This window comes from Pseudoliparis swirei, chromosome 17 (genome assembly GCF_029220125.1).
Source record: "Pseudoliparis swirei isolate HS2019 ecotype Mariana Trench chromosome 17, NWPU_hadal_v1, whole genome shotgun sequence".
Taxonomy (NCBI): domain Eukaryota; kingdom Metazoa; phylum Chordata; class Actinopteri; order Perciformes; family Liparidae; genus Pseudoliparis; species Pseudoliparis swirei.
This window is the reverse complement of record NC_079404.1, coordinates 4,474,330-4,596,225: the sequence shown is the minus strand read 5'-3', so window position 1 is coordinate 4,596,225 and position 121,896 is coordinate 4,474,330. Positions and strand designations below refer to the sequence as shown.

Below are 121,896 nucleotides of genomic sequence, written 5' to 3'. Positions count from 1 at the left end.
GCTATTCAGTACAGCTGTATGAGCTGTAAAGCCAAACTGTATGCTATATGAAATATATAATATAATATATTATAATCTTATTATTTCAGAGGGACCATGTACAGTTAAAACAAATGTCACCATTTGATGCACTGCACCAGATTGTACTTGGCAGATGGAGAAGAAATAGAAGACGTGGGCTTGCAGGTGTTTGGTCTTCCAACTAAACTTCATTTATTTGACAGCTATACGTTTCCCCTCTCAACTTCTTGAAACTGTTGGAGAGGTCAAATGATTACTTTCCATTATCTTTTTTCGTAAAGTCTTCAGTCCATTTGTTCTTCTTCTTTAAACAAATAATGTATTCTTTTATTTGGAAATATTGACAGGGACATAACACAGTAAACATGAACTGATATTTCCATTGTTTATCATCTTTTTGTTGAAATATCAGATAACAAACCCACTCCCCCACCCCTCCAACTGTATACACTAGAGTACAGGACATTCAATACATAAACAATACATACAAAGAGGTCACCTCATTTCGCCGAGCCAGAATACACGCACACACACACACACAAACATCTGGAACATCTGTATGTAGACACACCTGCACAAAGTCAATACCCAGTATCACACAAGTACAATAGATCCAGAAATTAAATGACAACATGAGTTGTTCTTCTTCTTTGAGTTCGGCCAACCTATTATACCACATGACTTGGGGAATAGACACAACTGAACATCAGAAATAGGATATTGTAAATCGAGAACTGGCACATCTCCGGCTCAAGATTGATTTTCCAGGGACGTAGACACATTTTTTCTTCATTAATCAGTCTTTAAGAATAACACTTACTCTCTCTGTCATCAATTCCCCCCAAATGTGTTTGGATATCTGTCGGAGCATTTATTTGAGTTCTTGTGAGAATTTCGCCTCGCCATGCTCCGCGGCGCTCATGTCTTCAGCTCTCATGTCTTCTCACGACACGATGTGTTTCAGGTGTTTCGTAACAACCGATTACTTGCTCACTTCAAGTTACAGTGATCAATAGAAAAATCATTTTGCCAATGGGTGCCCTTTTTTTTGGGTTTGAGCACCTGCCCCCCAAAATGTCTGTGCACGTGCCTGATGAGGAAGATTACAGTCTCCTCGTCGCTGCACACAAATCTAATGTGTTTGTATTCTCAGTGGAACAGAAGCCTCAGGGTGGTTTTAGTTCATCATATTTATGCAGGTTAGGATTTAATCTATTAACTTAACCTGCTTCATTGCACTTTGTCATATTATGTTTTTATCCTCAGCCAAAGGTAAACACATGTTTTTACTATTTCTTCACACATTTATTTACACATTTCTGTCATTTTCCCCCTTCATATTTGGTCTAATTCACTTTCTGACACATATTGCCTTCATGCTTCTGCTTTAAAATGCGTATTATAAAGGTTGTTAGCTTTAAAAATTAAAGTTAAAATAGATCATATTTGGGTTCATCACTACAATACATTACATAGTCGTTGCACTGATATCGATTCGAGCGGCTTTAAGGTGTCGGAGCGCACTTCCCCCTGAAGCTTTTGAAATAAAGGACATTTAGGCACACGATTGGATAGATTTAAGGGACACCAGGGGGTTTGGGTATAGATTGAGAGATGATCTCTGTATCTTTTATAACTTGTTTTCGGGATATTTTCCTCCACTCTTTACATTTTGGTCGTGAATATAGGTTAAAAGGAAACATGAAATTGGCATTTTCGTGGCTGAAAGCACTTTTAAAGCACTTTGAAAGAGACATATTGGCCTCTTAGTGCCTAGAAAATAGAAAATAAACTGACTTAAAACTAATCACACAGAAAATAAGTAACAAAACACAGCATTATTTTCAGGAATATCTCAAATAGTTTCAGCTTCATGTTTCCGGTTTCATAAATGTAATTTGGATCTAAATACATGTTAATTACAAGTGCTTGATTTGATGAGTTTCTATGATAGTGTTTCCTTCACCCTGAGAGCTTTGAGAGAGGTTGAAGGAAAGAAAAGAGACATCTTGGGAATACATCTTCCTGCAACAGTGGGAAGTGATAACCTCCTCATTGTTGTACAGCACCACCATCTGGTGCTCTGGAACACTACTACAACTGCTGTGGTGCAGGGTTAAGGATGATTATAACACAATAATTATGACTAATAGACTTATTGTATTGATATTGTACATTAAGTACTGTACCAGGCACAATTATACGGTACCGGCCCTTTATTTAATAATAATTAATACTTATTTTTCATATTATATGTTTAACTTTTGGCTAATACTTTAGGATTTTACAGTACAACTTCAAATCCTAAATCAAGAATCGAGAATCAAAAGGAATAAAAACCTGGTACTCACAAAGAAATGTAATTCTTTCTAATAACTGCACGTTATGAAGCATTAGTTTAGTATGAGTAAGCACTTAATTCATCATTTATAAAGCATTGTTCCTCACTTTATAAATGGTAGATTCACTATTTGTAAATGAAGTATTATATAATGCTTCATACCGTGCGGTTATTATAAAGTGCATTATATAATATTCATTCACAAATGGTGAATCTACCATTTTTAAAGTGTGGAACGATGCTTTGTAAATGATGAATGAAGTGTCTATTCATACTTAACTAATAATGCTTCATAGCGTGCGGTTATTATAAAGTGTTAATAAATGGTCTTCTTATTTATTATGGGCCAAAAACAAATGTTTCATCTCAAGGTTATCATCAGCGTATTCAAAACCAGTGGGAATGTCAATTTATAAACACAGGTGAGGTTCAAAAAGCATAGGTTGATGAGGTTCATAAGCACTTACTTGATGAGGTTCATAAGCACTTACTTATGGTACTTTTGTAGTTCGACTATGTTGAGGAAATGTTACTTCCTGTATTCTTGTTGTTCTTAGTTTGTACTCTAGGTTGAAATGCACTTATTGTAAGTCGCTTTGGATAAAAGCGTCTGCTAAATGACATGTAATGTAATGTAATGTAATAATCACGTAATATAATCCTTCTGAGAATGAACCGCCCTAAGATTCAATTTCCATTTTTGTTTTTCTTTATTGTTCATCGTGATATGACTATTTATACTTTCATGTGACTTCACTACAGCGTACATATTCTGATGTAAATAAGATGTGCATTACAGTTTTTAGATAATACAGGCATTATTATAAAAGGAAAGCAGGCTGAACAAAAATAGAAAGAAATTGCTTTAAATCAACATGACGTTACTTTGTATGGAGTCAGTCTTACCATAAATATATAAAATAAAATTACATAGAGAATGACTGTAGAGTTTGGAAATGTGAGTTGAAAAATCTGTACAAAATCGTAAAAAATTGAACATTTTTAAAAATCTTAAACCCCAAGGGGGCTAATAAAGTGGAAATTGTATAATATTATTTTATTTATATATCTCCAAAAGTATTAAAGGAATACAAGTGGTCACTATATGGATACATTTCATCATTTAGATATACTACATTTTATATTTCGACATTTACTTATTGTTTATCCTAATATTCACTCATCTTAAGAGTAAGACACTGGACAACATATTATATTCAATAAATACTTGTTGAATCTGTTCTGCCACTGCTAAGTACCTTTAGTTTTGTCGGGGAGGAGTGTTTAGCTAACGTTGAACAGCTAACGAAGTACCAGTACACATATTAACAAATACAAACATACGCGTCTCCTCAGATTAAAGCCTGTAAATGGGTGCTATGCTTGTGTACCATGACCACATGCGATTGTTCATGATTTTAACGTCTTTAATTATGGTCGGAAACTATCCAAAAACATCCAGGCGAGATGTCTTGTTATACCAGCACATGTTAAAATGTCTGGAACATAATAAGACTCAGATTAGTCATTTTGAGTTATATCAGAGAAAGATAGAACCAAGGGTTTAAACTCTTCCGAGAGGAAGTTACAGAATGCAGTTGAATCAGAAAAAGCCACATCATCCGTCTATCCATTATAAACCCTTTTCCATTATGCACATTAGTCCACCACTTTGTCATTTTTCTAGTAAGTGGTCAAACTCAGAAGTTGTGGTTATTCTTCAACTTGGGGTTAAGTGTCTTGACCAAGGAAACTTTGAAAAGGACTGGAGGAGAGCAGGATCGAATTGCAGATCTTCTGATTGCCACAGCTGCCCCAAGATATACATACATATACACATGATATATTGCATATATACTGCAACAGAATGAAAACACTTCTACAATGCAAAATAAAGTGCAAAAGGTCCAACACAGAATAGTTTTGGATGATGGTCTTGTACGAGTGTGCCAAGTAGGATTCAGCAAACCCTCCTAACTCTGTAAATGACCAGCGAAAACACGATAAATGTCACTGTGCATTAATTATTGCGCGTGTTGGGGAGAGTTTGTGTAGTGTACCCTAAAGCTGTGCAATTGCTTGTTCACTAATGATGACTTCATTGTGATGGTGTGTGCCATTTCAGGGGTCATCCGGCATGGTTTCTGTAGGTGCTGGATCCGGTAATACAACATCTTCATTCATTGTAATATTATGCAGCGCACGAAATAATTACACATGCTCTACCACAGCGCGGGTTGGGTTGACGTGAGGTATCATGAGAAAGGGAGCTACAGATGTGCCTCAGTGATACTCTGATGAGGGCTTTGATGACCAAGGGGAGCACTCAACGTATTGTAGACTGGGACACGAATCAGTACCTGAACATTGGAGTGAAATAGGGTTGGATCACTCTGTCTTCGGAGTTATGGCTTTTACAAGCTACAGATTTGTAGAAGCACAGGGGTTAGGGTAACTTTAATCTGCCTCTGTCAATATATCACCACCCAGTCTTTGAAGGTATTAACGTGCTAATGCATCCAAAAGAATTAAGTCAGCCATGTTCTATTAACTGTAGAAACAAATCCACCTTCAAGTAGTGCATCATTTCAGTCATTTTACTGATAAAGTGCAGTTCTGACAATCAAATGTAAGACTATTTGTCCACCCTCTATAGTCCAGTAAGGCAGAACAATTGATAGAGTACCACACAATACTAATACTCATTCCATGGCAAGATATTGTAAATCATTTTGAATATCAACCACCTTCTTTGGGCATAAGCGTTTGGCACATGCAAAGTTTATATTTTGCTTATAGCTGAAGAGCCGGCACAAATAACACACTGGAAAAGTTCCCAAAGGCCCTCTGCTTTGGAACTGTGTCAAAACCAGCCCGTGCAACTCTTAAGACGTGAGACAGAGAATCTCTTGGTTACGTAGTTATCGTGTAAATTATTTAGAAGTCTCCACATTTCCCCTGCTGATGAACTTGATGCATTGGCGGTAGCAGCTCACAATTCGAGTTTGGCTAAGCTTGAAAGCCATGGACATGATGGCCATTCCGACAATGATAAAGAGTGAGGTAATCATGAAGTACTTAGGGTGGTGTGGCACAATGTCGCCAAAACCGATGGTCGTGAGTGTAATGAAGCAGAAGTAGTAGGGATCAAAGCCCTTGAATTCTTTTTCCCACAACGGCAAAATCAAACCAAAAAAAAAAATGTAGGCAAAAACAATGAAAAGAATCAGTACGAAGGGTACATCCAGCGTTTCCATTCCATCCCCTAACCCTGTGAAGTCCCACATGGTAAATCCCTTGAGTGGTAGCGGCAGCCGGTCTAGCTCTGGGCAGGAGAGGGTCCTGAGCAGTGGACTATTTCTAAGTAAATTCTCCCTGGCCAGAATCTTTTCAAAGATCTCTTTGTTATTTTGGAGTTGGACAGATCTTTGCCGTATATCTGCTTGGCTGTGAAGTACTTGCCGGATGTCGAGGGGCTCGTGGATCACAAAGTCACGGCTGTAAATAAAGGTACCATCCTCCAGGGACCGGTGGCTCGAGTCCCTTGCCTTCCACGGTGACCAGGTGTGGGAGAGGAGGGTTTTGCTGAGGGTGTGAATGCGCATGTAGGCCCTGGACATCATCATAGCAAGGAAGTCTCCAACATCAAGGATGACCAGCAGCATGAGAGGGATGCCCACCATGGCATACAAGACACACACCACCTTACCAGTCAAGGTAACCGGATAGATCTCGCCATACCCTGCAACGACAAGAGAGAAAATGGGCACTTTAGTACTTGGAAACAGGGCCAATGGTAGGATATGTGGAATAGTTCAAGTAGGGGATAAGGGATGATCATGAACACAGGTAAATGGTAAAAAAGGTTCTGGAAATAAAAAAAACAATACCCGTAATATATTGATTACGTTGTAATGACATTTCAAATTCGGAGAAATACTCATCACAATATCTTTTAAATAGTATGCATTTCATCATGTGCGCTGTGGAGCAGCCGTTTACACGTACACTTTAGAAGACTTTGCATGTTAAATTAATAGACTGTACACTACCGTTCAAAAGTTTGGGATCACCCAGACTTTTATTGATCAAATGAATATAAAATCTCATTAGAAACCAGATGTTTCCACCTAGAATAGTCAATCTTTATTGAAAAAACAGTGCTTTTCTTTGAAAAATAAAGTCATTTCTAAGTGATCCCAAACTTTTGAAAGGTAGTGTATATTAAGACGTGGACGTAGTCACAGTGAAGTCACCCATTGGTTTGAGCACTTTGGAGTCGGCCCCTGCTGGCCGTATGAGAGAATGTAGTTGGAATGCACTTTCGTACTGGCTTTACTTTTCAGCTGGCAGCCTGGTTAAAGTTCAGATATACAATCTAAATACCATTTTATCAATATATTATCAATCTATAGGTATATTATCCTTGCAAACATGATTGAGGGGAAGGTCGGTATGCATACTAAGTAACCCCTTATCACCAGAGACTACCTACAAGCCCGGAAAATCTGCCCAGAGTGACTCGAGACCGAGCATCCCAGTACTGGGGGATGGTCCAGGGCTGGGCCGCCATCCTTTGAGTCACTTCTGCATTCAATGGCGCTTAGTGAACGCTAGGAGCTACTGTAATGATTGACAACTCCTCCTTACCCACTCTCTGCAGCAAGAGAGCGAAATGTGGTGGAGTGGCAGAAAGGCGGAAAGCAGATTTCTCACATGTGATGGCACATGTGCAAATGCATCTGCATCCCCCCCCCGAGCTTTTAGTGGTGATGTAAAAGGCCTTCTTATCTGAGAGTGCCCCCTCTGCAGTGAGTTGTGATCTTTCTGATGCTTCTAGCCATTTACTTATCTTCCCTTCACCACTTATCATGTATCTGAAAGTAACAGACACACTAATGTATCTTCACAAGGTTCTTATGCATCAAACTGGTAGCTCCAGAGAGACAAGAATGTACTTAACAAATTATATTAAACAAAAGGAAAAGTATTTACTAATGGATCTCTAATAAGGGGGGGAAATGAGCAAAGGAAACTATTGAAAATCTTAAGATACATTTGTAGCTAATGAGTTTAAGGTTCAAGCCAACACCCTGTCTGTGAGGCTACACTTAAACTCAGTGGTACCTTGAGCTAAATGCTATCATGCTGATGTTTGCACTACATTCATTCTGAGTGTGTGTGTGTGTGTGTGTGTGTGTGTGTGTGTGTGTGTGTCTGTGGGGGAGGGCCACACATGAATATTTCAATTTTCAGTTTCAGTTGAAACCAAAGTGGTCAACCAGCTGTGTTCGGAACATTTCTGGGCATTGGCAAAGGGAATTGGAGCAGGTCAAACACTACCGGATGATGAGTGGAGAGGATAAGCGAATTGAATGCTGCGTTTACAAAAAGAAACCAACGATTGGCCAAATGAAAGAACATTTTCGTAGTCTTATCTTAGCCTTCCCTGACTTTTTATCCTATGGTGTTTTATAAGTGTGCAATGTTAGATTCAACACGCGCTGCTGACTTCAGATAACTGTGTTAATATCCAGCGCAAACGTGATGAAACCCACTAAAACCAATAACCAATAACCCCAATAACACCACAAAACTTGCTTCACATGTCTGGAAGGGGTTCATTCATGAAAATGGCATCAACGGGTACCGTTTTTACTTCAACAGTTAGTGAAGTCATGCTTACAGAGGTACAAAAAGGAGAAAATATACTTTTTTAAATAAATAAAAATTAAATATACACTTTTATTAATCCCCAAGGGGAAATTAGTTCTCTGCATTTAACCCATCCTTAGTTATTAAGGAGCAGTGGGCTGCGGTGATGCGCCCGGGAAGCAACTGGGGGTTCAGTGCCTTGCTCAAGGACACTTCGACTTGCAGCTAATGGGGAGAGCGGGGATCGAACCCACGACCTTGCGGTTGAAGGACGGCCCTCTTACCCCACTGAGCTAAAGCCGCCCAACTGTGTTAACCGTGTCAGCGGGGAAAGGAAGGGACCTGCTGAAGCCAAAGAATGGGAAAAAAAAGAGCTGTTAATGCTGCGTCATCGGAGAGTCATACTGCCATTGAAATAACAACATGGTTAGATATCAAAAAAACTTCAAAAGGAAGTATTACCACAGCAAGGCAATCGATGAGTGCAACACGAGTGAGTCAAGGAGAAGACTCCATCACCGGAATGGACAAAAGAATACGAACCATAGGAGGTAATTTGATCCTCTCGGGTAAAATGAATATCCATATATTCAGAAAACTCCACGCCACTTAGTGCTCTGTACTTGTTGAGATGTGTGACACTGACCTTTCTCGGATTCCCTTTGTTCCCTTTTTTTCTGTTACTGAATAAACTGTTCTCATTAGTTTGTGATACTATAAAATGCTGTATTATAGAGCCAACTGCATACTTTCTTCTACTTTATGTATTGGGCACGAACTTCAGTAGCATTATAGTTTGTCGCTCTGTTTACAGTGTACATGCTATAAGTTATCTCAGTTATCCTTATAGATCTCCCTCAGTTGGCTCGTGCACTTCCAAGATATTTCTTTTAAGGATATCGGCTTGTTAGTTTGTTGTTCAGTAAGTATACGTTTGTAATATCCGCTAGTAGCTTATGTGTTCTACATAAGCTACTAGCTACAATGTCAAAAAATATTGTTATCGTCTCTGAATATTTACGGTTCCACTGTGATGAATCCAGAGGTACTAGGGGCCCTTTCAGCCAAGCTATCCGTTTTCACACACGATATCTCATAATGTATCAGGCGTGTCACAATAACTACAATGAACATCTATAGTGCAATATAAGCTACCATTCAAAATGTGGGGGTAACCCAGACAATTTTGTGTTTTTCATGAAAACTCACACTTTTATTTCTCAAAATGAAAATAAAATATAGTCAAGACAAGGTTAGAAATAATGATTTTTATTTAAAATATTCATGTTGTTCTTCAAACTTGTCGCTCAAAGGAAGGCCAGTTGTATAGCTTCTCTCACCAGCATAACTGTTTTCAGCTGCGCTCACATAAAAAGGGGTTTCAAGGGTTTTCTAACCCTCCATTAGTCTTCTAAGGCGATAACACAATGTACCACTAGAACACTGGAGATGGGCCTCTATACTCCTATGGAGAGATTTCATTCAAAACAAGAGAATAGTCATTTACCACATTAACTATGTAGAGAGTGTATTTCTAATTAATTTAATGTCATCTTCATTGAAAAAAAGTGCTTTTCCTTGAAAAATAAGGATACTTCTTGGTGACCCCAAACTTTTGAACAGTAGTGTATAACTATAGTATTTACTTATTGTCCTCAGTCACAGCCTGGAGCAACGTCTATGGGGGAACTTACAAACTGCTATGAACTTATAAAATCCATAACAGCCTTCGTCTCGCTGGTTAACGATAGCGAAGCGCATGTACAAAATAGAAATAGTAATTCTTGGATGTAACTCCACTCATAGTAATCATTCCCAGCAGGTCCCCGTTCTATTCCTGGGGATAAACAGCAGGTGCGCTGGAGTTCTATAGTGTGTGAATTCCCCCTCCTGATGGGGTGGTGAGTAAGATTTATCTTAGGGTGCCGACGAGGAGAGTTAACCGACCATATGTGGAAATCAAATGCAAATATTTATTTGTGAATAAGTTCATTAGTTTATCTATCCACTCGGTGAAATAGTGATGATCAAAGCTGAAGATGTTGTACTGCAGCCTGAAATCGGCTATTTGCACCCTCTTTGATGTGTATGAGAGATGTGTCACACAGCATAGGCTACTTTAGATGATCATCGCTGTAATATAATAATTTCATAATTATCATGAACATTGTTGGAGCCAAAATGTTGTTTTTATGCTTTCTTATGTCTTTGAGGGAAACACCGGGTGAATTGGGACATGCACTTACTCCACTTGAACACAGGGTGGCACAGTGCCATTTAAAGGGCAGATAGGCAAGTGCCTGCTAATGAGAACAGGTAGGTGGATGGGAAGCAAATCGGTTTTGACCATGGTCGTGTCATGGTGTTAATATCAAGTTGATCCTGTGTTGTGATGTTAGTAACATAATGTATGGCGATTGTATTGGACGTTGATACATTTTATGTTCCGATGTCACGCAGCTAGGAATAAAGGCCCAGAAAAAGACACAACGCATTGGACAATGAAAGTGTTTTTGGCAGAACACGCGTCCGAACATGTTCCCCGTTCGCCCCCTAGTGGCTTTAATACATGTTTGCAGGCACGTGCACAGATAATCCCCAAGTGGTGCTCAAGCACCTGCCCTTTTGCCCTTGATAAGAACAGTGCCCTTTCTGCTGGAGTCCAATGTCTTCTTCATTAATAAGTATTAAAGAATAAAAATTACTCTTTGTCATCAATTCCCCCTGAATGTGTTTTGATATCTGACGGGGCGGTTATTTGAGTTCTTGTGAGAATTTCGCCCCGACATGCTCCGTGGCGCTAACTAGCTCCCCCCCCACACTCTCACGCGTATATTATATGGCATTTTTCGCTCCTATCATTTTGTAAATGAAAATAAATTGTAATTCTTAATGGAAAACAGGTCATTTTGTTTAGCTCTCACGACTTCTCACGACACGATGTGTTTCAGGTGCAACCAATTACTTGCTAACTTCAAGTTACAGTGATCAATAGATGAATCATTTTGGCGATTGGTGCCTTTTTTGGGGGGTTTGAGCACCTCTACAAACATAATAAGGTAAAGCTTTCTGTTAAAACACCTCTACGGATAGTTATTTCGAGCTTGAGTTAGTGAAACGCGTGACGGAGACAGGCTATTATATATATTATATATATTATGTCTATGAAAGCTTGAAGAAGAAGTGTTATTCAAAATAATTAGCCTACATGAAAAGGAGGAGGAGGGGGGAGGTTGCAGTGAAGAGAGTTGACATGAAAGATGACGAGGAATAGTTCTGTTTGTGGTTTTGATTATAAATATGTTCCTGCAGCTTGTGCAGTGCCTGATAAAGATGAACTTTTAGAGTAGTCTATAGAGATATTATGATAATGTCCTCTGAGGCAAATTACTAAGTTGTGATTTTTGGCTATACAACATAGATGTGATTCATTTAATGTAATACTCTCTTCTAGGGTCAAGCTCAAACAAGCGTGATCGAGTATTTTCCATCATGCAACTCGATAATGTCTTTCCTGAGTCACGCCCTGCCGTGCAGGTAAATCCGTTATAGGCCAATTTAAAATACCTAAAGATGATGACATCACTAAGACACAATCAGGGATATACTTTCTACCCCAGAGCCACAGATTACTTTCACATGCAATATTCATTTGAGCAGAAATATATATATATATATATATATATATATATATATATATATATATATATATATAGACTATAAACACATACCTTTATATATGAGCCATCAACTCGCAGTAGCTATGACAATCCTGTTGACTTACCGACTGTTGTGAATACAGTGCAGCAGAAGAACATAGAGCCAAAGAAATTCCATTTTTCAGGGCTCTGAAACCATATGGACTTGAACTCTGACATCTTTTTCTCCACTTCACTCACTATGTCTTGGTCTGAGGCGTTCACTGAAACTAGAGAACATACGAAGATGGTCAGTGTTGAGCAAATAGGTCCAAACTCCTTATTAAATATGAAGAAAATATAAGAAACATATCAGCAAATGCGAAATATCACACGTTAGTTAAAAAAGTTTGAGTGCGCAACGATATCTGATGTGCGCGGTCTCTTACCGGTGAGGTGCTGCACGGTACTGACTATCTCACCGAGGAAGTCTCGGTAAGAGTCGCGGTGGGAAGAGGAGCCGCTCTTTCCCTCGATGCGCTCGAACATCAACGCACCGAGCGCCGCGTACGCGACCAGAGACAGACACAGCAGGAGGTGAGGAAAGAGCCTCCAGAAACGCCCTGCGCATTTCAGAGTCTCCTCTTTGGCGCTTATTCCTCTCTTTAGTGCCACTGACATCTTCTTTTCCTTCTTCTTTGTCCTACTACTTCTTCTTCTTCTTCTTCTTCTTCTTCTTCTTCTTCTTCTTCTTCTTCTTCTTCTTCTTCTTCTTCTTCTTCTTCTTCTTCTACGTGTTCCTGTTCCCTCTACTCCGCGGTCCTCTCAGTGCGGCTGTGCGTCCTGCTGTGCTCGTCGTTATGCTCCAGTAACGTGCGCAGAGGCTGCTGAGGCAGCTGCACACCACATCATCCATACATGCATTTCATGAAGCCCCTGGGGAGTCCGTTATGGACTCTAGTCCATTAATCCATTCTCTGACTGAGCCTGACAAGCATGTACACCACCGGCATCATAAGAATATACGTGTATTGTGATTATTGTTTCATCTCCAAAACTGATCTGTAAAATTAATAAATTCCACATAATTCCGTAGGTTTTTACTTTTTACTCTCATCGTGGTAAATAATTCATATCAACTTAACTTTCCATTGTATTCCGTCCATTCCAACTTTATATTAGTGGGGAAATAAGACAAACAGAAATTAGCGTTCTTTTTTTCATCATTTTTTTAATGGATATTTTACATTACATCACATTTCATGTCATTTAGCAGACGCTTTTATCCAAAGCGACTGACAATAAGTGCATTCAACCACAAGTACAAACTAAAAACAACAAGAATACAGAAAGTAACATTTCTTCAAGATAGTCGAATGACAAAAGTACCATAATAAGAGCCATTTAAGTGCCACTGAAGTGCTAATCTGTGTTTTAATCCAGATATAGTCGGAAAAGATGTGTTTTTAGTTTCCGGCGGAAAGATGTAGAGACTTTAAATGTTTAGGTCACTCAAACACTGGGTTGATCTTTAAAGTGTAAGTCCACCTTTTTGTTATTATTTTTGAAAAGTGGAAAAAGGGTCTGAGAGATGAAACCATCGATGCAGCGTCGATGAAGATGGAAACTGCAGTCGCTCGGTTCACTTTCAGCAGAACACCAATGAGACGAGAGTCATCCGCCTCAGTCTCTCCGCTATATACTGGGAGACTATAATGGGAGATCATTGAGAGGCACCTTTGACTGTAGACTCCTATGGGATGTCATTGAGAGGCACCCCTGACTGTTGTCTCCTATGGGAGGTCATTGAGAGGCACCCCTGACTGTAGTCTCCTATGAGAGGTCATTGAGAGACACCCCTGACTGTAGTCTCCTATGGGAGGTCATTGAGAGACACTCCTGACTGTAGTCTCATATGGGAGGTCATTGAGAGGCACCCCTGACTGTAGTCTCCTATGAGAGGTCATTGAGAGACACCCCTGACTGTAGTCTCCAATGGGATGTCATTGAGAGGCACCCCTGACTGTAGTCTCCAATGGGATGTCATTGAGAGGCACCACTGACTGTAGTCTCCTATGGGAGGTCATTGAGAGGCACCCCTGACTGTAGTCTCCTATGGGAGGTCATTGAGAGGCACCCCTGACTGTAGTCTCATATGGGAGGTCATTGAGAGACACCCCTGACTGTAGTCTCCAATGGGATGTCATTGAGAGGCACCCCTGACTGTAGTCTCCTATGAGAGGTCATTGAGAGACACCCCTGACTGTAGTCTCCTATGGGAGGACATTGAGAGACACCCCTGACTGTAGTCTCCAATGGGATGTCATTGAGAGGCACCCCTGACTGTAGTCTCCTATGAGAGGTCATTGAGAGACACCCCTGACTGTAGTCTCCTATGGGAGGACATTGAGAGGCACCCCTGACTGTAGTCTCCAATGGGATGTCATTGAGAGACACCCCTGACTGTAGTCTCCTATGAGAGGTCATTGAGAGACACCCCTGACTGTAGTCTCCTATGAGAGGTCATTGAGAGACACCCCTGACTGTAGTCTCCTATGGGAGGTCATTGAGAGACACCCCTGACTGTAGTCTCCTATGGGAGGTCATTGAGAGACACCCCTGACTGTAGTCTCCTATGGGAGGACATTGAGAGACACCCCTGACTGTAGTCTCCTATGAGAGGTCATTGAGAGACACCCCTGACTGTAGTCTCCTATGAGAGGTCATTGAGAGACACCCCTGACTGTAGTCTCCTATGGGAGGTCATTGAGAGGCACCCCTGACTGTAGTCTCCTATGGGAGGTCATTGAGAGACACCCCTGACTGTAGTCTCATATGGGAGGTCATTGAGAGACACCCCTGACTGTAGTCTCCAATGGGATGTCATTGAGAGGCACCCCTGACTGTAGTCTCCTATGGGAGGACATTGAGAGACACCCCTGACTGTAGTCTCCAATGGGAGGACATTGAGAGACACCCCTGACTGTAGTCTCCAATGGGATGTCATTGAGAGGCACCCCTGACTGTAGTCTCCTATGGGAGGACATTGAGAGACACCCCTGACTGTAGTCTCCAATGGGATGTCATTGAGAGGCACCCCTGACTGTAGTCTCCTATGGGAGGACATTGAGAGACACCCCTGACTGTAGTCTCCTATGGGAGGTCATTGAGAGACACCCCTGACTGTAGTCTCCTAGTGGGGAGCAGAGGTCTGCTGGCCACCAGCCTGCTATTCTGTAAGTGTAATGGCAGCATGGTTACATATAGCCAGCCGCTCAATGAGAACAATTAAATAGCGTCACATTCATCCACACACTCTTGTTAAAGCACATTGCTATCACCAGACAATCAGTCACGAGCACCGACTCACCACAAGCGTTTCGTTTCCAGTTCACAGAAAGGGGAGAACAATCTTAAGCTTACAAAGACACAATCATCCAACAGTTTGTCATAAATATAATATTCCATTTCTTCCAATCCCCTTGAATCCTTCACACCGGACACTTTTTTCATCAATGTGCTTTGCACCACTGCTGAAAAGGTCTCGTTCAGCTTGCTATACTTTTTTTTAATGAAGTTCAACTCTCTGCAACAGCAATGAAGTCCCTTTAATCTCTCAAATAAACAGTCCTGCCCTTGTCAAGCACCAGGGACAACAGGTGCTGCTGGATTTCTATATTTAGTAAACCATGTGAGGACCAACTGTGAGGCGGAGAACAACTGGCCCCCTTTCTGTAAATACTACGAGACTATTGAACGCGTCAAGGCGTTTTAGTTGAGATACTACGAGGCTAACTAACAACAGGTAGAGTTACCAGGTTTATTGTGAAGTGATATTAAGTTTATTAAATATTCTTCTCTATGAGGTGGGCTTACGCAGAATTTCTGCACTCAAGGCCATTTCGTGGTCTGACACGACATTATGGCTTTAATGATGTGATGGATGTTTTATAATGGGGGGAACTGGAACCTTTTCATCGACATGGACACTGGCCGAATGCATTAAAGCAGGGGTGTCAAACTTAATTTCACAGTGTGCCACATCAGCATCATGGCTGCCCTCTTAAAGGGCCGGTGTACCTGAAACACTGTGTGAACTAATCCCGAACATAATGTTAAATAACTCTATTTGCATTTGAATATTGTTTATTTAAGTGTAGAAATATTGCACATAAGATAATGTCTCTAATATAATAGCATACATCCATTTAATTTGAAACCTTCAAAATAAAAGCACATGATATTTTCTTCGATATTTCTTTAAGAAAGGGTGATCTGATGTCTTTTCAAGCCATCAGGGGCCACATCAAATGACGTGGCGGGTTGGATTTGGCCCGCGGGCCTCGTGTTTGACACCTGTGTATTAGAGGCTGTGAACTAACCACAGCCATAACAAGGACCACAGTTGAACCAACACATCTGATTTATTAAAATGGCTAATCCTCAGAGCAACGCAGGATTCACAAGTATAGACGGAGCATACGCTGGGACCCAGACAAGATGACCGTACTATGTCGTCCTTTGTCACGAATGCAGATGTGGAATAAACTGCTGTTAAAAGTCTGAGATTCCTTTGGCCAGGAGACTTCTGTCCCTCTGAGACAGGGATCCTCCTCTGTTGCTCTCCTGAAGCTTTATTCCCTTTTTTCCTCATGACATTACTTTCCCGTTTCTTTCCTGATCCGATGTGAGAAAATTTGCATCTGTTTTTCATTTTATATTTATATCTTACCATTCTATTTGTTTTGCCTTGATTCTTTGTGAAGCACTTTGTAAACTTTGTTTTTAATCTTATCCGATGTGAGGTTCTGGGACAGGGATGTCTATGTGTACAGATTGTAAATCACTCTGAGGCAAATTTGTAATTTGCGAGAATGGGCGATACAAAATAAACCGAATTGAATTGAATATTATTATTATTATTATTTCAAGTTGGGCAGGAGTTGAAAAGAAAACGCGTAGGAACTTGACAGTTAAAAAGCACGCGAAGCAGCCTGGAGCAGCAGGCTTGCTTGTATATTTAAAGTAGATGATACAATCTGTATTGCACTTGCCGGTCACTTCTCAGTTCACTGTGATGATGACCATAACTGGCATAAGACCGGCGAACCACGTGACGGGGATGTCCAAGGAATGTTGGCTTCTCTCTCCGAAGTACATCACTTCAACAGCTCTTTGTGTCTGCTCAGCATCAGTGGAATAAACATTCTGGTTAAAATAAACACCGGGCAGAAAGTCACACTGCTCCAGCCTCTTTGCTCGTCACATTAACAGCAGCACCATACCAGAGCCGCGAGTCAGGGATGAAGCACAGGGACGTCGGCCCTGGCCCCAAACGCCGCAACGCTGTTCAAGGCAAACTGAGGCAGCTGAGTTTATGTTCCTGTGACTGACTTTCAAAGGAAACATTACTTATTGCTAAATCACTGTTGACTGTGTTTATATTTGAGGCATATTTTATTAAAAAAAGACCACGCCACATGGTATATGGGACCATACTGAAAGGAAGTCATGTGCTGGTGGTCTAACCCTGCTTGCTATAGTACGCCTCATACTCACAATATCAAATGACACTGAGCACCCACTAAACTAACATGTCACATCACGAACATCTGCTCAGAGATATGGAACACTTAGACGGAGATGAGTTTGGTTCCTTCTGTATAACAGCCCTGAACAATGTGCCTCACTGACACTGTTGACACTGATGCTGAGCTGGGATGAACTAGTCCATACATGAAGATGTTTCTATTCTGTTTATATATGATCCGTATGTTCAATTAAATTCAGTTTATTATATATAGCCCAACATAACAAATGACAAATTACCCTCAGAGGGCTTTACAATCCGTACACGTACGACATCCCTGACCTTTGACCTCACATCGGATCAAGAAAAACTCCCAGAAAATAGTGAAAACAACTTTCACAGGGAAAAAATTGAAGTAAGTAAGTAATTGTATTTTCCATAGGTACATACATAACGGATACATAGTGACAGGCATTGACAAAAAACGTACGAATGGAGGACCGTCCAAAGACCGAGTTCTGTAGGCTCCTCTGAGATGAGGAGTTGGCCCCGAACCCTTTAGCCCCGCCCCTCCCAACTACTACAAACAGTACACACACATATGGATAAAAACATAACATTTTGTCCAAGCAACAACAAAACCCCAGAACAGGAAAAAGAAAAGAAAAAGAAAACAAAGAAAAGAAACATAAATAAAAGTAATAATAAAGGCAAATGTGAAGAACTGGTAACTTAGAAAAATAATATCACGAACATTAAGGTATGTATATATAATTTAATTTAAATGTCTTTCCTTTAGTGTACTGTGCCGCCAGGCTGTATATCAATAACAATTACATTTAAAGCGAGGTGAGATGGCGTTTAAGGCCAAATGCCTTGGTGCTGGATGCTGATTTGACATCATAAGGAATTTGGCTCCAGAGCTTTGGACCTCTATGAATAAAGCTTTTAAATACAATGTCAACTTTATGTTTTTCAATATGTATGCCACCATGCAGGCGCATGTTATGGCTGTGAACATTTGTGTTCCTTGTGAACATACGTATCAGATTGTGGGGCAGATTATTGTTCATAAATTTGTACATAAAAAGAAGAAACTTTCAGGAGAGCAACAGAGGAGGATGCCTCTCCAGGATGGGCAGAAGAATAGATGTGATGTGGACAGATGAACAGCGTTACAGAGTTACGACACATTCTATGAATATGACATAATGTATGAAAATAGTTCGTGGAAGGCATGGGCCACGATCCAAAATATCCAAATATCTGCATGTGTTGCTGTGTGTATATCTGTATGTGTCTGAGTCCTGGCTGTAGAACAAATAAACATGAACCTAGTGGTTGTTGTCAAATATAAATATGTACACAGGTGAGTAGTGTAAATATGTAGCTTACAGATATCTCCATGAAGCCTCCCTAGTTGATTATATGGATACGTTAAAACAATTATTTTTAGATTTACAAGTTTCGCCAAAATTGTGCGATTAAAATGAAGCGTTATCGAATATGTGCTTGTTTTCATACATTTCCAGAAAATAAATCTGAACATTGGATGAAGCTGAGTTCAACATTCTTCTTTAATTTTGTTGAAATTAAAGTCAAAGGTTTTTATAGAGGACATTTTGGACAAAATACCAAAATCCTTGTTGTCCATATTTTTTAGGATTACAAATGTTACAGATGAAGCAGAGTAAGAATAAACTAATTTTAAGAAAGAGACTTTTATGATCTGTACTGTAAAATCCCATACATCTTAATATCAAGACACTACAGGTGAAGAAAAAGATACAAATAGAAGAAGGCTAAATATGTAACTCGAGAAATCACCATAAAACTTCCCCAGTTACTTATTACAATAAACTTGTTTTGTTTGTTTCAAGTTCCTGTGACATGTTATATCAAATGAGTCATTATCTTACGGTAACCTCTAATGAATATAGGACAAATGTATCCGTAATACATGAGAATTCTGGATGTTTTCTTTCCACTAGTATTAAGAAAAGATGCATTATGGAGAAAAAATTGACATCACGACATCCATTCATCAATCAATCTGCAGCTTTTATTCACGAGGGAGTCGTAGCTCTGTTCGTGTCACATTTTAAGCCCGCCCACTTTGATGCTGTCCAATCAAATGAGATTTATTAAATTGAAATCCCTCTTGTAAACGTTCACCTTAACGATGGGAATACTCCCAGTGCAGAAGATGAAGACGCGGTGACATGCCGTACAGAATGATTTTTTCTTCCTCATACAGTATAAGGATCTAATTTGAACAATTTAAGCTAACGCAAAGCTTTTTGAGACGATCTAGATTTTCCTGGTGTTGCACAGAAGAAAGCTTTTTTGATGATATGATAATAAAATGTAATTCAATCCCATCTGGCTCACAAGGGGCGTTGATAGTATCTACAGCTTTCCGTCACAGCCTAAAAACCATGAACATAATCTAATTTCAAGTCCTAAATGGGTGAGACAGACATTTTCTGGTGATATTGTTCTCTCTCTTTTACCACTCAAAGCTGGGAAAGCTATTTGGCCTGGGACCAGTGGGACCCTCTCATTTGGAATGAGTCTTAATGACATGTTTGGCAGTCTGTCTCTGAGTGTCATTTAAATACTCAGCCTTCTACACTGTACACAAGTGACTAACTTTGCCTTTAAGGAATACAGTACACATTTAGGGAAGTATGACATGTTTTATTCATTTCTGCACATTCAGCTTTAGAGATAAGCCTTCCCTCAAACCCAGTCAACACAGGAGTTCAGCTTTTTGTGATCATTACTGTATCCATCAGTCCAATCGACTGACTCGTACAGGCAATTAAGAAAGGTGACTTGTTAATGCAGATAAACCGGTTGTTGTAAAGCTTATCCTTCATTTCTTAATCTTGGATGCGCTCCTCTCCACGGCCTTACGCAAGGCGTCGAGGATGCTCTCCTTGTTGTTTAATATGTTGTAAGTGGTCAGATCCACCAGAGCCTCATAGTCCTCTTCTGAGTAGGTAAAGTTCTTGGTGAGGTATGGAGAGTTGTTGCTGCTCACATCCACCTCCCCAGCTCTCATGTCTTCCTCAGTCTCACGCTTGACGCCTGTAAAGTCACAAGATAATACAATTGGTTAAATCATGTCCTATGAAGCATAATTATACGTCTTATTCATGAGGCAGTTTCAAGTAAAGTTGCACATAGTCAGCAACACAGCAGATTCATAGTAATTTACAAGTTAATGTCGATTTGGACTGCTTATTAGCTGCATGTCTTTCACCCTATACACATGCTGCAAAGCTCTAATAAAGAACTGTATAATGTCAATATGGAATGACGAAATACAGGTACCCTGTCCTGCCATTATCAGCCCCAAGTAAAAGATCCTCACATGACTAAGATAACTGGACTGTCTCTTTCTACTGCTACATTGCTATTGTTTCACAAAATACAGAACAAAGAAAAAACCAAACAGATGCAACACTGAAGTTGAGCTACTTCTAATGGGCATACCAGGGTGTTTGAAGTGCTTGTATGTGACATTGACAAGTGGGAAGTGAACCACTATCGGGGCTCTGGGATTCTCCTTATCCTCGAAGATGTAGACCTCCTTATAAGGCTTCTTTTGCAGGCTGGAAAAATCAGCATTGGGAAAGGGGATGTCACGGTCTTTACAGTAGGCAGCCGTCTTCTCCAGGACCTGATGGAGTAGACATGATCATAGAGTATAGTTAATGTTGACTGAATACATTCAGTAAACGTATTGGTGCGTCCCAGATGAGCGCCTCCTGATTCCGTTTACCCTGAGGTTGTTCTCTGGTTCCCATGAGTAACTCAGAGTTATGATGAGATCCACATCTCTCTCTGGCCGCAGGACGGGCACACAGCCAAGATTGATGGCATGACCAGAATCCACCAGGCACAGGGTGGCGTCACTGGGCGTCAGCTGGTTTGGGAAGTTATCTAGATGCGTTTCTGGACAGAAAGAGAGAAACCAACAGATCTTTAACTGAGATTGCATGAATAGGTAGACGAGGAAAATGAAATAACTGGCTTGCAAATGATGTCAATTGTGTTCTGTGCTGAACCTTTCAGTCAACTATCATGTACAGAAATGCTGTACATGATGATTCCAATAAAAAAACACATGTAACAGCCCCCAACCCTGTGGTTAAATGCTGCGCTATATTTAATCTGTAACGCTTAATTCCTCTGATTCGTTGTGGCTCTGTAACTCTCTTCTTGCAAGAATAAATACTTTAAAGATAAGCTTTGGTTTTTCAATATTTGTCATTTTAGTTTAAAAAGACACCTAGTAAGGCGCATTTAGCTACGACAGTATTTGCAAGCAAAATAGCAATAACAGAATCGTGAGGGCCTACCTTTCCAGGTAATAAAGCTGCGATGTAGATTGTAGTCCCTGTGCATGAAGAGTCCATGCATGAAATTGTTCATTTCAGCGATGACTGGACGATTTATGAAGAAATCAGTCACCATGGAGATGATATCTGTGGTTGGATTTATGAGGTGTGTGTCCAGAGTTGATGGTTCAGTGTCAACTTCTGTCAAAAGAATAAAACAATGAAATAAAACAAACATTATGTTCTTACATGGAAATGTCTTTGTCGTACAATGGTGGTAATAAATATAGTTTAAAAAGTTTTAAAATTATATATATGGTTTGATGTGTAAACTCTCTTTCATGATAGTTGCCAAAGAAATTTGCAGTTTTTTTCTCCATATTCTTTTATTTAAGATTCATATCTGTAATATAACTGTGAGCTACACGAGGAAGCCTAAATGTTCATATTGTTCTGATAATTGAAGTCTCCTTCGAACATTTAATAACATTGAATGTGTGCTGATATATTATATATATATATATATATATATATCGGCACACACGTTCATGTTTTCAATAGCACAAAGTTGTGATTTATTACTATATTTATCTTCTAAATTATTGGTGAACCTGCTCAAAATAATATAAGGTAATGAGAAAATGTAAATCCTTTAAATTGTCAAATCATGTGTTTTGCAACACCATGAAATAGAGTAACTGTACCTATGTTGTTGACCTCCGGTCCGAGCCAGGTGCTCCAAGAAGGCATGAACCCTGTTGCAAGAGTCCATAGCTTGGACATGTTGATAGAAATAGCACTGCTCCATATTCCTAAATAAATTGAAAAGAAACAATTGGAATGACCTCAAATTTAAATTGTACGACTCGACATTGACATTGCAACAGAAGAAGTGGTCTTACCGATCAGATACGGGAGGCGGACTTCTGGGAGTTTCTTGACAACATGACCGAGAAAGAACTGACTTCCGAAGTCCTCAGTTTGGACAAACGCCCCATACTTGTAGATGCCTACCTCGTACGGGGTAAACTCACACCACTCTGTCCACAAGATTTGTTATTTGTTAATACAAAATCAATCCTTCACAGTTTTCCATTGTGTTCAAGTTCTTTTAGGAGTCTGTGTGTCCTGAATCTATAATTATATCACTAGTCCGTCTGGCCTTGCTGAATATTTCTAAATTGATCTCAGTTGCAAAATTAATGATTAATTTCATATAACTACTAGGCCGTCATAGGTGTCACTTGAGTTACATGCGATACATATTTTACATGCTATGTACAGTATATTCATTCGGCTTCAGTCCCCTCGCACAAAATACATTCAGGAATACATAATCAAGTGTTATTTATACCCATTACAGTTACAATTCAAATACAAATGATAAATATTACACAGATATCATGCAGGATATTTACCAGCTTCAGATTGAAAGCCCTTTGCCATATCCTTCATATTGACAGCAGTGTATATGAGTAAAGGGTTTTGGCCTTCATTCACTGCTCTCTGCTGATCAGACAGGGTACTGGTGACTTTCTGTAAATTCAACCAAACATTATTATTAATAAGCATTTATTTGTAACATTTGAAAAATATAAAATCAGGGTGCAAAGACTATTTTGACAGGTAATTCGTAATTTGTGTGTTTTTTCTTAGATTCTTATAACAGCATGTGGATTAATTTCTATGTAAAGGCTTCAGCAAAAACAAAATTCAGGAAAATTAAAAGGATATAAGGTCTATGTGTTGTCCAGTGTGTGATGCATCACTTCTGCTCCCCTACGGCACAACACTCGGAAGAAGTTAGCCAAGAAATGGAGTACGCTAAATTCAACAAACAAACAGCACCCTCCCCACAAAATAGAGTCGGCACAAGCTGTGTATATGTACTTTGCAGCGGCGGTCTGGAGATGGACCTTTAAGGGCTGCTGTAGAACCTCAAAATCAGCCAGTCCAAGACCCAGTGCCAGGCGTCTCCAAATGCTAGCTTGACTAACGCAGAGCCATTGCTAGCCAGTTAAAATAGAAAAATACTCTCTTCAGTCAGATTGGTCAAGACTCCCAGTGCTTATAAATTCTCTAGCTTGCTGCTTGCAAATGACATAATCAGCTAATGTTCCGAAGAAACCAACACAGATCATTGCATCATAAACTATTGCTCGATGGCTAGCCGTGGCTCGCTCACTTTATTGTGAGTCGATATATACAGTATATAATAGTTGGCTGGCTTGCCTCAGCATAACTTGTGTATTATGAGAAACAGAATTCATTTTAGCCAACAATGAATAAGGTTTAAATAACAGTTGGGTTCGTATGATGTGTGGAGAGCAACAATTTGTAATTGTACGTCCTTCGCCGTCTTCAGGGTTGCCCATCTCACAATAGGACACCGGATAGTAAATATGTTGTCTGATGTTTTCGATTGAAAGTTGCTTGGGCTAGGATGGACTTCCAAGCAGATCAGGTGATGTAAACACCCATAAACATACATAATACCACAAACAAATCTGTCAAGAGGCAAGCTAGCACATAGCAACATTACAGAAGATAGTCACGTTTTTCTCAATCACCTTCCCAAAGACAAGCTGCTCAAAGACCAGGCCCAACATATCAATGAGTGACCCAATGTAACCGTCCTGCTCTTTCTCAGCAATTTCTTCACTGTAATACAGGAGTTTCTCAGGAGAGAAGATGCTCAGGATACTCTTGGTCATCTGTTCCTTCTTTGCCGAGATGACACTGTCCATGTCCTCATGTGACCAGTTATCCTCCTGGTACAGCGTAGACATCGCCCTGTTCACATGGGAAGTAATAGTGTATGAGGGGATACAACGATTTAAAATCAAATAATAAAGCTTAGACAGCACACATGTAGTCCGGTTAGGTTTTGGATCCATCTATCTATGGATTGCTCTTTGGATCTATCTATCTATGGATCTATCTCTCTCTATATATATATATATTAGGGCTGTCAATTGATTTAAAAAAATTAACTAATTAATCGCACATTTTGAAATTCATTAATCGCGATTAAAAGTGTTTTTTCTTCTTTTTAAAGACAAAACGTCCCACAGAGCTGTGTTTTCAAAGAGGCTCCTACATATACAGTGCCAGCGAGGTATTTAATATTGTGGATGATAAATTGATTCTTCAGTGAAACATCCAGATTAGTAAAAAAAAAGAAGTATATTGAGACCCCATTGGTCCTGTCATCTTTAACACTGAACAGCAGCAGAACCAGTGGCCTTGGTAACTGACTGACATTCAAATATGTCACGTTCACCCTCTGGAGGCTGGGCTCATGTTCTCCATTTTACAAAAAATGTAAATTCACCTTTTAAAGGCGTTTTTATATGACACATACCCATGTGTTCTACATCTAACATTCCAGAACAATCTGAGCTCTATTCAATGAGGCTCAGTTGTCCTCGCGCCGTGTTCTCTGGTTCTCTGACTGACAGGTTGCTAATGAGCCTCACCTGTGAGGTGGGAGGTCCTTTGTGATTTACTGAGTGTTCATTGGTTGTTTTTTTCGCAAAATGTTGACAGACAAACGGATTGACAAATCACGGTGAAGGTTTCGTGTGACGAGTTCTTTCCGCGCCGCGTCACCCGACACGTCGCCCCTCCGTTCCTCTGAGTATCAGAGGGGGAGACGGGAGGAAGGAGGAGCAGGAGGAAACCCGACTGATTCATCCACGAGTTAAACTGATTTCTGCTCCTTATTTTCACGGAGAAATAATTGTTTTAAAAACGGAAACAGTGTAAACACTTCAACGAACACCGGAAGTAAACAAAGTTGCGTTAATTGCGTTAAAATATTTTAGTGCGTTAACGCGGCCAAATTAATCGCATAGATTAACGCGTTAACGCTGACAGCCCTAATATATATATATTGTGTCTATGGATCTATCTATTGATCTATCTATCCATCTTTGGATTTATCAATTTCTGAATCTATATACAGTATCTATGGATCTATATGGATTTATCCATCTATGGATCTATATATCCTCCGTGAATCGCCACCTTAACGTGGTGGAGGAGTTTGAGAGGCTCAGTGATCCCGGGAGCTATGTTGTCCGGGGCATTAGCCCCTGGTAGGATCTCCCAAGGCAAACAGGTCTCGGGTGAGAGTCCAGACTAAGAGCGGTTCAAAAACCCTGATGAAAAGCAGCACTCGAGCTTCAGCTACCTCGCCCGGACAAGGGAAACCGGGGCACCCTCCCGGAGCCAGACCCAGGAGGGGAGCTCGTCGGCGAGCGTCTGGTGGCCGGGCCTTCGCCTATGGGGCCCGGTCGGGCTCAGCCCGAAGAAACGACATCGAGCAGCAACCCTGTGGACCCACCACCCGCAGGGACAATCATCGGGGTCGGGTGCTATGTAGACCGGGCGGCAGGCTGGGCAGGGGGCCTGGGCGAGCCGATCGCCGGCGGCATAGACTAGCTCTAGGGACGTGGAACGTCACCTCGCTAGCGGGGAAGGAGCCAGAGCTGGTGCGGGAGGGGGAGCAGTACCAACTAGATCTAGTTGGGCTCACCTCCACGCACAGCGCTGGCTCTGGAACCAAGCTCCTGGAGAAGGGTTGGACTCTCTTCTTTTCTGGAGTTGCCCAGGGTGAGAGGCGCCGGGCGGGAGTGGGGATACTCACAAGCCCCCGGCTGAGCACTGCCGTGTTGGAGTTTGCCCCGGAGAACGAGAGGGTCGCCTCCCTGCGCCTACGGGTTGCGGGGAGTAAAACTCTGACTGTGGTTTGTGCTTATACACCAAACCGCAGTTCAGAGTATCCGGCCTTCTTGGAGTCGGTGGGAGGGGTCCTGGAGAGGGCACCGCCTGCCGACTCCATAGTTCTCCTGGGAGACTTCAACGCTCACGTGGGCAATGACAGAGAAACCTGGTGGGGAGTGATTGGGAGGAACGGCCTGCCCGATCTGAACCCGAGCGGTGTTCTGTTATTGGACTTCTGTGCTAGCCACTGCTTGTCTATAACAAACACCATGTTCGAACATAAGGTGGTTCATAAGTGTACTTGGTACCAGAACACCTTAGGCCGGAGATCGATGATCGACTTTATAATCGTATCATCTGATCTGCGGCCGTATGTCTTGGATACTCGGGTGTCTTGGATACTTATACTTCCTGATGGCGCCGCGGACGGCCGCCTCGGTGTGTTGGTGCGCGATGTTTTTTGTTGTTTTCGTTTTAAATACTGTTTTCTGCTGTGATTCCCAGAGCTCTTTCACCAGAGAAGAGCTCATGAACATCAGGGGAACAACTCCAGCGGATTTATTTCCAACGTTTTTAACTTCTGTGGAGTTACTGGACATTTTTGTAAAAGGTGTGCTCACCTTCGCCCACGCGGTGAAACGCCGCGGAGAGGGAAACGCTCAGGGCGCTTATGCGGCTACGGAAACGGGATCTCGTACAGCGCTGCCGGGCATATTTCTCCAACGTCCGCTCACTGTGCAACAAACTGGACGAACTCCAGCTGCTGGTGGGAGAGACAGAGACTTCTCCTCATCCTCCGCCCTGTGTTTTACGGAATCATGGCTAAGTGGATCGATACCAGATTCTGCGCTCCAGCTCGCTGGCTTCCAGCTGTTCCGAGCGGACCGGGACACGGAGCTCTCCGGAAAAGCAAAGGGTGGAGGAATCTGCTTTTACCTCAACAACGGCTGGTGCAACGACGTAACGGTGATCCTACAGCACTGTTCGCGGACCTGGAATCTTTTATCATTCACTGCAAACCCTTCTACTCCCCACGTGAGTTCGCTTCATTCATCCTGGCCGGAGTTTACATGCCGCCGCAGGGGAACGTGCACGAGGCACAGCGGACCCTCGCCGAACAGATACGGTGTGTGGAGCGGACCTTCCCGGACTCTTTAGTTATTGTACTCGGGGATTTTAACAAAGGAAACCTCAGCCACGAACTCCCTAAATATAGACAGTTAATTAAATGCCCTACTAGAGAGAAGAGCATTCTGGACCACTGCTACACAACAATCAGCAGGGCCTATCACGCCGTGCCTCGAGCTGCACTGGGAAACTCTGACCACGTCATGGTTCATCTGATTCCCTCATACAGGCAGAGACTAAAGCTCTGCAAATCTGTGGTGAGGAAGTTCAAGAAGTGGACCAGTGAGGCTCTGGAGGATCTACGGGCGTGCTTGGACTGTACTGACTGGGATGTCTTCAGGACTGCTACCAACAGCCTGGATGAGTACACAGAGGCTGTAACTTCCTACATCAGCTTCTGTGAGGACAGCTGTATTCCATCCAGCTCCAGGGTGAGTTATAACAACGACAAACCCTGGTTCACAGCGGAGCTCAGGAAGCTAAGACTGCAGAAGGACCAGGCATTCAGGAGTGGGGACAAGGACCTGTACACAGAGTCCAAATACAGGTTTAGCAAGGCGGTGAGAGATGCTAAACGTCTGTACTCTGAGAAACTGCAACAGCAGCTCTCAGCAAACGACTCTGCTTCTGTCTGGAGAGGGCTCAGGCAGATCACCAACTACAAGCCCAAATCACCCCACTCCATGAACAATGTGCTTCTGGCAGACGAGCTAAATGAGTTCTACTGCCGCTTTGAAAGACAATGGAGCAGTCCTGAGACCATCCCCACAGCCCCATCAACAAGCCACAGACCATCAGCCCACCCTCCCCAGCCCATCAGGGGCTCACACCTCTGGAGCACCCTCCATCAACTCAGCGACGACCTCGTCATCCTGAAGAGAGACGTCAACAGGCTGTTCAAAAGCAGAACCCCGCAAAGCAGCGGGCCCGGACTCCGTCTCCCCTCCACCCTGAAGCACTGTGCTGACCAGCTGTCTCCGGTGTTCACCGACATCTTCAACACCTCCTGGAGACATGCCACGTTCCAGCCTGCTTCAAGGCCTCCACCATCATCCCGTCCCCAAAAACCCAAGATCACAGGACTCAATGACTACAGGCCCATCGCCTGACCTCTGTGGTCATGAAGTCCTTTGAACGCTTGGTCCTGTCACACCTCAAGACCATCACCGACCCACTCCTGGACCCCTGCAGTTCGCCTACAGAGCCAACAGGTCTGTAGACGATGCAGTCAACATGGCCCTTCACTACATCCTCCAGCATCTGGACTCCCGAGGAACCTACGCCAGGATCCTGTTTGTGGACTTCAGCTCTGCTTTCAATACAATCATCCGTCCCTGCTGCAGGACAAGCTCTCCCAGCTGCACGTGCCCGACTCCACCTGCAGGTGGATCACAGACTTCCTGACCGACAGGAAGCAGCACGTGAGGCTGGGGAAACACGTCTCAGGCTCCCGGACCACCAGCACGGGTTCCCCAAGGCTGTGTTCTCTCCCCTCTGCTGTTCTCCCTGTACACCAACAGCTGCACCTCCAGTCACCAGTCCGTCAAGCTCCTAAAGTTCGCGGATGACACCACCCTCATTGGACTCATCTCTGGTGGGGACGAGACCGCCTACAGGTGGGAGACTGACCACCTGGTGACCTGGTGCAGCCAGAACAACCTGGAGCTCAACGCTCTAAAGACAGTGGAGATGGTTGTGGATTTCAGGAGGAATGCAGCCCCACCCGCCCCTCTCATCCTGTGTGACTCCCCCGTCGACCCTGTGGAGTCCTACCGCTTCCTGGGCTCCATCATCTCCCAGGACCTCAAGTGGGAGCTGAACATCCGCTCCATCACCAAGAAGGCCCAGCAGAGGATGTTCTTCCTGAGGCAGCTGAGGAAATTCAACCTGCCAGGGAGAATGATGGTACAATTCTACACGGCCATCGTTGAGTCCATCATCTGCTCCTCCATCACCGTCTGGCACCCTGCAGCCACAGCCAAAGACAAGCGCAGGCTGCAGAGCATCATCCGCTCGGCCGAGAGGGTTATCGGTTGCAATCTGCCTTCCCTCCAGGTCCTGTTCACTTCCAGGTCACTGAAGCGGGCCAGAAAGATTGTCGCCGACCCCTCCCACCCTGGACACTCCCTGTTCGAGTCCCTCCCCTCGGGGAGGAGGCTGCGGTCCATCATGACTAAGTCCACCCGCCACAACAAAAGCTTTTTCCCGTCGGCGGTCGGGCTCATGAATGGACCCCGGGACTGACTGACTGTCACCCCCAGGACTACCACCTCTTCTTCCACCTTCCTCTCTCCTCCTTCTTCCCGCTCCTTCCTCTTCCTCCTCCTCACTCCTCCTCCCTCCTCCTTCTTCTTCCCTCCTCCACACACGTCACTTTAACATGCACTTTAACTAAAACACACCACTTGAAGCACACACCCAAACACTTCACATTATTTGTTGTCTTTCTGTCGTGTTGATTGTTGTTTGTTTGTCATGTCCAAATGTTGCACCTTCCACCAAAAAAAATTCCTCGTTTGTTTGTGAAAACATTCCTGGCAATAAAACTGTTTCTGATTCTGATTCTGATTCTGAAGAGAGGAGCAGAGCTGTCAACTGATCACCACCTGGTGGTGAGTTGGATCAGATGGCAGGGGAGTCGGCCAGAGAGACCTGGCAAGCCCAAACGTGTAGTGCGGGTGAACTGGGAACGTCTGGTCGAGGACCCTGTCCGGGAGGTCTTCAACTCCCACCTCCGGATGAACTTCTCACACATCCCGAGGGAGGTTGGGGACATGCAATCCGAGTGGACCATGTTCAAAGCCTCTATTGTGGAAGCGGCCGACAGGAGCTGTGGTCGGAAGGTCATCGGTGCCTGTCGCGGCGGCACCCCAAGAACCCGGTGGTGGACACCGGGGTCAGGAAGCCGTCAAGCTGTAGATGGAGGCCTACCGCGCCTGGCTGGCCCAGGGGTCTCCTGAAGCAGCTGACAGGTACCGGCAGGCCAGAAGGGCTGCAGCTGCGGTGGTCGCGGAAGCAAAAACTCGGGCATGGGAGGAGTTCGGGGAGGCCATGGAGAAGGACTTTGGTTTGGCCTCAAAGAGGTTCTGGCAAACCGTCCGACGGCTCAGGAAGGGAAAGCAGGGTCTACCCCAGGCTGTTCTCAGCGTGGGGGGGGGAGCTGCTGACCCGGACAGGAGACATCGTCGGACGGTGGAAAGAATACTTTGAGGAACTCCTAAATCCGGCCAACATGTCCCCTCTAGAGGGGCAGTGCCTGTAGACTTGGGGGTGCACCAATATCCTGGCAGAGGCCGCTAAGGTTGTTAAAAGCTCCTTGGTGGCAAGGCGCCGGGGTGGATGAGATCCGCCTGAGATGCTGAAGGCGCTGGACATTGTTGGGCTGTCTTGGCTGACACGCCTCTTCAATGTCGCATGGGGTCAGGAACAGTGCCCTTGGACTGGCAGACCGGGGTGGTGGTTCCCATTTTCAAAAGGGGACCGGAGAGTGCTCGAACTATTGTGGAATCACACTTCTCAGCCTCCTGGGAAAGTTGATGCCAGGGTACTGGAAAGGAGGCTCACCGCTGGTCGAACCTCGGATTCAAGACCAGCAGTGCGGATTCCGTCCCGGTCGTGGAACTGTGGACCAGCTCTTCACCCTCGCAAGGGTCCTCGAGGGGTCCTGGGAGTTTGCCCAACCAGTCTTCATGTGTTTTGTGGACTTGGAGAAGGCTTTCGACCCGGTCCTCGGAATTGTTGTGGGGGGTGCTGCGGGGGTATGGGGTTCCGGACCCGTTGCTACGGGCTATCCGGTCTCTGTACGCCTGCAGTAGGAGCTGTGTTCGCATCCTCGGCAGTAAGTCAGACACGTGCCCGGTGGGTGTTGGTCTCCGCCAGGGCTGCCCTTTATCACCGGTCCTGTTTGTGATTTTCATGGACAGGATATCTAGGCGCAGCCTGGGGGTGGAGCAGGTCAGGTTTGGGGGTCTTGGGATCGCCTCTCTTCTGTTTGCAGATGATGTGGTCCTGTTAGCATCCTCAGACCATGACCTCCGGCACTCACTGGGGTTTTGCTGCCGAGTGTGAAGCGGCAGGGATGAGAGTCAGCACCGCCAAATCTGAGGCCATGGTGCTCTGCCGGAAACCGTGGATTGCTCCTCCAGGTGGGGACAGAGTGCCTGCCCCAAGCGAAGGAGTTCAAGTATCTCGGGCTCTTGTTCACGAGTGAGGGTAAGATGGAGCGGGAGATCGACAGGCGGATCGGTGCAGCTGCAGCAGTAAAACAGGCGCTGTACCGGTCTGTCTTGGTGAAGCGAGAGCTGAGCCGAAAGGCGAAGCTTTCAATTTACTGGTCGGTCTACGTTCCAATCCTCACCTATGGTCATGAACTTTGGGTAGTGACCGAAAGAACGAGGTCGCGAATACAAGCGGCCGAAATGAGTTTCCTCCGTAGGGTGGCCGGGCTCAGCCTTAGAGATAGGGTAAGGAGCTCGGACATCAGGAGGGAGCTTGGAGTCGAGCCGCTACTCCTTCGCATCGAAAGGAGTCAGCTGAGGTGGTTCGGGCATCTGGTTCGGATGCCTCCTGGACGCCTCCCGTTAGAGGTTTTCCAGGCACGTCCTAATGGGAGGAGACCCCGGGGAAGACCCAGGACACGCTGGAGAGATTATATCTCCCGGCTGGCCTGGGAACACCTCGGGATCCCCCAGAATGAGCTGGAAAGTGTCGCGGGCGAGAGGGAAGTCTGGGTCAATCTGCTGGGTCTGCTGCCCCCGCGACCCGACCCCGGAATAAGCGGATGAGAATGGATGGATGGATGGATCTATATATATATATATATGGATCTATCTTTGGATGTATCTATCTATGGATCTATCTATCTATCTATCTATCTGTAGAAGATAGATACCTAGCAAGTGTGGTCCTCAAGGACGTCTCCACTGCCAAGATGACGGCGGCCAGAGCTACCCACTTAGTGTCACAATGGTTCATAGGACATCTTTGGGTGGCATCACAGGGGCTACATCCATATTTTGTAAAGTCAATGGTCTAAACCAGGGGTTCCCAAACTTTTTAGGCCACGCACCCCCTTCTACATCCCGACCGGGTTCACGCACCCCCAATCCCCCACACTTTTTCTTTTTTTGCTCCGAGAAGAGTTGTTGACGGGAGGGGGGGTTTCGAGTGAGAGTGTGCTCACCTGTGTGCGCGGATGTGTCGGCGCGTATCACGGCAGAGCGATGCGCGTTATGGGAGCGGCGGCGCTGGGCTTAGCCCAGAGGAGTGAAGCAGCGAAATTTGTAGACATAGACACTCTCAGACAGAAGCTTGCTGTTACGTGCGCCTGCTGCCAGTCTGACTCCGCTGTTTTGGGTGAATGACGTCACGTGCGACCTGGAGGTGTTAACCACTTGTGTGCCAAATCTTTATTTTTTTTTATTAACATTCGTGGCTAATTAAAAAACATCCGTTTTTTAGCCTAGGGACGCCACTAAGTCTCATGCTCAATGCGTGACACTTGAGAGCCCTGAGAATGTTTAATATTAATTATTACACCATTAGACCGCCATTACATTTTTCCTCTCGCGCACCCCCTAGGCGCGCACCACACTTTGGGAATCCCTGGTCTAAACTGACAGCCTTAATAAAATAATAAATAAATAAAACAATTGATTCAGTTGAAGCAACAGTTAAGTCATTTGGCACATGTTTGTGATAGTCGACTTTGTTTGTCCCCAGAGGGAAATCAAAATGCCATAGCACTCAATAGACAAAACAATAAAAGAAACTAAATGATGAGCTCTATATTAAGTTGGTCAATATGAACAATATTACAATGTGCTTTACAAATTATTCAAGTGTTATTCAATGTTCTGGGTGTTTAAAGAGTAGAGTTGTAATGTCTGAAATGATCTTCTGTATCACTCCTTTAGACCGAGGTTACTAGGGCGAGATACATCTCTTGCTAAACTGCTCTTTAGCTTGAAGGTGAGGTGTTATCCACCAACAGACCTCCAATTAGACCAGCAATGACCTTTGTTAGCATCCATTGCTTTGATGCCCTTGACCTGAGCTCTCAGAAAGTAAATTTGGCTCAGGCCTTTTGTAAATGACCTCTGTTGTTCAGTTGGACACACACATACTTGTCGGTGGTGACGATCAATCCCACCGATGCAGAAAGTGGGGCCTTCCTCTTTATGAAATCCACAATAATCTTCTGTTTTTGACCACATCCAGCTGCAAGTGGTATTCTCACACCATTTAAAAGCAGTCCACCGGGCCCTTTTACCCTTCCTGATCGGCCTCCACACCCCCCAGAATGACAACATACATAACTATACGTTTTGTCCACGGAGGAATTTTCAGGAATTCGTCAGTCTCAGAGTTTGCTGTTTGGTCATGAATTGTCTTCACCTGTTTTTACCACTGCCCTGTTACCCTTTGTTTAATTACAACCTTTCTATATGGCATAGCCCAACATTTGAAGGATTGCCTGTCTGTCTTAGTAAAATTAGAAGATTGAAATTAAGATACTGTGGACTACTCAAATGGTTCACTCACCATGTGGATCCAGAAACACCAGTGATATAACTGACAGCATCCAGGACCCCGATTTCCTTCAGGCCTCTCAGGCTACCAAGCAGGCCCGTCATTGCTCTGGACCCTCCCCCTGAAGCCACCACTGCTATCACCGGCACCTGAACAGAGAATACAGAGGTGTGGCTTGTGCAGCTCTTTGAGTTTGACCAAATGCTGAATGATATTTAGTAGCTTATGTTTGATGTACTCTATGGCCAACAGCTTTCTTTCAATGCCCGGACCAGGGAAACCAGGGCACCCTACAGGAGCCAGGATGCCAGGTGGGTCTCAACGAGACAAAGCTGGTGCAGGAGGTGGAGCGGTACCAGCTAGATATAGTTGGACTCACCTCCACGCACAGCGCTGGATTTGGAACCAAGCTCCTGAAGAAGGGTTGGACCTTGTTCTTTTCTGGAGTTGCCCAGGGTGAGAGGTGCCGGGAGTGGGGATAATCATAAACCCCGGTTGAGCACCGCTGTGTTGGAGTTTTCCCCGGAGAACGAGAGGGTCGTCTCACTATGCCTGCGGGTTGCTCCCCAGATTTGCGGGGAGCAACCTAACTGTTGTTTGTGTTTATGCACCAAAACCGCAGTTCGGAGTATCCGACCTTCTTAGAGTCGGTGGGAGCCTTAGAGATAGGGGCAGGAGCTGGGGCATGAGGAGGGATCTAGCGTTGAGGCACTACTCCTTCATGTCCAAAGGATTCAGATGAGGGGGTTAAGGCATCTACTCAGCATGCCTCCTGGGCGCCTCGCAGTGCCGGTTTTACGGGCATACCCAAATGGCAAGAGACCCCGGGACACGCTGGAGGGATTTTATCTCCCAGCTAGTTTAGGAATGCCTCGGGCTCCCCCAGAATGAGTTTGATGCATAAATGAGTTACAGCCATGATCGAACGCAGTATACAAAAAAGAGGAAACTAAGTCAACAGGTCCCCTTCCAGGACAGTTAGCAGCCATAATGTTGGATGCATCGTCATGGACACAATATCATGGACGCATGCAGCCCAGACCACTTTACTTGTGCACACTGTCCGTCAGTGTATTGCAAGCTGTATGTGTCACATGTTAAGAGTTCATGATGTCATCGCGTTGGAGCATGTTGGTCTTGACTTCTGGCACATTCTTTGGTATTACGTTGTAGTTTTATCGATCAATGAAATGATTAGCAAACCGATACCCCTGTGGTGGACAGGAGTACGAGGGGAAAAGTAACAAAGATAAAGCACTCTACCTTTTTAGGATCATTTTGAGCACCAAAAAGCTTCTCCAAAGCCTGTGCCACGACAACGCTCCTCTTCTTCAGGAACTCCTTCTCTTGAGTTGGGATGTCAAAGTCCAGACGAACTGCAAGACGCTCGCTGTGGATTGTGGAACATAACACAAAGCTAAACAACATTGTTTCACTGACCTCTTCTGATTGACACTTTCATGTTTTTTGCACCGCTGAGCACTCAAAGGACCCGGCTGGATGCCCATGTCTATAAACTTTGGGTCTGGGAATATTTGACTGGTTTTGCTTGAAGCCTCTTAACCCTCCTGTTACCTTAGGGTCAATTTGACCCCATTCAATGTTTAATGTCGGTGTTCTTTCGGGTCAATTTGACCCCAGGCTGTTTTTCACTGTCAAACATATAAGAAATATCAACTTTTTTATATATTTAAAGGGATATTTAGGTAGTCAACAAACAAACATAAAGTACCTCACACTTAAACTTGGAAAACAATATTAATTCTAATAAATTTCTGGAGGTTTTAATTGCTGGGGTCAAATTGACCCCAAGGGTAAAATATGTCAGTAAATATAAAGGTAACAGGAGGGTTAAACATTGAATGGGGTCAAATTGACCCTAAGGTAACAGGAGGGTAATAAGGCAAATCTTAAAAGGTGCTGTCAAGATTCAGAAATAGTGGAGATATTGGTCTACCTGAGCAGAGAACGAGAACAACACACACTCCTTCTGTGTGTGTTGTAATCATAGACTCTATATAAGAAGTGGATGTAGTCATTGTGACGTCACCCGTTGATTTGTGGAGTGATGTTTTGAAGGATTCAGTGAGTTCAGCGATTTCTGTGTCTCCATCTTGAAATACGGTGGTCACCATTTCGTTGTTTTTTGTAACTGATTAACAGAAGTTACCATATTTGCAATGCGGAGGAGGGACGTAGTGACGCGGTCTACGGCTCCGGTAGGCACCGGCTCCATACTCTGCTTTATGGTCTATTTGACTCGAAATGAACTGTAATTTACTAAATACATCATAATGTATTGAAGAAGACTTGAAACTCGAGATTGAGACCATAAACTCAACGAATTTTCTAAAATATAGACATTAGTGTTTCCCAGACCTTTGGGTTTAATTACAATTTCGAAATGACGTTTGACCTCACTAATGCTCTTGTGATTGCAGCCAGGTTCCAAAAGCAGTAGAGTGGAGGCTAACTGCCTCTGGCTTTGCTCAAAATCACAGGCTTTAGGTGTAATATTTAGAAATTCAGATACTTTTGGTAATACTGTCTGGTAGAAGTAGCACCTTACCCTTCATGTGTTTTCATGTCCGAATCCACTTTGTCCTGTGTTGAGAAACAGACACATTGCTATGAAACATTTATTATTAAAACTACAGTCCTATATGATCAAATTCAGCCAGGGGGCCCATAAACGCTTGGGTCGGCCTTTCTTCAGACCTTCAGTTGGTCAAAACCAGAGGACCAGTGAATCCAGCTGCTCACACATTTCTTACCTGATCAAACACTTCTCCTGCATGTTTGACTGGTAGCGGCTTGAGATTTGGATATTTTTCCATTGGAGGAGCAGCAGCATATGTAGAAGCAGAGGGCTGATAGAGAACAGGAAAAAGAGCCATGTTATACTTTCTTTCTACATTTTAATGTATGCTGTGGCAATTATTATAGAAAATAAGTTGCTCTGAAGAACTTAAAAAATAAAATATTTCCTTGCTTTCCTCATTTCCTTTCCCCCTTCTCTTTTTTTGCATTCAAAAAGGTGACAAGTAAAGTTGACGAGTAGACCTTAAATTTGTGACACATACCTGTCAAACAGGTCAATTTAAAAGACAATTCAAACTCACTGATACTTCTATTTCTGTCTCCAAGTCTCCCAGTGTCGGGCTTTCCTTTGCTTTAGCTATGAGACTCTCACGATAGAGATCCCTCAGCTTCTGCATCTTGTTCCACAAACCTGGTGAAAGAAATGAACGTGCAAGAGAACAATGTCATGTTAATCTGTTGAAACTGATAAATATCAATATTGTTGCTGCCACTCAATGATTTGATGATTTTTTTAAATGATCATGATACTAAAGTCATCCATTTGTCTGATGAAGACTTCCCCAAGGTTTCTTGATTTTTCGTTCATTGCGTTTTTCCACAAGGGTTTGCCACAGAGACCATGCGCCTTACAGTTGATATGGTGAACAGTATTTGTAATGCATCCAGCAGTTTTGGAGCAGCATTAATATTCATTCAGAGTTGTCTTTGGATACCGGATGATTGAAATTCTAATATTCACTTTTCGCTCCGAGTCCTGAAGGAATAATCTGAATATGCTTCACAATGTTCACTAGCTGTTCCCCAACTATGTCAGAGTTTTTAGCTCCTTTGCTGAAAAAAAGCAAAAAGCTGAACGATGTGAAGAAGCTGAAATGCTCGGTGAGCTGAAGGAAATTACAAGTCGAGTATGAATAATAGTTCACCGTGACCTATTTCACCGGATAGATAGTCAAATAACAAAATTATTAATATTAAAAAAGTATTTTAAGCAGCTGTGATTTTATTAACGGACACCTTTTTGGTGATTTTCAACAACAATACAGTCCTTCATATCTGTGAAGCTATAAAAAGAATATGAAAACAATATTTGATGAAGAGGACAATGAAAACCTAAGTAATTTTAAGCTGACTTAATGGTAAATAATAAATGGCCTGTACTTTATAGCACTTTTATAGTCTTCTAGCTTTAACACTACTTGTCGTCATCATCCACCCATTCACAACCATGTATACACTGAGGACAGGGACCATCAGGACTCTAACTAATATTCACACACTGCAGGGGTTAAGAGTCGTGCCCAAAGACACATCGGCATGGAGAAACGGAGCTGGGGATCGAACCGCCAATACTCTGATTGAAGGACAACGCTGCTCTACCACCGAGCCAGTCAATGAATGAATTGGATAGAATTTTAGACAACATACGTTCATGACTTCGCAGCTTGTCAATGTTAATATCCAGTACAGAGAACGGGGCAGCCTGGAAGACACAAAGAGAGATCAGTTAGTCTGGTTAAGATATATATTTTATATCCATCTATATATATATATATATATTTATATCCATCTATATATATATATATATATATGTATATAAATAAATATATATGTATATCTATCTATAAATAAATATATTTATATATATATAAATATAAAAATATATATACATATATATAAGATACATTTAATAATTATTATTTCCACACATATTTGAAATTAACTATATTTAGGAACTTTAGTTGATTTTACAATATCAGGTGTAATTTATGGAATACTGCAGAAGAGGGCAGCGCTGAGCTGAAGCATTTGTGTGAGGTCAACTTTTCAGACACTGACACTTACGGGTCAACACCATATTTTAATGGTGCTGACTCTTGATTTGTTGAGCAGAGTTTGAGTTTTATGGGTAATAACTGACAGTTATGATATTTGGATCTATAAAAGCCTGTGTACGTATATATTTTCTTAGATCAACGTGTTAATCAAATATATTTAAATGGGAATAATGACAATTTAGTAGTTAATGATGTTGAGAAAATGTAATAAATATTTAGTTAAAAATGGCACTATGTTGTCCATTTCTTGTTCTTTAAGATTTTCACCCTCTTTTATTTGATAAAACTTATTTCAAGTCAAACTGAACGAAAGGAAAGGAATTGCGTCCTCTGTGGTTCTACAGCCTTTAGGCAGACAATAGAGAGGGAAAAACCTCATAACTTAATTATAGGTATAATTATGTCACACTGGTTCCGGTCGTTCCTATGATCTTCATTCTGTTATTGTTTTTGAAAATTTATTACCCCACAATTTAATGTTCATACTGATCATCTGGCATGTCCATACCCTTCTGTATATTCTATAGTCTACATTTTATTTACTCTGTATTTTATTCAGCACATTTCTCTGCACTACTGTGGTTTTTGCACTTTTATTCAGATACTAATGCACATTTTGTTGTTTTGATACCTGTATTTGTGCAATGAAAGTTTATTCTGTTGCTATTTGTTATTTAAGCAACTAAATGTCTTCTCATGTTGCAAGTTGGTGATCCTCCATACCTTTTCAGGGTTCCAGCCAACATGGAGAGTGGAATACTGATGTAACATTAGGAAGGTGTATATTGCTGATGTCATTTGAGAAATCTTACCACAAGGACTCCATTCGTGAGATATTCATAAGGGAGGTCCTCACTACAAAAATACAAAAAGTTATTTATTTTTAACCAGAGAACAATATATAATAAATGTTGAGAACATAAAAGTAAACGGTCATACACAGTTACCTCTGAAGTAGCTCAAATGCTACCAGAAGTTTGCCCTCCGTCTATAGAAAAGTGAACACGGGAAAATCCTTCAAGCATAATCATTCAACTAATGGTCAATGTGTACCAGAGCAGCCCTCAGCGAGTTACAATCATGCAGCGCAAGTGTTCTCGAGTTGCTTTACCTCTGGGTTGATCGTGAAGGTCTTGGTCTCCTTCATCCCGATTGAGAGATCTGTGACATCAAACAGAATCTCCGCAAACTTTAAATCCCGCGCGAAAGAGTCCTCATCATAGAGCTTGATCTCTACAATGTTCTGGGGAAACAACAGAAAAGCTTTAAATCAACGAGCTTTCGACTTCTACTCGGCAAACATTTACTTTTGTTCTTGCTAACTGACACAATCTGGGTTGTCGTGCCTTGTTTCCTGTTTTATTTTGAAGTTCCTGTCTCTTCGGTCCTCTGTTTTCCTGCACTTCCTGTGCCTGTGATTGTCTGCCCTGTCCCTGATTGTGACTCACTAACTGAACTGGTTCTTTCCACGGTGGGCTGAACAACAGCAGTCAGTCAGACGCTTGTGTGTGTGACGTCATGCTAGTATTGAGAAGACTCACTTTCACATGGGCGGCGACCCGAAACGAAAACGTTTCATTCCATTCTGGGTTGTTATTGTTGGACACGGTAGTCGTACGGTAGGTTTCTGACGTGGCTGTCGGGAGTGTGAGAATCACGTAGCAGTCGGATTCAGACACTGTAACAGAGATGGGAACGGGTGATAATAACATGATTTATAGGTATTAAGCATTACAAAACATGCACGGCACATATTGTTACTTAAAAAAGTGAAAGCCATACTTACGGTAATCTTTGGAGGAAATGTTTTCTGCCCTCAGTATGGTGACTTTCAAGCACAAAGAGTCAAATGTTTCCTTCTGTTGAATAAGTCCCCAAAAAGCAATTATAAAAAGACTTATGTCCAGGATACATAACTTATGCAATCCGTCTGGCTACACTTCCACTATAATCAATTGAATGGAAAAGGATGTCATATTATTTATATATACACATATATAAATACATATAAATAAATATTTATAAATATATATAAATATTTATTTATATATATGTATTTATTTATATAGATGTATTTATAAATATATTTATATTTATTCATATATATATATATGTATATACATATATTTATTCATATATATATATATATTTATTCTAGGGCTGTGAAACGATTACAATTTTTAATCGGGTTAATCACAGGTTTCTGTGGATTAATCATGATTAATCACATATTACCTTTATTCTCGGTATATTTTGTGAGAACATAGAGATTTATGACAAAAGACGGATATATACATTTATACATTCTTCTATACAATGGTGCTGCAACTCAGCAGTTATTTAGCAGTTTTCTTCCATATGGAACATTAATACATCTTCATCCTAAACAGAATGTTTAACCCTCCTGTTACCTTTCGGGTCAATTTGACCCCATTCAATGTTTAATGTCGGTGTTCTTTGGGGTCAATTTGACCCCAGGCTGTTTTTCACTGTGTCAAACATATAAGAAATATCAACTTTTTTATTTATTTAAAGGGCTATTTAGGTAGTCAACAAACAAACATAAAGTACCTCACACTTAAACTTGGGAAGCAATATTAATTCTAATAATTTTCTGGAGGTTTTAATTGCTGGGGTCAAATTGACCCCGAGGGGAAAATATGTTAGTAAATGTAAAGGTAACAGGAGGGTTAAACAGAACATGTTTCTCTTGTTTGTCAACCATTAACTCCACCATGATACAATCTAAAGGCCTCTAGTCTTCCTTTAGCAGCTGCTGAGGCAAACTGACTGTGTGGGTTTTCTTCATGAACTGGGCCGTGATGAAAGGGACGGCGGGGACACCGCTGCAAAGCTGAAACCTCACCGGCCCGGACAGGTGGACAGATTGACAAGTGACTTTTTTTGCTCGGTCGATGCGCGCAAGACGGAGCTCTGTGGCGCGCCAGACGGAGATCGATAAGTGTTAACGCAACGCGAGAGACAGAAATGACATGCAGCTGTCCAGATCCGATCCACAACAGACGTTTAGTTTAATAAAAGAACAAATACGTGCTCTAGAGAACATGTCAGGGGGCGGGCCAATCTCTTTAATGTCATGCGATCTACCGACACTACGCCGCGATCGACTGGCAGGTCGCGATCGACGTGTTGAGACCCTGATCTACAGGAAGTAAAAGTCGTAACAAGGTTTCCGTAGGTGAACCTGCGGAAGGATCATTACCGATGAACAGACCGTCTGCATGAGAGCGGACAGAGTTCAGATTGAAGAGGTGTATTGGAAGCTCATTTTGCAAGTGACTTTTTTTTCGTCCCGATGTGCGCGCACACGCCAGCATCCGAGCTCTGCGGCGCGCGAGACGGAGATCGGAGTCGTGTTAACGCGACACTAGAGACAGAATGACATGCTGCTGGTTCGAGACGACCAATAACAGACGGACTGGAAGCTCATTCTGCGCATGCGTTAAATGCGTAAAAAAAAAAAAACTAGTTAAACCTGTAATTGAATTAACTGAGTTAACGCGTTATTTTTCACAGCACTAATATATATATATATATATAAATAAATATAAATATATATCTATAAATAAATATATTTTTATATATAAAAATATATATACATATATATAAGATACATTTAATAATTATTATTTCCACACATATGTGAAATTAACTCTATTTAGGAACCTTAGTTGATTTTACAATATCAGGTGTAATTTATGGAATACTGCAGAAGAGGGCAGCGCTGAGCTGAAGCATTTGTGTGAGGTCAACTTTTCAGACACTGACACTTACGGGTCAACACCATATTTTAATGGTGCTGACTCTTGATTTGTTGAGCAGAGTTTGAGTTTTATGGGTAATAATTGAAAGTTATGATATTTGGATCTATAAAAGCCTGTGTACGTATATATTTTCTTAGATCAACGTGTTAATCAAATATATTTAAATGGGAATAATGACAATTTAGTAGTTAATGATGTTGAGAAAATGTTGATGGAATACATGTATTTAAGAATAAATATTTAGTTAAAAATGGCACTATGTTATCCATTTCTTGTTCTTTAAGATTTTCACCCTCTTTTATTTGATAAAACTTATTTCAAGTCAAACTGAACGAAAGGAAAGGAATTGCGTCCTCTGTGGTTCTACAGCCTTTAGGCAGACAATAGAGAGGGAAAAACCACATAACTTAATTATAGGTATAATTATGTCCTACGATGTTCATTCTGTTATTTATTACACCACAATTTTATGTTCATACTGCTCATCTGGCATGTCCATACCCTTCTGTATATTCTATAGTCTACATTTGATTGACTCTGTATTTTATTCAGCACATTTCTCTGCACTGCTGTGGTTTTTGCACTTTCATTCAGATACTAATGCACATTTTGTTGTTTTGATACCTGTATTTGTGCAATGAAAGTTTATTCTGTTGCTATTTGTTATTTAAGCAACTAAATGTCTTCTCATGTTGCAAGTTGGTGATCCTCCATACCTTTTCAGGGTTCCAGCCAACATGGAGAGTGGAATACTGATGTAACATTAGGAAGGTGTATATTGCTGATGTCATTTGAGAAATCTTACCACAAGGACTCCATTCGTGAGATATTCATAAGGGAGGTCCTCACTACAAAAATACAAAAAGTTATTTATTTTTAACCAGGGAACAATATATAATAAATGTTGAGAACATAAAAGTAAACGGTCATACACAGTTACCTCTGAAGTAGCTCAAATGCTACCAGAAGTTTGCCCTCCGTCTATAGAAAAGTGAACACGGGAAAATCCTTCAAGCATAATCATTCAACTAATGGTCAATGTGTACCAGAGCAGCCCTCAGCGAGTTACAATCATGCAGCGCAAGTGTTCTCGAGTTGCTTTACCTCTGGGTTGATCGTGAAGGTCTTGGTCTCCTTCATCCCGATTGAGAGATCTGCGACATCAAACAGAAGCTCCGCAAACTTGTCATCCCGCGCGAAAGAGTCATCATAGAGCTTGATCTCTACAATGTTCTGGGGAAACAGCAGAAAAGCTTTAAATCAACGAGCTTTCGACTTCTACTCGGCAAACATTTACTTTTGTTCTTGCTAACTGACACAATCTGGGTTGTCGTGCCTTGTTTCCTGTTTTATTTTGAAGTTCCCGTCTCTTCGGTCCTCTGTTTTCCTGCACTTCCTGTGCCTGTGATTGTCTGCCCTGTCCCTGATTGTGACTCACTAACTGAACTGGTTCTTTCCACGGTGGGCTGAACAACAGCAGTCAGTCAGACGCTTGTGTGTGTGACGTCATGCTAGTATTGAGAAGACTCACTTTCACATGGGCGGCGACCCGAAAAGTAAACGTTTCATTCCATTCTGGGTTGTTATTGTTGGACACGGTAGTCGTACGGTAGGTTTCTGACGTGGCTGTCGGGAGTGTGAGAATCACGTAGCAGTCGGATTCAGACACTGTAACAGAGATGGGAACGGGTGATAATAACATGATTTATAGGTATTAAGCATTACAAAACATGCACGGCACATATTGTTACTTAAAACAGTGAAAGCCAACTTACGGTAATCTTTGGAGGAAATGTTTTCTGCCCTCAGGATGGTGACTTTCAAGCACAAAGAGTCAAATGTTTCCTTCTGTTGAATAAGTCCCCAAAAAGCAATTATAAAAAGACTTATGTCCAGGATACATAACTTATGCAATCTGTCTGGCTACACTTCCATGATAATCAATTGAATGGAAAAGGATCCAAGGATGTCATATTATTTATATTTATATATATATACACATACTTATATATATATATATATACATACACATATATAAATAAATATGTATATATTTATTTATATATATATAAATATTTATTTATATATATGTATTTATAAATATATTTATATTTATTCACATATATATTTATTCATATATATATATACAGGACTGTCTCAGAAAATTAGAATATTGTGATAAAGTTCTTTATTTTCTGTAATGCAATTAAAAAAACAAAAATGTCATGCATTCTGGATTCATTACAAATCAACTGAAATATTGCAAGCCTTTTATTCTTTTAATATTGCTGATTATGGCTTACAGCTTAAGAAAACTCAAATATCCTATCTCTAAATATTAGAATATCATGAAAAAGTATACTAGTAGGGTATTAAACAAATCACTTGAATCGTCTAATTAACTCGAAACACCTGCAAGGGTTTCCTGAGCCTTGAAAAACACTCAGCTTGGTTCAGTAAACTAAATCACAAGTATGGGGAAGACTGCTGATCTGACTGCTGTCCAGAGGACCATCATTGACACCCTCCATCAGGAGGGTAAGACACAAAAAGAGAGGCGCAAAATCCAAGTTGCTTGAAATCCAGTGTGAAGTTCCCACAGTCAGTCAGTGATGGTTTGGGGAGCCATGTCAGCTGCTGGTGTTGGTCCACTGTGTTTCATCAAGTCCAGAGTAAATGCAGCTGTGTACCAAGAGATTTTAGAGCACTACATGCTTCCGTCTGCTGAAAAGCTCTATGGAGATGAGGATTTCATTTTCCAGCATGATCTGGCACCTGCCCACAGTGCCAAAACCACCAGTAACTGGTGTACTGACCATGGCATTACTGTCCTCGATTGGCCTGCCAATTCCCCTGACCTGAACCCCATAGAGAATTTGTGGGGTATTATGAAGAAGAAGCTGAAAGACACCAGACCCAACAATGCAAATGAGCTAAAGGCCGCTATTGAAGCATCCTGGGCATCCATAAACCCTCAGCAATGCCACAGGCTGATTGCCTCCATGCCACGCCGCATTGATGCAGTAATCCGTGCAAAAGGATTCCCAACCAAGTACTGAGTGCATTAATGGACATTTTAAAATGTTTGATTTTGTTTTGCTGTTATAAATCTTTTTTTTTACTTGGTCTGAGGAAATATTCTAATTTTATGAGATAGGATTTTAGAGTTTTCTTAAGCTGTAAGCCATAATCAGCAATATTAAAAGAATAAAAGGCTTGCAATATTTCAGTTGATTTGTAATGAATCCAGAATGCATGACATTTTTGTTTTTTTAATTGCATTACAGAAAATAAAGAACTTTATCACAATATTCTAATTTTCTGAGACAGTCCTGTATATATGCTTATTTAATGAGTTAATGACTGTCAATGAGAGTATTATCAAAGTTGGCATTGTTTCTCATGGCAGGTATTTTGGCAGTACCAGCTGGAGGTTGTTGAGAAACTTTATCCCTTAGATGGCCTTTTGTAGTCTGCAGTGTAGGACTAGAGACTGGTCTTGTATTCGAGACAGGTTCTGATTAGGTATCAAAGAATAGCAATTAGTGAACTCCATGCAGCCAATCAGAATTGAGTATTTACCCAAACCATGATTTAAGACCTCTCTCTGATCACCTTTTGGTGTTTGGTTAGTAGATCAAAAATGTCCTTTTGTTTGCTTTTGTCTACATGAGGTGTGTATAGAGCTCTTACCACTGAGGCGGACATCTTGACAACTTTATTTTCACTAAAAAACAAAATAAAAAAATCATTTTAGAGGCTCAACATTTTAAATTTGTATTTGAAATAAACAAACTTTACCTTTTCAGAAACAAACGCCATCCAGAATTTACCCTTTGACCAGAGAGAAAAGGGCAGGAAAATGTGTAAATATATGATCATGAAACAAACACGTGCTGCACTGCTGCTACTACTAAAGGTGATGATAAATCATATTCAGGTATGAATCCATCACAAGGTTTTCTGGTATGCAGTACCATTTATGTCCTCCCTCTTTCAGTATATTGTGTTGCATAGGTGCCTTGCCTAAGGACACCTAAATGATGGTGATGCTAAAGAACCTACTGAGAAAACTAGTGAAGCAACCAGGACATGACCCCCTCATTGTCTCTTGGCTTCCAATAAACATCAGCACTGGAGTTGGTGGTGGAAAGGAGCTTAATTCATATTGCCCAATAACCCAAATAATGCTTTACTATCTGTCCACAGACGACATCCTCTGCCCCCATTTAACAGGGAGAAAGAAATGGAAGGAACCTCTGGAAGAGCAACAGAGGAGGATATACAGGATATCAACCTCTTTGTTTCAGTACACATAAGATTAAGGTGTGTATGTGTGTGGGTTAACCCATTTAACCTGCCAGTCAACTTCAATAGCAACACAAACTACAGCCGAGTAGCTCAGTTGTGCATCTTCCTCTTCTGCTTCTTTATAAAGATAACCAACCCGTTTCACAGCCATCCTGATCTGTGGAATGTCTGATATCTAATTCCCCTCAATTGTTCATCACTAATTGTTTATATATATCCACATATATATATATACATACATACACACATACATATATACATACATATATTTATATATACATAGATACACACATATATGTGTGGTATATATATATATACACAAATACATACCACACATATATACTTATATATATGTAAATACTTGTGTGGTATATATATATATATATACACACATATACATATACATGTAGATATATATATACACACACAGATATATATATATATATATACATACATATGTATATATATACACACACATATGTATATATTTATATATAAATGTATTTATAGATTTATAATATACAGTATATAAATATATATTTATACATATTTATAAATATATATATATACATATATTTATATATAAATATATTTACATATATTATAAATTTATAAATATATGTATACAAATATTTATATGTATAAATATATTTTTACAAATATTTATATATATAAATATATTCATAAATATATTTATATATTATAAATGTATAAATATATTGACATATATTATATATGTATAAGTATACTATATATTATAAATGTATATATAAATATTTATATGTCTATATAAATATATACATGTATGTATATTTTATATATATAAATGTATGTATATATATTAGGGCTGTCAATCGATTAAAAAAAATTAACTAATTAATCGCACAGTTTGAAATTGCGATTAATTAATCGCGATTAATCGCAATTACAAGTTAAAAGTTAAAAGTTCATTCTTTTTAAAGACAAAACTTCACACAGAGCTGTGTTTTCAAAGGGGCTCCTACATATACAGTGCCAGCGAGGTATTTAATATCGTGGATGATAAATTGTTTCTTCAGTGAAACATCAGATTAGTAAAAAAAAAAATATATATTGAGACCCCATTGGTCCTGTCATCTTTAACACTGAACAGCAGAACCAGTGGCCTTGGTAACTGACTGACATTCAAATATGTCACGTTAACCCTCTGGAGGCTGGGGGCATTTGATACATTTTACAAAATAAATTAAATTCACCGTTTAAAGTCTTTTGCATGTGACACACCCCCACGTGTTTTACATCAAACATTCCAGAACAATCTCAGCTCTGAAATGAGCCTCATTGTCCTCGCGCCGTGTCCTCTGGTTCTCTGACTGAAAGGCTGCTAAATGAGCCTGACCTGTGAGGTGGGAGGTCCTTTGTGATTTACTGAGTGTTCATTGGTTTTTTTCCCCCCGAAATGTTGACAGACAAACGGATTGACCAATCACGGTGAAGGTTTCGTGTGACGAGTTCTTTCCGCGCCGCGTGTCCCGACACGTCGCCCTCCGTTCCTCTGTGTGTCAGAGGGGGAGACGGGAGGAAGGAGGAGCAGGAGGAAACCCGACTGATTCATCCACGAGTTTAAACTGATTTCTGCTCCTTATTTTCGCGGAGAAATGATTGTTTTAAAAACGGAAACAGTGTCAAACCGTACTGCTGCGGTAAAAAAAAAAAAATCTTGCGTTAATTGCGTTAAAATATTTTAGTGCGTTAACGCGGCCAAATTAATCGCATAGATTAACGCGTTAACGCTGACAGCCCTAATATATATATATATGTGTGTGCAGTATATACTTAATCAGTAAAGAGTTACAATTAAGAACAATTATTCTCATGTCTTAATAGTTCAGTGTATCTCAAACCATTAAAGTTGCAGATCTGTGCGTCGCTGCCTCCTGATTCTCAGCAAAGCAAACACACAGAAAGTATCACTCACAGTTCAGCGTCAGGCTGCGGTCCAAAAGATGAAACCGGAAGTCAGCGGGGGTCTTCGTCAGAAGAAAAAAAACCACACCCGCGGTCCTTTCCTGTCAGATCCTCTGGTCCAGTGACTCAGCAACTTTTAGCGAACAAAAATCTGCGTAAAAACTTTAAGCAATGAGAGAGCAGAATGTCCTCAATGACAGTTTTCTTATTATGTACTTAAACATTCACCAAGCTGTCTCTCTTTTCTCGAGTTTCCTCCCACTCTGTGTTTCTTACTCTTCATTGAGGCTTCGGCCGTTCCTCAAACTGCGTCCTTGTCTGTACGCGTTTCCTCTAAACTTGTGAGCAGCCCGAGTGCATGTTCCAATTCAAAAAGGTGCGCATCTCGCCAAACACGGTCCAAATGCCCGGATGTCAATGGCTCCGCCCATTTTACCTGGCATGCGTCAGAGGTGACTTGTCTGTAATTGGGACAGATACACAGCCCATAAGCCTTCTGGCATAAGGCATTGCCAAAAGAGACCAATGGCGGAGGAGGAAACACACAACTGAAGGTTTACATTTGTTCAATGTTTTTGATTTACAGGATGCCATTTTAGGATTTTTTTCAGGCGAGAAGTCAGTTGTTAAAGCATCAAATATGTAGTATTTTTGTTATATATATATATATAGTATATATATAATATATATGTATATATATATATACTATATATATATAATATAAATATATATAATATATATAGTGAGTTATATATATAGTTTATGTGTGTGTGTTACAGTGATCAAAAGGCTCTCTAGCTCTTAAAGCCGACTGACGGCTGATACAGAAATAGACTTTAGAGAAAATGATTTTTTCTCTTCAAACATGTTTCCTTCCTCCTCCAAAGTGAGGGAATCAGGGTCGTACAACACTGGGGAGGTGCAGGTGATGAGACACAGGAGGATTCCATCAGGGGCGGGGCAGACAATCACCAAGGCCAGAAACCATACAACGGTAGGGATTACTGCAATTCCCTATAAATTGATCCAGAATGCTGCAGCTCGTGTCCTAATAAAAACTAAGAGATCACATTACTCCTGTATTGCTCTGCAATGGCTCCTTGTAAAATCAAGCTTATTTAAAAGTCTTCTCCTCACCTACAAAGCCTTAATTGGTGATACACAATCATATCTTAAGAAGCTTGTCGTACCACAGACTTCCCTCTTTATAGTCTTTTAGTTCGGGCTGAATCAGGTTCACCTGGCCCCGCCCCTAGAGATGCTGCTGTCGGCGTATAGGCTGCTGGGGGATGTTTTAGGATACACTGAGCACCTATTTCCTCTTATGGATGAATTTATATCTCTTAATTGCACATTGGCCCCAACTGGGTCTGATGCCATGGCCCTGCTGATGCCCCGCCCACTCCCCTCTACCTCCACCTGCCTGATGGATCATGGAGGTCTGGATTGTGGTCCATGCCTACCACCAACTATTTATACAAGCTGTCATATTCATTGAATGTGTTGCAACTCTAACGATTCCTTCGGTACACATGACACATTGCATCTGCCCATCCTGGAGAGGGATCCTCCTCTGTTGCTCTCTTGAAGGGTTCTACCCTTTTTTTCCCCATGATAGTTTTCCCTATTTCTTGAGAGTTGTTTCTGATCAGATGTGAGGTCAAAGGTCAGGGATGTTGTATGTGTGGAGATTGTAAAGCCCTTTGAGGCAAATTTGTAATATCTGGCTATACAAAATGAATTGAAAGGAGGCACTTTCACTATATGTCTCCTTATCCAGTATAAGCTCTTTAAACAGAAGAAACTGAACATACCAGCACTCAAGCAATAACTGCACACTTATAAATTGATATTTAACTATAATATGAACTGTGTTGCACTAAACTGGATAAATGCACACCAATAACATGCACCCATAGGTATATTTATTCATATTTCTTCCACACCATTCACAAAGCCACCCAACCTTGTTATAACTTTATTTTGAAATACTCAAGACATATGCAAGAAACATAATCTGCTTGTTATGGGTTTGGTGGTAAAAACAAGGTTTCTGTATTTGTTTGATGCTTATTATTAACAACAACATGGACCAAGGTGAAAGGCTGCCCCCTATTGGGTTGGCACGTGTGGCCCTGGATTACACACTGCACAATACCGTCGAAGGAATCTGAAGTACAAAATTGATCCAAGTTGGAGAAGTTTATGGTCTACAAATTTTTTTTAACTGCCGAGTAAATATCCTGTGCCCCAATTACTGAAGCATTCATAGAGATTACAGGCAATTAAGAAAGGTGACTTGTTAATGCAGATAAACCGGTTGCTGTAAAGCTTATCCTTCATTTCTTCATCTTGGATGCGCTCCTCTCCACGGCCTTACGCAAGGCGTCGAGGATGCTCTCCTTGTTGTTTAATATGTTGTAAGTGGTCAGATCCACCAGAGCCTCATAGTCCTCTTCTGAGAAGGTAAAGTACTTGGTGAGGTATGGAGAGTTGTTGCTGCTCACATCCACCTCCCCAGCTCTCATGTCTTCCTCAGTCTCACGCTTGACGCCTGTAAAGTCACAAGATAATACAATTGGTTAAATCATGTCCTATGAAGCATAATTATACGTCTTATTCATGAGGCAGATTCAAGTAAAGTTGCACATAGTCAGCAACACAGCAGATTCAAAGTAATTTACAAGTTAATGTCGATTTGGACTGCTTATTAGCTGCATGTCTTTCACCCTATACACACGCTGCAAAGCTCTAATAAAGAACTGTATAATGTCAATATGGAATGACGAAATACAGGTACCCTGTCCTGCCATTATCAGCCCCAAGTAAAAGATCCTCACATGACTAAGATAACTGGACTGTCTCTTTCTACTGCTACATTGCTATTGTTTCACAAAATACAGAACAAAGAAAAAACCAAACAGATGCAACACTGAAGTTGAGCTACTTCTAATGGGCATACCAGGGTGTTTGAAGTGCTTGTATGTGACATTGACAAGTGGGAAGTGAACCACTATCGGGGCTCTGGGATTCTCCTTATCCTCGAAGATGTAGACCTCCTTATAAGGCTTCTTTTGCAGGCTGGAAAAATCAGCATTTGGAAAGGGGATGTGACGGTCTTTACAGTAGGCAGCCGTCTTCTCCAGGACCTGATGGAGTAGACATGAGCATAGAGTATAGTTAATGTTGACTGAATACATTCAGTAAACGTATTGGTGCGTCCCAGATGAGCGCCTCCTGATTCCGTTTACCCTGAGGTTGTTCTCTGGTTCCCATGAGTAACTCAGAGTTATGATGAGATCCACATCTCTCTCTGGCCGCAGGACGGGCACACAGCCAAGATTGATGGCAAGACCAGAATCCACCAGGCACAGGGTGGCGTCAGTGGGCGTCAGCTGGTTTGGGAAGTTATCTAGATGCGTTTCTGGACAGAAAGAGAGAAACCAACAGATCTTTAACTGAGATTGCACGAATAGGTAGACGAGGAAAATGAAATAACTGGCTTGCAAATGATGTCAATTGTGTTCTGTGCTGAACCTTTCAGTCAACTATCATGTACAGAAATGCTGTACATGATGATTCCAATAAAAAAACACATGTAACAGCCCCCAACCCTGTGGTTAAATGCTGCGCTATATTTAATCTGTAACGCTTAATTCCTCTGATTCGTTGTGGCTCTGTAACTCACTCTTCTTGCAAGAATAAATACTTTAAAGATAAGCTTTGGTTTTTCAATATTGGTCATTTTAGTTTAAAAAGACAACTAGTAAGGCACATTTAGCTACGACAGTATTTGCAAGCAAAATATCAATAACAGAATCGTGAGGGCCTACCTTTCCAGGTCATAAAGTTGCGATGTTGATTGTAGTCCCTGTGCATGAAGAGTCCATGCATGAAATTGTTAATTTCAGCGATGATTGGACGATACATGAAGAAATCAGTCACCATGGAGATGATATCTGTGGTTGGATTTATGAGGTATGTGTCCAGAGTTGATGGTTCAGTGTCAACTTCTGTCAAAAGAATAAAACAATGAAATAATACAAACATTATGTTCTTAGTCGTACAATGGTGTTAATGAATATAGTTTTAAAAGTTTAAAAATTATATTATATGGTTTGATGTGTAAACTCTTTAATGATAGTTGCCAAATAAATTTGCAGTTTTTTCCATATTTTTATTTAAGATTCATATCTGCAATATAACTTTGAGCTACACGAGGAAGCCTAAATGTTCATATTGTTCTGATAATTGAAGTCTACTTCGAACATTTAATAACATTGAATGTGTGCTGATATATTATATATATATTGTATATATATATATATCAGCACACACGTTCATGTTTTCAATAGCACAAAGTTGTGATTTATTACTATATTTATCTTCTAAATTATTGGTGAACCTGCTCAAAATAATATAAGGTAATGAGAAAATGTAAATCCTTTAAATTGTCTAATCATGTGTTTTGCAACACCATGAAATAGAGTAACTGTACCTATGTTGTTGACCTCCGGTCCGAGCCAGGTGCTCCAAGAAGGCATGAACCCTGTTGCAAGACTCCATAGCTTGGACATGGTGATAGAAATACCACTGCTCCATATTCCTAAATAAATTGAAAAGAAACAATTGGAATGACCTCAAATTTAAATTGTACGACTCTACATTGACAATGCAACAGAAGAAGTGGTCTTACCGATCAGATACGGGAGGCGGACTTCTGGGAGTTTCTTGACAACATGACCGAGAAAGAACTGACTTCCGAAGTCCTCAGTTTGGACAAACGCCCCATACTTGTAGATGCCTACCTCGTACGGGGTAAACTCACACCACTCTGTCCACAAGATTTGTTATTTGTTAATACAAAATCAATCCTTCACAGTTTTCCATTGTGTTCAAGTTCTTTTAGGAGTCCGTGTGTCCTGAATCTATAATTATATCACTAGTCCGTCTGGCCTTGCTGAATATTTCCAAATTGATCTCAGTTGCAAAATTAATGATTAATTTCATATAAATACTAGGCCGTCATAGGTGTCACTTGAGTTACATGCGATACATATTTGACATGCTATGTACAGTATATTCATTAGGCTTCAGTCCCCTCGCACAAAATACATTCAGGAATACATAATCAAGTGTTATTTATACCCATTACAGTTATAATTCAAATACAAATGATAAATATTACACATAAATATCATGCAGGATAATTACCAGCTTCAGATTTAAAGCCCTTTGCCATATCCTTCATATTGACAGCAGTGTATATGGGTAAAGGGTTTTGGCCTTCATTCACGGCTCTCTGCTGATCAGACAGGGTACTGGTGACTTTCTGTAAATTCAACCAAACATTATTATTAATAAGCATTTATTTGTAACATTTGAAAAATATAAAATCAGGGTGCAAAGACTATTTTGACAGGTAATTTGTAATTTGTGTGTTTTTTCTTAGATTCTTATAACAGCATGTGGATTAATTTCTATGTAAAGGCTTCAGCAAAAACAAAATTCAGGAAAATTAAAAGGATATAAGGTCTATGTGTTGTCCAGTGTGTGATGCATCACTTCTGCTCCCCTACGGCACAACACTCGGAAGAAGTTAGCCAAGAAATGGAGTAGGCTGAATTCAACAAACAAACCGCACCCTCCCCACAATATAGAGTCGGCACAAGCTGTGTTTCTATTCTATGTACTTTGCAGCGGCGGTCTGGAGATGGACCTTTAGGGGCTGCTGTAGAACCTCAAAATCAGCCAGTCCAAGACCCAGTGCCAGGCGTCTCCAAATGCTAGCTTGACTAACGCAGAGCCATTGCTAGCCAGTTAAAATAGAAAAATACTCTTGAGTCAGATTGGTCAAGACTCCCAGTGCTTATAAATTCTCTAGTTTGCTGCTTGCAAATGACATAATCAGCTAATGTTCCGAAGAAACCAACACAGATCATTGCATCATAAACTATTGCTCGATGGCTAGCCGTGGCTCGCTCACTTTATTGTGAGTCGATATATACAGTATATAATAGTTGGCTGGCTTGCCTCAGCATAACTTGTGTATTATGAGAAACAGAATTCATTTTAGCCAACAATGAATAAGGTTTAAATAACAGTTGGGTTCGTATGATGTGTGGAGAGCAACAATTTGTAATTGTACGTCCTTAGCCATCTTCAGGGTTGCCCATCTCACAATAGGACACCGGATAGTAAATATGTTGTCTGATGTTTTCGATTGAAAGTTGCTTGGGCTAGGATGGACTTCCAAGCAGATCAGGTGATGTAAACACCCATAAACATACATAATACCACAAACAAATCTGTCAAGAGGCAAGCTAGCACATAGCAACATTACAGAAGATAGTCACGTTTTTCTCAATCACCTTCCCAAAGATAAGTTCCTCAAAGACCAGGCCCAACATATCAATGAGTGACCCAATGTAACCGTCCCGCTCTTTCTCAGCAATTTCTTCACTGTAATACAGGAGTTTCTCAGGAGAGAAGATGCTCAGGATACTCTTGGTTATCTGTTCCTTCTTTGCCGAGATGACACTGTCCATGTCCTCATGTGACCAGTTATCCTCCTGGTACAGCGTAGACATCGCCCTGTTCACATGGGAAGTAATAGTATATGAGGGGATACAACGATTTAAAATCAAATAATAAAGCTTAGACAGCACACATGTAGTTCGGTTAGGTTTTGGATCCATCTATCTATGGATCTATCTCTCTCTCAATATATATATATATTGTGTCTATCTTTGGTTTTATCAATTTCTGAATCTATATACAGTATCTATGGATCTATCTATCTATGGATTTATCCATCTATGGATCTATATATATATATATGGATCTATCTTTGGATGGATCTATCTATGGATCTATCTATCTATCTATAGAAGATAGATACCTAGCAAGTGTGGTCCTCAAGGACGTCTCCACTGCCAAGATGACGGCGGCCAGAGCTACCCACTTAGTGTCACAATGGTTCATAGGACATCTTTGGGTGGCATCACAGGGGCTACATCCATATTTTGTAAAGTCAATGGTCTAAACTGACAGCCTTAATGAAATAATAAATAAATAAAACAATTGATTTAGTTGAAGCAACAGTTAAGTCATTTGGCACATGTTTGTGATAGTCAACTTCGTTTGTCCCCAGAGGGAAATCAAAATGCCATAGCACTCAATAGACAAAACAATAAAAGAAACTAAATGATATTAAGTTGGTCAATATGAACAATATTACAATGTGCTTTACAAATTATTCAAGTGTTATTCAATGTTCTGGGTGTTTAAAGAGTAGAGTTGTAATGTCTGAAATGATCTTCTGTATCACTCCTTTAGACCGAGGTTACGAGGGCGAGATACATCTCTTGCTAAACTGCTCTTTAGCTTGAAGGTGAGGTGTTATCCACCAACAGACCTCCAATTAGACCAGCAATGACCTTTGTTAGCATCCATTGCTTTGATGCCCTTGACCTGAGCTCTCAGAAAGTAAATTTGGCTCAGGCCTTTTATAAATGACCTCTGTTGTTCAGTTGGACACACACATACTTGTCGGTGGTGACGATCAATCCCACCGATGCAGAAAGTGGGGCCTTCCTCTTTATGAAATCCACAATAATCTTCTGTTTTTGACCACATCCAGCTGCAAGTGGTATTCTCACAACATTTAAAAGCAGTCCACCGGGCCCTTTTACCCTTCCTGATCGCCCTCCACCCCCCCCCAGAATGTCAACATACATAACTATACGTTTTGTCCACGGAGGAATTTTCAGGAATTCGTCAGTCTCAGAGTTTGCTGTTTGGTCATGAATTGTCTTCACCTGTTTTTACCACTGCCCTGTTACCCTTTGTTTAATTACAACCTTTCTATATGGCACAGCCCAACATTTGAGGGATTGCCTGTCTGTCTTAGTAAAATTAGAAGATTGAAATTAAGATACTGTGGACTACTCAAATGGTTCACTCACCATGTGGATCCAGAAACACCAGAGATATAACTGACAGCATCCAGGACCCCGATTTCCTTCAGGCCTCTCAGGCTACCAAGCAGGCCCGTCATTGCTCTGGACCCTCCCCCTGAAGCCACCACTGCTATCACCGGCACCTGAACAGAGAATACAGAGGTGTGGCTTGTGCAGCTCTTTGAGTTTGACCAAATGCTGAATGATATTTAGTAGCTTATGTTTGATGTACTCTATGGCCAACAGCTTTCTTTCAATGCCCGGACCAGGGAAACCAGGGCACCCTACAGGAGCCAGGATGCCAGGTGGGTCTCAACGAGACAAAGCTGGTGCAGGAGGTGGAGCGGTACCAGCTAGATTTAGTTGGACTCACCTCCACGCACAGCGCTGGATCGGGAACCAAGCTCCTGAAGAAGGGTTGGACCTTGTTCTTTTCTGGAGTTGACCAGGGTGAGAGGTGCCGGGAGTGGGGATACTCATAAGCCCCGGTTGAGCACCGCTGTGTTGGAGTTTTCCCCGGAGAACGAGAGGGTCGTCTCACTATGCCTGCGGGTTGCTCCCCAGATTTGCGGGGAGCAACCTAACTGTTGTTTGTGTTTATGCACCAAAACCGCAGTTCGGAGTATCCAACCTTCTTAGAGTCGGTGGGAGCCTTAGAGATAGGGGCAGGAGCTGGGGCATGAGGAGGGATCTAGCGTTGAGGCACTACTCCTTCATGTCCAAAGGATTCAGATGAGGGGGTTAAGGCATCTACTCAGCATGCCTCCTGGGCGCCTCGCAGTGCCGGTTTTACGGGCATACCCAAATGGCAAGAGACCCCGGGACACGCTGGAGGGATTTTATCTCCCAGCTAGCTTAGGAATGCCTCGGCATCCCCCAGAATGAGTTTGATGCATAAATGGGTTACAGCCATGATTGAACACAGTATACAAAAAAAGAGGAAACTAAGTCAACAGGTCCCCTTCCAGGACAGTTAGCAGCCATAATGTTGGATGCATCGTCATGGACACAATATCATGGACGCATGCAGCCCAGACCACTTTACTTGTGCACACTGTCCGTCAGTGTATTGCAAGCTGTATGTGTCACATGTTAAGAGTTCATGATGTCATCGTGTTGGAGCATGTTGGTCTTGACTTCTGGCACATTCTTTGGCATTACGTTGTAGTTTTATCGATCAATGAAATGATTAGCAAACCGATACCCCTGTGGTGGACAGGAGTACGAGGGGAAAAGTAACAAAGATAAAGCACTCTACCTTTTTAGGATCATTCTGAGCACCAAAAAGCTTCTCCAAAGCCTGTGCCACGACAACGCTCCTCTTCTTCAGGAACTCCTTCTCTTGAGTTGGGATGTCAAAGTCCAGACGAACTGCAAGACGCTCGCTGTGGATTGTGGAACATAACACAAAGCTAAACAACATTGTTTCGCTGACCTCTTCTGATTGACACTTTCATGTTTTATGCACCGCTGAGCACTCAAAGGACCCGGCTGGATGCCCATGTCTATAAACTTTGGGTCTGGGAATATTTTACTGGTTTTGCTTGAAGCCTCTTAACCCTCCTGTTACCTTAGGGTCAATTTGACCCCATTCAATGTTTAATGTCGGTGTTCTTTCGGGTCAATTTGACCCCAGGCTGTTTTTCACTGTGTCAAACATATAAGAAATATCAACTTTTTTATATATTTAAAGGGCTATTTAGGTAGTCAACAAACACACATAAAGTACCTCACACTTCAACTTGGAAAACAATATTAATTCTAATAATTTTCTGGAGGTTTTAATTGCTGGGGTCAAATTGACCCCAAGGGTAAAATATGTCAGTAAATATAAAGGTAACAGGAGGGTTAAACATTGAATGGGGTCAAATTGACCCTAAGGTAACAGGAGGGTTAATAAGGCAAATCTTAAAAGGTGCTGTCAAGATTCAGAAATAGTGGAGATATTGGTCTACCTGAGCAGAGAACGAGAACAACACACACTCCTTCTGTGTGTGTTGTAATCATAGACTCTATATAAGAAGTGGATGTAGTCATTGTGACGTCACCCGTTGATTTGTGGAGTGATGTTTTGAAGGATTCAGTGAGTTCAGCGATTTCTGTGTCTCCATCTTGAAATACGGTGGTCACCATTTCGTTGTTTTTCGTAACTGATTAACAGAAGTTACCATATTTGCAATGCGGAGGAGGGACGTAGTGACGCGGTCTACGGCTCCGGTAGGCACCGGCTCCATACTCTGCTTTATGGTCTATTTGACTCAAAATGAACTGTAATTTACTAAATACATCATAATGTATTGAAGAAGACTTGAAACTCGAGATTGAGACCATAAACTCAACGCATTTTCTAAAATATAGACATTAGTGTTTCCCAGACCTTTGGGTTTAATTACAATTTCGAAATGACGTTTGACCTCACTAATGCTCTTGTGATTGCAGCCAGGTTCCAAAAGCAGTAGAGTGGAGGCTGCCCTGGCTTATCGGAAAATTAAGGAAACGGTGACAGCCGTTAAAAGCCCCCTAAGGCTGCCCGATATGATTGACGCGTTGGGCAGAGTTGTTGGCACTCAGACTGTGGCATTAAACCGTCAGAATGACAACATCGTGGAGAAGCTGATGGCTCTGCAAATGAAATTGGATCGATTTGAAATCCTATTGGGAAATGGGAGGAAAATGGAGGAATAGTAGGTGCGCAAAATTGAAATGCAGCTACTGGAAGACCAAACAATCCCAATCTTATCTGCTTTCGGCTCCCTCTACCGGGACGGGCTTTGGCCAAGGCCGTGACTGGAACAACAACTCCCCCGAAGATCACTGAAGCGAGACTCTCTCTCATTCCCTTCCCCCTATCCACAGACACCTGTGGTTGTTTTCTCCCCAGGACCCTTCAAGGCTATCTCCATGGCAACGACCATCTTGCGGTCTGGGAACTTTGTCTGTTGTGGACTGGGGGAGGACGACACACCAGGCCACTCACACACGAACTTCAACACACTGATATGCAATCACTACCCCCACCCCCCCATCCCACGCCTTCGCCTGCTTTGCCCCCCCAGGGTGACAGGACGGGGTCTGTGTCCGGCGCCGTGATGGCTGACGGACCGGGCTGGCTGCTTGTCGGTGCTGGTTACCTTCTGCCCCCAATGGCGGGGCTATCGCCCAGTCTTTGGCTTACCTCCCCTCCCCCCCTTCCTACTCGTTGCAAGTCATGTCTAAGATGTATGTGCTTATGTGCAATGGTGTTTTTTTTTCTTCTCCTGCTCCCACACTGTACCCCTCTAGGGGCATAGTCGGGGGGTTGCTTTTTCTTGCCTCTCTTCCCTCATGTTATGCTGTAATCTTTCATCCACCCTTTCCAAGATGGCGCCGCGGACGGCGCCTCGGTGTCTTGGTGCGCGAATCTTGCACCTTCCGCCAAAGAAAATTCCTCGTTTGTGAAAACATTCTTGGCAATAAACCTGTTTCTGATTCTGATTTCTAACTGCCTCTGGCTTTGCTCAAAATCACAGGCTTTAGGTGTAATATTTAGAAATTAAGATACTTTTGGTAATACTGTCTGGTAGAAGTAGCACCTTACCCTTCATGTGTTTTCATGTCCGAATCCACTTTGTCCTGTGTTGAGAAACAGACACATTGCTATGAAACATTTATTATTAAAACTACAGTCCTATATGATCAAATTCAGCCAGGGGGCCCATAAACGCTTGGGTCGGCCTTTCTTCAGACCTTCAGTTGGTCAAAACCAGAGGACCAGTGAATCCAGCTGCTCACACATTTCTTACCTGATTAAACACTTCTCCTGCATGTTTGACTGGTAGCGGCTTGAGATTTGGATATTTTTCCATTGGAGGAGCAGCAGCATATGTAGAAGCAGAGGGCTGATAGAGAACAGGAAAAAGAGCCATGTTATACTTTTTTAATGTATGCTGTGGCAATTATTATAGAAAATAAGTTGCTCTGAAGAACTTAAAAAATAGAATATTTCCTTGCTTTCCTCATTTCCTTTCCCCCTTCTCTTTTTTTGCATTCAAAAAGGTGACAAGTAAAGTTGACGAGTAGACCTTAAATTTGTGACACATACCTGTCAAACAGGTCAATTTAAAAGACAATTCAAACTCACTGATACTTCTATTTCTGTCTCCAAGTCTCCCAGTGTCGGGCTTTCCTTTGCTTTAGCTATGAGACTCTCACGATAGAGATCCCTCAGCTTCTGCATCTTGTTCCACAAACCTGGTGAAAGAAATGAACGTGCAAAAGAACAATGTCATGTTAATCTGTTGAAACTGATAAATATCAATATTGTTGCTGCCACTCAATGATTTGATGATTTTTTTTAATGATCATGATACTAAAGTCATCCATTTGTCTGATGAAGACTTCCCCAAGGTTTCTTGATTTTTTGTTAATTGCGTTTTTCTACAAGGGTTTGCCACAGAGACCATGCACCTTACAGTTGATATGGTGAACAGTATTTGTAATGCATCCAGCAGTTTTGGAGCAGCATTAATATTCATTCAGAGTTGTCTTTGGATACCGGATGATTGTAATTCTAATATTCACTTTTAGCTCCGAGTCCTGAAGGAATAATCTGAATATGCTCCACAATGTTCACTAGCTGTTCCCAAACTATGTCAGAGTTTTTAGCTCCTTTGCTGAAAAAAAGCAAAAAGCTGAACGATGTGAAGAAGCTGAAATGCTCGGTGAGCTGAAGGAAATTACAAGTCGAGTATGAATAATAGTTCACTGTGACCTATTACACCGTATAGATAGTCAAACAACAAAATTATTAATATTAAAAAAGTATTTTAAGCAGCTGTGATTTTATTAACGGACACCTTTTTGGTGATTTTCAACAACAATACAGTCCTTCATATCTGTGAAGCTATAAAAAAGAATATGAAAACAATATTTGATGAAGAGGACAATGAAAACCTAAGTAATTTTAAACTGACTTAATGGTAAATAATAAATAGCCTGTACTTTATAGCACTTTTCTAGTCTTCTAGCTTTTTTTTTTTTTTTTTTAATAATGGTTTATTTAATAAGGGACAGTGCACATTGATAAAAACTTTGCAGTAAATGTGCCAGAGTTAGCCAAGAGGCTATTTTTCATCTGTAGTCCCAATGTTGCTGATGTTAAGAACAAACCTAAAAACATAAGATTACAAATACAATCTACAAATAAAGCAAATAAAATAAGGGAGAACAATGTTAAAATGGACAGAATAAAAACATAATGTCAGAGATACAACGTAAAAGCTTACAGACTAAATGTGACATAACTGCAAACAGGTGAACGACAAGAGAAGACACGCAGGTGGAGTAAAACGGCCGACCAGCAAGTCAAGACATACAGAGACCGGACAACAGACAGACAACAACTGACAGACAGAAAGAATGAAAGTCCAACCTGGGCAGATGGAGGAGGTAGTTACAGTCTAGTGCTGACAGAGCTGGGTAGTAATGTACCATTTCTTTGTTTCCGCTTTAAAAGAGTTGAATGATTGTAGCTCTCTAATAGATACTGGAATGTAGTTCCAGTGAACTGCTGCTTGTACTGAGAAAGCAGCGTGACTGAAAGCACTTTTCCTGAGAGGGACGATACAATCCCCTCTCGCTGCACCTCTTGTGAGCCGATATCCAGTTTGTGTGGCTTTAACACTACTTGTCATCATCCACCCATTCACAACCATTTATACACTGAGGACAGGGACCATCAGGACTCTAACTAATATTCACACACTGCAGGGGTTAAGAGTCGTGCCCAAAGACACATCGGCATGGAGAAACGGAGCTGGGGATCGAACCGCCAATACTCTGATTGAAGGACAACACTGCTCTACCACCGAGCCAGTCAATGAATGAATTGGATAGAATTTTAGACAACATACGTTCATGACTTCGCAGCTTGTCAATGTTAATATCCAGTACAGAGAACGGGGCAGCCTGGAAGACACAAAGAGAGATCAGTTAGTCTGGTTAAGATATATATTCTATATCAATCTATATATATATATATATATTTATATCCATCTATATATATATATATAAATAAATATAAATATATATGAATATCTATCTATTTATAAATATATTTATATAGATATATATACATATATAAGATACATTTAATAATAATTATTTCCACACGTGAAATTAACTCTATTTTGGAACCTTAGTTGATTTTACAATATCAGGCGTAATTTATGGAATACTGCAGAAGAGGGCAGCGCTGAGCTGAAGCATTTGTGTGAGGTCAACTTTTCAGACACTGACACTTAGGGGTCAACACCATATTTTAATGGTGCTGACTCTTGATTTGTTGAGCAGAGTTTGAGTTTTATGGGTAATAATTTACAGTTATGATATTTGGATCTATAAAAGCCTGTGTACGTATATATTTTCTTAGATCGTGTTAATCAAATATATTTAAATGGGAATAATGACAATTTAGTAGTTAATGATGTTGAGAAAATGTTGATGGAATACATGTATTTAAGAATACATATTTAGTTAAAAATGGCACTATGTTATCCATTTCTTGTTCTTTAAGATTTTCACCCTCTTTTATTTGATAAAACTTATTTCAAGTCAAACTGAACGAAAGGAAAGGAATTGCGTCCTCTGTGGTTCTACAGCCTTTAGGCAGACAATAGAGAGGGAAAAACCACATAACATAATTATTAGTGCTGTGAAAAATAACGCGTTAACTCAGTTAATTCAATTACAGGTTTAACTAGTTGTTTTTTTTTAAACGCATTTAACGCATGCGCAGAATGAGCTTCCAATCTGTCTGTTGTTGGTCGTCGGGACGAAAAAAAAGTCACTTGCAAAATGAGCTTCCAATCCACCACTTCAATCTGAACTCTGTCCGCTCTCATGCAGACGGTCTGTTTATCGGTAATGATCCTTCCGCAGGTTCACCTACGGAAACCTTGTTACGACTTTTACTTCCTGTAGATCAGGGTCTCAACACGTCGATCGCGACCTGCCAGTCGATCGCGGCGTAGTGTTGGTAGATCGCATGACATTAAAGAGATTGGCCCGCCTGACATGTTCTCTATAGCACGTCTTTGTTCTTTTATTAAACTAAACGTCTGTTGTTGATCGTATCTCCACAGCAGCATGTCATTTCTGTCTCTACGCGTTGCGTTAACACTTATCGATCTCCGTCTGGCGCGCCACAGAGCTCCGTGCGCGCGCATCGACCGAGCAAAAAAAGTCACTTGTCAATCTGTCCACCTTTAGATTGTATCATGGTGGAGTTAATGGTTGACAAACAAGAGAAAATGTTCTGTTTAACCCTCCTGTTACCTTTACATTTACGAACATATTTTACCCTCGGGTCAATTTGACCCCAGCAATTAAAACCTCCAGAAAATTATTAGAATTAATATTGCTTCCCAAGTTTAAGTGTGAGGTACTTTATGTTTGTTTGTTGACTACCTAAATAGCCCTTTAAATAAATAATAAAGTTGATATTTCTGATATGTTTGACACAGTGAAAAACAGCCTGGGGTCAAATTGACCCCAAAGAACACCGACATTAAACATTGAATGGGGTCAAATTGACCCGAAAGGTAACAGGAGGGTTAAACATTCTGTTTAGGATGAAGATGTATTAATGTTCCATATGGAAGAAAACTGCTAAGTAACTGCTGAGTTGCAGCACCATTGTATAGAAGAATGTATAAATGTATATATCCGTCTTTTGTCATAAATCTCTATGTTCTCACAAAATATACTGAGAATATCGGTAATATGTGATTAATCCTGATTAATCCACAAAAACCTGTGATTAATCCGATTACAAATTTTAATCGTTTCACAGCCCTAATAATTATAGGTATAATTATGTCCTACGATGTTCATTCTGTTATTTATTACACCACAATTTAATGTTCATACTGCTCATCTGGCATGTCCATACCCTTCTGTATATTCTATAGTCTACATTTTATTTACTCTGTATTTTATTCAGCACATTTCTCTGCACTGCTGTGGTTTTTGCACTTTTATTCAGATACTAATGCACATTTTGTTGTTTTGATACCTGTATTTGTGCAATGAAAGTTTATTCTGTTGCTATTTGTTATTTAAGCAACTAAATGTCTTCTCATGTTGCAAGTTGGTGATCCTCCATACCTTTTCAGGGTTCCAGCCAACATGGAGAGTGGAATACTGATGTAACATTAGGAAGGTGTATATCGCTGATGTCATTTGAGAAATCTTACCACAAGGACTCCATTCGTGAGATATTCATAAGGGAGGTCCTCACTACAAAAATACAAAAAGTTATTTATTTTTAACCAGGGAACAATATATAATAAATGTTGAGAACATAAAAGTAAACGGTCATACACAGTTACCTCTGAAGTAGCTCAAATGCTACCAGAAGTTTGCCCTCCGTCTATAGAAAAGTGAACACGGGAAAATCCTTCAAGCATAATCATTCAACTAATGGTCAATGTGTACCAGAGCAGCCCTCAGCGAGTTACAATCACAAGTGTTCTCGAGTTGCTTTACCTCTGGGTTGATCGTGAAGGTCTTGGTCTCCTTCATCCCGATTGAGAGATCTGTGACATCAAACAGAATCTCCGCAAACTTGTCATCCCGCGCGAAAGAGTCCTCATCATAGAGCTTGATCTCTACAATGTTCTGGGGAAACAGCAGAAAAGCTTTAAATCAACGAGCTTTCGACTTCTACTCGGCAAACATTTACTTTTGTTCTTGCTAACTGACACAATCTGGGTTGTCGTGCCTTGTTTCCTGTTTTATTTTGAAGTTCCCGTCTCTTCGGTCCTCTGTTTTCCTGCACTTCCTGTGCCTGTGATTGTCTGCCCTGTCCCTGATTGTGACTCACTAACTGAACTGGTTCTTTCCACGGTGGGCTGAACAACAGCAGTCAGTCAGACGCTTGTGTGTGTGACGTCATGCTAGTATTGAGAAGACTCACTTTCACATGGGCGCGACCCGAAAAGTAAACGTTTCATTCCATTCTGGGTTGTTATTGTTGGACACGGTAGTCGTACGGTAGGTTTCTGACGTGGCTGTCGGGAGTGTGAGAATCACGTAGCAGTCGGATTCAGACACTGTAACAGAGATGGGAACGGGTGATAATAACATGATTTATAGGTATTAAGCATTACAAAACATGCACGGCACATATTGTTACTTAAAAAAGTGAAAGCCATACTTACGGTAATCTTTGGAGGAAATGTTTTCTGCCCTCAGGATGGTGACTTTCAAGCACAAAGAGTCAAATGTTTCCTTCTGTTGAATAAGTCCCCAAAAAGCAATTATAAAAAGACTTATGTCCAGGATACATAACTTATGCAATCCGTCTGGCTACACTTCCACTATAATCAATTGAATGGAAAAGGATGTCATATTATTTATATATATTTATATATACACATATATAAATACATATAAATAAATATTTATAAATATATATAAATATATGTATTTATTTATATAGATGTATTTATAAATATATTTATTCATATATATATATATGTATATACAGGACTGTCTCAGAAAATTAGAATATTGTGATGAAGTTCTTTATTTTCTGTAATGCAATTTAAAAAACAAAAATGTCATGCATTCTGGATTCATTACAAATCAACTGAAATATTGCAAGCCTTTTATTCTTTTAATATTGCTGATTATGACTTACAGCTTAAGAAAACTCAAATATCCTATCTCTAAATATTAGAATATCATGAAAAAGTATACTAGTAGGGTATTAAACAAATCACTTGAATTGTCTAATGAACTCGAAACACCTGCAAGGGTTTCCTGAGCCTTGACAAACACTCAGCTGTTATAAATCTTTTTTTTTACTTGGTCTGAGGAAATATTAAAATTTTATGAGATAGGATTTTAGAGTTTTCTTAAGCTGTAAGCCATAATCAGCTATATTAAAAGAATAAAAGGCTTGCAATATTTCAGTTGATTTGTAATGAATCCAGAATGCATGACATTTTTGTTTTTTTAATTGCATTACAGAAAAGAAAGAACTTTATCACAATATTCTAATTTTCTGAGACAGTCCTGTATATATATTTATTCATATATATATATATTTATTCTAGGGCTGTGAAACGATTACAATTTTTAATCGGGTTAATCACAGGTTTCTGTGGATTAATCATGATTAATCACATATTACCTTTATTCTCGGTATATTTTGTGAGAACATAGAGATTTATGACAAAAGACGGATATATACATTTATACATTCTTCTATACAATGGTGCTGCAACTTAGCAGTTATTTAGCAGTTTTCTTCCATATGGAACATTAATACATCTTCATCCTAAACAGAATGTTTAACCCTCCTGTTACCTTTCGGGTCAATTTGACCCCATTCAATGTTTAATGTCGGTGTTCTTTGGGGTCAATTTGACCCCAGGCTGTTTTTCACTGTGTCAAACATATAAGAAATATCAACTTTTTTATTTATTTAAAGGGCTATTTAGGTAGTCAACAAACAAACATAAAGTACCTCTCACTTAAACTTGGGAAGCAATATTAATTCTAATAATTTTCTGGAGGTTTTAATTGCTGGGGTCAAATTGACCCCGAGGGGAAAATATGTTAGTAAATGTAAAGGTAACAGGAGGGTTAAACAGAACATGTTTCTCTTGTTTGTCAACCATTAACTCCACCATGATACAATCTAAAGGCCTCTAGTCTTCCTTTAGCAGCTGCTGAGGCAAACTGACTGTGTGGGTTTTCTTCATGAACTGGGCCGTGATGAAAGGGACGGCGGGGACACCGCTGCAAAGCTGAAACCTTACCGACAAGGACAGGTGGACAGATTGACAAGTGACTTTTTTTTTGCTCGGTCCCGATGCGCGCGCACGGAGCTCTGTGGCGCGCCAGACGGAGATCGATAAGTGTTAACGCAACGCGTAGAGACAGAAATGACATGCTGCTGTGGAGATACGATCAACAACAGACGTTTAGTTTAATAAAAGAACAAATACGTGCTCTAGAGAACATGTCAGGGGGCGGGCCAATCTTTTTAATGTCATGCGATCTACCGACACTACGCCGCGATCGACTGGCAGGTCGCGATCGACGTGTTGAGACCCTGATCTACAGGAAGTAAAAGTCGTAACAAGGTTTCCGTAGGTGAACCTGCGGAAGGATCATTACCGATGAACAGACCGTCTGCATGAGAGCGGACAGAGTTCAGATTGAAGAGGTGTATTGGAAGCTCATTTTGCAAGTGACTTTTTTTTCATCCCGATGTGCGCGCACACGCCAGCATCCGAGCTCTGCGGCGCGCGAGACGGAGATCGGAGTCGTGTTAACGCGACACTAGAGACAGAATGACATGCTGCTGGTTCGAGACGACCAACAACAGACGGACTGGAAGCTCATTCTGCGCATTCGTTAAATGCGTTTAAAAAAAAAACTAGTTAAACCTGTAATTGAATTAACGCGTTATTTTTCACAGCACTAATATATATATATATATATTTATATCCATCTATATATATATATATGTATTTAAATAAATATATATCTATAAATAAATATATTTTTATATATAAAAATATATATACATATATATAAGATACATTTAATAATTATTATTTCCACACATATGTGAAATTAACTCTATTTAGGAACCTTAGTTGATTTTACAATATCAGGCGTAATTTATGGAATACTGCAGAAGAGGGCAGCGCTGAGCTGAAGCATTTGTGTGAGGTCAACTTTTCAGACACTGACACTTACGGGTCAACACCATATTTTAATGGAGCTGACTTGATTTGTTGAGCAGAGTTTGAGTTTTATGGGTAATAATTGACAGTTATGATATTTGGATCTATAAAAGCCTGTGTACGTATATATTTTCTTAGATCAACGTGTTTATCAAATATATTTAAATGGGAATAATGACAATTTAGTAGTTAATGATGTTGAGAAAATGTAATAAATATTTAGTTAAAAATGGCACTATGTTGTCCATTTCTTGTTCTTTAAGATTTTCACCCTCTTTTATTTGATAAAACTTATTTCAAGTCAAACTGAACGAAAGGAAAGGAATTGCGTCCTCTGTGGTTCTACAGCCTTTAGGCAGACAATAGAGAGGGAAAAACCTCATAACTTAATTATAGGTATAATTATGTCCTACGATGTTCATTCTGTTATTTATTACACCACAATTTAATGTTCATACTGCTCATCTGGCATGTCCATACCCTTCTGTATATTCTATAGTCTACATTTTATTTACTCTGTATTTTATTCAGCACATTTCTCTGCACTGCTGTGGTTTTTGCACTTTTATTCAGATACTAATGCGCATTTTGTTGTTTTGATACCTGTATTTGTGCAATGAAAGTTTATTCTGTTGCTATTTGTTATTTAAGCAACTAAATGTCTTCTCATGTTGCAAGTTGGTGATCCTCCATACCTTTTCAGGGTTCCAGCCAACATGGAGAGTGGAATACTGATGTAACATTAGGAAGGTGTATATCGCTGATGTCATTTGAGAAATCTTACCACAAGGACTCCATTCGTGAGATATTCATAAGGGAGGTCCTCACTACAAAAATACAAAAAGTTATTTATTTTTAACCAGGGAACAATATATAATAAATGTTGAGAACATAAAAGTAAACGGTCATACACAGTTACCTCTGAAGTAGCTCAAATGCTACCAGAAGTTTGCCCTCCGTCTATAGAAAAGTGAACACGGGAAAATCCTTCAAGCATAATCATTCAACTAATGGTCAATGTGTACCAGAGCAGCCCTCAGCGAGTTACAATCATGCAGCGCAAGTGTTCTCGAGTTGCTTTACCTCTGGGTTGATCGTGAAGGTCTTGGTCTCCTTCATCCCGATTGAGAGATCTGTGACATCAAACAGAATCTCCGCAAACTTGTCATCCCGCGCGAAAGAGTCCTCATCATAGAGCTTGATCTCTACAATGTTCTGGGGAAACAGCAGAAAAGCTTTAAATCAACGAGCTGACTTCTACTCGGCAAACATTTACTTTTGTTCTTGCTAACTGACACAATCTGGGTTGTCGTGCCTTGTTTCCTGTTTTATTTTGAAGTTCCGTCTCTTCGGTCCTCTGTTTTCCTGCACTTCCTGTGCCTGTGATTGTCTGCCCTGTCCCTGATTGTGACTCACTAACTGAACTGGTTCTTTCCACGGTGGGCTGAACAACAGCAGTCAGTCAGACGCTTGTGTGTGTGACGTCATGCTAGTATTGAGAAGACTCACTTTCACATGGGCGGCGACCCGAAAAGTAAACGTTTCATTCCATTCTGGGTTGTTATTGTTGGACACGGTAGTCGTACGATAGGTTTCTGACGTGGCTGTCGGGAGTGTGAGAATCACGTACACTGTAAGAAAAAAACCCGTAAAAAGAAGGTCAAATGAGTGGCAGCTACGGCTGCCAAACAAAAACCGTAAATTTCAGGTAAAATACCTTACTTCAAATAAAGGACGAAAACCATAAATTTACAGTAATTTTCATTAAAGATTTTGCAGTGAAATACTGTTTTTTTACAGATTTTTCCTGTAATATTACAATCAAACACCTTAATTAAAGTGATATTTCTATAGGTTCTGCAGTGAAATACTGTTATTTTACAGATTTTTCCTTTATTATTACAGTCAAATACCTTCAATAAATAGAATATACACTTTTACACTGATATTTCTAAAGCTTCTGCAGTGAAATACTGTAATTTTACAGATTTTGCCTATATTATTAGTCAAATACCTTCAATAAAGTCATATTTCTAAAGCTTCTGCAGTGAAATACTGTAATTTTACAGATTTTGTATGTATTATTACAATCAAACACCTTCAATAAAGTGATATTTCTAAAGGTTCTGCAGTGAAATACTGTAATTCTACAGATTTTTCCTATATTATTACAGTCAAACGCCTTCAATAAAGTGATATTTCTAAAGGTTCTGCAGTGAAATACTGTAATTTTACAGATTTTGTATGTATTATTACAATCAAACACCTTCAATAAAGTGATATTTCTAAAGGTTCTGCAGTGAAATACTGTAATTTTACAGATTTTTCCTATATTATTACAATCAAACACCTTCAATAAAGTGATATTTCTAAAGGTTCTGCAGTGAAATACTGTGATTTTACAGATTTTTCCTATATTATTACAATCAAACACCTTCAATAAAGTGATATTTCTAAAGGTTCTGCAGTGAAATACTGTGATTTTACAGATTTTTCCTATATTATTACAATCAAACACCTTCAATAAAGTGATATTTCTAAAGGTTCTGCAGTGAAATACTGTGATTTTACAGATTTTTCCTATATTATTACAATCAAACACCTTCAATAAAGTGATATTTCTAAAGGTTCTGCAGTGAAATACTGTGATTTTCCAGATTTTTCCTATATTATTACAATCAAACACCTTCAATAAAATGATATTTATAAAGGTTTTGGAGTGAAATACTGTGATTTTCCAGATTTCTCCTGTACTATTACAAGTGTTCAATTATTATGAAATATAAGCTTTTGAGATTACTGTGAAAAATCTAAATACATTGAAACATCTACAAAACATTCAATGTTTCAATTAAAGTAGGGGTTAGAAACTGAATTACATATAAAGTACACACCAATATTGATTTTAAAACATTTTATTTAATGTACATTTTCAAAATCAACCAATTATTCACTATCAGTTGATAAGTGAAAGCAAAACATACCGCAAAAGGTCCATAATTGTGGGCGGCTGTAGCTCAGTGGGGTAAGAGGGCCGTCCTGCAACCCCAAGGTTGTCGGTTCTATCCCGCCTCCCATTAGTTGCAAGTCGAAGTGTCCTTGAGCAAGGCACTGAACCCCCAGTTGCTTCCTGGGCGCATCACTGCAGCCCACTGCTCCTTAATAACTAAGGATGGGTTAAATGCAGAGAACTAATTTGACCTTGGGGATTAATAAAGTATATTTCTTCTTCATAAATATTTACCAGAAGTGACAGTGCAGATAAAGAACAATCTTCCAAATTTCCAGTAATCAGCCAGATCCTCGGTGCATCTGGGGGGAAGAAGGACAAACAAATTCACTGGAAAGTCCTGAGAAAGTTGGCTTTCATTTCTTACCATTCCTTTAAACAAACTTAAACTAACTATTTTGAAATTGTCTGTACCAATTGACATTCTGTCAATCTGAACAGTCAGCTTTGAGAATGATAGTAATTAAAGGATTACCTATTTAAAGCTGCACGCAGTGCATGTCTTAGCACTTCCATCAGAAACATGTGAATCACGAAAAGAAGAAAGACGTGGATTCACAACAATGGGCACGTTTCACAGATGTATCATAGCAAGGTAAACACACTTGTAGCTAAACAAAAAAGAAGCTAATTGATACATCTAGATCAAACCAACCACCGATAATTATATTGTGACATGTCTGAGGGTCTTTTCCTCAATGCCCCTTTAGAAATAAAAAAAGGGTAGATGATGATAATGATGACGACATGTCTTTGAAAAGTATGCTAACTCTACGGTGGCCCTGAGAGATCAACACACTGCCACTTAAGAAAACACATGCAAAAAGACAAAACACAGGCAAGTTAAGATTAAACTTTAGCAATTTGACAACACATGTCCAGCATTTAGAGAACATGCCGCAAATACAGAAAACAGAAGTGTTTCCAAAGGACAATGGTGCTGAGCACGGTTTGAACATGTTTGTTGCTGCTAGTTTGAGACTCGTGAAGTTATTGAAGTGACGTCGGCTCCGTATACCATCTGTTTATGTTGGGAACTGACTTTTGCTGCTGCTTTACTCTGCACGTAAAGTGACCGCTGCACGCAACTCATAGGACTTTGCAGAGCGAAAAGCAGAATTCAATCTCATATGACCTCATCTTCAAAATTGAAAAAGTTACGTTAACTGTAGCTTGCATAATAACCATATAAGCAATAACTTTATGGTGGTGATAGTAGTACGAGGTATGTTCATTTCAGGTAAGGTAATAGTGGTCTGTTTGGGGATTTTTCAAGGAAAGAAGTCTCATGGGAATGCTTGGCTTACTGTAGACTATACGTCTGTATATTTTTTTTGTCTAATAATGCCTACATGAATATGATGCAGGCTACAGGCTGTCTGTCCACACTGTTAAACCGGATAGTACAGTTTAAAATCTGTCAAATCTCCTCAGAAATAATTAGAATGACTGATATAATTCAGCTTTTCCGCCTGCAAGGTCCTGCGAGGTGCATGCAGCTCACTTTCCGTGAGTAGAGCAGTAGCATATTGTAGGTCCACAACGTAAACAGATGATACAATACCCGATTTCAATAACTTCATGAGTCACAAACCATAGCAACAGCAAGCCTGTCCAAGCTGTGTTCATCACGATTTAGTGTCCTCTTGAAACACTTTTTCTTAATTTGCAGCGCTTTTCTGTACCGTGTTGTGTCGTCTGAATTTGCAGCGCTTTTTCTAAATGCTGCACATGTGCTGTCAATTTGATGAAGTTGTTTTCTTAATTTGCTTGTGTTTTGTCTATTAGCATGTTTTATTATGTTGCAGTGCCCTGACCTCTCAGGGCCACCGTACAACTCAAAGGAAGGTCAAGGAAAAGCTCCTCAGTTTTTTTTATGGCCAGTGGAAGAACTGTCTTAAAAAAGTGCTTTGCTCAGATCATTAAAGTACTTGAGAAATCATATCTAATATTAATCACAATGTAAGGTTTTGCAATAGTGGTTCAAATGGACTAATATCTTTTATATATGCTGCAGTGGATACTTACGAGTGATGGACTTTGGGTGTTTCCCCCCGTCAATGTTGTTCCAATCCTTATTGAGCTGAAAAATATAAGAAAGTTTCGTGTAATTAGCTATTATCAGTGTTGAAAAGGGTAATGTGAAAATGAATCAGAAAAAAACTGCCACCACATATTTCGTGCATGCAGAAAGTATTCAGACTTTTTCACTTTTTTCCCATTTTGTTATGTTGCAACCTTATGATAGAATCATTTGAATTAATTTTTACCTCATCAATCTACACTCAATACCCTGTTATAAAAAAGAGAAAACTGAATTATCACATTGACATACGTATTCAGACCCTTTACTTGGTACTTAGTTAATGCACCTTTGGCACGGTTAAAGCCTCGTCTCTTCGATAAAACGCGACAAGCTTTACACACCTGGATTTGGGGATGTTCTGCCATTCTTTTCTGCAGATCCTCACACGCTCTGTCAGGTTGGATGGGGACCGTTGGTAAACAGACATTTTCAGATCACTAAAAACAAATCACAAACCTATAAGTGACCATGGAAGGTGAACTCAGTTTTAAGAATCATATCACCAGCATCACCAAGGTGCCTTTTTCCAACTCAGAAACATTTACAAAAATTAGAGGCTTTATTTCCCAGTCTGACTTAGAGTAACTCATGCATGCATTTGTTTTGAGCAGGCTTTTAAATGAACACAACACATTTTTACAGTATGTATGTGTGTATTGTTTCTGTTTAAATGCACATGTTTGTTGTTTTATATTGTTTTTTGTAAGAACAAATCCTATCTCTCTCTATGTCTTGCCTTTTTGCTTACCTGTCCCTGAGTGGAATTATGTGCCCCACCATCCAGTGGTATCTTGTCACTCCTGGTTCTTCAGCCTTCTCATGATCTTGCAGGCCATGCACTGCTCAGGGTCCAGTGCTGTGTGCAGTACGGTTCGAAAAAGTGAAGAATACTGTCAATTATATCCATGTCACCCACCCTAAACCACATTCAAGTATGTTTTTCTGGTTGTGAGACAGAATCATGCCAACAAGCTAACGTTACCTGAAGCTAGTTTACTTAACTAGCTAACCAAACTCTTTGTAACAGTCCGTTTATCCACCTATAGCATTATTTAATCCATTATGAACTGTATTGAACACACTAATTAACTGATTTTAATGTAATAACATTACTTTTAAACATGTAAAATGATTAATTTGTTTCCATATGTCTAAATGAAATATGTTTAAACTATGCTAAACAGAAAATTACATAAGGTTGTTTCAGAAAGTAACAGTGAAAATGTTTTCTTACCTGATATCTTCAATAATTTTGCAGGATATCAATTCACGTAACTTTGCTGGTCACCACATCCCGTATGATCCTTCCTCTGTGTCCCAGTCTTTCTTTCTCCGTTGACATCCCACAAGTTAAAATCGCAGGCATATGTAAAATACTTCAGGTAATAATGCAGGTAGGTCAACAGCAGACACTAGCAGACCTGCCGAGTAGCGCCTGCCCCGCTGCGGCTTCCCGCTCAAACAGACGTAATTTCAAATCCGAGGCGCGGACATTTCTCATTGGCCAGTTCTCTGAGTGACAGGCAGATTATTCAATCATGTTCAAAGCAACGTGGGGAGACAGCCAATAGCAATGGTTTTAGCGTGGTAACATAACAAATATAGAAAAAGATGACTTGTTTTGAAAGAAACTAAAGAAATGTCTGTATTTAGTTGTATTTATAGGCTGGTATATTCAATTAACTCTTTCCATTGCAGTGTATGAATACAAATGAAATACTATATGGTAAAGTTGTAATAATACCTATAGGTTCACACAAACACACATAGACACATGGTAGGCTATATATATATATATATTTCCACACTTAGTATGTTTTTAAGGCCGGCTGAGAGGGGCGACGGTTGGTCATTCAATTCCTTTGTAGTATACTTACTAGTCTACAGTCAACAGAACTCCAACACATTGATCCATATGAAGCGTTTCCTCTACATTGAGTCTACTCAGAAGTGGTAGATTATTATTTGTATTATTACTATTATTTCCCCGGTTAGCCTCAACACAAGAACACACAAGTAGAGGCCCAGTGTTTAGTGGTTCTTTAATTAAAGAAAATGAAGCACCCAAATATTTAAAAAAAGTTTTAGTGCCATTCCCTGCACAATAACCCAAATGAGGACTGATGACGGCAATTGAGATGGAACAATCAACAATAATCACTGCATATATTGCTTATCGCTGGATTGATATCATGGTGACATTCTATTTACATTCAGATGGTCCATAGTATGACCCTCTTGCATTTTAACAAATCCCTGACCTTTCCTTTAGAACCACCAAAATGCCAACTGTGCAAACATGACAATGTCATTTTCCCCTAACTGTGTTGCAGTGTTATGCGGCAGGTTGGTTTAGAGTTCAGCCTTTGCCCACAGCAACACTCATTTGCCAACATGGCCATTATCCCATACAAGTTGCAACATGTTTTCAAACTTTTAACCGCATGTAGCAAGTCAATCCATTGCGAAGCCATTTCCCCCTCTTCTTGTCTTTATTCTTCTGCATAGCTCAAATCCAGCAGATCCAAGGTGTTGGCCAAAGTAGTTAGGCCATTAGCCATCCTTTATATGGGACAATGTACATTTTAATTGTTCAACTGCTCACTGTAGACAGTGAATGTCTTTAAAGTATTTTAGTTGTCTATGGAAGCAAGGTAGATTCAACAGTAATTGTGCAGTTTGATAATGCACTACAGCATCATCTCCAGGCTAAATTGGCTGAGTATTACGACGGGATCTCTGCAAATTTGCGCAAAACGATGAAAAGGCTGATTTAACCCGCAAATACCATACATCTTCGGAGGCACATTCAAGACTACTTGAACTCTGCATCCAGGCTGAAAAGGTTGAATTAAAGGCAGCCAACAACGCTGTTTCTCGGATAAAGAAACTGCTGTCCTCAATTCCCCCGGCTAAGTGCACAGTCTTTGGCTGAATTACGCATGCCCAAGACAGCATGCACTGCAGCAGCACAAGGCCTACTTTCTTAGGGCTAAACTCCCCCTCTTTCACCGTTGTGTGGATGCCCAAGACTGCATGCACTATAGCAGCACTGGGCCTCAATCACATGGGCAAAGGTTACAGTTTTTTGCCGGCTAAAGGACGCCCAAAGTAGCAAGCAACTATGGCAGAATCGGGCCTCCGTCATTAGGGCAAACCCAGTTAATTTAACCGGCCTGGAAGTGTCCATGTGGGCATAAATCTCTATAATACAGGCCATACTCACTCTATTTTTTACTTGCACAACTTGGAATGTGGAAATCAAATGTTATTAATAGCATTGCCATTTTCAATATTTTGAACAGTAAAGGCCTATTCAAGTTCAATGTAACACAATTAATATCACAGATAGCAAACTGACTCCCTCCCAGATGCGTCATAGGCTCTGGATCAGTGGCTAGATGTACAGCCGTATGCACCCATATTCATTCAATTTGGATCCTTCCATAAAGCAGCTCATTTGGCCCGGATCAATTACTTTACATACCGACATATATTTAATATGCATCAATGGGGAAAAAAGAAATGCAATCGGAAATAATATCAAAAACAGTTTATTAAAAGGACATCAAATTATTTCTTGTACATGTATGAATCATATTTATTTATAATTAGTTCGAGACAATATATACACACATACATATAGAGTAAAAACTATAGCTCACATTAGAACACAAGAGCTACAACTAATACAACCATAAATACCGACCACCTAACCCAAATACCACAATTCTCCCAGAGAATAGGTCGCAGTGGCCTCAAGTGAATGGTGGAACTTCCAACTGAGAACTGGTGTGTGTATATATAAATATATATTATATATAAAAATATAAATATATATTTTTAATTCTGTTCAGTGTGGGGGATGTCGACAGTAGCACGCCTCCTGGAGCTACCCCGGTTTGCTGCCAGGTTGAACCACCTAATGGCATGCTTTAGAATCTGTTCATCAGTGGATGCATGTGTGGCATGATTCTTTCTGACGGCATCTGTAATCACACAAGCAGATACAAAATCTCATGAATCCTCAGTGCAACATAGAGCAGAAATGCCGTCTAAAATCTAGTAACTGTCTGGCACTTAAGGTGTGCTATGCTATATTTAGAGCCAATATATCATATAACTATTATGTAAAGATATAGTCGAGTAACATTTACCCAAGTAGAGAATAAAGTTGCAATTCAAACATTTTATTTAGCACTGTTAAAAAAAAATCTGGGAAAGATGGTTATTCGTAAGTTTGAACACTACTCAAGACCTCTGGGTGAATCCAAATTGTTTTCATTAAATATGAGTTACTTACGCAGGAGCAAAGTCTTAGATGACATTTGACTGAATAATTTTTTTCCATTCATAAGAGGATGTTCCACGTTTGGCATCATGTCGTCCGATCGTTGCCAGGGAGGAAATCGAAAATGGATCGAAAAAGTACGATTAATATTTGATACTTTACAGAATGTTTGAAAAAACATTTCCATCAAACATGGTATTGTCTAGTGTTAATTACATACAATAGATTTTAATCAGCTTTGCGTGAGATTCTTAAAACAAAAAAACTCACTACTCATTAGAATGTTGACGGGATCTTTGAGCCGTTGCTCAAAAAGGTCCACTTCCTCCATTGTGGTACACGGAAACGGAACCGGTCTCTCACCTCTGAGTATGTCTCCAGCATGCCTAGGATTTGTACTGGAACAGCTATATAAAAACCATTAGAAAACAGTTAAAAAATGTAACGATTAAGAGATTTTACATAAAATATGGAAATATCAAGTTTTATACAATTTCATAAATGCAATCATAATAATCATATTCACTTGGATTCAATGTGACAATGTGTATTGCATGTCTTGTATCCAATTAACAATTGTTAACATTTAAAAAATTAAATGATTAAAAGGTTCAATTTGAATCCCATAGCCGTTTGAGGTGTTGCTCACCACAGCAGGCAATGGTGTCTGAACCACACCACGCCCCTCGCCAGGTGGGCGTGTTCGCTGTCCTGCTGGTGATGGAGTACATGGAATAGTTAGAGGAGGCAATGATTGAGGGACAACTGTCCCGCTAGTGGTTGGACCCCTGTTTTGTGGGGGGAATTTTCATTTTCACTGTCTTCATCCGAGTCTCCATAGAAATGGCTAGAAAGAGATAGAAAAAAACGAATTGGTCATACTATAAAAATGAATGACAGACGCTTTATTTTATTAAGGTAAAAGTGTTCTAAAGAATAAAATGTATACACATTTACTCACACCGCATTGGCTTCCTTTTAGGAAATGCCTCCTCTTCTGACTGGAGATCTGATGTGTCGCAAAACATATATTTCCACCAAGTAATTATCTAAAAATTAAGTCACATAAACACAATGAAAAAGTACAGAATTATAAACAGAACAATGTGATTAAAATGTTGTTTCCCCCAACATATATAACAAAGTGATTTTTTATATCCGTTAAAACGCCAATTAATACAATATTAATATAATACCGCATGATCCAATTACTCTGACGTCATGTGTCTGCCAGTCTGGTCCAGGTTGTTCGGCGCTTCTGACAGCCTTGTCCACCCTTTCGTCCCTCGGATATGTAGCAGTAGTGCCACAAAGCTGGTATAGCTTTGTGGCACTACTGCTACCGTTTTGTTAGTCAAGAATTCTATGAAGTGGAACATCCTGAATTACAGAGGAAAGAAACAAACAGTGTCACTTGTCACAGAAATATAACCTTCTGTTCCAAGAACTTTGAAAAAAATAATATTTTGCAACTATTAAAGTTCTTTATAACCAGGAGTATGAAAATTTGTGTTTGAAAACACGAGGTATACCGTAAAAAAAAGAGATTAAACGGCAATAATAGGCGTGTTATACACATTGAAGAGAAGAAACTTTACTTAACAGTCAAAGTTGTATTCAGTTTCCCATCAATCACAGTGATGTAGTCAAAACATCTTGACGGACCCTCCGTCTAATGGTGGAGCTGGAGACAGGCCCATTCTTTCTGTTCATTTTATCTAAATCAAACCAAAATACAAACAATGTTTGAAATGCATCTTTTCTTTCAGGAAATATACAATATCTATTTGTTCTCAATTGTATTAATTTGTAGTGCTTATATAGCATGTCAAGTCATTTTCATAAAAACACTGTTACGGATGCGTGGTGTGGAGGACCCAAACGCAGCAGGAGTTTCACGAAAACTGAGTTTATTCTCAGTACAGGAACACGGACAACACCACACGGGAACGAAAAAAGACGATCTGACACCAGACAAACAGAAGGACACAGATTAAATACACAGGGAACGAGACACAGGTGGAAACAATCAGGGCGTGTCTGGAAACAATCAGGAAAGAAACAGACAAGCACAGGGAGGGAAGAGCAGGGAAACAGGAAACGAGACAGGGACTTCAACATAAAACAGGAAACACACAGATCCTAACAAACACTACGCTATTAAGAAAGTATTTTAATGAATTAATACAAATCTGGTCATTATAAAGTTAAACAGGTTATACGGTTCCCTCTCAAATGTGTCTTTAAGTTGCTGTGAAAACATTTCCTTCCAAAGAATGTGTGCTTACCTGAATTGTAGAGATGGCGATCAACAGTGTTGTCACTTCTGTACAACTGTGAGGATGACATTGCAAATTCTAAGTTACGTGTTGAGAACTCAATACATGCAATTAAATTAAAACAGGTCTGTGCTGGCGCTCGCTATTAGCTCGCGAGCTAGCGCTATTAGCTCGCGAGCTAGCGCTCGTTATTAGCTCGCGGGCTAGCGGTTAGCTCGCTCAGCTTCCATCGCGCACCCTTGGGTTTGAGCTTAAGTAACCTAACCACTGACAATTCAGCGCTAGCTGCAGAAGATAGCTCCATGAGAACCACACATGGTAGTTAGCTGGACCAGCCCTGGCAGAGGGGACACGTGCAGTAGCAACATCAGCTTATACACCATCACCAACTGTGTGTGATTAAATACGATTTTTTCTTTTAAAACCGGGATGTTACGGTAATAACTTATTTACGTTGAAGTCTAACAATACCTCAAACTTCACAAAGCAATGTTAGCGGCAGCCAAAAGAGGAGGGAACTCTTAAGAAAACGAGCCATAATTCGACAGTAGCAACACAATTCAACACTTACCTAACTCGTACTTCTGGCGCAAAGAGCTGCAGTTTTGAAAATACCAGTTTGAAAAGTCGAAGGGCAACAACGTGGAGCATCCACCGCAGTTACAACGCTGTCTGATGGTGCGCGGATCCGGTGGCATGACCAAACCGAGCGCGACAGGAGGGCGGATAGGATCAACTGCTATCTGGGATGCTTCGGCCGTGGTGGTCATTGCCATTGTGACGGTCTTATTTCTAGTTGACACTAAATCCTATATGGCAAGTTTCTGCTGCACTGCTCTCTTGAGGTTGAAACTTTCAAGCATGTTACATGCATTTAGCTGGCGCTTTTATCCAAAAGCGACTTACAGTTAGAAGTTAGATGTCTCGCCCGGGACACCGACACTGGACAAATACTCACGGTCGCCCTATAATGCTCCTATAAAGAACAAGTATCAAAACCTATTATTTCTTCTACTTTGTACTCTTAAAAATGCAATATGTTTAATGTAATGACAAAAGTTAGCTACATTTAGATTCAGATTTACAGAGTTTGAATGTAAAAGTACACATTAATATAAATATAATATGATCTGCCTTAAAATTACAAAGAAAATCGTTAAATTGTTAGTATGGACATAAACCTTCATATAAGGAGCTCCACATTTAATTACAGGTAATAATTGTTGTTTTACATGAATTTGTATGTCATTTAAGAAAACGGTAAAAAGACTGTATTAATAATACAGTCATTTTTCTTTACAAAAATGGGAAAAAAATGTTATTTTGTATTATGAGCATAAAACTTAAATTAACAGTTGGGTTGTTAATTTAAAGATAATGTCTGTAATTTCACAGAGTTTTGTATGTAATTTAAAAAGAAAGAAAAATACTGTAAATATTTAGAGTTATTTTCCGTAAAATTAGGATCTTTTTTTACAGTGTAGCAGTCGGATTCAGACACTGTAACAGAGATGGGAACGGGTGATAATAACATGATTTATAGGTATTAAGCATTACAAAACATGCACGGCACATATTGTTACTTAAAACAGTGAAAGCCAACTTACGGTAATCTTTGGAGGAAATGTTTTCTGCCCTCAGTATGGTGACTTTCAAGCACAAAGAGTCAAATGTTTCCTTCTGTTGAATAAGTCCCCAAAAAGCAATTATAAAAAGACTTATGTCCAGGATACATAACTTATGCAATCTGTCTGGCTACACTTCCACTATAATCAATTGAATGGAAAAGGATCCAAGGATGTCATATTATTTATATATATACACATACAGGACTGTCTCAGAAAATTAGAATATTGTGATGAAGTTCTTTATTTTCTGTAATGCAATTAAAAAAAACAAAAATGTCATGCATTCTGGATTCATTACAAATCAACTGAAATATTGCAAGCCTTTTATTCTTTTAATATTGCTGATTATGGCTTACAGCTTAAGAAAACTCAAATATCCTATCTCTAAATATTAGAATATCATGAAAAAGTATACTAGTAGGGTATTAAACAAATCACTTGAATTGTCTAATGAACTCGAAACACCTGCAAGGGTTTCCTGAGCCTTGACAAACACTCAGCTGTTATAAATTTTTTTTTTTTACTTGGTCTGAGGAAATATCAAAATTTTATGAGATAGGATTTTAGAGTTTTCTTAAGCTGTAAGCCATAATCAGCAATATTAAAAGAATAAAAGGCTTGCAATATTTCAGTTGATTTGTAATGAATCCAGAATGCATGACATTTTTGTTTTTTTAATTGCATTACAGAAAATAAAGAACTTTATCACAATATTCTAATTTTCTGAGACAGTCCTGTATATAAATACATATAAATAAATATATATTTATAAATATATATAAATATTTATTTATATATATGTATTTATAAATATATTTATATTTATATATATATATGTATATATATTTATTCTAGGGCTGTGAAACGATTAAAAATTGTAATCGGGTTAATCACAGGTTTCTGTGGATTAATCATGATTAATCACATATTACCGATATTCTCGGTACATTTTGTGAGAACATAGAGATTTATGACAAAAGACGGATATATACATTTATACATTCTTCTATACAATGGTGCTGCAACTCAGCAGTTATTTAGCAGTTTTCTTCCATATGGAACATTAATACATCTTCATCCTAAACAGAATGTTTAACCCTCCTGTTACCTTTCGGGTCAATTTGACCCCATTCAATGTTTAATGTCGGTGTTCTTTGGGGTCAATTTGACCCCAGGCTGTTTTTCACTGTGTCAAACATATAAGAAATATCAACTTTTTTATTTATTTAAAGGGCTATTTAGGTAGTCAACAAACAAACATAAAGTACCTCTCACTTAAACTTGGGAAGCAATATTAATTCTAATAATTTTCTGGAGGTTTTAATTGCTGGGGTCAAATTGACCCCGAGGGTAAAATATGTTCGTAAATGTAAAGGTAACAGGAGGGTTAAACAGAACATTTTTCTCTTGTTTGTCAACCATTAACTCCACCATGATACAATCTAAAGGCCTCTAGTCTTCCTCTAGCAGCTGCTGAGGCAAACTGACTCTGTGGGTTTTCTTCATGAACTGGGCCGTGATGAAAGGGACGGCGGGGACACCGCTGCAAAGCTGAAACCTCACCGACAAGGACAGGTGGACAGATTGACACGTGACTTTTTTTTTGCTCGGTCCCGATGCGCGCGCACGGAGCTCTGTGGCGCGCGAGACGGAGATCGATAAGTGTTAACGCAACGCGAAGAGACAGAAATGACATACTGCTGTGGAGATACGATCAACAACAGACGTTTAGTTTAATAAAAGAACAAAGACGTGCTCTAGAGAACATGTCAGGGGGCGGGCCAATCTTTTTAATGTCATGCGATCTACCAACACTACGCCGCGATCGACTGGCAGGTCGCGATCGACGTGTTGAGACCCTGATCTACAGGAAGTAAAAGTCGTAACAAGGTTTCCGTAGGTGAACCTGCGGAAGGATCATTACCGATGAACAGACCGTCTGCATGAGAGCGGACAGAGTTCAGATTGAAGAGGTGTATTGGAAGCTCATTTTGCAAGTGACTTTTTTTTCGTCCCGATGTGCGCGCACACGCCGGCATCCGAGCTCTGCGGCACGCGAGACGGAGATCGGAGTCGTGTTAACGCGACACTAGAGACAGAATGACATGCTGCTGGTTCAAGACGACCAACAACAGACGGACTGGAAGCTCATTCTGCGCATGCGTTAAATGCGTAAAAAAAACAAAACTAGTTAAACCTGTAATTGAATTAACGTGTTATTTTTCACAGCACTAATATATATATATTTATATCCATCTATATATATATATGTATTTAAATAAATATATATCTATAAATAAATATATTTTTATATATAAAAATATATATACATATATATAAGATACATTTAAGAATTATTATTTCCACACATATGTGAAATTAACTCTATTTAGGAACCTTAGTTGATTTTACAATATCAGGCGTAATTTATGGAATACTGCAGAAGAGGGCAGCGCTGAGCTGAAGCATTTGTGTGAGGTCAACTTTTCAGACACTGACACTTACGGGTCAACACCATATTTTAATGGAGCTGACTTGATTTGTTGAGCAGAGTTTGAGTTTTATGGGTAATAATTGACAGTTATGATATTTGGATCTATAAAAGCCTGTGTACGTATATATTTTCATAGATCAACGTGTTTATCAAATATATTTAAATGGGAATAATGACAATTTAGTAGTTAATGATGTTGAGAAAATGTAATAAATATTTAGTTAAAAATGGCACTATGTTGTCCATTTCTTGTTCTTTAAGATTTTCACCCTCTTTTATTTCATAAAACTTATTTCAAGTCAAACTGAACGAAAGGAAAGGAATTGCGTCCTCTGTGGTTCTACAGCCTTTAGGCAGACAATAGAGAGGGAAAAACCTCATAACTTAATTATAGGTATAATTATGTCCTACGATGTTCATTCTGTTATTTATTATACCACAATTTAATGTTCATACTGATCATCTGGCATGTCCATACCCTTCTGTATATTCTATAGTCTACATTTTATTTACTCTGTATTTTATTCAGCACATTTCTCTGCACTGCTGTGGTTTTTGCACTTTTATTCAGATACTAATGCACATTTTGTTGTTTTGACAAACGAGAAAAATGCTCTGTTTAACCCTCCTGTTACCTTTACATTTACGAACATATTTTACCCTCGGGGTCAATTTGACCCCAGCAATTAAAACCTCCAGAAAATTATTAGAATTAATATTGCTTCCCAAGTTTAAGTGTGAGGTACTTTATGTTTGTTTGTTGACTACCTAAATAGCCCTTTAAATAAATAAAAAAGTTGATATTTCTGATATGTTTGACACAGTGAAAAACAGTCAAATTGACCCCAAAGAACACCGACATTAAACATTGAATGGGGTCAAATTGACCCGAAAGGTAACAGGAGGGTTAAACATTCTGTTTAGGATGAAGATGTATTAATGTTCCATATGGAAGAAAACTGCTAAATAACTGCTGAGTTGCAGCACCATTGTATAGAAGAATGTATAAATGTATATATCCGTCTTTTGTCATAAATCTCTATGTTCTCACAAAATATACCGAGAATATCGGTAATATGTGATTAATCATGATTAATGCACAAAAACCTGTAATTAATCCGAGTAAAAATTTTAATCGTTTCACAGCCCTAATAATTATAGGTATAATTATGTCCTACGATGTTCATTCTGTTATTTATTACACCACAATTTAATGTTCATACTGCTCATCTGGCATGTCCATACCCTTCTGTATATTCTATAGTCTACATTTTATTTACTCTGTATTTTATTCAGCACATTTCTCTGCACTGCTGTGGTTTTTGCACTTTTATTCAGATACTAATGCACATTTTGTTGTTTTGATACCTGTATTTGTGCAATGAAAGTTTATTCTGTTGCTATTTGTTATTTAAGCAACTAAATGTCTTCTCATGTTGCAAGTTGGTGATCCTCCATACCTTTTCAGGGTTCCAGCCAACATGGAGAGTGGAATACTGATGTAACATTAGGAAGGTGTATATTGCTGATGTCATTTGAGAAATCTTACCACAAGGACTCCATTAGTGAGATATTCATAAGGGAGGTCCTCACTACAAAAATACAAAAAGTTATTTATTTTTAACCAGGGAACAATATATAATAAATGTTGAGAACATAAAAGTAAACGGTCATACACAGTTACCTCTGAAGTAGCTCAAATGCTACCAGAAGTTTGCCCTCCGTCTATAGAAAAGTGAACACGGGAAAATCCTTCAAGCATAATCATTCAACTAATGGTCAATGTGTACCAGAGCAGCCCTCAGCGAGTTACAATCATGCAGCGCAAGTGTTCTCGAGTTGCTTTACCTCTGGGTTGATCGTGAAGGTCTTGGTCTCCTTCATCCCGATTGAGAGATCTGTGACATCAAACTGAATCTCCGCAAACTTGTCATCCCGCGTGAAAGAGTCCTCATCATAGAGCTTGATCTCTACAATGTTCTGGGGAAACAGCAGAAAAGCTTTAAATCAACGAGCTTTCGACTTCTACTCGGCAAACATTTACTTTTGTTCTTGCTAACTGACACAATCTGGGTTGTCGTGCCTTGTTTCCTGTTTTATTTTGAAGTTCCCGTCTCTTCGGTCCTCTGTTTTCCTGCACTTCCTGTGCCTGTGATCGTCTGCCCTGTCCCTGATTGTGACTCACTAACTGAACTGGTTCTTTCCACGGTGGGCTGAACAACAGCAGTCAGTCAGACGCTTGTGTGTGTGACGTCATGCTAGTATTGAGAAGACTCACTTTCACATGGGCGGCGACCCGAAAAGTAAACGTTTCATTCCATTCTGGGTTGTTAGTGTTCGACACGGTAGTCGTACGGTAGGTTTCTGACGTGGCTGTCGGGAGTGTGAGAATCACGTAGCAGTCGGATTCAGACACTGTAACAGAGATGGGAACGGGTGATAATAACATGATTTATAGGTATTAAGCATTACAAAACATGCACGGCACATATTGTTACTTAAAAAAGTGAAAGCCATACTTACGGTAATCTTTGGAGGAAATGTTTTCTGCCCTCAGGATGGTGACTTTCAAGCACAAAGAGTCAAATGTTTCCTTCTGTTGAATAAGTCCCCAAAAATCAATTATAAAAAGTCTTATGTCCAGGATACATAACTTATGCAATCTGTCTGGTTACACTTCCACTATAATCAATTGAATGGAAAAGGATCCAAGGATGTCATATTATTTATATATATATATACACATATACACATATATAAATACATATAAATATGTATATATTTATTTACATATATTTATATATATATAAATATTTATTTATATATATGTATTTATAAATATATTTACATTTATTCATATATATATATATATATATATATATTTATTTATTCATATATTTATATATATATATTTATTCATTTCTATATACATTTATATTTATATATATATATATGCTTATTTAATGAGTTAATGACTGCCAATGAGAGTATTATCAAAGTTGGCATTGTTTCTCATGGCAGGTATTTTGGCAGTACCAGCTGGAGGTTGTTGAGAAACTTTATCCCTGAGATAGCCTTTTGTAGTCTGCAGTGTAGGACTAGAAACTGGTCTTGTATTCGAGACAGGTTCTGATTAGGTATCAAAGAATAGCAATTAGTGAACTCCATGCAGCCAATCAGAATTGAGTATTTACCCAAACCATGATTTAAGACCTCTCTCTGATCACCTTTTGGTGTTTGGTTAGTAGATCAAAAATGTCCTTTTGTTTGCTTTTGTCTACATGAGGTGTGTATAGAGCTCTTACCACTGAGGCGGACATCTTGACAACTTTATTTTCACTAAAAAACAAAATAAAAAAATCATTTTAGAGGCTCAACATTTTAAATTTGTATTTGAAATAAACAAACTTTACCTTTTCAGAAACAAACGCCATCCAGAATTTACCCTTTGACCAGAGAGAAAAGGGCAGGAAAATGTGTAAATATATGATCATGAAACAAACACGTGCTGCACTGCTGCTACTACTAAAGGTGATGATAAATCATATTCAGGTATGAATCCATCAAAAGGTTTTCTGGTATGCAGTACCATTTATGTCCTCCCTCTTTCAGTATATTGTGTTGCATAGGTGCCTTGCCTAAGGACACCTAAATGATGGTGATGCTAAAGAACCTACTGAGAAAACTAGTGAAGCAACCAGGACATGACCCCCTCATTGTCTCTTGGCTTCCAATAAACATCAGCACTGGAGTTGGTGGTGGAAAGGAGCTTAATTCATATTGCCCAATAACCCAAATAATGCTTTACTATCTGTCCACAGACGACATCCTCTGCCCCCATTTAACAGGGAGAAAGAAATGGAAGGAACCTCTGGAAGAGCAACAGAGGAGGATATACAGGATATCAACCTCTTTGTTTCAGTACACATAAGATTAAGGTGTGTATGTGTGTGGGTTAACCCATTTAACCTGCCAGTCAACTTCAACAGCAACACAAACTACAGCCGAATAGCTCAGTTGTGCATCTTCCTCTTCTGCATCTTTATAAAGATAACCAACCCGTTTCACAGCCATCCTGATCTGTGGAATGTCTGATATCTAATTCCCCTCAATTGTTCATCACTAATTGTTTATATATATCCACATACATATATTTATATATACATACATACACACATATATGTGTGGTATATATATATATACACACACATACATACTTATATATATATGTAAATACTTGTGTGGTGTATATATATATATATATATATACACACATACATATATATATAGATACATACATATATATATATACACACACATATGTATATATAAATGTATTTATAGATTGATAATATACAGTATATAAATATATATTTATACATATTTATAAATATAATTATATATATATATATAAATATATGTATCTATAAATATATTTACATATATTATAAATTTATAAATATATGTATACAAATATTTATATGTATAAATATATTTTTACAAATATTTATATGTATAAATATATTGACATATTATATATGTATAAGTATACTATATATTATAAATGTATATCTATATATATTTATATGTATATATAAATATTTATATGTCTATATAAATATATACATGTATATACAGGACTGTCTCAGAAAATTAGAATATTGTGATGAAGTTCTTTATTTTCTGTAGTGCAATTAAAAAAACAAAAATGTCATGCATTCTGGATTCATTACAAATCAACTGAAATATTGCAAGCCTTTTATTCTTTTAATATTGCTGATTATGGTTTACAGCTTAAGAAAACTCAAATATCCTATCTCTAAATATTAGAATATCATGAAAAAGTATACTAGTAGGGTATTAAACCAATCACTTGAATTGTCTAATTAACTCGAAACACCTGCAAGGGTTTCCTGAGCCTTGACAAACACTCAGCTGTTATAAATCTTTTTTTTTACTTGGTCTGAGGAAATATTAAAATTTTATGAGATAGGATTTTAGAGTTTTCTTAAGCTGTAAGCCATAATCAGCAATATTAAAAGAATAAAAGGCTTGCAATATTTCAGTTGATTTGTAATGAATCCAGAATGCATGACATTTTCGTTTTTTAAATTGCATTACAGAAAATAAAGAACTTTATCACAATATTCTAATTTTCTGAGACAGTCCTGTATATATTTATATATATAAATGTATGTATATATATATATGTGTGTGCAGTATATACTTAAACAGTAAAGAGTTACAATTAAGAACAATTATTCTCATGTCTTAATAGTTCAGTGTATCTAAAACCATTAAAGTTGCAGATCTGTGCGTCGCTGCCTCCTGATTCTCAGCAAAGCAAACACACAGAAAGTATCACTCACAGTTCAGCGTCAGGCTGCCGTCCAAAAGATGAAACCGGAAGTCAGCGGGGGTCTTCGTCAGAAAAAAAAACCCACACCCGCGGTCCTTTACTGTCAGGTCCTCTGGTCCAGTGACTCAGCAACTTTTAGCGAACAAAAATCTGCGTAAAAACTTTAAGCAATGAGAGAGCAGAATGTCCTCAATGACAGTTTTCTTATTATGTACTTAAACATTCACCAAGCGGTCTCTCTTTTCTCGAGTTTCCTCCCACTCTGTGTTTCTTACTCTTCATTGAGGCTTCGGCCGTTCCTCAAACTGCGTCCTTGTCTGTAAACTTGTGAGCAGCCCGAGTGCATGTTCCAATTCAAACAGGTGCGCATCTCGCCAAACACGGTCCAAATGCACAGATGTCAATGGCTCCGCCCATTTTACCTGGCATACGTCAGAGGTGACTTGTCTGTAATTGGGACAGATACACAGCCCATAAGCCTTATGGCATAAGGCATTGCCAAAAGAGACCAATGGCGGAGGAGGAAACACACAACTGAAGGTTTACATTTGTTCAATGTTTTTGATTTACAGGATGCCATTTTAGGATTTTTTTCAGGCAAGAAGTCAGTTGTTAAAGCATCAAATATGTGGTATTTTTGTTATATATATATATATATATATATATATATATATATAGTATATTATATAATATATATATAATATATATACTATATATATATAATATAAATATATATATATAATATATATAGTGAGTTATATATATAGTTTATGTGTGTGTGTTACAGTGATCAAAAGGCTCTCTAGCTCTTAAAGCCGACTGATACAGAAATAGACTTTAGAGAAAATGATTTTTTCTCTTCAAACATGTTTCCTTCCTCCTCCAAAGTGAGGGAATCAGGGTCGTACACACTGGGGAGGTGCAGGTGATGAGACACAGGAGGATTCCATCAGGGGCGGGGCAGACAATCACCAAGGCCAGAAACCATACAACGGTAGGGATTACTGCAATTCCCTATAAATTGATCCAGAATGCTGCAGCTCGTGTCCTAATAAAAACTAAGAGATCACATTACTCCTGTATTGCTCTGCAATGGCTCCTTGTAAAATCAAGCTCATTTAAAAGTCTTCTCCTCACCTACAAAGCCTTAATTGGTGATACACAATCATATCTTAAGAAGCTTGTCGTACAGACTTTTTATAGTCTTTTAGTTCGGGCTGAATCAGGTTCACCTGGCCCCGCCCCTAGGGATGCTGCTGTAGGCGTATAGGCTGCTGGGGGATGTTTTAGGATACACTGAGCACCTATTTCCTCTCATGGATGAATTTGTATCTCTTAATTGCACATTGGCCCCAACTGGGTCTGATGCCATGGCCCTGCTGATGCCCCGCCCACTCCCCTCTACCTCCACCTGCCTGATGGATCATGGAGGTCTGGATTGTGGTCCATGCCTACCACCAACTCTTCATACAAGCTGTCATATTCATTGAATGTGTTGCAACTCTAACGATTCCTTCGGTACACATGACACATTGCATCTGCCCATCCTGGAGAGGGATCCTCCTCTGTTGCTCTCTTGAAGGGTTCTACCCTTTTTTTCCCCATGAAAGTTTTCCCTATTTCTTGAGAGTTGTTTCTGATCAGATGTGAGGTCAAAGGTCAGGGATGTTGTATGTGTAGAGATTGTAAAGCCCTTTGAGGCAAATTTGTAATATCTGGCTATACAAAATGAATTGAAAGGAGGCACTTTCACTATCTGTCTCCTTATCCAGTATAAGCTCTTTAAACAGAAGAAACTGAACATACCAGCACTCAAGAAATAACTGCACACTTATAAATTGATATTTAACTATAATATGAACCGTGTTGCACTAAACTGGATAAATGCACACCAATAACATGCACCCATAGGTATATTTATTCATATTTCTTCCACACCATTCACAAAGCCACCCAACCTTGTTATAACTTTATTTTGAAATACTCAAGACATATGCAAGAAACATAATCTGCTTGTTATGGGTTTGGTGGTAAAAACAAGGTTTCTGTATTTGTTTGATGCTTATTATTAACAACGACATGGACCAAGGTGAAAGGCTGCCCCCTATTGGGTTGGCACGTGTGGCCCTGGATTACACACTGCACAATACCGTCGAAGGAATCTGAAGTACAAAATTGATCCAAGTTGGAGAAGTTTATGGTCTACAATTTTTTTTTAACTGCCGAGTAAATATCCTGTGCCCCAATTACTGAAGCATTCATAGAGATTACAGGCAATTAAGAAAGGTGACTTGTAAATGCAGATAAACCGGTTACTGTAAAGCTTATCCTTCATTTCTTCATCTTGGATGCGCGCCTCTCCATGGCCTTACGCAAGGCGTCGAGGATGCTCTCCTTGTTGTTTAATATGTTGTAAGTGGTCAGATCCACCAGAGACTCATAGTCCTCTTCTGAGTAGGTAAAGTTCTTGGTCAGGTATGGAGAGTTGTTGCTGCTCACATCCACCTCCCCAGCTCTCATGTCTTCCTCAGTCTCACGCTTGACGCCTGTAAAGTCACAAGATAATACAATTGGTTAAATCATGTCGTATGAAGCATAATTATACGTCTTATTCATGAGGCAGTTTCAAGTAAAGTTGCACATAGTCAGCAACACAGCAGATTCAAAGTAATTTACAAGTTAATGTCGATCTGGACTGCTGATTAGCTGCATGTCTTTCACCCTATACACACGCTGCAAAGCTCTAATAAAGAACTGTATAATGTCAATATGGAATGACGAAATACAGGTACCCTGTCCTGCCATTATCAGCCCCAAGTAAAAGATCCTCACATGACTAAGATAACTGGACTGTCTCTTTCTACTGCTACATTGCTGTTGTTTCACAATATACAGAACAAAGAAAAAACCAAACAGATGCAACACTGAAGTTGAGCTACTTCTAATGGGCATACCAGGGTGTTTGAAGTGCTTGTATGTGACATTGACAAGTGGGAAGTGAACCACTATCGGGGCTCTGGGATTCTCCTTATCCTCGAAGATGTAGACCTCCTTATAAGGCTTCTTTTGCAGGCTGGAAAAATCAGCATTGGGAAAGGGGATGTCACGGTCTTTACAGTAGGCAGCCGTCTTCTCCAGGACCTGATGGAGTAGACATGAGCATAGAGTATAGTTAATGTTGATTGAATACATTCAGTAAACGTATTGGTGCGTCCCAGATGAGCGCCTCCTGATTCCGTTTACCCTGAGGTTGTTCTCTGGTTCCCATGAGTAACTCAGAGATATGATGAGATCCACATCTCTCTCTGGCCGCAGGACGGGCACACAGCCAAGATTGATGTCATGACCAGAATCAATCAGGCGCAGGGTGGAGTCACTGGGCGTCAGCTGGTTTGGAAAGGCATCTAGATGCGTTTCTGGACAGAAAACAGAACTTCAACTGAGATTGCATGAATAGGTAGACTAGGAAAATTAATTAACTGCCCCCCCCCCCAAGCGATGCCGTCTGCTCAGCTCCTGACAGAGCCACACATGGTGGCGGGCAATTGTAGCGCAATGATTGTTGGAGAACACTGGGTAAATCCCAAAAGCTATGATGACAGGAGGGCTCTGGCAGAAAGAGTCCCCGAACTCTGATGTAGTCCGTGCACATGGATCGGTCTCATTTAAATACGTCAGACAGGCATCAACCTGAAGGTAATAAACCAAGTGAAGTGGCAAGGGCAACTACAAGCAGACACTACACATAACTGGGAGGTCATTGCTCAGAACAAAACATACAGGAATCTTTGAAAGGGCAACGCCTTCCTCGCTTACAAAAAAGACAGACTTGCCGCTATAAAGGTCTTCCTACCTACTAATGCAATACAGTTTCATGATTGGCCACATTAGCCATGTTAAGTGCTCAAACAATCGTCACCATTTTCAGGCGTATTAGGCAGGAGGGATCCATGGTGATTTGGGGCTACTGTAATGGAGAAGGTTGGGAGTGTCCCTCAATCAGAACATCTGTGTTTCTATCCTCAGCTGCTCTAGTCCATGTGTCCTAGGGCAAGACCCTTAATCCCACAATGCCGTCAAAGGCTGCGTCAGTGTATGAATGGTTAAGAATGTTTAGATGGTCCCAATTGTCAGGTGGCGACCTGCATCAGTGTTTGACTGGATGAATGACATGTCGCTTCGAGTGGTCAGAAAAGTCGTGAAGCGCTATACAGGTACAGGCCATTTTCAAGAGACTTGAACACATACCCTTTGCACTTGCAGTTAGAGGCTCAGTATTCGGCCAAAGTTTTTGAATTCTGGGTGAAACAAAAACAGAAATGCGAGGGCCTACCTTTCCAGGCCACAAAGCTGCTCTGTTGATTGTAGTCCATGTGCATGAAGAGTCCACGCATGAAATTGTACATTTCAGCGACGGCAGGTCGATTCTTGAAGAAATCAGTCACTACACTGTTGATATCTGTGGTTGGAGTTATGAGCTGTGTGTCCAGAGTTGACGGTTCAGTGTCAACACCTGTCAATAGAACAATAAATCTCAATAATGGTAGCAACTACTGGTAAAAAATGAAAACCATTCTATGGTAAATTGTATAAATATTGAATATTTGTCATGTAAACTTTTAATCTATAAAATGAGATAAGAAAACATTTTAATCATCATAGCTGTACCTATGTTGTTGACCTCTGGTCCGAGCCAGGTGCTCCAAGAAGGCTTGAACCCTGTTGCAAATGTCCATACCTGGGTCATGCTGACAGATATAGCACTGCTCCATATTCCTTATTACATTAAAGAAGAAAAAAAGAAAATTAGAATTACTTTAAATTGGTATTGTATTAATGTAGATTTGCAAGTGGTCTTACCGATCAGATAAGGGAGGCGGACTTCTGGGAGTTTCTTGACAAAATGACCCAGAAAGAACTGACTTCCGAAAGCCTCAGTTTGGACAAACGCCCCATACTTGTAGATGCCTACCTCGTACGGGGTAAACTCACACCACTCTGTCCACAAGATTTGTTATTTGTCAATACAAAATGAATCCTTCACAGTCTTCCATTTTGTTCAAGTTCTTTAAGGGTTCTGGATGCGTCCTGAATCTATATTATATCACTAATCTGTCTGGCATGCTATGTACAGTATATTCATTAGGCTTCAGTCACCATGCACAAAACACTTTTGTCAAGTGTAAATTCTAGCCATTACAGTAATTACAATTCAAAAATATATATCATGCAGGATATTTACCAGCTTCAGATTGAAAGCCCTTTGCCATATCCTTCATATTGACAGCAGTGTATATGGGTAAAGGGTTTTGGCCTTCATTCACTGCTCTCTGCTGATCAGACAGGGTACTGGTGACTTTCTGTAATGTCAAACAAACATGAATACCAATATTATTTGTAAAATTAGGGTGCAAAGACACACCAATTTGACAGGTAATGTGTAACTTTTCACATGTATGAACCATTTGTGAACTTGTTTAGGGTGAACGAATTGTAATATGACTTGTAAGAAACTGAGAAAGCTTATTTCTCAATTTCTAACAGCATGTGGACTAATTTCTATGTAAACATATTTTATCAGGGAAAATCAAAAGGATATAACGTCTATGCGTGGTCCAGTCAGTGTGCGATGCATCACTTCTGCTACGACAGTACAACACTCGGGAAAAGTTAGTGGAGAACTTGAGTCGGCCAACTTCAACAAACGAGTTTGCAAATGGAAATGGCTTCAGCCAGGATGGAAATCCAAGCCCCTCGGAGGATGTAAAGAAGACCGATAATCATATCTCACGCCACCAGTAAATTTGGCAAGAGTCCTTAGATTGTTCACCATTGCTCAACATCTCATATTAGCTGAATATAGTCAGCAAACGGCAAGTTAGCCCAATATGCAAGCCGTCAGCAATGATCTGTGTCGTGTCATTTTACAGAGGTGATGGTCAAAATAAAATAGAGGAACATTAGAAACATGCATTACATTTTTCTAAAAAGGATAATTTCCCAGCGTTATATGATGTCGATCATTCAATCACATTCAGTCTTGCGTGTTACGACTTTTGGCCGATGTTAACTTGCTAATTTAACCGCCAACAATGTCTTAAACTTTCTGCAAACGACTTTGTGAAAGACACAATCATTAAACTTACAAAGTAATACACAGTGTGATTAAAGTGATAAGTCTTCAGCTGCTCACCTTCCCAAAGACAAGCTGCTCAAAGACCAGGCCCAACATATCAATGAGTGACACCATGTAACCGTCCTGCTCTTTCTCAGCAATTTCGTCTTTGTAATACAGGAGTTTCTCAGGAGAGAAGACACTCAGGATACTCTTGGTCATCCGTTCCTTCTTTGCCGAGATGACACTGTCCATGTCCTCATGTGACCAGTTATCCTCCTGGTACAGCGTAGACATCGCCCTGTTCACATGGGAAGTAATAGTGTATGAGGGGATAAAATGATTTAAAATCAAATCATAAAACCAGGTACACTTATTTGCACTTGGACAACAAACATGTAGTCAGGTTAGGTTTTGCCAATATATTATAAACAAACAAATTCATACCATGACCTTTTGAAGAGGTGCTGCACATTTAAACAAGCTATTTAAGCTGTAAAATATGTTACAAGTGTACTGTGGTGATAGATTTCTTAACGTTTGGTGAGAGACACGAGGTAAAGCTCACAGCGTATCGTCTTGGCAGAGTGCTCCTTTTGTATGATTGGTATTTACAAAAAGAGTCAGTTGAATGGCGCTGTGTGGTATTCCAGAATGTAGCTACGTTTCAGACATTACAGTTCCTAATATTCCGCTGATAATTGATGCTTTCAATAACTGCACAGCAAGCATTATTACTCGTCTGATATTTGAACGAAACATTCTCCAAAAAGGCACCAATAGCACAAACGGGGGTAAAGTTCAATAAACTTAAATTAGCTCGGGGGATCATTATTTTAACACATGACATGTCTTTTGCTGCCTTGTGTTAAAGTTAGGGCTGTGAAACGATTAACATTTTTAATCGGGTTAATCACAGGTTTTTGTGGATTAATCATGATTAATCACATATTATCGATATTCTCGGTATATTTTGTGAGAACATAGAGATTTATGACAAAAGACGGATATATACATTTATACATTCTTCTATACAATGGTGCTGCAACTCAGCAGTTATTTAGCAGTTTTCTTCCACATGGAACATTAATACATCTTCATCCTAAACAGAATGTTTAACCCTCCTGTTACCTTTCGGGTCAATTTGACCCCATTCAATGTTTAATGTCGGTGTTCTTTGGGGTCAATTTGACCCCAGGCTGTTTTTCACTGTGTCAAACATATAAGAAATATCAACTTTTTTATTTATTTAAAGGGCTATTTAGGTAGTCAACAAACAAACATAAAGTACCTCACACTTAAACTTGGGAAGCAATATTAATTCTAATAATTTTCTGGAGGTTTTAATTGCTGGGGTCAAATTGACCCCGAGGGTCAAATGTTAGTAAATGTAAAGGTAACAGGAGGGTTAAACAGAACATGTTTCTCTTGTTTGTCAACCATTAACTCCACCATGATACAATCTAAAGGCCTCTAGTCTTCCTCTAGCAGCTGCTAAGGCAAACTGACTGTGTGGGTTTTCTTCATGAACTGGGCCGTGATGAAAGGGACGGCGGGGACACCGCTGCAAAGCTGAAACCTCACCGGTGACTTTTTTTTTGCTCGGTCCCGATGCGCGCGCACGGAGCTCTGTGGTGCGCGAGACGGAGATCGATAAGTGTTAACGCAACACGAAGAGACAGAAATGACATGCTGCTGTGGAGATACGATCAACAACAGACGTTTAGATTAATAAAAGAACAAAGACGTGCTCTAGAGAACATGTCAGGGGGCGGGCCAATCTCTTTAATGTTATGCGATCTACCGACACTACGCCGCGACCGCAACCTGTAATTGAATTAACTGAGTTAACGCGTTATTTTTCACAGCACTAGTTAAAGTACAAACTTTCTATATGGCACAGCCTACAATTTGATGGATTGCCTGTAATATGAGGAGATTGAAATAAAGATACTGTGGACACTTGACGACACAAATGGTTCACTCACCATGTGGATCCAGAAACACCAGTGATGTAACTGACAGCATCCAGGACCCCGATTTCCTTCAGGCCTCTCAGGCTACCAAGCAGGCCCGTCATTGCTCTGGACCCTCCCCCTGAAGCCACCACTGCTATCACCGGCACCTGAACAGAGAATACAGAGGTGTGGCGTGTGCATTTGACCAACTGCTGAATGACTTCAACGTCAGCACGCTTTTATGAAGAAAAAAGTCCGGCTGAGGCCATTTGATCAATCAAAATATTGGCTCAATTAAAATGTTGCTTTGGTAAAAATAAAAGACCATGATGTCAATGTTATTAAATTGTATCATGTGAGGCTATATTTGACTATGCCATCTTATATCTAAAGATAAAATATTCACATTTATACAAGGGATGCAAATAATTCTCATGACCAATAGCTAACCCTTGTTAATCGATCATTTACCGTAAACTCCCAAGCCACACACCTACAAAGATACCCTGACAACAACTTAATCCATCCAACCCAACTGCAGTGTTTACACAATCGGAAACCGAGTGAGGTCCTCAGTCCAGGACAGTAAACAGCCACAATGGCGTACGCATCATCGTGGACGCATGCAGCCCAGACCACTTTCCCTCTCCGTTTTCAGCGCATCAGCTTTGAGATGTCATCAGTGAGTCATCAGTGCGTCTTCCTCGTACACTGTCATGGTGTCCAGTGTATCACAGGCTCAAGGTTCTTGATGTCAGTGTTGTAGCATGTTGGTCTTGACTCCTGGCACACTTTTTGGCATGTTATGTTTTTTTTATTGATTGCAGAGCTACCAACTCTCACGGTTTCGCCGTGTGACACACGCTTTTGCATGTTTTCACACGCTCTCACGCCACACAACCAATATCTCACGGCAAAAGAAATTCTGATTTTGGGCCGAGGCGCGTTGGTTTCTTTCCAAACTCCGCGACGATAGATGGCGCTAAGGAGCGCATCTATAAACCTATTCGCTGCATAGACATCCTATTTACCCCAAAGAGTCCCGGAGTTAGCAACAGAAGAAGATTTTCAAACAGACACAACGAGCAGAGACTGCGGTGTGTTGATGCAGGGCTCTCAAGTGTCACGCATTGAGCGTGACAGTCACGCATTTCGGTCTTACGTCACGCACTCCCGCTACACATCGTATTTCTCACGGTGAAAAAACTCTCGGCTATTTCATGTTTTAATGTTCCGCAGCACGCAAACATGAGCTGGCCGCGCTGCCCTCACCGTGGAGGAATCAAGCGCTCCCCTGGGGTTCTGCTGCGAGGTGCCACTTATCAGCCAATAAAATAAAATAAAGAAATGGGCTACACAATAGCCAATCAGAAAAAACCGATCTGTTGTATCTGTAAGATTTAATCCAGCAACCAATGAAAATAAAGCATCCTGGATAGAGATGTCACTCTTGCCTGTCTTCAAAACTTAAGAGCCCTGTTAATGACATGTGGTTCAATTAAGTTCTCACTCTCTTTAACTTTAAATCTTAAAATAATTCGTTGTGTTTGTGCGTGTGATTTTGTGTGGTGATGTAAACTCAGCTGTCATAACAAGCAGCAGGAGAGCACCTTGTTAACCTCTTGGTATACTGCATGCTCAAAACATCAGAGCATTGTTTGTTTAAGTGTTTTATCACTTTATTTACAGGCCTAGGAAAAGGACCCTCTCAAAAAATTTCCAAACAGCTCTTTGAACAAGTAAGATGTATTATAAAGAATTTAACATAAAGACAGGACATTTGTGCAATAGAATGAGGCATGTTTTTGTAAATGAGAGTAGAGTTATTAAAAAACATTTAAATTATTTAAGGTAGCAAAGATGCCTCGTAAAAGACCGTTGCCAGGCCAGAATGCAGGGTACAACATGGGTACAACGCCACATTAATTAAAATGTCCTGATATTTGAGCCACCAACGTGTGTGGCTGCGTGCGCGGCAACATTTTGGTCAGCCCCGACAAAATCTCACTCCAAGGTTTTTTGAAAAGTTGGCAGCTCTGTGATTGGCAGATTGGCAGGGCGGTGGACAAGGGCACAAGTAAAAGAAAGAGTTGCACGCTACCTTTTTAGGATCAGTTGGAGCACCTAAAAGCTTCTGCAAAGCCTGTGCCACGACAACGCTCCTCTTTTTCAGGTACTCCTTCTCCTGAGTTGGGATGTCAAAGTCCAGACGAACTGCAATACCCTCGCTGTGGATTTCCAAAAGTTAAAACGAGTGGAACAAAACCAGAAGGTCAGTGAAACCATGCCGTTTAGCTTAATGTTGAGAGTTTCACCCAGCTGGATGCCCATGTTGACATCATTTGGGTCGAGGACCTTTTTTACTGGTTCTGCTCGAAGCGGAGGACAGGGGCTACCGATGCAAGGACGAACTATCCATTGATACACTGCAGGCACAGCTCAAGGGAGCAATTTTGGGATTAAGTGTCTTTCCCAAGGACACACCACTAACTCACGGAGAACTGCCGATTCTCTGAAGGACAACACCATTCGACCACTAAACCAGTTGCCAACAGTCTTTAGGTGTAAAAGTGAGTTCATACTTTTGGTAATACTGAAGTAGAAGTAGCACCTTACCCTTCATGCATTTCCATGTCCAAATCCACTGTGTCCTGTGTTGAGAAAAAGCCACATTGCTTTTAATTATTTATACTACAGTCCTATTGGATCAAATTCAGCCAGGGGGCCCATCAACGGTTGGGTCGGCCTTTCCTCAGACCTTCAGTTGGTCAAAACCAGAGGACCAGTGAATCCAGCTGCTCACACATTTCTTACCTGATCAATACAAAGGGACACTACGCCTGCATGTTTGGCTGGTAGCGGCTGGAGATTTGTATACATTTCCATTTGAGAAGCAGAGGCATAGATAGATCCACAGGGCTGATCGAGAACAGGAAAAAGAGTATTCCATACTTTAATTGATGTATGCCGTGGCAGTTATCGAAAAACATTTGCTATGAAGACTATACAAAGGAAATAAGTGCTCTTCTTTCCTTTTTCCTTCCACTCTTCCTGTATTGCATGTGAAACAAGTAATGATAGAATGTGACATTCGTGTCAAACAGAAACTCACTATCACTCCTAGTTCTGTCTCCAAGTCTCTGTTGATGTAGAAACGCAGTTTTGGAGTTTCCTTTTCAATAATTGTGATATTCTCACAAAAGGCACCCCTCAGTTTCAGCACCTTGTTCCACAAACCTGGTGAAGGAAATGCACCCACAAGAGAAACGTCAAGTTAATCTGTTGAAACTGGTGAATACCAATGTTGGTAAGGTATGACACTAAAGTCATCCGTTTGTCTGACGAAGGCTTCTCCAAGGTTTCCTGGATTTTGTAATTTACTTTCTTCCACAAGGGTCTGCACATTTTTAAAAGCCTGAAAAGCTACTTAGGTTTTGATGCCAAGTTAATAACACCAGCTTTATAGATATACAAGTCAAGGTGCCTATCAATCCAGCCAATGGAAGTGACACGAAGCAAATATTAGAACCTCATGGTGGATATAGGTAAACAATCTGAGGATCAGCACAGCCTTTAGGATTCATCTTCTTGGGACCATGTGTAAAAAACAATTACACAATTTGACATTATAACATTTAGAGTCGCTTTGAATCATCACCTTACCATCACTGATTTCCCCTAAAGTCTTACGAATTCCATAACAATACAGTCCGTCATATCCATAAAGCTGTCCTTAATCCTTCCGTCCAATTTGTGAAAAATATTTGCTGAATCGAACAATGTAAACTTAAGTAATTTCAACCTAATGTAGATAATTGGGTATAATTTTAGACTACATACGGTCGTCACTTCGCAGCTTGTCAATGTTAATATCCAGTACAGAGAACGGGGCAGCCTGGAAGACACAGAGAGATCAGTTAGTCTGGTTAAGGTAGTCAAAATAAAATACATTGAATAAGAATTCCCACACAATAGAGGACCTGCCTGTTCTGTGTCACGAGAAAGCTAATTGGACTTGGACGTAGATCTATACATAATTTTAAGATTCAAGACAGATTGGGCAATATTATATTATCTTCACCCTGCTGGGAAAAGGTAGTTCACGCAAGACAAAAAGTCAATGTGTGAAATCAACTCTATTTTCTAACCGTATTAGATTTTACAATATCAACGAGCCAGTTGTATTGTTCCTGAGCAGGAGTAATTTATGGAATAACATACAAGAGGGTAGCGCCGAGGTCAACTTTTCAGACACCGACACGTTTACAGGTCGTCCAGTTGGAAAACACCAGAATTTGATGGTGCCGACAATTGGTTTAGGTGCATTTGATGAAATGAGTTTTAATTGACAGTTATGATATTTGGATTTATAAAAGCCTGTGTACAGTTTAAGTTATTCAAGTTCATATTTTTTGATAAATATTTGAATTTAATAACTTTTTTTGGAGTAGTTCATATTTTAGACGTTTCGAGAAAGATGAGAACATTTTATTTTAAAGCAAACTGAACGACAGGAAAGTTGAGCTACCATTGCTTCCTGTGGTTTTACAACCTTTAGGCAGACTATTGAGGAAAAACCGGATAACTTGATTTTAGGTATAATTGTGTCATACTTGTTCCGGCCGTTTCTAAAATCTTCATTCTGTAATCGTCTTTGCACATTTATTACACACCATTTCCTGTTAATCTGGCATATTCATACCTTTCTGTAAATTCTATAGTCTACATTTGATTTATTCTGCATTTTAGTCAGCACATTTCTCTGGACTGCTCTTTTATTCAGATACTAATGTACATTTTGTTTTGATACCTGTATCTGCCCAATGAAAGTAAGTTTATTCTGTTGCCATGTTATTTAAGTATCTAAACGTCTTCTCGTTACAAGTTGGCTGGAACCCTGAAAAAATATGGAGGATCACCAACATGGAGAATGGAATACTGATGTAACATTAGTTCATGGACTGTATTCATTAAGGTGTATATTGCTGATGTCATTTGAGAAATCTTACCACAAGGACTCCATTTGTGAGATATTCACACGAGGGGTCCTCACTACAAAAAGACAAAAGTTAATTATTTTTAACCAGGGAAGAAAAAAATAAGTCTGTAAATGTTAAGAATAAAGTAAACAGGCAGATACAGTTACCTATGAAGTAGCTCAAAGGCTATCAGAAGTTTGCCATCCGTCTATAGAAAAGTGAACACAGGAAAATCCTTCAACCACAATCATTCGACTAATGGTCAATGTGTACCAGAGCAGCCCTCAGCGAGTTACAATCACAAGTGTTCTCGAGTTGCTTTACCTCTGGGTTGATCGTGAAGGCCTTGGTCTCCTTCAGCCCGATTGTGAGATTTGTGACATCAAACAGAAGCTCCGCAAACTCGTCATCCCGCGCGAAAGGGTCCTCATCGTAGAGCTTGATCTCTACAATGTTCTGGGGAAACAGCAGAAAAGCTTTAGACTTCTACTTGGCAAAAAGTCACTTTTGTACTACACATCAGTCAGACACTTGTGTGTGACGTCATGCTAGTATTGAGAAGACTCACTTTTACATGGGTGGGGATCCGAAAAGTAAACGTTTCATTCCATTCTGGGTTGTTATTGTTCGACACGGTAGTCGTACGGTAGGTTATTGCCGTTGCTGTCGGGAGAGTGAGAATCACGTAGCAGTCGGATTCAGAATCTGCAACAGACGGGTAAAGACCGGAAAATGGAGACAGTCAGTTTCGGTTTTTACAATGATTAAGCAGTACTACTTCTCCTGCTATGTCAGTTTCAAATGTTTTTTTTTTTAATACAACGGTTGATAATTATTTTTAAGTGTCATTACAAAACATGCACGGCACATAGTGTTGCTTAAAAAAGTGAAAGCCATGCTTACAGTAATCTTTGGAGGGATTTTTTTCTGCTCTCAGAATGGTGACTTTCAAGCTCAAATAAGAGATGGTTTCCTTCTGTTGAATAAGTCCACAAAAAGCAATTATGAAAAGATTTGTCCAGGATAAAGAACTTATGCAATCTTCAGTTCCACTATAATCAAGTAATCTGGCTACACCAGGAGAACATGTACGTGTTGCGTGTGCATTTTTAGAGATCCAATCTAAAAACATACAAATAGGCATCTTCTATTAATACATACATGTACATAAAGCGTATGTGAAGTTTCCCTTTTACATAGAAAAGGATCCAATGATGTACATATTTTCTCTTTTATTTAACTGCCGATATAGAAAATTACTGCCACCAAGAGTATTGGCAAAGTTGGCATCGTTTCTCATGGCAGGTATTTTGCAGTACAAGCTGGAGGTTGTTGAGAAACTTTATCCCTTAGATAGCCTTTTGTAGTCTGCAGTGTAGGACTAGAGACTGGTCTTGTTTGTGGACTTGGAGAAGGCCGTGTCCCTCATGGAGTCCTGGGGAGGATACTGTGAACATGTGGGGTACCAAGGTCGTTGCTACAGGCCATTTGTGGATCTTTAAACTTCTCACTGATCAGTGTTTGGTGATTGCAAGTACACTCAGATAGTCTTTAACTCAGTCTTCATGGGGTGTGTATATAGAGCACTTACCACCGAGATGATTTTGAGGGGACAGAAAACTTTCCTCTCACTAAAAAAACAAAACAACATTAACATAGTGTTACTCTGACTGACATTTTTTCTTCATCACATCTTTAACTGCAAAGCATGCTTAAAATTAAGATATTGAAAAAGTTGCGCCGTCGAGTACTCGCTTCAAAAAACGAGCTGTAGTGTACGATTATGATCAGTCGCAGACAGACACTGATCTAGTTGTATGTAGCATTCAGTTGTTCACTTTGTGGTAAAACAGTCAGACTAGCGAGCCGTCTAAAAGGACACTCAACTGTCCACACAGCAGAGAAACCGTTCAGTTGTTCAGTTTGTGGTCAAACTTTAAATATCAAAAACAAACTTGACCTTTTCAGGAGCTCAAACGCCATCCAGAGTTTACCCTTCGACCAGAAAGAAAGGAAAATGTGAAAATATATGATCACTACAAAAGGTCATATCCAGGTTAGACTCCATCAAAAGGTTCAGGTATGCAGTACCATTCATGTAAACACGCTGGAAGAGACTGTCAAATTCACGAGGTATTCCCTCTTTTTCTATTAAATGATTGATGTGGCGACATTTAACACTGTTGGCCTATCGTTTCAGCTCAATAACCTTTCCTTCAGATTTACAATTCTCGACAGTCCTTTTCATAGATGCTTCAAGTTTCAAGTTTCAAGTTACATATATTTAATTTATATAATTCTTTCAAAACAAATTAAAAAAAGTAGCACAAGCAAAAAAAAAAGAAAAAAAAATAGAAAAAAATATACAATATACAATAAAAACAAAAAAAAAAAAAAGAAAGTATTAATAATATATATATAAAAAATAAATTATATATATATATATATATATATATATAATAAAAAATAATAATATAATACTTTTTTATATATATATATATATAATATATATATATATATATATATATATAATATATATATATAACAAAATAATAATATAATACATGGCATGGCCATAGATATTCACATTCTCTGGTGTAGTGTTAATGAGGGTGGTCACCTCCTTGTTCAGCTGACCTGCTGGCCTGACTGAAGAAGCTGTCCTGTCTGTTGTGCGGCACTTGATACTGCGGTATCGCCTGCCTGACGGTAGAAGGGTGAACAGTTTGTGGCCGGGGTGGTTATTGTCTTTCATGGTCATCTGGCGGTCTTCCAATAAAGCAACACTTTAAACCATGTCATCACACAGATGGGGCTATAGGGTGGTGTGGGGTGTGGCGGCTACTCTCGCCTCGCAGCAAGCGGACATGGGATTGATCCCTTCTGTGGAGAGTTTGCATGTTCTCCCATGTCAGCGAGGGTTCTTTCTGGGTTCCTCCTCCCAGTGTCCAAATACATGCAGCTCAGGTTAATTGACAACTTAATTGGCACCCTCCGCAACCAGGATTAGCGGATACAGATAATGGATGGACCTAAAAGTTGTACCTTAAGGTCCATGATGAACTCCTTAGTTTCCTTCTTCCCCATAGTCTGACTGTTGACATCAAGCTTTAGGGAGGAGATCAGGTTGTCACTCTTCAGGGGGTCCTCATCATACAGGTTCACCTCGAGAGTGTTCTGGAAATACAACAGTCCTTAAAGCAGGGTATGGCTTCACTTGGAACATTTGTCATGTGTCCTTGAAATACCAAAACGACATTTGTTTTTTATTTAAGAGTTTTACATTTACTTCCTTAAGGGTGCAAGAATAGAGAGGGTGAAGAAAAACATTCAATAAACCCCAGACAGATGTTATCGCGGTCCAATCTCTTCTTGTTCAACTAGCCTGAAATGTTTGTTTTCCCTGCAGAAAAACACGTCTACCAACTAGTAGCTTATATTTACACTGCATATAATTATTACCTCCCCATTTGAAATAACACAGGATTGATTCGGATGTCCCAGTTTTCAACTAGCACAACATGAACTGGTGGATCTGGAGCTTGAGAAAATAGTCTGAAAACTCCAGACATAAATGAACCCTGATCCGTGCGCACCAGAAGATCTTTGCACACACACGTTAACAATCTCTAACAAATACAAATCGAATGTCACAAATATTTGACATTTGTACACAGGAAGCTTTTTGAAGGTAAACATGATCTGATAAGTGAAGTTTAAATACTTTTTTAAATTTTTTTTATCGGTACAGATAAAACTGTTTCAGAAGAGTTCAAATATTCTGGCATTTTAGAACACACAATAAGAAAATTCAACTTTTCAGCAAGACTCATTTCACTTCATAGAAGCCTTCAAACGTTTCTAGAGCTAATGTTGAAGTTGGTTAAAGAAAGATATGATAATATATTAGTGAGGTACTGTACTGTGGTCTTACCTTGAGATCGTCATCGACTTTGAAAGTAAAAGTATCATTCCACTCGGGGCTTTTGCTGTTCGCCACAACTTTAGTCCTGTAGATTTGTGGAGATGTTGAGGGCAGACACACAGTAACATAGCAGTCCGATTGGGACCCTGTGTTGGAAATCAGGAGAATGATTCATAGTCAAGGTTCATGTAACAAGCTTAGGTCATATCATACAATATTTGCCCTGCTTATAACTAAACCCAAGTATTTGTAATTAAAGTCATAATATGGACAGCATGCTAGCAGCGTATATAATGACCTATATTGTCATGGCCATCTGGGTCACTAAATATTGCCGTTGAAAAGGCTGACCTGATGAGGCAAATTGGCTCCGTTTTCCATAACGTAACAATTTTTTTTATATAAGCTTATTTAGTAAAAAATATAAAGAAATACATACGGTTTGAAAGTTTTAAGGGTCAAAAGACATAATTGTAGCAGCCGTGTCGCAACACATTCCAGAGTTATTAACTCTGTACTTAACTTGCAACCAAAAGTGAAAAACTGGACTATTCCCATCTCTACTACCCTATAATTTTCCAGAGCTAATCATTAAACAGACACATTAAAACAAGGTTTAGGGCCCCTCTAAATCCATTTTTTTAATTCAGTGCATAGGCTACCTTCTATACGTGGAAATTATCACAACATCAAGTGTGCAAGTCACAAAATGTGCATTAAAATCAAACTGATAGCAATGCGTACAATAATCTGTGGAGAAGATGTTCTCTGCTCGCAGGATGGTGACACTCAGTGTCCAGCTGGTCACAGCCCTCTTCTATTGAATAAAGCAAAACATGAAATCATGACATAAAACATAGAACACACATTTTTCTTTAAACTCGCAAGTTGAAATGTGCCGTATGGTGTAAAGTGGCTAAAATCAGCACAAATAACCAAACACTGAGATAACGATCTCATGCTGTTTAACTATCATAGGAAAATTGGATAACTGTCAATATGCAAAGTAATGGAGTGCAGGATTCCATGTTTATAAAATCATAAGGGAGTGTCTCTTTTGTCTTCACACTGCAACATTACACAACTACATTTGCAGTAAAAAAAAAAATACATTGCAGATTACAAGTGAGAGCTTGAGATGAGATATCTGACCAAGTAAAACCCCTTTTGAAAAAAAATGAAAGTAAGGTCTTTTAACTTTAAAGTCTTGCACACTTTCCTAAAATACAAGTACTATTTACATTTGATGACACTTCTGCCACATGATACAGCATGGTGTTACTTTTAGTATTGTATTCACTAAATATTTTCAATAGTTTTGAAATTAAAGATGTGGTCATTGCCTTTCTCTTAATGGATAATAGTTACAATAACCCAAATATGCACAGTAACATTTTTTATTATAATATATATATATATATAATTATAATATACCGCATTGAAATTTTACATATTTCAGTAGAAATAACAAAAAAACGTATTGTTAAATATTAAGCAAACAATAAAACCATAGAAGTATCACAAGGATTTATTTTGTACTCACCGCTGCCATTAAGTCAGACAGTATCCCAGAGTGTTGCAAGAAAGCAGCTGGGCTGTAGTCTCAAAAAGTAAGCTCTATTTGGACCAATGGCTGGAGAAAAAGAGAAGTAAAGTTATAATATCCTGAGCAGAACCAGTCATTCAGAATCCCTTTATATTCAGTCAGAAACTGCATCTACACTGGTTGAGTAAAAGTCTCTCCCTCTTGCACGTAGATCCATTTTTGTCTAACAGCCTCAGGAGAAACCCTTTCCACATTCCAACAAGTCGAAACAAGCCAGTATGAGGGAACAGATGAAGCTGATGGATCCATTACCTCTAGAAAAGATGAGTGTACTAGTCAGGAGGTCCACATGAAACCAAAAGCCCACATGGATATCAATACACTCCTTGGGTCAACCCTCATACCAGCCAAACAGCTTAGCAAACAGTGTAATGTCACAGCAAATGCTCATCTGGGGCATGCAGCCATATCCCTCGTCTCAACAAGAGCACTATGCAACCTTTTTTTAACCAAATACCTCATCAGATAGTGACATACCAGGCCATGCCCTGACAAGAATGAGAACACAATCAGGAGTCCCGTGTGGGCAGAGGGGAGTGTGCTTGGTTACCTCCTGTCCAATGCGGTTCTCCTCCTCACGCTCTGGCGATCCTTGCCGTCTCCAGTTCAGTCTGCTCTCCTGCAGCTTCCCAGTGCAGAGAAGATATGATCCTTCTAAACATCTGATGGGTTGCAGGTGGGACCACTCCCATGTGCCCATTGGCTGCAGCACCTGCACTGGGAAGTACACTCCCGTGATCACCTCCCCCAGCCTGAGTTTAAGGATCCGCCCCCTGTGCTCTGTCTGCTCTGCTTTCCCCCCTGGTTTACCACACAAAGTATCGTGCATTATTCTGTCTTGTTTATCTACACCGAAGGACATAACCACAATCACCAAACACATATTAACCTTTACCTACCTAACATACACTTACCGTTACCTACTGTTAGATCCGAGAGACACGCCCCTAACACAGGGCTATCTATTTTACCAGCTATCCGTTTAAAAGGGTCCGGATCTCCGTTGATTGTAGATTTTTTAAAGCTGGTGTCAAGGAAACTCGCCCGGCTGTCTCAATGCCGTCCGTCCTGACGTCTATCCCACTTCCTCTTACGTCTCCTCTCGGCCGGGAGGCCCTTTTGGCCGAAAGGAGCGATCAGTCGCGTCAGTCAATGGCAGCTTTCCTCTAATGGACCTTGGCTCTTGGTAAGCCACCAGGATGGTTTTAAATAGCTAGGAATAAGATCTGAGGGTCAATTTAGTGGACTAGGAACTAGAATAACCATTCAGAATTATATTGATGTTATGCACACAGCAGAATCTAGCTTTTTACGACCATGAGTACACTTTACTTCGAACATTCAGGACTACTTTGCTTTAAATGCAGATTATATGTTTATTGCAGGATTGTTAGCAGGGGCATAGCAACAGCTTAATTATCTACTTCATTGAATTACAATACAGCGAGATCAGAATGTAAATTTCCTCATGAGCCGACGCTGGATGGACGGATCATTTGGTGTTGGTCGGGGTCCGGTGCGGATGTCTCACCCAACTCCTTCGGCCAGGAATATAAATCTGTCTGAAATCCTCCAGACAAGTTTTCCTTCTAATCCTTGTGGTTTCAGCACAAGGATTATAACTCCGTCAGCCAATTCCTGACCACGATCGGTATCCTTTGTGCCGTGAGCAGAGACAGAGTCCTTCTACTGCTGGTCCTGGACGATGTCCTCAGTTGTGCCTCTGACAATGTCCAAAGCAGGAATCACAACTCGACGCTTCGAGAATCTCTTTTTATCATCAGTTCATATTTCACCCTCTTTTACCTACTACCCCCATCCTTAGCTTAGATGTTTCATACCTTATTACAACGTAAGCACTTACTCATAAAGAATTAGAAAAAGAGGAACTTGTTCTATTTCACTCGTGGTGCAACCAGGCCCTTTCTGAGCCCAGCTGATGTGGAAACATCTTTCCGGTTCCCACCTACACATTCCCTCCAATCAAAAGAATCCGTTGTGCATATTGTTAGAAGTGGGACAAATAAATGCGAATTTTTCTGGGATTAGCGAGAATAGACCAGGCCGGGAAAAGTGAATGCGGAATGTGAGTAATAAAACAGATCAAAGGGGACCCCAGTTCCATTAGACTACAACAATAGGAAAGCAACAAGGCATCCATCAGGCCGGCTGACAGGGAGAGTGGCTGTAAGATCAAATGAAAGCATCGAGGCCATCGCTGGGACGATAAGCAGAGGGCCAGGTGTGACAGAACAGGGGTCCTGAGGGGTCAGCGGAGGCGTTTACAACCGGCTCGACACGACAGGACCATGGCACCTCTTGTGATATTCAAATGAAGACCTGGTTGATTGTGTGTTCAGGAGCCCATATCCTGACCAAATGGGCCAGAGAGGATGTTACTACGAAGTGAATATACACAAGCCTGGATTCATGTGTGTTAACCTGCCTGTAGATCAATGGTCATTGATATGATAATGTGATATATGTCTCCCAATATGTTCTGTATCCTGACCCCCGGTTAGAATGTGTTTGATGTCACTGGCATCGGGAAGTCTCACCAAGTCTGAAAGGATCATAAAGAGGGTACCCTAAGTGCCTGAGAGACAGGAGGAGACAACAGTCCCCCTCTTTGATGTGGGACAGAGAGTCTCTCCAGAACCTCTCAGGAAGAGAGGGGGGGGGGGATGAACCCCCCATCAGCACCCCAAAGAGGGACGGATATCCGGTAAAAGTGGGAGGAGCCGAGGGTATAAAGGTGACGAACAGGGAAAAGGAAAAGGTCTTTGGGAGAGTTTTTGAGAAAAAAGGTTTTTCATATGTTGTGGTTTGCGTCAGGCGTCCGTGAAGAACTCACGGGCGCCTGACGTACTTTGTCTATTTTTCTTCTTTCTTTTCTGAAAGGCTGAAGAAAAAGAGTTTTTGAGTTCTTGTGACTTTTGCGTCAGGCTCCCGAGAGGGAACTCACTTATAATTGTACTTTGTTTATTTCTTTCTTCTTTTTTTGAATAAAATACTTGGCTGCCTTGCAGTCTTAAACTTTACATTCGGTTCGTGGACCTACTTTTTTGTGAGTCCTATTTCTTCACCTGTCGACCCACCCGAGAAGACCAAAGGCAGAGACCCGAGAGCGGACCCCCCCCCCCGAGGTGAGTCTGAGCGACATCTACACGGCTACACCCACTGATCTCCGTCACTCAGGGCACATACTGATTCCTCACACACTGGTAACTGACATTTTGTACTAAAGAGAGATATCGCTGCAGCCGGTAGACCTCCGTCTCTCCGCCGAGCCGTGGTTGGTTCGGGGACCAAGAGAGGGACTCGTAACACCGAGTCCTCGTCGCGGAGTTTGTCCTAAGAATAAGAATATTAATAAGTGTCCCGCCAGCCGCTCTACGAGCCTTGTACCCTCAGAGCGGGCTGGGAGGAGACCAGATAATTGAATACACAGCGTTTCTCTCCGCGGAGATCGATCTGACATCATCTAGGGGTGTCGCGCGCCGAGCCAAACAGCAACCACTGTCGAGGTGCACGCGCGTCGCTCATCAGGCCCGAACGATCGCAGAATCATATAGAGGGAGTTACTGATCTCCGCCTCCTCTCCCCCTTAACTCGGTCTTCGCCCTCGCTCGAGTTTCCCTCTCCCCCTCGAAGCGTACGGCGCGGAGACCGTGACCGGGGCCGTTCGTCAGAAGAGAGGCCGGGCATCGTGACCCGTGTGGACCCGTGTCCTCTCCAGTGCGACAGGTTAGCAGCGCGCGGTGACGCGCTGCGCCTGGGCGCCGCCGACGGGCCTTTTACGACAGTTATCTACACGTCTGTCATTAGAGCACGATTATTTCCCCTCAATAAAGTACCCGGTGTGAGCCGGCTCGCACCTCAAACCTTTTCCCCCCCTCCTCTCCATCTCTCCTCTCCCGTCTCGTTCCCGTTCCCCCCCCTCATCCCCGCTCCTCTCCTCCCCCGGTTTCCCCTACCCGAGCAGACTGCGGCGTGCCTTTTCTTTCCGTCTCTCACCCGAGGCGACAGAATTCGGTTCACGTACGCGTCTCTCTTAACAATATTACTCCTTGGTAATAGTTTAAACACTCACACACTCATTGATTTAGAAAAAGAGGAACTTGTTCTACTTCACTCTTGGTGAATCCGGCCCTTCCTGCGCTGTGTGTGTGTGGAAACTTCTTTCCACCTCCTCAGAATTCCTTCCAATCATTTAAAATCATCAGTACATATTATTCCTTGGTTATCAGATCTATTAAATCACAATACCCAATGCAAAATCAAACCTCTCGGTTTTACTCATTTGTTCTCATACTTCTTGTTCCTCGAAGGAATTTTATAGTCCAATACCCTACGCCTTCTGTTCTGGGCAGCTTCTCTGTGACCTCAACTCTACTTGACAATACCTAACAGACACATACCTTCTTCACAGATACTTACCTTTACCTACCAAACAGACACTTACCTTTAACTACCAAACAGATACTTACCTTTACCTACCAAACAGATACTTACCTTTACCTACCAAACAGATACTTACCTTTACCTACCAAACAGACACTTACCTTTACCTACCAAACAGACACTTACCTTTACCTACCAAACAGACACTTACCTTTACCTACCAAACAGACACTTACCTTTACCTACCAAACAGATACTTACCTTTACCTACCAAACAGACACTTACCTTTACCTACCAAACAGACACTTACCTTTACCTACCTAACATACACTTACCTTTACCTACCAAACAGACACTTACCTTTACCTACCTAACATACACTTACCTTTACCTACCAAACAGATACTTACCTTTACCTACCAAACAGATACTTACCTTTACCTACCAAACAGATACTTACCTTTACCTAACTAATATACACTTACCTTTACCTACCTAACATACACTTACCTTTACCTACCAAACAGACACATACCTTTACCTACCTAACAGACACATACCTTCTTAACAGATACTTACCTTTACCTCCCAAACAGACACTTACCTTTACCTACCTAACATACACTTACCTTTACCTACCAAACAGACACTTATCTTTACCTACCTAACATACACTTACCTTTACCTACCTAACAGACACATACCTTCCTAACATACACTTACCTTTACCTACCTAACATACACTTACCTTTACCTAACAAACATACACTTACCTTTACCTACCAAACATACACTTACCTTTACCTACCTAACATACACTTACCTTTACCTACCAAACATACACTTACCTTTACCTACCTAACAGACACATACCTTCTTAACAGATACTTACCTTTACCTACCTAACATACACTTACCTTTACCTACCAAACAGACACTTACCTTTACCTACCAAACAGACACTTACCTTTACCTACCTAACAGACACATACCTTCTTAACAGACACTTACCTTTACCTACCTAACAGATACTTACCTTTACCTACCTAACATACACTTACCTTTACCTACCTAACAGACACATACCTTCTTAACAGACACTTACCTTTACCTACCAAACATACACTTACCTTTACCTACCAAACATACACTTACCTTTACCTACCTAACAGACACATACCTTCTTAACAGATACTTACCTTTACCTACCTAACATACACTTACCTTTACCTACCTAACAGACACATACCTTCTTAACAGATACTTACCTTTACCTACCAAACATACACTTACCTTTACCTACCTAACATACACTTACCTTTACCTACCTAACAGACACATACCTTCTTAACAGATACTTACCTTTACCTACCTAACATACACTTACCTTTACCTACCTAACAGACACATACCTTCTTCACAGAAACTTACCTTTACCTACCAAACATACACTTACCTTTACCTACCTAACAGACACATACCTTCTTCACAGACACTTATCTTTACCTACCAAACATACACTTACCTTTACCTACCAAACATACACTTACCTTTACCTACCTAACAGACACATACCTTCTTAACATACACTTACCTTTACCTACCAAACATACACTTACCTTTACCTACCTAACAGACACATACCTTCTTAACAGATACTTACCTTTACCTACCTAACATACACTTACCTTTACCTACCTAACAGACACATACCTTCTTAACAGACACTTACCTTTACCTACCAAACAGACACTTACCTTGACCTACCTAACAGACACATACCTTCTTAACAGACACTTACCTTTACCTACCTAACAGACACATACCTTCTTCACAGACACTTACCTTTACCTACCAAACATACACTTACCTTTACCTACCAAACATACACTTACCTTTACCTACCTAACAGACACATACCTTCTTCACAGACACTTATCTTTACCTACCAAACATACACTTACCTTTACCTACCTAACATACACTTACCTTTACCTACCTAACATACACTTACCTTTACCTACCAAACATACACTTACCTTTACCTACCTAACATACACTTACCTTTACCTACCAAACATACACTTACCTTTACCTACTTAACAGACACATACCTTCTTAACATACACTTACCTTTACCTACCAAACATACACTTACCTTTACCTACCTAACAGACACATACCTTCTTAACAGACACTTACCTTTACCTACCTAACATACACTTACCTTTACCTACCTAACAGACACATACCTTCTTAACAGACACTTACCTTTACCTACCTAACATACACTTACCTTTACCTACCTAACAGACACATACCTTCTTAACAGATACTTACCTTTACCTACCAAACATACACTTACCTTTACCTACCTAACAGACACATACCTTCTTAACAGATACTTACCTTTACCTACCTAACATACACTTACCTTTACCTACCTAACAGACACATACCTTCTTAACAGACACTTACCTTTACCTACCTAACATACACTTACCTACCTAACATACACTTACCTTTACCTACCTAACAGACACATACCTTCTTAACAGATACTTACCTTTACCTACCAAACATACACTTACCTTGACCTAACTAACAGACACATACCTTCTTAACAGATACTTACCTTTACCTACCAAACATACACTTACCTTTACCTACCTAACATACACTTACCTTTACCTACCTAACAGACACTTACCTTTACCTACCAAACAGATACTTACCTTTACCTACCAAACAGATACTTACCTTTACCTACCTAACAGACACATACCTTCTTAACAGATACTTACCTTTACCTACCAAACATACACTTACCTTTACCTACCTAACATACACTTACCTTTACCTAGCTAACAGACACTTACCTTTACCTACCTAACAGACACTTACCTTTACCTACCAAACAGATACTTACCTTTACCTACCAAACAGATACTTACATTTACCTACCTAACATACACTTACCTTTACCTACCTAACATACACTTACCTTTACCTACCGAACAGACACTTACTTAACTAACAGACACTTACCTTTAAATACATAATAGACACTTACCTTTACCTAACTAATATACACTTACCTTTATCTAACTAATATACACGTACCCGTACCTACCGAACAGACACTTACCTAACTAACATACACTTACTTTTACCTAACTAATATACACTTACCTTTACCTAACTAATATACACTTACCTTTATCTAACTAACATACACTTACCTTTACCTAACTAACATACACTTACCTACCTAATATGCACTTACCTTTACCTAACTAATATACACTTACTTTTACCTAACTAATATACACTTACCTTTACCTAACTAATATGCACTTACCTTTACCTAACTAATATACACTTACTTTTACCGACCTAATATACACTTACCTTTGCCTAAGTAACATACACTTACCTTTACCTAATTAACATACACTTACCTTTACCTAACTAATATACACTTACCTTTACCTAACTAACATACACTTACCTGTACCTAACTAACATACACTTACCTTTACCTAACTAATATACACTTACCTTTACCTAACTAACATACACTTACCTGTACCTAACTAACATACACTTACCTGTACCTAACTAATGTACACTTACCTTTATCTAACTAACATACACTTACCTGTACCTAACTAATGTACACTTACCTTTATCTAACTAACATACACTTACCTTTACCTACCGAACAGACACTTATTTAACTAACATACAATTACCTTTACCTACCCAATATCTAACAGACACTTACCTTTACCCACCAACCAGACACTTACCAGACACTTGTAGGGGACTAAGGATGAATACACAGGGCGCTTTAAGAGAAGGGGTGCAACCCTGTTGACAAAGGGAGTCAAAGGGCACCAGGAAGTGAATGTTGGGACAGGTGTTTGGAAGGTAAATAAATGGCAACAGGTAAGTAAGTAAGTAAGTAATTTATTTCCATAGGTACATACATAACGTGAACATACTGACCGACATTAACAACAACAAAATGTACGAAGGGAGGACCGTCCAAAGACCGAGGTCTGTAGGCTCCTCTGAGATGAGGAGTTGGACGGCCCCGCCCCGAACCCTTTAACCCCCCCACCCTCCCAACTACTACAGGCACACAGACAGTACACACACACATGGATCAAAACATAAAATGTCGTACAAGCAACAACAACAAAAACCCAGAACAGGAAAAAGAAAAAGAAAGAAACATAGTAAAAACTAGAACGGGCACTCGGTAGAGCGCATACCTTCGCATATCACAAGATTGGGCAGTCAATTATGAACATTTTGGCATTAGTTGCATGCCAATTGGATCGAAATTGACCGTGCTATGGTAAAAAGAAGAGTTTGACCTTTTCATGACCTTGACCTTTGACCCGATCGATCCCAAAATCTAATCAAATGGTCCCCGGATAATAACCAATCATCCCACCGAATTTCATGCGATTCGGTTTAATACTTTTTGTGTTCTGCGAATAACACGCATACAAATAAATAAATAAATACACGGTGATCAAAACATAACCTTCCGCATTTTCAATGCGAAGGTAAATAATAATAAAGGCAAATGTGAACTACTGATAACTTAGAAAAAAATAATATCACGAACATCAAGGTATGTATATCCAAATTTAATTTAAATATCTTTCCTCTATTGTACTGTGCCGCCAGGCTGTATATCAATAATAATAACTTTTAAAGTGAAGTGAGATGGCATTTAAGGCGAGAACCAAATGCCTTGGTGGTGGATGCTGATTTGACCTCGTCTGGAATTTGGCTCCAGAGCTTTGGACCTCTATGAATAAAGTTTTTAAATACAATGTCAACTGTATGTTTATTTATATGAATGGCACCACGCAGGCGCGTGTTGTGGTCGTAGACATTTGTGTTCCTTGTGAACATACGTAACAGATTGTGGGGCAGATTATTGTTCATAAATCTGAACATAAAAATTCCTGTATGACACAAATGTAGATCGTTAAATCTGAGAATGCCCAATCGCTTAAAAAGCGGCTCAGTGTGTTCGTTGTTCTTCACGTTGCAGATGATCCGCACAGCCCTTTTTTGTAAAATCTCGATACATTTAACTTGAGTTTTAGCTGCGGATCCCCAGAGCATATTGCAATGCAAGAGGTGCGGATGGACAAGGCTGTGGTACAATAAACGCAGATTTTCTGTTGAAAGTATGTTTTTTGCGGAGCGCAGGGCAAATGTGCCGCTTCGTATACGCTTCCGACAACTGTCAATATGTGGATGCCAGCGCAGATTGTCGTCAATGTAGACGCCAAGGAACTTGGTGCACTGGACTTTTTCTACATTAGCCCCGTCAATCTCAAGCCTAAAATCTTGATCTGAGAGATTATTTGATTTATTTATTAGCATATAATTAGTTTTCTGTGCATTTAGAGATAACTCATTCGCTTTGAACCAATCCGATACGATTTTAAGCTCTTCATTTGCAGTTCGATATAAGTTATCGTGGTCCTTCGATGAAATATATGTAGTTGTGTCGTCAGCAAAGAGGATGCTTTTAACACGTTTTAAGACTTTTGGAAGGTCATTTGTGTACAATATAAAGAGCAGGGGTCCTAATACAGAGCCCTGTGGTACTCCACAAGTTATGTCATATGATTTTGATTTGAACCCCTTGTATTTCACATATTGTTTTCGACCACGAAGATAACTTTTAAACGAACAGACACTTACCTTTACCTAACTTACATACACTTACCTACCAAATATACACTTACTAACACATACTTAGCTTTTCCTACTTAATACATACATACTGTGTGTACTTTTAATGCAACACCACATTGCAAGTCTGCTTGTTATTGAGATGTGAAGTGCACAAAACACCATATGAATGACTTTGACACCAATGTTTACCCATTCATTTTGGGGAGGATTATTATGTTTCATGTAATAGTTGTATTTATTAATTTTATAATATTTCTGTTTTTGAACAGAAATATTTGATTAACAATAAATCTGATAAAGTTAATCCGGTTGTGAGGAATTTTCCATATAATATACAAGATTATAAAGTCACAAATTACAAAGTTAAAAGGTTTTTTATTAGTCATCGTACAAAGGTTAGGTTACGAAATGCAGATTGTTGTCCCATTTAGCTATATAAGAAAAACACCAAATACATACATGTGGAGGGTGGAGGTTAAGTTAAGAACTCTCACAGCCAGAGGGAAGCAGCTGTTTTGAAGTGTGTCTCCGCCACAGCCCCGGGGGGCTCGGTAATCGACAATAGAGCGGAGGAGGTGGAGCTGTCAATCCAAACAGCCTGAGGTCTGTTTGTGAGAAAGTCCAGGATCGTTGCCTCGTTGAGCCGGTTGGTAATCCCTACATGGAGAAAGTTTGATCACCTGTTGCAGAGTGAAGACCTCAAGCCAGACTGTTAAAATCACGTGGAATAGAGCCCAGAAAACAACAATATGACTTTACAAAGTTACAACTTCAGAGGTAAAAAAGCAGATATGCACCACTGAGATTACCAAACTAAATGTTCACACTTCCTGATTCTGCTGCTACCTTATGAACCCTCGCGACCCCTCAGGTCGTCTGGGACTGGTCTACTTTCTGTTCTGAGAGTCAGAAATAAACACGGAGAACCAGCGTTCAGTTGTTCTGCTCCACAAAGTCCCCGAAAGCTGCCTGAGACCCGCACCTCCTTTTTATTAAGTCTGGTCATTTAGATTGAAGACTTTTCTGTTTGCTGTTGCCTTTCATTTAACTGGATTCAAGGGTATTAATCAATTTCTTTATTTCACGACTGTATTTTATTTCAATTTGATTTCTGATAGCTTTCTAATTGTAGCGGCGTTCCGTCGTTGTTGTTTTCTTAATCCGCTAAAGAGCTGCAGACACAGTGAGTTTCCTCTCACGCGCATGACAGGAGACCGTTCATTTCCTTTTCTTTCGATTTTATTTTAAACAGCAAAAAACGCTGACAAAGTATACAAAATAATAAACGTTCAAAACGATCTCATGGTCTTACGGTAAAAAAACTATATCTCTCATGTCTAATGCGGCTCTGTTCTTACACCTGTTGCCGTCATGACGTCATTAAATAGCCTGGCCCGAGCGTCAGTCATTAACATAAAGATCTTTCAATGTATTAAACTTATAATTCCTCCACCGTGAGCATAATTCTAAATATTAAATTATAAACTATTCTGAAACTTAAATATACTAAAAACACACTTGTGGCTCTTACACTAATGTTTTACTATTTCCAATGTTCTCAATTATGTTTCAATTTTATTTTCTCTGGAATTATTTGTTGATGCTTTCAATGATTTTAATTGAACTCTACAAACAAACTTGCCTTGCCTTGGGGTGTAAATGAAAAATAGAGTTCACACTCTAAAGATGACTCTTATGATCATAGTTAATCGGTGGTAAACTTTGTTTGATATGTTCAGGCTGTACGTGACAGCAGACAGTTAAGTTACAAGTAGTGACATCTTGACTTGAACTATACAAGACAGGATGTGGACTTATAGGCCAAACCTCAAACAAGAGCTGTGTATTACATAAGCACCGGGTAGAACGATGAAAAGGACAATCAGGCGATGCAAAATGAAATCTTATATTCCTGCAAGTCCATTGGAAAATAGAACATTTCGTTTATTCATGACAGTGTGCAGGAATTCAACTTTAGCCTCGACCTAACAACTAATATTGAGCCACATCCATCCTGACCAGTAGCACTCATCACTTCCTGCATCAGCCTTTGACTTGGTGGGTGTTACCTTCAAAGGCCACATGATGGCCTCAGAGGCTTAATAGTTGAACATCTCAACCGACGAACAACTGTCTGAAATATGATGTCCCACAACCTTCTATTTATTGGGGCTTGGCACAGGATCCCTGCCTCACATGCAAATCTATGACTGACAATGTTTCCCAACATCATCCTTTATTGTGGGAAATTGACCTTTTGATTATGGACTGGCGCATTAATCACAAATAAATCGAAACTGTTAGCTCAGATAAGGAAAATTAGAAGGATTAACAAAGTCCCAGGTGTTGTTCCCGGTGAGTAAATATTATAACGTGTTAATGTTGTGATCAGCAAGACAAGGTAGTGTCCAAGTGTGTGAGACACCTTGTTGACGCATCGGAGGTCTGTCCAGATCAGGAACGCACATTTTATTTTGACAGTTTTTTGCGTATTTGTGGGATTTAATGACCTGAGGAGGTCTGATTTTTTTAGGTATTTCTTGAAATAGATTATTAAGTTAAATAAATATATAATGTGATGACTTTCTATTTTTCAGCCCAGAGTTATATCCAGGCAAGCAGCATTCAGGGAGTTGAAATGAAACTAAAATATACAGTTACATGGAAAACAAGAGAAACGGGTAATCAAAAATAGGGAATTGTGACTGAGAGAGGTTGTTAGGGTTAGTTGAGCCAGATAACCAAAAGATAAGATTTTGGTGTGTTGAACTTGCTTCAATCCTGTTTCAATATAATGTCCCCAAAAGTCCTGAAAAGACACAACTGTGCGTTTGCCTGTGTGCGCTTCATGAACAGTAACTAATTGCTCCTGGGCCCATCGTGAAGGTATATGTACATCCTCACATACTGGGACAACTGAATATGCTGCATCTCTTCTTGTGTGAAGACACATTGGGAGTTTTTCCTGATCAGATGTGAGGTCAAAGGTCAGGGACGTCGTATGTGTACAGACTGTAAAGCCCTCTGAGGCACATTTGTAATTTGTGCTATTGTGCTATATAAAATTAACTGAATTGAAACTGAATTAAATATTGTAAAAGTTGAGATTTCATTATTCTGTACTTCCAAAAGGTCTTTTTCTACTAACTACATATACTACAGATATGGTGTATTTAAATAAATAACCTATTGTTTTGGAATTAGGGCTATAATTTGATATATTAATGCATTCATTCCCCAAAAAAACAACTTTAGCCTATAAAATATCAGTGGCGACCTGCTGTCTGACCAAAGGTCCAAAACCCCCAACATATTCAGTTTTCAGTGATTTAGCTTATCTTCCTGTTTGAGAAGTTACATTTTCTGTCCATCAACTAATTGATTAACTGACACATGTTCTTGGTTGTCTTTGTGATGTTGTGCTTTCTTCAACTTTCAAAGCAGCCGTCGGTCTTCAAAACACAAAGTATGAATAAACGGCACATGCGGAATATCGACTGGCCTTTATTAAACATGAATTTAAACCAGCTATATCTAATGGGCGCACTTAGGCCTTGCGCAATCTTCTCATCTGCGAAGAAAAACCCAAAGAAAAAAACTGATTTGTCTTAAATACTAAAAAGTTGATGAAGCGCCAAGGACATCTTTTTAATGGCAGTGAAGTGAAGGAAAAAAGGATGTTTTGATGAGACATGTTCATA

The 121,896-nt window shown here is 40.0% G+C and overlaps 4 protein-coding genes and 3 long non-coding RNA genes across 9 annotated transcripts; all 7 read right to left on the bottom strand.

Annotated features, from left to right (window-relative positions):
* Nucleotides 1-392: 392 nt before the first annotated feature.
* kcnk18 (potassium channel, subfamily K, member 18) lies at nt 393-12,400 on the bottom strand. Its single transcript, XM_056435800.1, has 3 exons — nt 12,105-12,400; nt 11,802-11,945; nt 393-6,104 (listed from the first exon to the last, which is right to left on the bottom strand). Exons 1-3 carry the CDS (start codon nt 12,334-12,336, stop codon nt 5,296-5,298), a joined length of 1,185 nt encoding a protein of 394 aa, XP_056291775.1. The 5' UTR covers nt 12,337-12,400; the 3' UTR covers nt 393-5,295.
* A 7,483-nt stretch (nt 12,401-19,883) lies between these two features.
* Nucleotides 19,884-46,072, bottom strand: LOC130207554 (cytosolic phospholipase A2 beta-like). The gene is made up of 21 exons (XM_056436201.1): nt 46,058-46,072; nt 44,140-44,212; nt 43,896-44,032; nt 43,469-43,597; nt 40,366-40,438; nt 40,121-40,257; nt 39,691-39,822; nt 38,170-38,224; nt 37,044-37,153; nt 36,696-36,791; nt 36,491-36,525; nt 35,167-35,311; nt 33,934-34,070; nt 24,105-24,327; nt 22,953-23,070; nt 22,437-22,574; nt 22,239-22,346; nt 21,556-21,735; nt 20,976-21,148; nt 20,687-20,873; nt 19,884-20,278 (listed from the first exon to the last, which is right to left on the bottom strand). The coding sequence occupies exons 1-21, from the start codon at nt 46,070-46,072 to the stop codon at nt 20,064-20,066; spliced, it is 2,616 nt and encodes an 871-aa protein (XP_056292176.1). The 3' UTR covers nt 19,884-20,063.
* Nucleotides 46,073-50,525: 4,453 nt separating this feature from the next.
* On the bottom strand, nt 50,526-71,325 carry LOC130207553 (cytosolic phospholipase A2 beta-like). Its single transcript, XM_056436200.1, has 22 exons — nt 71,312-71,325; nt 69,928-69,931; nt 69,411-69,542; nt 65,784-65,856; nt 65,557-65,675; nt 65,110-65,241; nt 64,953-64,993; nt 64,818-64,860; nt 62,475-62,529; nt 60,704-60,813; nt 60,366-60,461; nt 60,161-60,195; nt 57,842-57,968; nt 56,590-56,726; nt 54,994-55,216; nt 53,837-53,954; nt 53,319-53,456; nt 53,121-53,228; nt 52,456-52,635; nt 51,874-52,046; nt 51,585-51,771; nt 50,526-51,176 (listed from the first exon to the last, which is right to left on the bottom strand). The coding sequence occupies exons 1-22, from the start codon at nt 71,323-71,325 to the stop codon at nt 50,962-50,964; spliced, it is 2,460 nt and encodes an 819-aa protein (XP_056292175.1). The 3' UTR covers nt 50,526-50,961.
* Nucleotides 71,326-71,409: 84 nt separating this feature from the next.
* LOC130207432 (uncharacterized) lies at nt 71,410-76,084 on the bottom strand. Of its 3 annotated transcripts, XR_008834284.1 has the most exons (7): nt 74,658-76,084; nt 74,172-74,279; nt 73,765-73,860; nt 73,608-73,630; nt 73,366-73,420; nt 71,572-71,639; nt 71,410-71,493 (listed from the first exon to the last, which is right to left on the bottom strand). It is a non-coding gene; the product is annotated as an uncharacterized LOC130207432 (long non-coding RNA). The 3 variants fall into 3 exon arrangements; XR_008834285.1 differs by lacking the exon at nt 71,410-71,493 and having other exon boundaries at nt 71,536-71,639; nt 74,658-76,080; XR_008834286.1 differs by lacking the exons at nt 71,410-71,493; nt 73,608-73,630 and having other exon boundaries at nt 71,536-71,639; nt 74,658-76,079.
* An 877-nt stretch (nt 76,085-76,961) lies between these two features.
* Nucleotides 76,962-78,055, bottom strand: LOC130207433 (uncharacterized). Its single transcript, XR_008834287.1, has 2 exons — nt 77,727-78,055; nt 76,962-77,412 (listed from the first exon to the last, which is right to left on the bottom strand). It is a non-coding gene; the product is annotated as an uncharacterized LOC130207433 (long non-coding RNA).
* Nucleotides 78,056-79,016: 961 nt separating this feature from the next.
* Nucleotides 79,017-80,729, bottom strand: LOC130207434 (uncharacterized). Its single transcript, XR_008834288.1, has 4 exons — nt 80,565-80,729; nt 80,003-80,048; nt 79,318-79,432; nt 79,017-79,094 (listed from the first exon to the last, which is right to left on the bottom strand). It is a non-coding gene; the product is annotated as an uncharacterized LOC130207434 (long non-coding RNA).
* Nucleotides 80,730-91,369: 10,640 nt separating this feature from the next.
* On the bottom strand, nt 91,370-108,078 carry pla2g4f.1 (phospholipase A2, group IVF, tandem duplicate 1). The gene is made up of 25 exons (XM_056436199.1): nt 107,995-108,078; nt 107,196-107,268; nt 106,461-106,597; nt 105,572-105,703; nt 104,487-104,521; nt 104,118-104,157; nt 103,430-103,502; nt 103,095-103,231; nt 102,851-102,982; nt 102,694-102,734; nt 102,557-102,599; nt 101,388-101,442; nt 100,660-100,784; nt 100,362-100,466; nt 100,164-100,198; nt 99,649-99,775; nt 97,578-97,714; nt 95,668-95,890; nt 94,717-94,834; nt 94,335-94,472; nt 94,143-94,250; nt 93,808-93,987; nt 92,718-92,890; nt 92,429-92,615; nt 91,370-92,020 (listed from the first exon to the last, which is right to left on the bottom strand). The coding sequence occupies exons 1-25, from the start codon at nt 108,001-108,003 to the stop codon at nt 91,806-91,808; spliced, it is 2,778 nt and encodes a 925-aa protein (XP_056292174.1). The 5' UTR covers nt 108,004-108,078; the 3' UTR covers nt 91,370-91,805.
* Between the last annotated feature and the right edge of the window lie 13,818 nt (nt 108,079-121,896).

Bases quoted from the DNA above. Each gene is read 5' to 3' on its own strand.
- kcnk18 (XM_056435800.1), bottom strand. From the start codon at position 12,336: ATGTCAGTGGCACTAAAGAGAGGAATAAGCGCCAAAGAGGAGACTCTG. The intron at 11,946-12,104 runs GTAAGAGACCGC...TATGTTCTCTAG, and splicing joins TACCGTGCAGCACCTCACCG to TTTCAGTGAACGCCTCAGAC. The intron at 6,105-11,801 runs GTAAGTCAACAG...TTGTCGTTGCAG, and splicing joins CACTGTATTCACAACAGTCG to GGTATGGCGAGATCTATCCG.
- LOC130207554 (XM_056436201.1), bottom strand. The intron at 35,312-36,490 runs GTAAGGTGCTAC...CACAATCCACAG, and splicing joins GACATGAAAACACATGAAGG to CGAGCGTCTTGCAGTTCGTC. The intron at 23,071-24,104 runs GTGATTGAGAAA...TTGAATTTACAG, and splicing joins AGCAGCTTGTCTTTGGGAAG to AAAGTCACCAGTACCCTGTC.
- LOC130207553 (XM_056436200.1), bottom strand. The intron at 65,242-65,556 runs GTCGCGCCCATG...CTGTTTCCCCAG, and splicing joins ATGAAACGTTTACTTTTCGG to AACATTGTAGAGATCAAGCT. The intron at 55,217-56,589 runs GTGAGTGAACCA...CCATGTGAACAG, and splicing joins GGTGTTTCTGGATCCACATG to GGCGATGTCTACGCTGTACC.
- pla2g4f.1 (XM_056436199.1), bottom strand. The intron at 97,715-99,648 runs GTAGCGTGCAAC...TTCTCTGTTCAG, and splicing joins CTCCAACTGATCCTAAAAAG to GTGCCGGTGATAGCAGTGGT. The intron at 94,473-94,716 runs GTAAATATCCTG...TCTTGTGGACAG, and splicing joins GGGCTTTCAATCTGAAGCTG to AGTGGTGTGAGTTTACCCCG.